We start from the raw sequence: 144179 nt of genomic DNA, 5'->3' as shown, positions 1-144179 counted from the left end.
TTCAATTTTGTTTTGATTTTTATTTAATTTTAATTTAATTTAAATTTGATTTTAATTTAATTTTAATTTAATTTTAATTTAATTTTAATTTAATTTTAATTTAATTTTAATTTAATTTTAATTTAATTTTAATTTAATTTTAATTTAATTTTAATTTAATTTTAATTTAATTTTAATTTAATTTTAATTTAATTTTAATTTAATTTTAATTTAATTTTAATTTAATTTTAATTTAATTTTAATTTAATTTTAATTTAATTTTAATTTAATTTTAATTTAATTTTAATTTAATTTTAATTTAATTTTAATTTAATTTTAATTTAATTTTAATTTAATTTTAATTTAATTTTAATTTAATTTTAATTTAATTTTAATTTAATTTTAATTTAATTTTAATTTAATTTTAATTTAATTTTAATTTAATTTTAATTTAATTTTAATTTAATTTTAATTTAATTTTAATTTAATTTTAATTTAATTTTAATTTAATTTTAATTTAATTTTAATTTAATTTTAATTTAATTTTAATTTAATTTTAATTTAATTTTAATTTAATTTTAATTTAATTTTAATTTAATTTTAATTTAATTTTAATTTAATTTTAATTTAATTTTAATTTAATTTTAATTTAATTTTAATTTAATTTTAATTTAATTTTAATTTAATTTTAATTTAATTTTAATTTAATTTCAATTTAATTTTAATTTAATTTTAATTTAATTTTAATTTAATTTTAATTTAATTTTAATTTAATTTTAATTTAATTTTAATTTAATTTTAATTTAATTTTAATTTAATTTTAATTTAATTTTAATTTAATTTTAATTTAATTTTAATTTAATTTTATTTTAATTTTAATTTAATTTTAATTTAATTTTAATTTAATTTTAATTTAATTTTAATTTAATTTTAATTTAATTTTAATTTAATTTTAATTTAATTTTAATTTAATTTTAATTTAATTTTAATTTAATTTTAATTTAATTTTAATTTAATTTTAATTTAATTTTAATTTAATTTTAATTTGATTTTAATTTGATTTTAATTTAATTTTAATTTTCCTGGCCAATTTAATTTTAATTTAATTTTAATTTAATTTTAATTTAATTTTAATTTAATTTTAATTTAATTTTAATTTAATTTTAATTTAATTTTAATTTAATTTTAATTCAATTTTAATTTAATTTTAATTTAATTTTAATTTAATTTTAATTTAATTTTAATTTAATTTTAATTTAATTTTAATTTAATTTTAATTTAATTTTAATTTAATTTTAATTTAATTTTAATTTAATTTTAATTTAATTTTAATTTAATTTTAATTTAATTTTAATTTAATTTTAATTTAATTTTAATTTAATTTTAATTTAATTTTAATTTAATTTTAATTTAATTTTAATTTAATTTTAATTTAATTTTAATTTAATTTTAATTTAATTTTAATTTAATTTTAATTTAATTTTAATTTAATTTTAATTTAATTTTAATTTAATTTTAATTTAATTTTAATTTAATTTTAATTTAATTTTAATTTAATTTTAATTTAATTTTAATTTAATTTTAATTTAATTTTAATTTAATTTTAATTTAATTTTAATTTAATTTTAATTTAATTTTAATTTAATTTTAATTTAATTTTAATTTAATTTTAATTTAATTTTAATTTAATTTTAATTTAATTTTAATTTAATTTTAATTTAATTTTAATTTAATTTTAATTTAATTTTAATTTAATTTTAATTTAATTTTAATTTAATTTTAATTTAATTTTAATTTAATTTTAATTTAATTTTAATTTAATTTTAATTTAATTTTAATTTAATTTTAATTTAATTTTAATTTAATTTTAATTTAATTTTAATTTAATTTTAATTTAATTTTAATTTAATTTTAATTTAATTTTAATTTAATTTTAATTTAATTTTAATTTAATTTTAATTTAATTTTAATTTAATTTTAATTTAATTTTAATTTAATTTTAATTTAATTTTAATTTAATTTTAATTTAATTTTAATTTAATTTTAATTTAATTTTAATTTAATTTTAATTTAATTTTAATTTAATTTTAATTTAATTTTAATTTAATTTTAATTTAATTTTAATTTAATTTTAATTTAATTTTAATTTAATTTTAATTTAATTTTAATTTAATTTTAATTTAATTTTAATTTAATTTTAATTTAATTTTAATTTAATTTTAATTTAATTTTAATTTAATTTTAATTTAATTTTAATTTAATTTTAATTTAATTTTAATTTAATTTTAATTTAATTTTAATTTAATTTTAATTTAATTTTAATTTAATTTTAATTTAATTTTAATTTAATTTTAATTTAATTTTAATTTAATTTTAATTTAATTTTAATTTAATTTTAATTTAATTTTAATTTAATTTTAATTTAATTTTAATTTAATTTTAATTTAATTTTAATTTAATTTTAATTTAATTTTAATTTAATTTTAATTTAATTTTAATTTAATTTTAATTTAATTTTAATTTTCCTGGCCAATTTAATTTTAATTTAATTTTAATTTAATTTTAATTTAATTTTAATTTAATTTTAATTTAATTTTAATTTAATTTTAATTTAATTTTAATTTAATTTTAATTTAATTTTAATTTAATTTTAATTTAATTTTAATTTAATTTTAATTTAATTTTAATTTAATTTTAATTTAATTTTAATTTAATTTTAATTTAATTTTAATTTAATTTTAATTTAATTTTAATTTAATTTTAATTTAATTTTAATTTAATTTTAATTTAATTTTAATTTAATTTTAATTTAATTTTAATTTAATTTTAATTTAATTTTAATTTAATTTTAATTTAATTTTAATTTAATTTTAATTTAATTTTAATTTAATTTTAATTTAATTTTAATTTAATTTTAATTTAATTTTAATTTAATTTTAATTTAATTTTAATTTAATTTTAATTTAATTTTAATTTAATTTTAATTTAATTTTAATTTAATTTTAATTTAATTTTAATTTAATTTTAATTTAATTTTAATTTAATTTTAATTTAATTTTAATTTAATTTTAATTTAATTTTAATTTAATTTTAATTTAATTTTAATTTAATTTTAATTCAATTTTAATTTAATTTTAATTTAATTTTAATTTAATTTTAATTTAATTTTAATTTAATTTTAATTTAATTTTAATTTAATTTTAATTTAATTTTAATTTAATTTTAATTCAATTTTAATTTAATTTTAATTTAATTTTAATTTAATTTTAATTTAATTTTAATTTAATTTTAATTTAATTTTAATTTAATTTTAATTTAATTTTAATTTAATTTTAATTTAATTTTAATTTAATTTTAATTTAATTTTAATTTAATTTTAATTTAATTTTAATTTAATTTTAATTTAATTTTAATTTTCCTGGCCAATTTAATTTTAATTTAATTTTAATTTAATTTTAATTTAATTTTAATTTAATTTTAATTTAATTTTAATTTAATTTTAATTTAATTTTAATTTAATTTTAATTTAATTTTAATTTAATTTTAATTTAATTTTAATTTAATTTTAATTTAATTTTAATTTAATTTTAATTTAATTTTAATTTAATTTTAATTTAATTTTAATTTAATTTTAATTTAATTTTAATTTAATTTTAATTTTAATTTAATTTTAATTTAATTTTAATTTAATTTTAATTTAATTTTAATTTAATTTTAATTTAATTTTAATTCAATTTTAATTTAATTTTAATTTAATTTTAATTTAATTTTAATTTAATTTTAATTTAATTTTAATTTAATTTTAATTTAATTTTAATTTAATTTTAATTCAATTTTAATTTAATTTTAATTTAATTTTAATTTAATTTTAATTTAATTTTAATTTAATTTTAATTTAATTTTAATTTAATTTTAATTTAATTTTAATTTAATTTTAATTTAATTTTAATTTTCCTGGCCAATTTAATTTTAATTTAATTTTAATTTAATTTTAATTTAATTTTAATTTAATTTTAATTTAATTTTAATTTAATTTTAATTTTCCTGGCCAATTTAATTTTAATTTAATTTTAATTTAATTTTAATTTAATTTTAATTTAATTTTAATTTAATTTTAATTTAATTTTAATTTTCCTGGCCAATTTAATTTTAATTTAATTTTAATTTAATTTTAATTTAATTTTAATTTAATTTTAATTTAATTTTAATTTAATTTTAATTTAATTTTAATTTAATTTTAATTTAATTTTAATTTAATTTTAATTTAATTTTAATTTAATTTTAATTTAATTTTAATTTAATTTTAATTTAATTTTAATTTAATTTTAATTTAATTTTAATTTAATTTTAATTTAATTTTAATTTAATTTTAATTTAATTTTAATTTAATTTTAATTTAATTTTAATTTAATTTTAATTTAATTTTAATTTAATTTTAATTTAATTTTAATTTAATTTTAATTTAATTTCAATTTAATTTTAATTTAATTTTAATTTAATTTTAATTTAATTTTAATTTAATTTTAATTTAATTTTAATTTAATTTTAATTTAATTTTAATTTAATTTTAATTTAATTTTAATTTAATTTTAATTTAATTTTAATTTAATTTTAATTTAATTTTAATTTAATTTTAATTTAATTTTAATTTAATTTTAATTTAATTTTAATTTAATTTTAATTTAATTTTAATTTAATTTTAATTTAATTTTAATTTAATTTTAATTTAATTTTAATTTAATTTTAATTCAATTTTAATTTAATTTTAATTTAATTTTAATTTAATTTTAATTTAATTTTAATTTAATTTTAATTTAATTTTAATTTAATTTTAATTTAATTTTAATTTAATTTTAATTTAATTTTAATTTAATTTTAATTCAATTTTAATTTAATTTTAATTTAATTTTAATTTAATTTTAATTTAATTTTAATTTAATTTTAATTTAATTTTAATTTAATTTTAATTTAATTTTAATTTAATTTTAATTTAATTTTAATTTAATTTTAATTTTCCTGGCCAATTTAATTTTAATTTAATTTTAATTTAATTTTAATTTAATTTTAATTTAATTTTAATTTAATTTTAATTTAATTTTAATTTTCCTGGCCAATTTAATTTTAATTTAATTTTAATTTAATTTTAATTTAATTTTAATTTAATTTTAATTTAATTTTAATTTAATTTTAATTTAATTTTAATTTAATTTTAATTTAATTTTAATTTAATTTTAATTTAATTTTAATTTAATTTTAATTTAATTTTAATTTAATTTTAATTTAATTTTAATTTAATTTTAATTTAATTTTAATTTAATTTTAATTTAATTTTAATTTAATTTTAATTTAATTTTAATTTAATTTTAATTTAATTTTAATTTAATTTTAATTTAATTTTAATTTAATTTTAATTTAATTTTAATTTAATTTTAATTTAATTTTAATTTAATTTTAATTTAATTTTAATTTAATTTTAATTTAATTTTAATTTAATTTTAATTTAATTTTAATTTAATTTTAATTTAATTTTAATTTAATTTTAATTTAATTTTAATTTAATTTTAATTTAATTTTAATTTAATTTTAATTTAATTTTAATTTAATTTTAATTTAATTTTAATTTAATTTTAATTTAATTTTAATTTAATTTTAATTTAATTTTAATTTAATTTTAATTTAATTTTAATTTAATTTTAATTTAATTTTAATTTAATTTTAATTTAATTTTAATTTAATTTTAATTTAATTTTAATTTAATTTTAATTTAATTTTAATTTAATTTTAATTTAATTTTAATTTAATTTTAATTTAATTTTAATTTAATTTTAATTTAATTTTAATTTAATTTTAATTTAATTTTAATTTAATTTTAATTTAATTTTAATTTAATTTTAATTTAATTTTAATTTAATTTTAATTTAATTTTAATTTAATTTTAATTTAATTTTAATTTAATTTTAATTTAATTTTAATTTAATTTTAATTTAATTTTAATTTAATTTTAATTTAATTTTAATTTAATTTTAATTTAATTTTAATTTAATTTTAATTTAATTTTAATTTAATTTTAATTTAATTTTAATTTAATTTTAATTTAATTTTAATTTAATTTTAATTTAATTTTAATTTAATTTTAATTTAATTTTAATTTAATTTTAATTTAATTTTAATTTAATTTTAATTTAATTTTAATTTAATTTTAATTTAATTTTAATTTAATTTTAATTTAATTTTAATTTAATTTTAATTTAATTTTAATTTAATTTTAATTTAATTTTAATTTAATTTTAATTTAATTTTAATTTAATTTTAATTTAATTTTAATTTAATTTTAATTTAATTTTAATTTAATTTTAATTTAATTTTAATTTAATTTTAATTTAATTTTAATTTAATTTTAATTTAATTTTAATTTAATTTTAATTTAATTTTAATTTAATTTTAATTTAATTTTAATTCAATTTTAATTTAATTTTAATTTAATTTTAATTTAATTTTAATTTAATTTTAATTTAATTTTAATTTAATTTTAATTTAATTTTAATTTAATTTTAATTTAATTTTAATTCAATTTTAATTTAATTTTAATTTAATTTTAATTTAATTTTAATTTAATTTTAATTTAATTTTAATTTAATTTTAATTTAATTTTAATTTAATTTTAATTTAATTTTAATTTAATTTTAATTTAATTTTAATTTAATTTTAATTTAATTTTAATTTTCCTGGCCAATTTAATTTTAATTTAATTTTAATTTAATTTTAATTTAATTTTAATTTAATTTTAATTTAATTTTAATTTAATTTTAATTTAATTTTAATTTAATTTTAATTTAATTTTAATTTAATTTTAATTTAATTTTAATTTAATTTTAATTTAATTTTAATTTAATTTTAATTTAATTTTAATTCAATTTTAATTTAATTTTAATTTAATTTTAATTTAATTTTAATTTAATTTTAATTTAATTTTAATTTAATTTTAATTTAATTTTAATTTAATTTTAATTTAATTTTAATTTAATTTTAATTCAATTTTAATTTAATTTTAATTTAATTTTAATTTAATTTTAATTTAATTTTAATTTAATTTTAATTTAATTTTAATTTAATTTTAATTTAATTTTAATTTAATTTTAATTTAATTTTAATTTAATTTTAATTTTCCTGGCCAATTTAATTTTAATTTAATTTTAATTTAATTTTAATTTAATTTTAATTTAATTTTAATTTAATTTTAATTTAATTTTAATTTAATTTTAATTTTCCTGGCCAATTTAATTTTAATTTAATTTTAATTTAATTTTAATTTAATTTTAATTTAATTTTAATTTTCCTGACCAATTTAATTTTAATTTAATTTTAATTTAATTTTAATTTAATTTTAATTTAATTTTAATTTAATTTTAATTTAATTTTAATTTAATTTTAATTTAATTTTAATTTAATTTTAATTTAATTTTAATTTAATTTTAATTTAATTTTAATTTAATTTTAATTTAATTTTAATTTAATTTTAATTTAATTTTAATTTAATTTTAATTTAATTTTAATTTAATTTTAATTTAATTTTAATTTAATTTTAATTTAATTTTAATTTAATTTTAATTTAATTTTAATTTAATTTTAATTTAATTTTAATTTAATTTTAATTTAATTTTAATTTAATTTTAATTTAATTTTAATTTAATTTTAATTTAATTTTAATTTAATTTTAATTTAATTTTAATTTAATTTTAATTTAATTTTAATTTAATTTTAATTTAATTTTAATTTAATTTTAATTTAATTTTAATTTAATTTTAATTTAATTTTAATTTAATTTTAATTTAATTTTAATTTAATTTTAATTTAATTTTAATTTAATTTTAATTTAATTTTAATTTAATTTTAATTTAATTTTAATTTAATTTTAATTTAATTTTAATTTAATTTTAATTTAATTTTAATTTAATTTTAATTTAATTTTAATTTAATTTTAATTCAATTTTAATTTAATTTTAATTTAATTTTAATTTAATTTTAATTTAATTTTAATTTAATTTTAATTTAATTTTAATTTAATTTTAATTTAATTTTAATTTAATTTTAATTTAATTTTAATTCAATTTTAATTTAATTTTAATTTAATTTTAATTTAATTTTAATTTAATTTTAATTTAATTTTAATTTAATTTTAATTTAATTTTAATTTAATTTTAATTTAATTTTAATTTAATTTTAATTTTCCTGGCCAATTTAATTTTAATTTAATTTTAATTTAATTTTAATTTAATTTTAATTTAATTTTAATTTAATTTTAATTTAATTTTATTTTAATTTTAATTTTCCTGGCCAATTTAATTTTAATTTAATTTTAATTTAATTTTAATTTAATTTTAATTTAATTTTAATTTAATTTTAATTTAATTTTAATTTAATTTTAATTTAATTTTAATTTAATTTTAATTTAATTTTAATTTAATTTTAATTTAATTTTAATTTAATTTTAATTTAATTTTAATTTAATTTTAATTTAATTTTAATTTAATTTTAATTTAATTTTAATTTAATTTTAATTTAATTTTAATTTAATTTTAATTTAATTTTAATTTAATTTTAATTTAATTTTAATTTAATTTTAATTTAATTTTAATTTAATTTTAATTTAATTTTAATTTAATTTTAATTTAATTTTAATTTAATTTTAATTTAATTTTAATTTAATTTTAATTTAATTTTAATTTAATTTTAATTTAATTTTAATTTAATTTTAATTTAATTTTAATTTAATTTTAATTTAATTTTAATTTAATTTTAATTTAATTTTAATTTAATTTTAATTTAATTTTAATTTAATTTTAATTTAATTTTAATTTAATTTTAATTTAATTTTAATTTAATTTTAATTTAATTTTAATTTAATTTTAATTTAATTTTAATTTTAATTTTAATTTAATTTTAATTTAATTTTAATTTAATTTTAATTTAATTTTAATTTAATTTTAATTTAATTTTAATTTAATTTTAATTTAATTTTAATTTAATTTTAATTTAATTTTAATTTAATTTTAATTTAATTTTAGTTTAATTTTAATTTAATTTTAATTTAATTTTAATTTAATTTTAATTTAATTTTAATTTAATTTTAATTTAATTTTAATTTAATTTTAATTTAATTTTAATTTAATTTTAATTTAATTTTAATTTAATTTTAATTTAATTTTAATTTAATTTTAATTTAATTTTAATTTAATTTTAATTTAATTTTAATTTAATTTTAATTTAATTTTAATTTAATTTTAATTTAATTTTAATTTAATTTTAATTTAATTTTAATTTAATTTTAATTTAATTTTAATTTAATTTTAATTTAATTTTAATTTAATTTTAATTTAATTTTAATTTAATTTTAATTTAATTTTAATTTAATTTTAATTTAATTTTAATTTAATTTTAATTTAATTTTAATTTAATTTTAATTTAATTTTAATTTAATTTTAATTTAATTTTAATTTAATTTAATTTTAATTTAATTTTAATTTAATTTTAATTTAATTTTAATTTAATTTTAATTTAATTTTAATTTAATTTTAATTTAATTTTAATTTAATTTTAATTAAATTTTAATTTAATTTTAATTTAATTTTAATTTAATTTTAATTTAATTTTAATTTAATTTTAATTTAATTTTAATTTAATTTTAATTTAATTTTAATTTAATTTTAATTTAATTTTAATTTAATTTTAATTTAATTTTAATTTATTTTGCTTTAATTTTAATTTAATTTTGCTTTAATTTTAATTTAATTTTAATTCAATTTAATTTTAGTTTAATTTTAATTTAATTTTAATTTTAAATTAAAATTTATTTAATTTGATTTTTATTTAACTCAAACACAAATTCAAGTTTAAATTTAAGTTAAAATTAAAATTAAAGTTAAAATTGAACAGGCTCCGAGTTTTTTTTTTTATTGAATTTGTTTCGTCCAGCTTTCATTGGAGGCAAGAGTACAGTTGTAGTAGTGAACGTCGACAAAAGTTCACTACTACAATCACTTCTTGCCCGGATGACAGCTGGAATGAAAACAAGCAGCATAAAATTTATGCCTAACATTTGTCTAACAGCCCATAGTAAAACATGTCTAACGTTAGTCTAATGTTAGACTAACAAACATGTTTCGAATTTGCAACATGTCTAACAAAAGTGTGTCATATCTGTCTAATTTTAGACTAACATTAGCCAAAAGTGAGACAAAAAGTTAGCCTAACATGCTGGCCAGTTAGTCTCACATTAGGCTAATGTTAGGCTAACCCTCCGTACTGGGTTGTGCAAAGGTGGCAGCAAGGAGACTCAATTTGACGGGATTACACGCTAACGCCGCTCAGCACAAAAGTGCATAATTTCCAGACTACACCAAAAATGTGTAACCCTTGCACATTCACAAAATCAGCTCCTGTGTCCGCAAAATCGTTAAAATCGCAAAAAATTTTGTACAGCAATCTAGCTAGGCTTACTAGTGACCTTGGAAAACAAAAAAAATATCGACATTTCGCATCTAGACGAGTGTACGAGCTGTTTTTGAAAATGTGTAACTGCAACACATTTTTGTGTGGTCTGGAAATTATGCACTTATGAGTAGGGCTTACACATTTTAGTGCTGAGCGGTTTTACTGTGTAGCTAATTGTCTTGGGGGCTGTCCATAAACCACGTGGTCATTTTTTTGGGAGTTCTCAAAGCCCCCCCCCCCCCCAAGTGCTCATTAGTCCATACAAATTTTTTTATTCGTCCATACAAAACGGTCATTGGCCGAACCCCCCCCCCCCCCCCCCCATGACCACGTGGTTTATGGACAGCCCCTTGCACATCCCAGATCTGTCAGAGTTCCCAAAAGTGTCAAATTCTCGAATATGTCAAAGTCATGTGGAATACGGTGCATCTATTCGAGTTTGACGTGTACACGCTTATCTGAAACTACCCATCGACTGGGTCGATTCTACCCGGATTATCATGTTATTCGTAGTTGTCAAAATCCGGGTAACCGTTGTCACATCAGAAGAGTAAGCTTCACCCTGATTTTGGGTAAACGGGTCTTGATGAAAATCTTAATACCCATTTTTGTCTGTTGTGTGCTGCTGTCACAATCTGGGTAACCATCCGGGTAAATGGGACTTGAAAAAAATCTCAACATCTGCGGCGTCCGGTAAAGAGGAGTAAAGCGGAGTGCAAAAAATCAGTCTTCGGAAGATCTCTGGGGAATTTTAGCTATTTGGAATGCGACCAGGGTTTTGTTGAATAGTCCCTCTGTTATTGGCTGTTTCCGGTCAAAATGGATTTTTAGGCGGAATTACTTTATATCTTCCAACGTTTCGGCCTATTCTCTGGGGAATTTTAGACGACGGAAGCTACAAACTATGGACTGGTAAGAGTTCTGGCGGTATCTTTTTCATAATGAAATGCTTCATAGCTATCCTATTTTCAGGCAGCAACAGGGAAGTCGACATCTTTCCCGTCGGTCATCCGGAAACTCCTCCATTCATGATAATAATAACATTTCAAGTGGTTACGTGTAAAATATGTGAAATAAATGCTTAAATTTACATGGCAAAATCATATCTTGAGTGTTTTATTTTAATTTATTATTTTTATTATGAGGTTAATTATTCGAGTCCACTGCATGCATTCGCTTACTCATTTATATAAAAATGGGTATGATGAGAAACGCCAAAATCTGAGTAACATTTACCCAGATTTTGCAGCTAACATCGATAACCCAGATTTGAGTAAAGGTGCCTTTACTCAGATTAGAGTAACTGCAGTTTTGCTCAGTCTGGGTCGCTTTGACACCAATCTGGGTAACTGAGGGTTAGCGTGTATTGAGGGCCCACGCCGCCGTGATTCTGCAAAGTGACGTAAGCGCCATTCAAAATTTCAATATTTTTTGGTATATTATACATAACATCTAGTGTAAAAATAACTCTGTGGAATGCCTGCTGTATAATAATGCAAGATCTAGTCGTAATCTATCATCTATGGAAAGAAACTTAGAGGATAACCAAGAGTTTTGTGCCCAATGACCAAAAAATGGTCCAAAACTAGCAATGTCGCTTACGTCACTTTGCAGAATTACGGCAGCACGGGTTTCTGCTTTCGTATTCGTACACATTGCAGTTCACGAACACTGCTTTAATTGATGGAAAATAGTAAAAAATAGCTGCTTCCGGCAAAATCAAGTGGGTATATTTTCAATCAGTACCTTACCTTTGTTTGGCATTTATAAAAATGGAATAGACGAACCTGTCAAAAGGACTATTGTGCATGCAACGAAAAGTACAATTTCGGCACCCGTTTTCTAAGGTGTTTATGGTGAAAATTCATTCGCAGTAGAAATACCACGTGTAATCATAGCCGGCATCACAACACCACGCCATGTGATGATTAATGTTTCTATGACATCAAAAAGCTAAATTATTTTTTTTTAACGGGTCCCTTTTCTTATATGCATGTTTCTTTATTCTACTCTTCACTATTTATTCAACCCTTGATTCAACCACAGTAGGTGCTCGTTCGGTAAAAGCCCTTTGACTGCAATGCTTTTTCTTTTAATTGGAAGTCCACTAAGTGAAACAGTGTTGTAGTTATCGCACTGCTCTCCGTCAAACTGAAACGTCTTCAGAAAACTTTTGTTGTAGCGCGATGTTTTTCGAATGGCATTTGTCTGCATTTTGCAGTGACTGACAGTTCTTTGGCGTCTGTCAGGTGTAGCAGTTATCGTATTTCATTTGATAAGTGAAACATAAACATGCTGCAGTGAACCGAATATCTACTGTATCTACTCATAGTCAGTTTGCATATCTGTCATCACAAGGCCGACAGTGCTGGTAACAGAGTTGTACATATTCAGGATGACTAATATCAAATGACACATCGTCACTTCAAAAGACAAACGCAGTCCATCAAAGCAGAATCGACTCATGCCAAAGCAAATCAAGCTAACCCTCGTTCGAGACAGATTCGGGTACATCCAACAACAGCGATCGTCCCTTCGGCTTGAACTAAACGATGAAACACGATGGCGTGCTTTGTTTGTGTTTGTTGGGCAATGCAATACTACATAATCAATCGACCTTCATCCAGGCCCTATCAGATGACAGTCATCCAGCAGTGAGTGACATAGGCCTGCGTCTGAACGACTGGTGACGCGCCTCGGGCAGCTCAGGAGATTTACAAACGATGAGCGAGAGCTCCTATCGTATTGATAGGTTTGTCGCGAATGTGTTTGTTAGCGACAAAGAGATGGTCGGCTATTGCTTTGATGGAGGAAGAAGGCAAATGTAGAGTTTGCGGCTTTTTTGAGTCAAGATAGTGATCGTGTACAAGACAGACTAGCAGCATAATTGGTATATCTGACCGTGCACGATTTCGTCTACTTTTTTGGTTGGTTTTCTGTACACGAAACAAGAAATCAACCCAGAGTTTTTTTTTCTCTACTCATATCGACCATTGTGTGAGAGCTTCAAGTTTGGTCAAAATGCGTGGAAGCTCTGAGTGAGTAGTTTTCAACTGATCCCGGCAGATAATAGCAACTATGTCATAGTTGTTTCTACCCAGCGTTGACTTTCAAAGTACCCTAGGCCTAGTGGATTGAAATAAACTCGCTATTAGTTACCCAAGTAACACTGAAAACATCTTTGAAAATTAAATTTGAAAAAGATATTATAGTAGAGTACAATACTCGTATCTGTATACATCTTATATTGAAATCATGTTTTAACTATGTATGGCAGTAATAAACTACTGAAAAATCTTATCAACATCACCACAAGTTAAAGTAACGTAAATTTAACGTGGATTACACTAGTTTTAAGTATAATCGCCTTCTTTCAATCAAAGATGATATCTAAAACATCAGCTGCACATAGTTATAACATATGGTCGCAAATCTGCTACAAATACAATATTTTTACGTATTCAATGCGTTGATAAATATATTTTTTAGATCGATGTCTCCCATCACTCAATTTAAATCAATTCATGAAACATGTCTTGCACTTAGAATTACAAATTATACTTATGGTACGTCACTCATATTTTATGCTTTGCTTTATGCTGATGGTTGGGGCTTAACATTTAATCGTCGTTCGGACCGAATTTGCTTACCAGGTAGCCACATAGCAATGTGAGTATTCTCTAAAAGAATGACTCGGAAGAAGGTAGCCACCTTTGAACTTCCCTTCATTCAGGCCTCCTTTTATCTAATAATCACTTTGAGTACTTACGTGGTAGTCAAATCTCGCTTAGAAACACTCCGGGAACTGCACTCTTTCTTTGTTATTGTTATATTTATGTTCAAAACAGGTATCCAAAAACCAAAAATCACATCGTTGTATGCTATTTAGAAATGAATGTTGCAAATATGTTGCTATGATGTTTTTTCAATGTTTTTCAAACAATACAAGTAGTTTTCGACAAACATGTTATTGAGATGTACAACAAATGTAATTTAAACGTACTTCCAATTTTTTAAAGTTCGTTTCTATCAGGGTAGAGAAATACAGTGCCGGCTAAAAAGTTTCAAACAGACACTTATTTTCATCTGCAAATTTTTCTCTCAATAATTATTTATCTGGCCAGTTTAAACATAATTGCCTTATTGATAAAAAAATTAAAATTCTGTAGCACATCAATAATACAATATAATTGAAAATATCATTCCAAAACTTCCTGACGTTACTGTATCAAGAACCCACCATGTTGCATGTCCGAAAACGTGTTGGAATATCTCACAAAAATAAGGGAGATGACAAAAACCTTCTTTCTTGCTTTCAATCCAATTGAAAGCGAATGAATTTATGAAGAGTGAATGTGTTTATTTCACCATAAATTTTGAATGGCACATGAAATTAAGTCATAATGCCCATCCAGAAGGCATCTTATAAATGAAATGTAAGACTTGATAATTATCTGGAGCCATTACTAAGTATGACATTCATAATAGATGACATATTTTTTTGCAGTGCGCGACTGATAATTAGTATTTTTCGTGCTAGCAATAAGTAAATTCTTACGATGTTTCTGAGAACATATTCATTCGCTTAAATTTATGTTATGAGAATGTAAAGAAAAACATCTTTAGTAACATCAAAGATGTTTTATAAGCCGCCATTTTTTGCGCTTTTTCGGTGATAAAAGTGTACGAAAAAACGTTTCCTTCATTTGAAACAAAACATGTACGTTTGTATGAAACATGTATTATATACAGTAATGTAACAAGTTATGTTACTAGGGTAAAAGGCAATGCCAAATTTGGCTTATCGCACAGACATTATCGGCGAGGTCACTACCGCTAGTTTTGTTTGTTTTCGTGTGTCCTTCTCAATGTTCTCCGTCCGTTTGAAATATCTGACGCGACCTTTTTGTCCGCCATCCATATGCGCGATTTGTTTTATCCGCTTTTGTCCCATGGGCGACTTTTTTTTTTATTTGCCCGTCACTTCAATGCGCGACTCTTCAGTCCGCTTTTCCATGCGCGGCTTTTCCGTTCGATTTTTTTATGCGCGATTCTTCGGCCCGCTTTTTTTTTTAATGCGCGATTTATTTATCCGCTCTTTCAATGAGCGACATTTTGTCCGCCACTTTATTGCGCGACACTTCGGTCCGCTTTTCCATGCGCGGCCATTTTGACCCGCATTGGAATGAACGATGCCAGCGATGGTAAAAAAACTGCAATCCACAATTGCTTCACTTTGTTGCTGCTTTCTGCTGTTGCTGGGTGCGACGCTGGGTGATTCCTTTCCACACTCAGAAATGAAAGAAAACTTTGTTCGATTTAAATTTATACCTTTTTTGTTTTCTCGTAATTTACACTTCACGTAGTTTAACAATACTTAATTCGCCTAAAAAGTTATACTGTGTTAAAATAACGCGAGATTATATAATCCAGTGTATTTATCCACGGCGAAGGAAACATGTTTTTTTTGTTACGGGTCAACAACAGTTTTCCACCAGCAAAAAGTTGAAAATCTAAATTTTCTGCAGCGATTTCACGACGAATTTTCAAAAATAAATGGTAAGTGTTGATCGCGAAGTACTTCAAATGACAATTTGAGTAAAAATTAAAAGGTTTTTAGTTTCAGGCTGCATCAAGAATAACCTAAGGAGTTGGCAGTGCCGTGCAAAGATTTGCTGTGCTGGATGTCCGTAAAAATGTAAATTCTTCTTTTAAACATTACTTCCCGGTGTCCGTTTGTTAATAATTGAATATTTTTTTAGGTACTACCATAGGCAGATCGGGCAACGCCATACTGATTCCCAGAACAGCCCAAGTCACAGAGTGTCGCCGGAAACATTCAGCCATATACGCAACTCACTATCGTGAAATCAAAGTGGATTCCGTTTCGCAAAGAATGTTCAGAGCCAGAGAGTGGAGAGGTCTTAACTAATTGTATGTATTTCACTGAATAAAACTTAACTGATTGTTTCATTTCATCGCAATGATTGTTGAATTGTTAGAAAAACCAAAGCAAAACAAATCTTAATCATTTTTAACTAAATCACGGTTAAACTAGGCACGGTATACCTTGGTTATACTAGAATACGTATATATTCAAGTTATACTAGGCCAGTTTTTTCCGCACTTAAACTAGGCTGGGGTCAACCAGGCGAATAGTGATTTAGCGTGGGATGTATACTATTTAGTATAGATTTTTTTCTGAGTGCAATCCAGTTTTCGTTCTTTAATAAGGTTCCACGTTTATGTTGCGAAAATATTGTATCACTGGCACTGCAGTAGTAGTGCACCTGGCAGGAAAAGCCATTGTGTGGCACTTAATATTCACTGGAAAGGAACCACCCAGTGGCACGTCTTACCTGACCGGCTGTCGACGAACAAGAGGGCGAGAGTGGCGTCGCCTGCTTAGATGGTTGCGTGTGCTATCGCCGTCCGCTCGTGACAGGCGTGAATATAGAATGTTCAGCAAAGTATACACTTTGATATAAGGGCTGTTTCACACCCACACAGTAAGGTCCACTGTGCTATTGCTCCGGTTGGCGCAGTAAGGGCAAAATACTGTGGAGGGCGCCCTGGTACTCCACAGGCATCGTTAGCGGTTAGGTTTCTATTAGACACCCCTAACCATTCATTCCTAGGCACGGTGAGCATATAGCCGCATCACACCATGAAATAGGGGCCACCTGTTTAGTGGACTCTCCACCGAAACAGGCGGTCCGTAGTGCTATTTTCAACCAATTGAGACAACCACTACCGACACTACACAGTTAACAGCTATCTAGGCTGATCGAGAAAAGAAGTTAATATTGATGGTCAACTTTATACGGGCTCGAACAGCCGGCTGTTCCTGGGTACTCCTTCATTGCTGCCATTCAACAAATCATCGAACTGCTCCTTCCATCTGGCCACCACCATTATTTTGTCTGTCAACAAATTTCTTTACTGGAAGTCTTGTGCCGCACCCCATTGACAGTTGCACAAAACCTCCGCATATCGTTCCTGTTCAAACTTCACTCTCTTCTCGCGCTGTCATTTTTTAACTGAGATGAATTCGTTTCTCGTCTGCTCTTGCCATCCTGTACCGCTCCCTGTTGAACCACTTCAATTCAACTTCTGGCGGCATTCTTTTCGTTCGTTACTCGTTGACCCATCCACTTATTGTGTGCTTTCGCTGCTTCATGGCTAAACCCCCAAAAACTGTTTACATCTTTAAATCCGTTGAGACTCATATCCCAGAGAAACTCACAATAACATTTGAAAAAATCTTTCCGTGCATCAAACCGCATATGCAAGCGACACTATGCATGCATCCGGTTGAGTAACTTCTGCTTCGTGAGTCGGCCAAGGCTGCTGGGAAAGTGTCTGTGTGCCGTCCTTCCGGTTTCCACTCTTGCCTCGCTCTCTTTTCTTCAAGTCCAATCATGGTGCACATATGGAACACAGTCCAGGAGGGGAGAGGGAACAAATGAGATTTTTATTATCGAAGCCATTACCGACAGCCGACGTCAACTGCTAGCAGGTCCCATCGCATCGCCGCAAGTAGCCAACAGCACCAGCCAGTGCAATAAAGGATGGTTTTACTATTACTTTAGAGCTTTTAGTAGAACTTGTTACTTCAGACTCTAGTTTAATTTAAAAAACACTTCACTAATACTTTACTTTTGCAAAAGAAAATAAAAAATGAATAACTCTTTAAAAAAAAAAAAACTAGAAAGGACGAGCAAATTCCTTTTAATTCTACTACTGTGCTTATCTTCGGACAGATAGGCCTATTTCGTCTGTGACTTACAGACTTCTTCAGTGTCAAGTGCTCGACTGAAGAAAACCTCGCATTCGTTGTGGTATTTATACTAGGAGTGTATGTGTAGGTACGTGTGTGGGTAAAAGTGTAGGTATAAAAATGTAGGTACAAAATTGTAGGTACATATTTCTAAAAAAGGGGGTGTATCTGCCTGTTAGAAAACAGGGTGTCAATAAGATACCTAAAGCTAGGAAAATTCCTACCGATTTGGTAGGTAGTCAAATGGTGTTTGTTGTGTTATTTTTTTTTTTTTTTTTTTTTTTTCCTGCCGATTTGGTAGGTAGTCAATTTGTGTTTTGTGTATTGTGTAATGTTTTGTGTGTGTTAGGTAAAAATTTAAACAGCCACGTGTACCCATTTCCCTGATCCTTGTTAAGTAGTTTTTTATTGTTTTGTTTGTAAATTTCTAAACTTTCTGCAACATCAAGTTTCCATGGGTTTGTAATGTGTCGTAAGAGTTTAATATTTGAAGTATTCATAAAATGTCCTTCATTGAAAATATGTTCAGCAACTTTAGATTTAAAATGATGAATGAGTCCCTTGTCTGTGTCTTTGTGTGCTTTTGATACTTCCGTTATGTGTTCTTTGAATCGTGTGTTGAGTGTGCGTTTTGTTTGTCCTATGTATATTTTGTCACAGTGATTACATGTTACTTTGTAAACACCAGATTTTGTTAAGTTGTCCAACGGGTCTTTCGTAGATCCTAAGAGAGTTTGAAGTTGGTTAGCTTTGCTTGTGAAAACTAATTCAAAACCAAACTTTCTGAGAATTGGTCGGAGTTTTTTGGTGTCATTGTTGTAGTTCACAGTTATCCGTTTAAGTGTAGGTTCTGTCCGTGTCAGTGTAGTCAAAGAACGTCTGTATTGTTGTTGTGTCTTTTTGTTGATGATCTGTTGTATTGTTTGTTTTGTGTAACCGTTCAACTGTGCTGTTTCGAAAATGTAATTAAGTTCTTTCGTTTTTCCTGTTTCACTAAGTGGAAGTGTCTGCATTCGGTGTATCATGTGATTGAAGGATGCAATTTTGTGTTGATGTGAGTGATTTGATGAATTTGGAATAGTGCGTTGAGTGTGTGTCGGTTTTCTGTAAATTTCGAAGGAAAGTGTTGATTCTTGTTTTACGATGAGTATGTCCAAAAATGGTAGTTGGTTGTTCTGTTCAATTTCACAAGTGAATTCGATGTTTTTGTGTGCATTATTGATATTGTTCAAGATTTCAGGTAAAAGATGTTTCTTAACAATGCTAAACACGTCGTCAACGTATCTCCACCAGACTTCAGGAAGCTGTTTGTTGTTTTCTAAGCGTTTTTCCAAATTTGCCATAAAAATTTCACTTAAAAATGGAGAAAGTGGATTGCCCATGGGGGCACCATTAAGTTGTTTGTAGGTTTCATTTCTGAACGAAAAATAATTTTCTTCCATACAAAGTTTGGTTAATTTGATGTATGTACGAACTTTCTTAATCCAATCTGAATCTGAATCTTCATATTGGTTCAGAAGCCAATCTTCTAGTAGGTTAATGGCCTCTTTAACTGGAATGCTTGGAAATAGTGATTTAACGTCGAACGAAACTAATATTTCATCGTCGTTAACGGATAAATTCTGTACTAGTTCTGTGAATTGTTCGGAATTCTTGACAGATCTACTGTGAAATTTTTTAGGCATGTTTTGGAATTCTTGTACTAAATATTTGGCAATTTTGTGTGTAGGTGAACCAATGGCTGAAACAATCTCACGCATTTCATTTCCAGGTTTATGAACTTTGGGAAGTCCTTTTATTCTTGGCAATGAAGGGTTAGATTCTTTCAGGCTTTTAATGACGCTTCCTAAAACTGGTGTAGACTCTTTGAGTGTTTTGTCAACACGTCTTACTAATCCTGGAAGAGGATCAGTACGTTGTTTTCGGTAAGGTCCATTTTGAATCTTGTTATTCATTATTTCATCATAGTCCTCTTTGTTCATGATTACTGTTTTGTTTCCTTTGTCAGCTTTCAGATAGAAAACTGGTTTCTGGTTAAGTTCTTTGATTATTCGTTGTTCTTTCAGGTGTTCTTTGTTCAATTTGTTTTGTTGTGTGTTTTGAATAGTGTTAGCTGTTTGTGTTCTGATTTCTTGAATCTGTGGTGTCTGTAAATTGTTCGTGTTGATAGCTGTTTCAATGTCGATTATGGTTTGTGTTGAATCTGGTTTAGAGTGTACTGCGTAGTTAAGACCTTTGTTGAGAAGGGTCAACTGTTCTTCCGTAAACTGTTCGGAAGAGCGATTGACCACTAACCCAGTTAGTTCTTGTGTTGTGTTTTGTGGTTGTGTAGAAGAACATGTAAACTTCGGATTTTGCATCTTTAATGCTTTAAGTTTTTTATCTAGTAATTTCCTTTTTCTTTCTGATTCACAAAATTCTGCAACTTTTACTTTTGTTAGAAAATTAGGGAAAGATTCAGGATAATCTTTCGCTAACTTTAAATGGAGAGAATAACATTCCAAAGTTTTCATGTTGATCTTGCTGTGTAGTTTTTTGATGCTTTCTTTGATGAGTGTTTGTTCAAGTGTTTTTACTATGTTGGGGTTTGTGGCTGTTTTAACTTTTACCTTGTGACTTACGGGAGTAAGCCTGTACTCTATACACTTCTTGAGAAACGCGATATCCTTGTGTAATCCTGCGATGGTCTTCTTCAACTCGATGAACTTATTCGGCTCTGACTTTGGCTTGGTTGCCATCTTCACTTTACTATTACTTTAGAGCTTTTAGTAGAACTTGTTACTTCAGACTCTAGTTTAATTTAAAAAACACTTCACTAATACTTTACTTTTGCAAAAGAAAATAAAAAATGAATAACTCTTTAAAAAAAACTAGAAAGGACGAGCAAATTCCTTTTAATTCTACTACTGTGCTTATCTTCGGACAGATAGGCCTATTTCGTCTGTGACTTACAGACTTCTTCAGTGTCAAGTGCTCGACTGAAGAAAACCTCGCATTCGTTGTGGTATTTATACTAGGAGTGTATGTGTAGGTACGTGTGTGGGTAAAAGTGTAGGTATAAAAATGTAGGTACAAAATTGTAGGTACATATTTCTAAAAAAGGGGGTGTATCTGCCTGTTAGAAAACAGGGTGTCAATAAGATACCTAAAGCTAGGAAAATTCCTACCGATTTGGTAGGTAGTCAAATGGTGTTTGTTGTGTTATTTTTTTTTTTTTTTTTTTCCTGCCGATTTGGTAGGTAGTCAATTTGTGTTTTGTGTATTGTGTAATGTTTTGTGTGTGTTAGGTAAAAATTTTTTTAAACAGCCACGTGTACCCATTTCCCTGATCCTTGTTAAGTAGTTTTTTATTGTTTTGTTTGTAAATTTCTAAACTTTCTGCAACATCAAGTTTCCATGGGTTTGTAATGTGTCGTAAGAGTTTAATATTTGAAGTATTCATAAAATGTCCTTCATTGAAAATATGTTCAGCAACTTTAGATTTAAAATGATGAATGAGTCCCTTGTCTGTGTCTTTGTGTGCTTTTGATACTTCCGTTATGTGTTCTTTGAATCGTGTGTTGAGTGTGCGTTTTGTTTGTCCTATGTATATTTTGTCACAGTGATTACATGTTACTTTGTAAACACCAGATTTTGTTAAGTTGTCCAACGGGTCTTTCGTAGATCCTAAGAGAGTTTGAAGTTGGTTAGCTTTGCTTGTGAAAACTAATTCAAAACCAAACTTTCTGAGAATTGGTCGGAGTTTTTTGGTGTCATTGTTGTAGTTCACAGTTATCCGTTTAAGTGTAGGTTCTGTCCGTGTCAGTGTAGTCAAAGAACGTCTGTATTGTTGTTGTGTCTTTTTGTTGATGATCTGTTGTATTGTTTGTTTTGTGTAACCGTTCAACTGTGCTGTTTCGAAAATGTAATTAAGTTCTTTCGTTTTTCCTGTTTCACTAAGTGGAAGTGTCTGCATTCGGTGTATCATGTGATTGAAGGATGCAATTTTGTGTTGATGTGAGTGATTTGATGAATTTGGAATAGTGCGTTGAGTGTGTGTCGGTTTTCTGTAAATTTCGAAGGAAAGTGTTGATTCTTGTTTTACGATGAGTATGTCCAAAAATGGTAGTTGGTTGTTCTGTTCAATTTCACAAGTGAATTCGATGTTTTTGTGTGCATTATTGATATTGTTCAAGATTTCAGGTAAAAGATGTTTCTTAACAATGCTAAACACGTCGTCAACGTATCTCCACCAGACTTCAGGAAGCTGTTTGTTGTTTTCTAAGCGTTTTTCCAAATTTGCCATAAAAATTTCACTTAAAAATGGAGAAAGTGGATTGCCCATGGGGGCACCATTAAGTTGTTTGTAGGTTTCATTTCTGAACGAAAAATAATTTTCTTCCATACAAAGTTTGGTTAATTTGATGTATGTACGAACTTTCTTAATCCAATCTGAATCTGAATCTTCATATTGGTTCAGAAGCCAATCTTCTAGTAGGTTAATGGCCTCTTTAACTGGAATGCTTGGAAATAGTGATTTAACGTCGAACGAAACTAATATTTCATCGTCGTTAACGGATAAATTCTGTACTAGTTCTGTGAATTGTTCGGAATTCTTGACAGATCTACTGTGAAATTTTTTAGGCATGTTTTGGAATTCTTGTACTAAATATTTGGCAATTTTGTGTGTAGGTGAACCAATGGCTGAAACAATCTCACGCATTTCATTTCCAGGTTTATGAACTTTGGGAAGTCCTTTTATTCTTGGCAATGAAGGGTTAGATTCTTTCAGGCTTTTAATGACGCTTCCTAAAACTGGTGTAGACTCTTTGAGTGTTTTGTCAACACGTCTTACTAATCCTGGAAGAGGATCAGTACGTTGTTTTCGGTAAGGTCCATTTTGAATCTTGTTATTCATTATTTCATCATAGTCCTCTTTGTTCATGATTACTGTTTTGTTTCCTTTGTCAGCTTTCAGATAGAAAACTGGTTTCTGGTTAAGTTCTTTGATTATTCGTTGTTCTTTCAGGTGTTCTTTGTTCAATTTGTTTTGTTGTGTGTTTTGAATAGTGTTAGCTGTTTGTGTTCTGATTTCTTGAATCTGTGGTGTCTGTAAATTGTTCGTGTTGATAGCTGTTTCAATGTCGATTATGGTTTGTGTTGAATCTGGTTTAGAGTGTACTGCGTAGTTAAGACCTTTGTTGAGAAGGGTCAACTGTTCTTCCGTAAACTGTTCGGAAGAGCGATTGACCACTAACCCAGTTAGTTCTTGTGTTGTGTTTTGTGGTTGTGTAGAAACAAAACAGTAATCATGAACAAAGAGGACTATGATGAAATAATGAATAACAAGATTCAAAATGGACCTTACCGAAAACAACGTACTGATCCTCTTCCAGGATTAGTAAGACGTGTTGACAAAACACTCAAAGAGTCTACACCAGTTTTAGGAAGCGTCATTAAAAGCCTGAAAGAATCTAACCCTTCATTGCCAAGAATAAAAGGACTTCCCAAAGTTCATAAACCTGGAAATGAAATGCGTGAGATTGTTTCAGCCATTGGTTCACCTACACACAAAATTGCCAAATATTTAGTACAAGAATTCCAAAACATGCCTAAAAAATTTCACAGTAGATCTGTCAAGAATTCCGAACAATTCACAGAACTAGTACAGAATTTATCCGTTAACGACGATGAAATATTAGTTTCGTTCGACGTTAAATCACTATTTCCAAGCATTCCAGTTAAAGAGGCCATTAACCTACTAGAAGATTGGCTTCTGAACCAATATGAAGATTCAGATTCAGATTGGATTAAGAAAGTTCGTACATACATCAAATTAACCAAACTTTGTATGGAAGAAAATTATTTTTCGTTCAGAAATGAAACCTACAAACAACTTAATGGTGCCCCCATGGGCAATCCACTTTCTCCATTTTTAAGTGAAATTTTTATGGCAAATTTGGAAAAACGCTTAGAAAACAACAAACAGCTTCCTGAAGTCTGGTGGAGATACGTTGACGACGTGTTTAGCATTGTTAAGAAACATCTTTTACCTGAAATCTTGAACAATATCAATAATGCACACAAAAACATCGAATTCACTTGTGAAATTGAACAGAACAACCAACTACCATTTTTGGACATACTCATCGTAAAACAAGAATCAACACTTTCCTTCGAAATTTACAGAAAACCGACACACACTCAACGCACTATTCCAAATTCATCAAATCACTCACATCAACACAAAATTGCATCCTTCAATCACATGATACACCGAATGCAGACACTTCCACTTAGTGAAACAGGAAAAACGAAAGAACTTAATTACATTTTCGAAACAGCACAGTTGAACGGTTACACAAAACAAACAATACAACAGATCATCAACAAAAAGACACAACAACAATACAGACGTTCTTTGACTACACTGACACGGACAGAACCTACACTTAAACGGATAACTGTGAACTACAACAATGACACCAAAAAACTCCGACCAATTCTCAGAAAGTTTGGTTTTGAATTAGTTTTCACAAGCAAAGCTAACCAACTTCAAACTCTCTTAGGATCTACGAAAGACCCGTTGGACAACTTAACAAAATCTGGTGTTTACAAAGTAACATGTAATCACTGTGACAAAATATACATAGGACAAACAAAACGCACACTCAACACACGATTCAAAGAACACATAACGGAAGTATCAAAAGCACACAAAGACACAGACAAGGGACTCATTCATCATTTTAAATCTAAAGTTGCTGAACATATTTTCAATGAAGGACATTTTATGAATACTTCAAATATTAAACTCTTACGACACATTACAAACCCATGGAAACTTGATGTTGCAGAAAGTTTAGAAATTTACAAACAAAACAATAAAAAACTACTTAACAAGGATCAGGGAAATGGGTACACGTGGCTGTTTAAAATTTTACCTAACACACACAAAACATTACACAATACACAAAACACAAATTGACTACCTACCAAATCGGCAGGAAAAAAAAAAAAAAAAAAAAAAAAAAAAAAAAAAAAAAATAACACAACAAACACCATTTGACTACCTACCAAATCGGTAGGAATTTTCCTAGCTTTAGGTATCTTATTGACACCCTGTTTTCTAACAGGCAGATACACCCCCTTTTTTAGAAATATGTACCTACAATTTTGTACCTACATTTTTATACCTACACTTTTACCCACACACGTACCTACACATACACTCCTAGTATAAATACCACAACGAATGCGAGGTTTTCTTCAGTCGAGCACTTGACACTGAAGAAGTCTGTAAGTCACAGACGAAATAGGCCTATCTGTCCGAAGATAAGCACAGTAGTAGAATTAAAAGGAATTTGCTCGTCCTTTCTAGTTTTTTTTTAAAGAGTTATTCATTTTTTATTTTCTTTTGCAAAAGTAAAGTATTAGTGAAGTGTTTTTTAAATTAAACTAGAGTCTGAAATAAAGGATGGATTTATTAAATTATGAACGTTGCTTCCGGAGGCCAGTCCCTCCACATCACCGCACCGTCGTCGTCGGCCACTTAATTATTCATCGTTAAAACTTTTGTCACATTGCATGGTGGAGTGCTGCAGCGCAGGCAGTGCCGTTGTCACTCAAAGCTCAGCCGGGAAACTTCGCCGAACAATTTGTCGGCTCTTGAAACTTTTCGGCCGCACGAAAAAAAAAAATGGGGGCCTTGAGGTTTTTGGCTAGTGCTTGGTGGGAGAATGCATGTACGCTATAAATAAATCAAAAAAGTTCCATTATTTTCTCGTCCTGCTTCGTTTGCAGTAGTTATTAAATTTGGTCGTATTTCTCAAGCGAAACGAAAAGAAAAAAAAATGTCACAATCAAGTTCAAGACTGAAGAGTGAACAACGAATCGGTTTGAAGTTTCCCATGAATTCGTGATGAAATCGGGCTACCGTGCACTCCAAAGTATATATACCGACACAAGAACCATGGCAGCGTCCAGTCAAGCCGTTTCAATTTCATAAAAAATCATCAACGGAAGATGAGCGTGCTTCACTTCGGTATGCACAGTAAGAAAAATCTTGCTAAAATTTGGGAGAAATCCCAAAATCTCTGGAAAAATCCAGAAAGAAATCCAGAAAAAAAACCAGGTGGAATTCCTAGGAGAAAATCTCAATGGAGCCCTTACAAAAGCTTCTGCAAATACAGGATTCCAGGGAGAATCCTGACAGGATTCCAGGGAGAATCCTGACAGGATTCCAGGGAGAATCCTGACAGGATTCCAGGGAGAATCCTGACAGGATTCCAGGGAGAATCCTGACAGGATTCCAGGGAGAATCCTGACAGGATTCCAGGGAGAATCCTGACAGGATTCCAGGGAGAATCCTGACAGGATTCCAGGGAGAATCCTGACAGGATTCCAGGGAGAATCCTGACAGGATTCCAGAGAGAATCCTGACAGGATTCCAGGGAGAATCCTGACAGGATTCCCGGGAGAATCCTGACAGGATTCCAGGGAGAAACCTGACAGGATTCCAGAGAGAATCCTGACAGGATTCCAGAGAGAATCCTGACAGGATTCCAGAGAGAATCCTGACAGGATTCCAGAGAGAATCCTGACAGGATTCCAGAGAGAATCCTGACAGGATTCCAGAGAGAATCCTGACAGGATTCCAGAGAGAATCCTGACAGGATTCCAGAGAGAATCCTGACAGGATTCCAGAGAGAATCCTGACAGGATTCCAGAGAGAATCCTGACAGGATTCCAGAGAGAATCCTGACAGGATTCCAGAGAGAATCCTGACAGGATTCCAGAGAGAATCCTGACAGGATTCCAGAGAGAATCCTGACAGGATTCCAGAGAGAATCCTGACAGGATTCCAGAGAGAATCCTGACAGGATTCCAGGGAGAATCCTGACAGGATTCCAGGGAGAATCCTGACAGGATTCCAGGGAGAATCCTGACAGGATTCCAGGGAGAATCCTGACAGGATTCCAGGGAGAATCCTGACAGGATTCCAGGGAGAATCCTGACAGGATTCCAGAGAGAATCCTGACAGGATTCCAGGGAGAATCCTGACAGGATTCCCGGGAGAATCCTGACAGGATTCCAGGGAGAAACCTGACAGGATTCCAGAGAGAATCCTGACAGGATTCCAGAGAGAATCCTGACAGGATTCCAGAGAGAATCCTGACAGGATTCCAGAGAGAATCCTGACAGGATTCCAGGGAGAATCCTGACAGGATTCCAGGGAGAATCCTGACAGGATTCCAGAGAGAATCCTGACAGGATTCCAGGGAGAATCCTGACAGGATTCCCGGGAGAATCCTGACAGGATTCCAGGGAGAAACCTGACAGGATTCCAGAGAGAATCCTGACAGGATTCCAGAGAGAATCCTGACAGGATTCCAGAGAGAATCCTGACAGGATTCCAGAGAGAATCCTGACAGGATTCCAGAGAGAATCCTGACAGGATTCCAGAGAGAATCCTGACAGGATTCCAGAGAGAATCCTGACAGGATTCCAGAGAGAATCCTGACAGGATTCCAGAGAGAATCCTGACAGGATTCCAGAGAGAATCCTGACAGGATTCCAGAGAGAATCCTGACAGGATTCCAGAGAGAATCCTGACAGGATTCCAGAGAGAATCCTGACAGGATTCCAGAGAGAATCCTGACAGGATTCCAGAGAGAATCCTGACAGGATTCCAGAGAGAATCCTGACAGGATTCCAGGGAGAATCCTGACAGGATTCCAGGGAGAATCCTGACAGGATTCCAGGGAGAATCCTGACAGGATTCCAGGGAGAATCCTGACAGGATTCCAGGGAGAATCCTGACAGGATTCCAGGGAGAATCCTGACAGGATTCCAGGGAGAATCCTGACAGGATTCCAGGGAGAATCCTGACAGGATTCCAGGGAGAATCCTGACAGGATTCCAGGGAGAATCCTGACAGGATTCCAGGGAGAATCCTGACAGGATTCCAGGAAGAATTCTGACAGGATTCCAGGAAGAATTTTGACAGGATTCTAGGCAGAATCCTGACAGGATTTCAGGGACAACCCTGACAGGATATCAGGAAGAATCCTGACAGGATTCCAGGGAGAATCCTGACAGGATTCCAGGGAGAATCCTGACAGGATTCCAGGAAGAATTCTGACAGAATTCCAGGAAGAATTCTGACAGGATTCTAGGCAGAATCCTGACAGGATTTTAGGGACAACCCTGACAGGATATCAGGAAGAATCCTGCCAGGATTCCAAGGAGAATCCTGCCAGGATTCCAAGGAGGATCTCATAGGAGGTCCTTCAGAGATTAGTCCTGAGAGTTCCTTCATGGATTCCTTCAGAAGTTCATTCAGGAGTTCCTACAGGAGTTTCTTCGGTAACTAGGCCAGGAGTTTCCTCAGAGATTCCTCCAGGAGATCCTTCAGAAATTCCTGGAATTTGTTCAAGAGTCCCTCCTGAAATTTCTTCGGAGATTCCTCTTGGTAGTACTTCGGGATGCCTAGAGATTTTTTTTTTTCAGAGATTCTTTCAGGAGTTCTTTTAAGGATTGCTCTACAAGTTCCTTCGGTGATCTCTCAGGGATCTCCCTAATAGCTCCAGAAGGATTCAGGGATGCCTCCAGGTGTTTATTAGGAATTACTTCAGAAGTTCCCTAAGCTATTTCAACGGGAGTTCGTTCATGTATCCTTCCAGAAGTCCCTTTAAAGATTATTTCAGGAGGATTCATAAATGCCACCTGGAGATTCATCAAGATTCCCGTGAGAAGTTTCTTAATTAGTTCCTGCAGGAGGTCTTTAGAAATTAGTGTAGGAGTTCCTGCAGGCATTCCTTCTGAAAACTCCAAGAAGACTCACGGATGCCTCAAGGAGTTACATCAGAGATTTCTCCAGAAGCTAAATCAGGAATTCCTACAGGAGTTGCCTTAGGGAATCTTGCAGGAGTTTCTTCATTAATTCCCATAGGATTATAACTAGGCATATCTCCAGGATATTCTTGAGGGATCTTTCATGGAGTTTCTACGAGAATTCCTCAAGGATTTCCTTCTGAAAATCTTTAGAGATTACCTCCTGTAAATCCTTCCCCCTACACGGAAAGATCCGCTGGAAATCCGTCGAGGATTCCACCTGGAAATCCTTTGGATATTCCTACCGGCATACTTTCGAGCATTCTCCTGGAATCCTTGCAAGGATATCTCCTGCAATTGTTTCGGGGATTCCTCCTAGACTTCCTTCAGTGGTTCCCCTGGACTTCCTTCGAAGATTCCACCTGGCCTTTTTCCTGGAATTCTTTCGGGGTTTCCTCTTGGAATTCCTCCGGAGATTCTTCCTAGATTTTCTTTCAGGAAAGTATCAATCTAGTGTATTTTTTATCGTGCCTGGTCCTTAGCGTTCGTTTCCACCGTCCAACTGATGCGAACGCAATTTATACATTGTAGGTAACTGTCGGATCACCCTCAGACGCGATAGATTTCAACGTTCTCGCTGTTGAAATGAATCAGCACAATGCGATGCTGAAAACTGAACAGAAACTGGCTAGGGATAACAAAAATAGTAAACCGGACCGCAGAGAAGGCCCCGGGGTTGATAAAATATTCATAAAAATAAAAAGCTGTCGAGATGCCGAGATTGTTTTTTTTTTATTCTGTGAAATGGAGTGCTACGGGTAGGATGCAGCAGATTAGCATGGTTATAAGTTGGATTTTCCCGGAAAGAAGTGTGTGTATTGCGAAGGAAATATATTGCTTATGCGAACGAATAAAGAAATGAAATAGAATCATGCTATTGAACAGGTGAATGGAAATGGTATTTAATTTAAAAAAAAACATTTATCATAGAAAATTTTATAAAAATTATTAGAAACACGGTTTAATAAAAAAAAATAACATATTTGTACAACAGTCTTAATTTACACATTTTAAAGAATTTAAATATTTAACTGAACCTACAGCGGATTAACTAACTCTAAAAGTAGATATATCAACAAACCTATGATAGGACTCCGACAATGGGCCCTACCATGTTTGCACATAAATGATTAACACACGCCCCCTTGCTCACCGTCCAGGAGGCTACAAACTATATAGTTCGCCGGCAGAACTATCCGGATGGTCACAACGTGGTGCGGCCCCCATTATTGCAAGCATTAGGTACACCCAAAACTGGAATTTAGGAGCGTTTTAGTGCTTGTCGTTTTGTGCACGAAACGTGCACGGCATAGGCGCGAAACGTGCACGTTGGATGGTGCGCAAACGCTCATGCTCGGTTATCGCATACATGCGTAACAAAAATAGTATCTGGATACAAAGATCCACCACTGAACTGCTCGACTATGGAACTCGAACAAACTGCGAATGATTGTGCACGCACACAAGTACTGTATGGAATGTACAAACAGATGCCGTACAGTATAACCAACACTCAAGTGTGTGTGAGCAAAATCATCTTGTTCAGTTTGTTTTCAACCATCGTCGTCGGTTCACGGTTTGCGGAATCAATCGCGAATAGTTTACCAATTAAAGTACTTTTCAATTAAATGTTTGTTTTAAATTTAAGTGAAATAAGTGAATTCGCTTTAGAACGGTCAGGAAACACCGTCGGATCGGTCGTCATCAGCGGTGGCGCGGCGCGGCGCGGCGGTGGCGGTAGCGCGGCGCGGCGGGTGCGAAAATTTCTAGTGTTTTTTTTTTGTGATTTCGGTTTGGGGAAGTGGCTCATCCGCCACTGCGTGAAGGGCTTTTTTTTTAAATAAAATCTGTAGAAAATACGGCATGCAGCCGAAAGTGAAATTGGCGATATTGGCCGTGAGTCGCTCAGTGTCATAATGAAAAAAAAAATGTAGTGAAATTTAAATGGGCAGTGATAATGCCACCTAATGTCATCAGCGGTGGCGCGGCGCGGCGGGTGCGAAAATTTCTAGTGTTTTTTTTGTGATTTCGGTTTGGGGAAGTGACTCATCCGCCACTGCGTGAAGTGCTGCAGCCGGAAGTGACATTGGCGAGATTGGCCGTGATCGGTCTGAGTCGCTCAGTGTCATAATGAAAAAAAAAAAATGTAGTGAAATTTAAATGGGCAGTGATAATGCCACCTAGGGGCACCGATGATTACGTGTGAGATTGAGATTGCGCGTGCGAGTAGCCGGAAAGAGAGTATCAGCAATAGCAAATCCTTTGGACGTGCACCCCCACTCTCACTTTCACGCGGCTCTATTGCAGCGCAGTAGGAAGAAAATTAGTGGAATAAATAGGTGCATGCGTGGGGAGGGAGGTGGTATAGTGTTTCATACCAAATTTAAAGTGAGTGAAGAATTTGAAAGTAATGATACCCACCCAAAAATCCGGGAAAGTTCGCGCAAACGAAGGCAGTGTGAAGTTGAGGAGGATTTAACCCTTTGAGGACGGATGGGTCATATGTGCCCAGCCGAGGAAATCGACCATCACAAACGTATTCTAGAGCAGCGAGGTTGCATCCAGAAAGGTGAAAATTCTGTCTCCAAAGGGTTAAACCTAAGGGCGCGCAAGTCCAGAAGGATTGGAAACGGTCGGCCCGTGACCGGATCCAGTGCAAAAGGATGTTAGAAGTAAGTTCGTATTTTTCCCCTTTTACGGATGAATTGAAAAAGATCACAATTCTTATGGAACTCTTTGCAGCAATTCCGATTATATTATAAAAATGTTTTGGAATTTCAATTGTATTAGGAATTGCTGTCGCAAGTTTTTTTTTTTTTAATTTTTATAGAAATTAAGGCCAATTTTTTGAAATGAGCTAAATGGCTTTAGTTGAGACTTTTTGTTCTTATGGGACTCTGATCTTTATTTATTGAATTTGTTTGTAACGTTTGACTTGCGTTAAGAATTATTCTCGTAATGTCACAGTTTCTATAAAACTTCGTGGAGCAATTTTGATTAATTTATTGTTTTTTTTTTGTTGTCAAAATATTAAGTGCTTGTGGTACTCTTTGGAGCAATTCTTATTTATAAATTTATTTATTTTTTATTTGACTTGTATTAAGAATTGTTGTCGTAAGACCACATATCCCACATGGAGCAATTCTCATTAATTTGTTGAAATTATTTTTAAAAGTTGACTTGTGTTAAGTATTGTTGTCGTTAGGTAACAGTTCCTACAAAATGTCTTGGAGCAATTTTGAATAATTCATTGTTTTTTTATTGACTAGTGTTGTGAAATGTTGTATGATCACAGTTCTTTTTGAATTCCTTGAAGCAGTTCTGTTTTGATTATTGATTTTTTTCAATTTTACTTGTGTTAAAAATAGGGTACTTAAGTAAAAAAAAATATTGCTATTTTCTATAGCCTAAACGGAACAGCACATCATATCATGATTTATTGCGTTTCAATACCTTTGTTTTGATGGATGAATAAACAAAATAGTTTTAATGCCCGTTGATAGAATGACAGTTCATTAGATAAAATGACAGTTCACCACGAACAAAAATTTTACTCATACAAACCTTGAATGCATTTTAAAAAAAGTTCCCAGGCTTAGAAAATTATATAATTTTGAATTTCGACTTATTTAAGGGTGGAGATTCCGATTATGAAATAATCTGGATACCCCTAAAGAAAACAATTGTTTTCGTAAAATCGCAATTCTTGTGAAACTTCTTGAAGTAATTCTGATAAATTTACTCAAAACATTTTTCAAATTTGATTTGTTAACAATGATTGTCGAGAGGTCACTGTTCTTATTAATCTTCTTGGAGCAATTCTGATTGATTTAATATAATTATTTTATAATTTGACTTGTGTTAAAAACTGTTGTCGTAAGATCACAATTCTTATGCTATTGTTAGGAGCAATTCTGAATAAGTTTCTAAAATTTTCTTGCAAATTTGACATGCGTTAAGAAATATTGCTGTAAGACCACATATGTCGTGGTGCTCCTTGGAGTAATTATGAATAATTTATTGACATTATTTTTCAATTTTGATTTGTGTTAAGAATTGTTGTCGTAAGGTAACAGTTCTTTTACAGCAATTTTTATTAATTCATTGCAATTATTTTTTAAATGTGTATTGTGTTACAAAATATTGTCGTAAGATTAAGATTAAGACTCAATTGAGATTGGCAAAGGTTTCAGAACTAAAAAGCATTTTTTTTCCAAAATTATCCACAAATCGAAGAAAATAAGAATGCCTGATTGTTTATTTAGTAAATCATGACAATTGGACACGCTGGTTTTGTTTGGTTTTTCGTCATTCTGGAGAAAAGTGCTGTTTCAATTTTGGAGAATATGCAATTCACATTTGAGGCTTAAGAATTGTTTCTTTAGGTCACAGTTCTTATAAAACATTTTGGAACAATTTGTTCAGGTTTTTTTTTTACAATTATCTTTAAAATTTGAATTGCGTAAGGAATTGTTGTCGCTAGATAACATTTCCTTAAGTCCTGGGAGCAATTGTGATTAATTTATTGAAAATAGTTTTAAAAAGTTAGACTTGCATCAAGAATTGTTGTCGAAAGATCCCAGTTCTTATAAAACTTCCTTGAGCAATCAAGATTGATTTTTTTTATTGGCTTGTGTTGAGAATTGTTTTCGTATGATCACAGTTCTTTAAGAATTCCTTTCAGCAGTTCTGTTTATTGATTTTTTTTTCTCAATTTGATTTGTGTTAAGAATTTTTGCCTTAAAATCTCAATTCTTGTGAACTTCTTAAGGCAGTTCTGTTTTTTTTTTTACTTTGGCTTGGTTTAAGAATTATTTTCGTTACTGTTCCTATAAATCCACTTGGAGCAATTTTGATTAATTTATTTAAGTAAGTATTTAATTTAATTTAATTTAATTTTTAATTTATTTAAGTAAGTATTTAAGGAAGTAAGTGACAAAAACTCACTTTCGAGTAAATTAGAGTTTTTCATACATTTTTCATCAAAATTAACCCAATTTTCTCCGATTTCTTGTAATTTTTCTAATCACCGTAAAAACAATCTTAACCTTTCAAAACGCGCGCCATCAAGTAACCGAAACTGCACCGCGCTAGCGCTGTATACGACGAGCGAGGTTTTTTGGTAGTGTTGTACTTTTTACAACAGCGCGCGTCCTGAAGGGTTATAAAAGTTCGTCAAAGCTTGAAGTCTGAAGAATTTGTTGATATGCTCAACCAAGCCCGTACACAAGGGGGGGGGGGGGAGTGTTAACCCCCAGACAAAATGGTCACTAAGGTTTCTACATTTTTCTTTCGTATTCGACTTGTGTAAGGAGATGTTGTCGTTAAATAACATTAAATGTTTTTAAAGAATTATTCTCAAAACTCTTTGGAGCAATTTTGATTAATTCATTGAACATATTTTTTGAACATTTGACTTGTGTTAAAAATTGTTTTCGTAACGTCACAACGCTTATGAAACTTCTTGGATCAATTTTGATTAATTTATTGAAATTATTTTTAACATTCACTTGTGTTGGAAATTGTTGTCGTATGATCACAGTATTCCTTAACAAAATTATTTACTTTTTTTTCTTTTACTCATGTTTGTTATGAATTGTGTGTGGTCTTAACATCACAGACACAGGTATTATGGTCACAGGTCCTTGGAGTAAATCTGATTAGGTTTTTACAATTATCTTCCAAATTTGCCTTGTGTCATGGAATTGTTGTCGTGAGATCACAGTTCTTATATAACTCCTTGGAGTAGTTTTGATTTATGAAATAAAATAATCAAACCGGAAGTTACCTCCAAGAGTTCCTCTAGAAGATCGCTCCGTAAATTCCTGCATCATTCCCTTTGAAAATTCCTGGAGGAATCTACAGCGATAGTTTTTGATAAGCCGGCATATAACTTTTTTGAGATGTCTTTTTACTCGATATTTTCCGAACTTTTATTAAACATTGGAGTTGACAAGATGTTTCCCGATTTTTATTCAACTTCTGGTAGCAGTCAGGCATTCTAATTTCTCATAATCTAATTTCTTGTCGCAATTCGGACGTGCAAAATATTTTCATAGATATCAGATTTATATTTTGCGTGTATTAAAATTTACAACTTTAAAATGTTTTTTAATTGCTATTTTTTTTGGAATGCTGTTGAGTTTTTGTTTTGGACATACGATAAATTTTTGAGTTGTCCATTGTTTGCTTCCCGCTTCATGCCATTACCTGATGCTTCTCACGTGAACTGAACAATGGTGAATTAGTTTGCTTGTTCTAATTTGCTTATTTTGCCACGTCGGTTGTAGTAAATAATGAGTACTACTATATAATATAATACTACTACCAAATACGAGTCAACGATTGTTTGCTTCCCGCGTGACGCGAATAATGACGAGTTAGTGTGCTTGTTATGCCACGTCGGTTTTGGTAAATGTTGAGAGATTACCTAACGCCGGTGGTCGATTGTTTGCTTTTCGCGTAAGGCGAACAATGGCGCGGCGGCCATATCAAAAGGTCATATTACTTTATCAATGTGAATGCTGACCCAACGATACATACTAACAAACACTCCTTCCTGCAGCCTTCGGTGGAATCGCAGCGGTAAACGCGGTCGTTCACATAACAAAGCATGGTACTAATTCTCTTTCTTTCTCCCAACCTGACTGAATGGACGTGGCCAGCGTCGTTATTGTACTTAAAAAGAGAGGCTCTGAAGCAAGCACAGTGAGAATGTTGACAACTCCGAGCCAATTATTCAGCTTATTCATTGTGCAACTGTCATTAGTTCGGGTCAACCGCGAAGTAGCAACCATAGATATGTGCAGTTAGTCTAAGTTAAGCTAGATATGCGATAAATTTTATAAACTAAATATGGAAGATGTAATGAGTAAAGATTCTTTTGAAGGTGCGTTTCACAAGTGTTCGTGGTCGGCAGCATGAGGTGAGGTATGTAACGTCCACTGGTGCGGTTCAAATGAGCTTGCATTGGAAAATAGCAAAACAGAATCAAGTACGTAATAAAATGCTTCATTTTTATTTCAATATTAAAATCAATTGTTTTTTTTTCCTTGAAAAAAAAATCAGATTTATTTGAAAAAAAAAACAATAATCTTTGCTTGTCATGTTAACTTAATATTTATATAAACTGTTTTCTTTTATAAACCATTTGAAAATATAAAATAAATGTAAGTACTCTGGGATGATTTCCAAAATTAGTTTTCCTTTTTTAAAAATCCTATACCCCTTTGAGAACGGAACGCAAAAATGTGCAATCTCCATACAAATGGCTTTACTTTGGCTCTCCAGAACTCTTAGATTCCCCAACAAATCAACAATTATTTTTCCTCATTTGAAAGAACTAGTCTTTGTACACTTATATATGTTGATCTTACTGGCATTTACCAGATATGCTGGTATGTCATAAACATACAGAAAAACTTGTAGTTACTCTTTGTCTTTAGATTTATAGCTTTGATTACCCAGATAAAAAGTAAATAAAAAATGAGCGACAGATAAAATTGTTTCATGTTTTACGGTTTTTGTTAACTTTTTGTTAAACTTGTTGTGGTAAATCTTAGAGACAACGTAAACAAAAGTTTGTTTACCATATACAAGTATAAGTTATGGCTGAAATATTGAAACAGTTGACATCACATAAAACAAAGACTAAACAAATGAAAAAATACGCAAAACTGTTATCGCTCAACAGCACAATTGTGCTGGTTCGTCACGAAAAGGATATACCCAACAATAACTCTGACGGCAATTTGTCATTACTTTTCTATAAGATCTGCATACAGCTCTTCTCTAATTTGCGTTATATTAGTCTGAAGCTAACCAGAGATTTCCTGGCCAAGTTCGCAGGGGTTGACGGTATTAAAGTGAAGGAGTTTCATTTTGATTATTGTAATGTAGTGTTCTTTAGTGAAACATATCACCTTTTTAACACTTTAATGCGCCTCCAACGGTTCATCACGAACCGGCTGCTGCAGATGGAGTATGGCTGATCATATGCATCAGACATGCTCGATAAACATGGAGGATCCGCCAGGGCTTATTAGAGTCTATTCCCAAGCAATAGTTCCAAGTCGGTTGAATTTAAGAAGGTTTTGATGATCGTTACAAATCCTAATAAAAGTATTGTAGGATTTGTGACAGGTTTTGGAACCTTTTACAACCAGCTGACTTCAAAATGTTGTTTGGGCTCTATTTCCCACGTTTCTCGGTTGATTTTGATTAGTAATTTATTATTGTCATAGTCGCGTTTTCGAATTTTTAGAATGTTAGTTGGTCATATTTTTTTTTAAATAAATCAATTAAAATAGACCGAAGAATTAATAGTGGGAAGGAGATTTGCAGCACTTAATTGTGTTGATAGATTCGAAGCTAACGTGCGAACACTTAAACGCATTGTTGACGTCAATGCGTTCGACGTGACATTTTGGACAAAAACTGACTACTTTTTATTAACTGAACAACGTTACTTGTGTATGACTAGGTTGACATTTCTAGGCTACGCTTGAGAAAATGACATGGTTTATCTAGGTAGGACCGATAGGACAATTGAACGAATTTGAACATTTTTCATAGTATTTGTAGGGGGACGAATACATAATAGTTGACAAGCAATCTTTATTATTTTAAAATTTTATTGCAATCAACTGACCAACTTGACGTATTTTTGTTTATCTCTTAGATGGTATTTTGAACCAACAGAAAAATATCAGAAGTTCAGTTGCATGTTTCTGTGGGTTTTGGACCGATGACAATTTAAGGACACAAGAGATGAACACAGAGAAGTAGAAAACGATTAGCGAAATCAAGAAAACAATTTGACACAGGATCGACTATATTTTAACATACAGGGTTTGATTGATTCGATGAAAAAAAAACAAACATACGACCACTGACTCAACGAGAAGAAAAACATATAGAGCCATACCACAAAATCAAACAAGAAGACAAACACAAACCGTGTGACCATAACACTACATAGGCAAATCCTGACTGACTGACCAATTGAAAACTTTCCAACCTTCTACCGTAACTTTCTGAGTCAGTAGGCAACAGTGTCTTAATGGATATCATTTTCCGCGTACGGCTGGCAAACTGCTTCTGAAAGATTACGTACTCTTTTCTATCTTCGGGTCTAGTGTAGAGGTTTCAACTCTATTCAGAGTGCAGCTAGAAACCTGGCTTTCTACGCAATGGACATCTGACCGAACACACGTGTTTTCGTTAATCTCCTAGGCATTATTAAGACATGACGTATGTGCATGACGGAACAACTAGCAGGACAAAGTTCCAGCCGTCTCTTTTTAATAACGATATTCAGCATATTTCCAATAAAACTACACTTCAATAAAGCAAAGACTAAAGCTGCTATGATAGAACAGATCAGAATGACTTAATTGACTTATTGACTACATATTGGAGATCTACTTCGAATAACTGACAAATTGACAAGAACCTAACTAAATACATGGACCATACTACAAAAAAAAAATTAACGAAAAGAAAAAAGGGGAAACTTTTATTAAAACTATTTTTGTTCAACGCAGGCCAAAACAGTGTCGACTTGGGCCACGATATGCCTACGTACTTCTGTGTGTTGAAACAAAAATAGAGGCTCATAGAAGCAAACGTAGGGAAAGGGTGCGGTGTCAGAACATAAGCACAGTGTGCTACCGCCGTAATCACTATGAAAAAAAAAAAAAAAAAAAGAAGCTAACCAGAGATTTCCTAATAGGTTAAGGAGTTTTGGTCACAACCATGTCAATCAGAAATTATTTGAAATGTTTGTAAGGCTGACTGGAGACTTGCTGAGACATGTAATGCGATATCTGATCACAACACAGTGTTCTTTAATTTATTTTTTAAAGAAGTCTGATGCAACCCAGACATTTCCAGAAAGAACTAAGGAGTTGCCCATAAACTACGAAGACTCATTTTTTGCAATCTCATACCAAACCCCCCCCCCCCCCCCCTCGTAGACTTTTGTCGAAACCACAAAAAAATTTGAGGTCCCATAAAAAAGTGTGACATAGGGGGGAGAGGGGGGGGATTAAAAAAGGTCGATGTGTGCGTGACATAATTTGTGTATCACCCCTAATGAAAAATACTAAAATAAAACATATATCAAAGCAATTAGTTGGAAAAAACAAAATATGCATCGATTTTTTATAGAAAGTTCCTGAAAATCACGCAAAATGTATATAGGACGTTCTTGCAGTCGGGCAAGTTCGGGCAAGTTTTTTCATAGGCGATCACCTAAAAAATACATAAGCTTTCATGTATTTTTTTTTCATCGACATGATATTTCCGGAGTAATTCGCGAATAGGGCGTAACTGACAAAGCAAAAACATTGCGAAAACAACAACCGAATTTTGCTGATACAATTTCAATTCCTATTTAGGAGTAATTCAGAGTAATTTAACATGAACAAGCTTAAATGACACAATTCTGACACATTTTCTTGATTTTCTAATAAAACAGTACAAATTTGTTCATAGGGCCCATATAGCCGAGGCGGTAAACGCACGGGTATTCAGCATGACCATGCTGAGGGTGACGGGTTCGATTCCCGGTCGGTCCAGGACAAGGGCGTAGCCAGGGGGGGGCAGGGGGGGCCGTGGCCCCCCCCTGACTGACCAACTATATTCTAACTTAACCGAAAAACTTAGATGATCAGGGCTGTTTTTGTTTTTGGCAAAATAATATTCTCCTGCATCCTCGTATTTTTTTTAATGTATGCAGGAATTCCTTCTGAAATTCTTGGAGGAATATCTTCGAAAATTCCTGAGGGTATTCCTTCGGAATACCTGGAGGAATTCCTTTGGAAATTCCTGAAGGAATTCCATCCAAAATTCCTGGAGGAATCCCTTCGCAAATTCCTGAAAGAATTCCATCGAAAATTCCTGAAGGATTCCTTCGGAAATTCCTGGAGTAATTCCTTCGGAAATTCCTGAAGGAATTCCTTCGGAAATTTCTTGGGCAGTTCCTTGGGAAAATCTTGGAGGAATTCTTTCAGAAATCCATAGAGAAATTCGTGAGGAAATCCTTGAGTGAATTCCTTACGAAATTCCTGGACAAAATAATTCCAAACCTCCTAGAACCTTTGGAAAACCTGGAGGAATTCCTTCGCAAATTGCTGGACGAATGTCATTGAAAATTTCTGGAGGAATTCCTTCGGAAAGTCCTAGAGGAATTCCTTCGGGAAGTCGTGGAGGATTTTTTTCGGAAATACTTTTTGGATTTTTTTGGGAAATTCTTGCAGGAATTGCTTCGGAAATTCCTAGCGGAATTCCTGGAGGAATTCCTTCGGAAATTCCAGGAGGAATTCCTTCGGAAATTCCTGCAATAATTTCTTCGGCAATTACTGGAGGAATTCCTTCGGAAATTGCTGGACGAATGTCATTGAAAATTCCTGGAGGAATTCCTTCGGAAATTCCTGGAGGAATTCCTTCAAAAATTCCTGGAGGATTTCGGAAATTCTTTTTAGATTTTTTTTTTGTAAATTCCTGGAGGAATACCGTCGGAAATTCCTAGCAGAATTCCTTCGGAAAATCCTGAAGGAAACCTTTCGGAAATTCCGGGAGGAATTCCTTCGGAAATTCTATTAGGAATTCCTTCAAAAAAATCCTGGAGGAATTCTTTCAGAAATTTTGGGAGGAATTCCTACGGAAATTGCTGGACGAATTCCTTTGGAGATTCCCGGAGGAATTCATTCGGAAATTCCAGAAGAAATTCCTTTAGGAATTCCTGGAGGAATTCTTTCGGAAATTCCTGAAGGAATTCCATCGGAAATTGCTGGACGAATTCCATTGGAAATCCCTGGAGGAATTCTTTCCAAAATTCTTGGAGGAAAACCTTCGCAAAATCCTGGAAAAATTCCTTCGGAAATTTCTGGAGAAATTCAATCGGAAATACCTGAAGGACTTCGGTCGGAAATTACTGGAGGAATTCCATCGAAAATTTCTTGGCGAGGTCCTTCGAAAAATCTTGTATGAATACTTTCGGAAATTTCTGGAGGAATTCTTTCGGAAATTCCGGGAGGAATTCCTTCGGAAACTGCTGGATGAATTCGTTTGAAGATTCATGGAGGAATTCTTTCGGAAATTCTTAGGGGAATATCTTCGAAAATTCCAGGAGAAATCCCTCCGGAATCTCTTGGATGCATTCCTTCTGAAAGTCGTGGAGCAATTATTTCGGAAATTCCTGGAGGAATTCCTTTGGAAATTCTTGAAGGAATTTCTTTAAAAATTCCCGGAGGAATTCCATTGGAATTTCCTGGCGGAATTCCTTTGGAAATTCCTTCGGAAATTCCTGGAGAAACTCTTTTTGAAATTCCTGAAGGATTTTTTTTTGAAATTCCAGGAAGAATTCCTTCAGAAATTCCAGGAGAAATGCTGTCGAAAATTCCTGATAAATTCCTTTGGAAATTTCCAAAGGAATTTCTCCATGAATTTCCGATGTAATTCCACCAGGAATTTTGCGAAGGAATTCCTCCATGTATTTCCGAGAGAATCCCTCCATGTATTTCCGAGAGAATTCCTCCAGGAATTTCCGTGGCAATTCCTCCAGGAATTTCCGAGGGAAATTCTCCAGGAACTTCCGGAGAAATTCCTCCAGGAACTTCCAGAGAAATTCCTCCAGGAAATTTCGGAAAAAATCCTCCACAATTTTCTGGAGGAATTACTCTAGGCATTTCCGGAGGAATTTCTCCAGGAATTTCCGAAGGAATTCTTCCAGGAATTTTAAAGGGAATCCCTCTTGGAATTTTCGAAGGATTTCCTCCTGGAATTTCCGAAGGAATTCCTTCATGAATGTCCGAAGAAATCCCTCCATGAATTTTCGAAGGAATTCCTCCATGAATTGCCAAACAAATTCCTCCAGGAATTTTGCCAAGGAATTTCTAAAGGATTTTCCGAAAGAATGCCTCCATGAATTTCCGAAGGAATTCCTCCAGAAATTTTCCGACGGAATTCCTCTACGAATTTCCGAAGAATTTCTTCAAAAATTCCCGGAGGAATTCCATTGGAAATTCCTGGAGGAATTCCTTTGGAAATTCCTTCGGAAATTCCTGGAGAAACTCTTTTGAAAATTCCTGAAGGATTTTTTTTTTGAAATTCCAGGAAGAATTCCTTCAGAAATTCCAGGGGAAATTCTGTCGGATATTCCTGGAGAAATTTCTTTGGAAATTTCCAAAGGAATTTCTCCATGAATTTCCAATGTAATTCCACCAGGAATTTTGCGAAGGAATTCCTTCAGGATTTTCCGAATAAATTCCTCCATGTATTTCCGAGGGAATTCCTCCAGGAATTTCCGTGGCAATTCCTCCAGGAATTTCCGAGGGAAATCCTCCAGGAACTTCCAGAGAAATTCCTCCAGGAAATTTCGGAAAAAATCCTTCACAAATTTCTGGAGGAATTACTCTAGGCATTTCCGGAGGAATTCCTCCAGAATTCCTTCGGTTCTTCCAGGAATTTTCAAGGGAATTCCTCTTGGAATTTTCAAAGGATTTCCTTCTGGAATTTCCGAAGGAATTCCTTCATGAATGTCCGAAGAAATCCCTCCATGAAGTTTCGAAGAAATTCCTCCATGAATTGCCGAACAAATTCCTCCAGGAATTTTGCCAAGGAATTTCTAAAGGGTTTTCCGAAGGAATGCCTCCATGAATTTCCGAAGGAATTCCTTTAGAAATTTTCCGACGGAATTCCTCTACGAATTTCCGAAGAAATTCCTCGAGGAACTTCCGGAGGAATTCCTCCAAGAATTTCCGAAGAAAATCTTCTAGGAATTTTCAAAGGAATTCCTCTTGAAATTTTTAAAGTATGTCCTCCTGGAATTTCCGAAGGAATTCCTCCATGAATGTCCGAAGGAATTCCTCCATGAATGTCCGAAGGAATTCCTCCATGAATTTCCGAATGAATTCCTCCAGGAATTTTGCGAAGGAATTTCTTAAGAATTTTCCGAAGGAATTCTTACATGAATTTCCAAAGGAATTCCTCCAGAAATTTTCCGACGGAATCCCTCCACGAATTTCCGAAGAAACTCCTCAAGGAATTTCCGGAGGAATTCTTCCAGGAAATACCGAAGGAATTCCTCCATGAATGTCCGAAGGAATTCCTCCAGGAATTTTGCGAAGGAAATCCTAAAGCATTTTCCGAAGGAGTTCCTCCATGAATTTCCGAAGGAATTGCTAAGGAAATTTTCCGAAAGAATTCATTCACGAATTTCTGAAGAAATTGCTCCACGACATTTCAAAGGAATTCCTCCAGGAATTTCCGGGTGAACTTCTTCAGAAATTTCCGGAGGAAATCCTCCAGGAATTTACGAAGGAGATCCTTCAAAGAAATTCCTTCTGCAATTTCCGAAGGAATTCCTCCTGGAATTTCCGAAGGAATTCCTTCAGGAATTTCCGAAGAAAATCTTCCAGCAGTTTCCGAAGGAATTCTTTCTGGAATTTCCGAGAAAATTCCTGCAGTAATTTCCGGTGGAGTTCCTCCAGGGATTTTCAAAGGAATTTCACCTGGAATTTTCAAAGGATTTCCTGCTGGAATTTCCGAAAGAATTCTTTTATGAGTGTCCGAAGGAATTTCACCAGGAATTTTCGAAGGAATTTCTCCAGGAATTCCTTCACGAATTTCCGAAGGAGTTCCTCCATAAATTTCATAAGGAATTCCGCCAGCACTTTTGCGAAGGAATTACTCAAGGATTTTCTGAAGGAATTTCTCCAGAAATTTCAGGAAGGAAATCCTCCACGAATTCTCGAAGGATTTCCTCCAACAATTTTCGAGGGAATTCCTCCAGGATTTTCCCGAAGAATTCCTCCATGAGTTTCCGCAGGAGTTTGTCCATGAATTTCCGTAGGAATTACTCCAGGAATTTTCAAAGGAATTTCTCCTGAAATTTTCAAAGGATTTTCTCCTGAATTTCCGAAGGAATTCCTCTAAAGAAATCCGTCCCGGAATTTCCAAAGAAATTTCTTATGGATTTGCCTAGAAATACCTTCAAAAATATCCGAATGAATTCGTCCAAAAATTTTTGACGGTTGTCCTCAAAAAATTTTCTTAGGATTTTCTCGCATAATCCCCAAACGTGTTTCTGAAGGAATGTTTGAAGAAGTTTCTCAAGTTTTCGTAGGAGTTCCGCAATACATTTTTGAAGGAATTTCTTGAGGAATTTCCGAAGGAACTTCTCAAGGATCTTTCGCTGGAATTCCTTGAGGAATTTCGTAAAGATTTATAAAAAAACGAAAAAATTCCTCAACGAACTTATCAAACAATTTCTCACGAAATTTCCGAAGATATTCCATAAGACTTTTCAGACATATGTCAAAAAAATTTCCAAACGAACTCCTTTGACAATTTCCGAATTTTCCTTATCTAGGCATTTTTAGAGGAATTCTTCAAAGAATTTCCGAATGAGTTCCTCTAGGAAATAAAAAATCACAAAAAGCATTTCTTCAGGAATTTCCAAAATATTTTTTCAAGGAAGTTTTGAAAATTTTTTAAAAAAATTCCTTATGGAATTTCATTTTCAATATTTTCGAAAGAATTGCTTCAGGAATTTGAGAAGGAATTCTCACAGAAATTTCCGGATGAATTCCTCCAAGAATTTTTGAAGATATTCCTCAAGGAATTTTCGGAGGAATTCCTCACGAAAACTCCGAAGGAGTTTCTCAAGGATTCTAAACCTATTTCAAAGAAATTCCTCAAGGAATTCCCGAAGAATCTTCTAAAGGAAATCGTAGAAGAACTCTCAAAGGAATGTCTTATGGAATTTCTCAAGGAGCTTTAGAAATGAAGGAATTCCTCAAGAAATTGCTGAAGAATTTGTCAAGGAATTTCCGGTGGAATTCCTCAAGGATTTTCGAAATAAATTCCTGAAATTATTGTTTAATTGATTCCTTTAAAAATTTCCGAATGCATTCCTCTAGCAACTTCCAAAGATATTCCTCCAGGAATTTCCGAAGGAATTCCTTTAGAAATTTTCAAAGATTTTTTTCCGGTAATTCCGAAGGAATTCATTAAAGATTTTTTCGAAGAAATTTCTCCAAAAATTTCTTAGGGTATTTCTCAAGGAAAGAAATCTTAGATTGATTGGAATTTTTGAAAGAATTCCCGGAAAAATTCTAAAAGTATTTTTTGGAGCTTCTCAAACGGATTTCTGGTGGAATTAAGAATGATATTTGTAAAGAATTACTGGGGAAATTCTAAAAAGAATGCATGGTGAAATTCGTAATAAAACTTCTGGAGGAATTATTGAAGAAATTTCTGAAGGTATTCCCAACGGAATTACTGCAAGTTTTCCGAAGGTAATTGCTGCTGGATTATCTACATTAAAATAACCTGGAAAAATATTAAAGAAATTTCTGGAGAAACTGCTGGATAAATTCAAATTCATGATGGCATTTGTTAAGAAATTCCTGAAGCAATATCTTGAGGAATTCCTCAGGATTATAATCATATATGATTCTTCCATTGAACCATTCCTGTTAATCACCCATATTTCATACTTCACTTTTATTTGTTTTAATGATGAAGCATTTGAACTCCTTGTTACTGCAAAGTGGTTTTCAGTGTAAGGGTGCTCGCCCCCCCCTGGCCGAAAAGCTGGCTACGCCCTTGGTCCAGGATCTTTTCGTAAAGGAAATTTCCTGGACTTCCTTGGGCATAGAGTATCTTCGTGCCTGCCACACGATATACACATGCAAAATGGTCATTGGCAGAGGAAGCTCTCAGTTAATAACTGTGGAAGTGCTCATTGAACTCATTGAAGCTGAGAAGCAGGCTTTGTCCCAGTGAGGACGTTACGCCAAGAAGAAGAAGAAGAAATTTGTTAATATTTGCACTAGAAATTGCATTTATTTTATTACGCCCGAATTGATGCCCGATAATGCTAAATACGCACAATACTATGCGCCTTGAAACGATATCAATTTCAGAATCGCCTTCTACTATTCGCCTTGTTTTTGATTTTGACAGGATTTCGCCGTTTATTTTCGCCGTGTTTATGTTTTGATTTCAGATTCGCCTTTCACTATCGCCGTGTTTACGTTGTGATTTCAGTTTCGCCTTTTACTTTCGTAAACAAAAACACCAGGAGTGGAAGGCGTAATTGTTGTTTTGTTTCGTGCGACACAGAATGGGATTACGCCTTCTACTCAACCCGTGATTTTCAATAGTTAGAAAAGTGATATCAAGGAAAGTTTGTGAGTATTTAGCAGGAAAATCTAGCATCTTTTCACTATTTTAATCACTTAAATTGTGTACATTTTGACAGTTACGGCCTTTTCGCGAATTTCTCCGGATTTTTTTTTAAGTAGCGTTCAAACTTTACTGTTTTGTGTGAATTAGTACAACATTTTTGCACATATATTACCCTGTTGTATGATGCCAAGTGTCGGTCTCCAGTTAGCCTAGTGGTTAAAGCTATGGATCACCAATCCGGAGACGGCGGGTTCGATTCCCGTTCCGGTCGGGAAAATTTTCTCGACTCCCTGGGCATAGTGTATCATTGTACTTGCCTCACAATACACAAATTCATGCAATGGCAGGCAAAGAAAGCCCTTCAATAAATAACTGTGGAAGTGCTCAAAGAACACTAAGTTGAAGCGAGGCAGGCCATATCCCTGTAGTGGGGGCATCGAGCCATAAAGAAGAAGAAGAAGAAGATGCCAAGTGAACCATGAGAAGTATAACTGCAATATAGGCACAGGTTTAGTTATTTTTAAGCTTCAAACAAATTGTAAAACACAAAAATGTCCTAAACACGCCATTTAGCCTTGGTTTTATCATTATCTTATTTAATAGATACATTGTTTGTGTGTTCAATGATCTAAAAACTAAGTTTTATTGGCGTTTCCGAAATGTTTGTGTTTTACCATTTGTTTGAAGCTTAAAAATTACTAAACCTGTGACTAGATTGCATTTATACTTCTCATGGTTCACTTGGCATCATACAACATGGTAATATATGTGCAAAAATGTTGTACTAATTCACACAAAACAATAAACTTTGAACGCTATTTTAAAAAAATCATCAAATATCATGTCGGTGAAACAAATTTACTTGAAAGCTTATGTATATTTTAGGTGATCGCCGATGAAAAAACTTGCCTGAACTTGCCCGACTGCAAGAACGTCCTATATACATTTTGCGTGATTTTCAGGAACTTTCTATAAAAAATCAATGTTTAATTTGTTTTTTTCCAACTAATTTCTTTGATATATGTTTTTTTTTAGTATTTTTTATTATTACAAACGTTTACAAACGTAATTTAATGAAAAAACTCGAGTTTAGGTAGGTTTTTTATAAAACGACTAATATCTCAAGAACAGTAGGCTTTGGAAATTTGACGTCTTCGGCAAACTTTTTTAACATAAATAGCCGAACAACTTTGCCGAAGACACCATACCGCTAAAACGAAAGATGGCCAAAATGACTTATAGGACTTTTATGCGAATAACGTAAGAAAAATATGCTACCGTTCAGAATATCGACCTTGTTCATAGAATTATTTTCTCTGAAGACACCAAGTGTGGATCTCGACATCTCGACGAGCTAGAGGTTTTTTCCGTGCATTTTCAATCCTGCCCCAGTGTGCCCCGATGAACGGGGTAATGAACACAAAGTAATGTGTTAAGCACCGACGACACTTGACGAAACAACGTTAACTACCACTTATGGACTTATCCACCGATGAACCAAATTCATCGCGGTCCGAGAATTTTGACACTAGAGCGGGGTCTGTTCCAATCAGAATCGTCCAATTCTGATTGGAACGGCCCCGCTCTAGTGTCAAAATTCTCGGACCGCGATGAATTCGGTTCATCGGTGGATAAGTCCATACTGTGTTTTCATTTTTAGCTGTCAGCCCATCCGATACTCCGCAATTCTCTATTGACCAATCCAAATTCCTGTGTGGTAGTGGTTTGTGTTCAGATGTCCCGTGTTAATCCATCTGTGAGAACTTTGTAAACATCTTTTGTTCTCACGTACATGGATAGGCTTGCATTAGGTTTCGTGAGACATTTTTTGGACAACTCAATGTGTATGATTACTACTATTTACATTTCTTTAACGACAAAAGGTAGTTGCGATTATGCTTCTTACGATAATATCGTAACATATTATGTTCAATAAAAAAACAAAAAGTGTTAATGTTCCGTTGAAGAATATTTTATTTTATAATGCACTTCGGCAATATTGATGGTGCTTTTTACATTCTCTATGGGTTGAAATTATGATTTTGAAACAATTATAATATAATTGTTTCCAAAGCATAATTTCAACCCATATTATGTATTTCGGCGCACTATCATAACGTCCGAGGCCATAATGTCCCAGGACTTTATGGAGCATTTTTTCGTGGCATAACGTCCGAACATGCAGATACGCCACAAAGTCCAAGGAAAGAAGGCACATAGGCTATTATGACGCATCCACACTTTTGAACGTAATTTCGCAAAAAAAAAAAACGCAACTTAATGACCGTGACAGTATGGCCTTGGACGTTGTGATGTGGCTTCATGTATTTCATCATTATCGATAGCTGCAAAATTTTACGTTTGTTCAGACCAAAAATAATGTTCAAGCGATACATTTTCAATTCAATAGAAAATGCTAATGTGTCAATATTGCACATTTCCATTGAGTATGTGTTCATACTTTATGGATAACTTTCTGATCTTATTTGTATATTCTGGGTGCAATAAATGGGCTGCTGTTCTTTAACACACTCATACTCTGATAGTTGTTCTGGTACATATCATCGCATCTGGTACATGAAATCAGTATAGTATGATGATAATCCACCCTATTGTTTCCAGTAGATGTCAAACAACAAAGTGTGGATTGAATTGGCTTTTTAGTTTTTTGGCTGGCGCACTGTTTATCACAGTGCACGGAATTATCAAACCATTTTCTGGGTAGGTAATCTTCTATATATATAAAAATGTAGTGGCATACGTGAGACCGCGCAAAACTTGCGAACGGAAGGTCCGATTTTGATCGTCATAGTTTTGTTCTGTAAGTTTTCACCCAAGGAAGGTTTATGAGGCAAAAAACATGGAAATTTGCCACACATTTTGTGACCGGGAACTTGGTCTTGGATAGAAATTTGAAACGTCAAAAAACGCAGTAGGCAAGACAAAGTTTGCCGGCTACAGCTAGTATAATAATAGAAATACACTAGAACTCCAATGGCGCTGTAGTCACTTTTCTCGTTTAATTATTTTAATAACGTTAATTGCAATAATTTACTATTCTTTAGTGACCATCTTATTGAGGACCTTTTGTTTTGGTAAACAAATTTAACTTGACACTTCTAGTACCGCTGCTGACGCTGTAAGGGCGTGGCAAACTAGATGTTAGTCACACGAACGGTCGCGTCATTGGACTTCTGTGGCTAGTTATTCTACTAGTATAATATAAAAGGAGTGTATATGGGATTTGACATAAGTCGGTACCCACGACCACCTCCTCAGGGGACAGATTTTAATAAAACGTCATTTTGGGCGTTAACTGTTAACGCCCTGGCCTTACCAGATGGAGTGTATATGGGATATGACATAAGTCGGTACCCACGACCACCCCCTCGGGAGACAAATTTTAATAAAACGTCATTTTGGGTGTTAACTGTTAACGCCCTGGCCTTACCAGATGGAGTGTATATGGGATTTGACATAAGTCGGTACCCACGACCACCTCCTCAGGGGACAAATTTTAATAAAACGTCATTTTGGGTGCTAACTGTTAACGCCCTGGCCTTACCAGATGGAGTGTATATGGGATTTGACATAAGTCGGTACCCACGACCACCCCCTCGGGAGACAGATTTTAATAAAACGTCATTTTGGGTGCTAACTGTTAACGCCCTGGCCTTACCAGATGGAGTGTATATGGGATTTGACATAAGTCGGTACCCACGACCACCTCCTCAGGGGACAGATTTGAATAAAACGTCATTTTGGGTGTTAACTGTTAACGCCCTGGCCTTACCAGATGGAGTGTATATGGGATATGACATAAGTCGGTACCCACGACCACCCCCTCGGGAGACAAATTTTAATAAAACGTCATTTTGGGTGTTAACTGTTAACGCCCTGGCCTTACCAGATGGAGTGTATATGGGATTTGACATAAGTCGGTACCCACGACCACCTCCTCAGGGGACAAATTTTAATAAAACGTCATTTTGGGTGCTAACTGTTAACGCCCTGGCCTTACCAGATGGAGTGTATATGGGATTTGACATAAGTCGGTACCCACGACCACCCCCTCGGGAGACAGATTTTAATAAAACGTCATTTTGGGTGCTAACTGTTAACGCCCTGGCCTTACCAGATGGAGTGTATATGGGATTTGACATAAGTCGGTACCCACGACCACCTCCTCAGGGGACAGATTTGAATAAAACGTCATTTTGGGTGTTAACTGTTAACGCCCTGGCCTTACCAGATGGAGTGTATATGGGATATGACATAAGTCGGTACCCACGACCACCTCCTCAGGGGACAAATTTTAATAAAACGTCATTTTGGGTGTTAACTGTTAACGCCCTGGCCTTACCAGATGGAGTGTATATGGGATTTGACATAAGTCGGTACCCACGACCACCCCCTCGGGAGACAGATTTTAATAAAACGTCATTTTGGGTGCTAACTGTTAACGCCCTGGCCTTACCAGATGGAGTGTATATGGGATTTGACATAAGTCGGTACCCACGACCACCCCCTCGGGAGACAGATTTTAATAAAACGTCATTTTGGGTGCTAACTGTTAACGCCCTGGCCTTACCAGATGGAGTGTATATGGGATTTGACATAAGTCGGTACCCACGACCACCCCCTCGGGAGACAGATTTTAATAAAACGTCATTTTGGGTGTTAACTGTTAACGCCCTGGCCTTACCAGATGGAGTGTATATGGGATTTGACATAAGTCGGTACCCACGACCACCTCCTCAGGGGACAGATTTTAATAAAACGTCATTTTGGGTGCTAACTGTTAACGCCCTGGCCTTACCAGATGGAGTGTATATGGGATTTGACATAAGTCGGTACCCACGACCACCTCCTCAGGGGACAGATTTTAATAAAACGTCATTTTGGGTGCTAACTGTTAACGCCCTGGCCTTACCAGATGGAGTGTATATGGGATTTGACATAAGTCGGTACCCACGACCACCTCCTCAGGGGACAAATTTTAATAAAACGTCATTTTGGGTGCTAACTGTTAACGCCCTGGCCTTACCAGATGGAGTGTATATGGGATTTGACATAAGTCGGTACCCACGACCACCCCCTCGGGAGACAGATTTTAATAAAACGTCATTTTGGGTGTTAACTGTTAACGCCCTGGCCTTACCAGATGGAGTGTATATGGGATTTGACATAAGTCGGTACCCACGACCACCTCCTCAGGGGACAGATTTGAATAAAACGTCATTTTGGGTGTTAACTGTTAACGCCCTGGCCTTACCAGATGGAGTGTATATGGGATTTGACATAAGTCGGTACCCACGACCACCCCCTCGGGAGACAGATTTTAATAAAACGTCATTTTGGGTGTTAACTGTTAACGCCCTGGCCTTACCAGATGGAGTGTATATGGGATTTGACATAAGTCGGTACCCACGACCACCTCCTCAGGGGACAGATTTTAATAAAACGTCATTTTGGGTGCTAACTGTTAACGCCCTGGCCTTACCAGATGGAGTGTATATGGGATTTGACATAAGTCGGTACCCACGACCACCTCCTCAGGGGACAGATTTTAATAAAACGTCATTTTGGGTGCTAACTGTTAACGCCCTGGCCTTACCAGATGGAGTGTATATGGGATTTGACATAAGTCGGTACCCACGACCACCTCCTCAGGGGACAAATTTTAATAAAACGTCATTTTGGGTGCTAACTGTTAACGCCCTGGCCTTACCAGATGGAGTGTATATGGGATTTGACATAAGTCGGTACCCACGACCACCCCCTCGGGAGACAGATTTTAATAAAACGTCATTTTGGGTGCTAACTGTTAACGCCCTGGCCTTACCAGATGGAGTGTATATGGGATTTGACATAAGTCGGTACCCACGACCACCCCCTCGGGAGACAGATTTTAATAAAACGTCATTTTGGGTGCTAACTGTTAACGCCCTGGCCTTACCAGATGGAGTGTATATGGGATTTGACATAAGTCGGTACCCACGACCACCCCCTCGGGAGACAGATTTTAATAAAACGTCATTTTGGGTGTTAACTGTTAACGCCCTGGCCTTACCAGATCTGCCCATGATCGCATATCAGTCCCATATTTGCTGGGTTTCCTATTCATATGGGACAATTATGCGATCATAGGCAGAGATGGAGTGTATATGGGATTTGACATAAGTCGGTACCCACGACCACCTCCTCAGGGGACAGATTTGAATAAAACGTCATTTTGGGTGTTAACTGTTAACGCCCTGGCCTTACCAGATGGAGTGTATATGGGATATGACATAAGTCGGTACCCACGACCACCCCCTCGGGAGACAAATTTTAATAAAACGTCATTTTGGGTGTTAACTGTTAACGCCCTGGCCTTACCAGATGGAGTGTATATGGGATTTGACATAAGTCGGTACCCACGACCACCCCCTCGGGAGACAAATTTTAATAAAACGTCATTTTGGGTGCTAACTGTTAACGCCCTGGCCTTACCAGATGGAGTGTATATGGGATTTGACATAAGTCGGTACCCACGACCACCTCCTCAGGGGACAGATTTGAATAAAACGTCATTTTGGGTGTTAACTGTTAACGCCCTGGCCTTACCAGATGGAGTGTATATGGGATATGACATAAGTCGGTACCCACGACCACCCCCTCGGGAGACAAATTTTAATAAAACGTCATTTTGGGTGTTAACTGTTAACGCCCTGGCCTTACCAGATGGAGTGTATATGGGATTTGACATAAGTCGGTACCCACGACCACCTCCTCAGGGGACAAATTTTAATAAAACGTCATTTTGGGTGCTAACTGTTAACGCCCTGGCCTTACCAGATGGAGTGTATATGGGATTTGACATAAGTCGGTACCCACGACCACCCCCTCGGGAGACAGATTTTAATAAAACGTCATTTTGGGTGCTAACTGTTAACGCCCTGGCCTTACCAGATGGAGTGTATATGGGATTTGACATAAGTCGGTACCCACGACCACCCCCTCGGGAGACAGATTTTAATAAAACGTCATTTTGGGTGCTAACTGTTAACGCCCTGGCCTTACCAGATGGAGTGTATATGGGATTTGACATGAACCGATAATTAGTGTCCGGCGATCGTCCACCTATTCGGAAGAGCTCCATCACCGTGGAACACATCACCACACACTGTCACCCTTTTGACTCCTTTGCCAAAATTTTCTTTGGGTTATCACACAGGGTTTTCACTTGGGTTTTGGTCAGTTGTTTGCACTCGTTTAATTGTTCCACTGGTCCAAATCTTTCACTGTCGTCTTGTCCATCCTTATTTTTTTCCTCCGCTCTGGTTTGCTGCCGACGGGGGATCGATGGTAGAGGTTTGCTGCTGCTGCCGATTTTCCATGCTGCGGCCTTTCCCAACCAAACTTTTCTCGCGCGGACGGCAACCGGGCAAACGACAATTTTACCTCGACGCGCACGACGGACCGTGTTCCGTCGCAAGTAATGAAGACCTGAAAACGGCCTTGCCGGACGACGGCGGCCGTCTCGTCTTCAATCACAACAAACAACTGTCATCCCGCTCGATCTCGGACCGGGAGACACTCACACACTCTCAACTGCATGCTAACCAATACAGATGCACATTGTGTATGTATTAGTGACCCAAAAGCTAATGCACACTAATACATTCACAACAGCATAGCAACCGATGGCACCCACACATTGCGCTTTGTCAATGTGTGGTCAAAAATACTACTCGAATTTTTGTGCGCGCAGGCGCACCATCAAATAAGCGCGGAAAAGTGCTTCTACCGCCGACAAGCTACTTTTGCGCTTGCAGCGTGCGCGTTTTCTCCTAAAATATGCGCGCTTTGTTTTGGGTGTACCTATGCTTTGCTGTAGGCATGCCGGGCAAATGAGCCGACTAGGTAGGACAGGCTATTGTTTGCGTCAGGATTGTCACGCGCTTATGAAAGCTGGCTCCCATCGGCGACAACGATGTTGAGTGATGCACCTACTTCGTATAAACAATGAACAAACCTGTGCATGGATTACACTGAGCCACAAAAATTCCACTTGAATTAGAATCCTTCAAACCAAAGTGCTATAAAAGGTGAACCCCAGAAGAATACGTTGGATAACTTTCATTAAAATCCTGATACTATTCCAAATTCCTAGAAAAATCCTGTCAGGCTTTTCAAGGAGAATCCTGAACAAGACTACATCGGCCTTACAAGAAGAATCCTGACAGGGTACCATGACGAATCAAAACAGAATTCCAAGGAAAATTATATCAGGATTCCAAGAAGAATCCTTACAAGATGCCAATGAAATCCCGTCAGGATTCCGGAAAAAATAACATCAGAATTCCATGGAGAATCCCGTCAGGATTCCAGAGTAAATCCTGCCAGGGTTCCAGAGAGTATCCTATCCAAGAAGAATCCTTACAAGATGCCAATGAAATCCCGTCAGGATTCCGGAAAAAATAACATCAGAATTCCATGGAGAATCCCGTCAGGATTCCAGAGTAAATCCTGCCAGGGTTCCAGAGAGTATCCTATCCGGATTCCAGAGAAAGTCCTGACAGGATTCCAAATTAAATTTTGTCAGGATTCCTAGAAGAATCCTGACAACATGCAAGGAACCCTGTCAGGATTCCTGGGAGAATCCTGTCAGGATTCCTGGGAGAATCCTGTCAGGTTTCTGGGGAAAATCAGAGATAACCCTGACAGGATCTCAGAGAGAATCCTGACAGGATCTCAGAGAGAATCCTGACAGGATCTCAGAGAGAATCCTGACAGGATCTCAGAGAGAATCCTGAACGGATCTCAGAGAGAATCCTGACAGGATCTCAGAGAGAATCCTGACAGGATTCCAGAGAGAATCCTGACAGGATTCCAGGGAGAATCCTGACAGGATTCCAGAGAGAATCCTGACAGAATTCCAGAGAGAATCCTGACAGGATTCCAGAGAGAATCCTGACAGGATTCCAGAGAGAATCCTGACAGGATTCCAGAGAGAATCCTGACAGGATTCCAGGGAGAATCCTGACAGGATTCCAGAGAGAATCATGACAAGAATAAAGAGAGAATTTTAACAGGATTCCAGAGAGAATCCTGACTGGATTCCAGAGAGAATCCTGACAGGATTCCAGAGAGAATCCTGACAGGATTCCAGAGAGAATCCTGACAGGATTCCAGAGAGAATCCTGACAGGATTCCAGGGAGAATCCTGACAGGATTCCAGAAAGAATCCTGACAAGATTCCAGAGAGAATCCTGACAGGATTCCAGAGAGAATCCTGACAGGATTCCAGAGAGAATCCTGACAGGATTCCAGAGAGAATCCTGACAGGATACCAGGGAGAATCCTGACAGGATTCCAGAGAGAATCCTGCCAAGATTAAAGAGAGAATTTTAACAGGATTCCAGAGAAAATCCTGACAGGATTCCAGAGAGAATCCTGACAGGATTCCAGAGAGAATCCTGACAGGATTCCAGAGAGAATCCTGACAGGATTCCAGAGAGAATCCTGACAGGATTCCAGAGAGAATCCTGACAGGATTCCAGAGAGAATCCTGACAGGATTCCAGAGAGAATCCTGACAGGATTCCAGAGAGAATCCTGACAGGATTCCAGAGAGAATCCTGACAGGATTCCAGAGAGAATCCTGACAGGATTCCAGAGAGAATCCTGACAGGATTCCAGAGAGAATCCTGACAGGATTCCAGAGAGAATCCTGACAGGATTCCAGAGAGAATCCTGACAGGATTCCAGAGAGAATCCTGACAGGATTCCAGAGAGAATCCTGACAGGATTCCAGAGAGAATCCTGACAGGATTCCAGAGAGAATCCTGACAGGGTTCCAGAGAGAATCCTGACAGGATTCCAGAGAGAATCCTGACAGGATTCCCGAGAGAATCCTGACAGGATTCCAGAGAGAATCCTGACAGGATTCCAGAGAGAATCCTGACAGGATTCCAGAGAGAATCCTGACAGGATTCCAGAAAGAATCCTGACAGGATTCCAGAGAGAATCCTGACAGGATTCCAGAGAGAATCCTGACAGGATTCCAGAGAGAATCCTGACAGGATTCCAGAGAGAATCCTGACAGGATTCCAGAGAGAATCCTGACAGGATTCCAGAGAGAATCCTGACAGGATTCCAGAGAGAATCCTGACAGGATTCCAGAGAGAATCCTGACAGGATTCCAGAGAGAATCCTGACAGGATTCCAGAGAGAATCCTGACAGGACTCCAGAGAGAATCCTGACAGGATTCCAGAGAGAATCCTGACAGGATTCCAGAGAGAATCCTGACAGGATTCCAGAGAGAATCCTGACAGGATTCCAGAGAGAATCCTGACAGGATTCCAGAGAGAATCCTGACAGGATTCCAGAGAGAATCCTGACAGGATTCCAGAGAGAATCCTGACAGGATTCCAGAGAGAATCCTGACAGGATTCCAGAGAGAATCCTGACAGGATTCCAGAGAGAATCCTGACAGGATTCCAGAGAGAATCCTGACAGGATTCCAGAGAGAATCCTGACAGGATTCCAGAGAGAATCCTGACAGGATTCCAGGGAGAATCCTGACAGGATTCCAGGGAGAATCCTGACAGGATTCCAGGGAGAATCCTGACAGGATTCCAGGGAGAATCCTGACAGAATTCCAGGGAGAATCCTGACAGGATTCCAGGGAGAATCCTGACAGGATTCCAGGGAGAATCCTGACAGGATTCCAGGAAGAATCCTGACAGGATTCCAGGGAGAATCCTGACAGGATTCCAGGGAGAATCCTGACAGGATTCCAGGGAGAATCCTGACAGGATTCCAGGGAGAATCCTGACAGGATTCCAGGGAGATTCCTGTCAGGTTTCCAGCGAGAATCCTGTCAGGTTTCCAGCGAGAATCCTGTCAGTTTTCCAGCGGGAATCCTGCCAGGGTTCTAGGAAGAATCCTGTCAGGAATTCAGGAAAAATCCTGTCAGGATGCGAGTAAGAATTCTGTCAGGATTCCAGGGAGAATCCTGACAGGATTCCAGGAAGAATTCTGTCAGGTTTCCAGCGAGAATCCTATCAGGTTTGTGTAGGAAGAATAATTGAATTGAGAATAATAAATAGGTAAATTGTTATGAATTTCATGTGAACATTGATATCAGTGTAAAGGTAGGGAAGATGAGATAATTGGATTCTGCAGTATACCAACATCCGAGCTGTTGGCGTCGTCGTCGTCGCGGCGCGTGAGCAATCGGATGGCGCTAGCATGAAATCGATGAGAAAAAAGATCAGCCACAGCAGAATGAAAAGGACAGCAAAAGGAGGCTTGTGAATGGGATGAGTGGGCATTGATATTCAGTTTGGAAACGGAGTTTGTAGTTGAATGTAGTGACGGTCTTGTGATGGTGGACATTTGGGAAATAAAAGAAAAAGTGAGAATTAAAAGTTGTTTAATTGTTTAATTTCTTCGCCGAACCCTACAGTTTGCAGCGAGAATCTTGTCAGGTTTCCAGCGAGAATCCTGTCAGGATTTCAGAGAAAATTCCGTACAGGGAAAATTCTAACGAGATAATCCTGTCAGGATTCTAAAGAGAGAATCCGGTCAGGATTCTTAAGAAAGAATCTTGTCAGGATTCTAAAGAGAGAATCCTGTCAAGATTCTAAAGAGAGAATCCTGACAGGATTTTAAAGAGAGAATCCTGTCTAAAGAGAGAACCCTGTCAGGATTGTAAAGAGAGAATCCTGTCAGGATTCTAAAGAGAGAATACTATCAGGATTCTAAAGAAAGAATCTTGTCAGGATTCCAAAAAGAGAATCCTGTCAGGATTCTGAAGAAAAATTCTGTCAGGATTTCAAAGAGAGAATCCTGTCTAAAGAGAGAATCCTGTCAGGATTCCAAAGAGAGATTCCTGTCAGGATTTTTAAGAAAGAATTTTATCAGGATTCTGAAGAGAGAATCCTGTCAGGATTCTGAAGAGAGAATCCAGTCAGGATTCTGAAGAGAGAATCCTGTCAGGATTCTCAAGAGAGAAACCTGTCAGGATTCTAAAGAGAGAATCCTGTTAGGATTTTAAAAGAGAGAAGCCTGTCATTATTCTGATGAGAGAATCCTGCCAGGATTCTAAAGGCAGAATCCTGTCAGTATTCTAAAGAGAGATTCCTGTTAGGATTCTAAAGAGAGAATCCTGTCAGGATTCTAAAGAGAGAATCCTGTCAGGATTCTAAAGAGAGAATCCTGTCAGGATTCAAAAGAGAGAATCCTGTTAGGATTCTAAAGCGAGAATCCAGTCAGGATTCCAGCGAGAATTCTGACAGGAATCCAGGGAGAATCGTGTCAGGATTCCAGGGAGAATCCTGCTAGTATTCCAGGGAGAATGCTGTCAGGATCCCAAGAGAATCCCGTCAGGATTCCAGGGAAAATCGTGTCAGGATTCCTGGGAGAATCCTGTCAGGATTCCAGGGAGAGTCCTGTCAGGATTCTAGGGAGAATCCTGTCAGTATTCCAGGGAGAGTCCTGTCCAAAGAGAATCCTGTAAGGATTCCATGAAGAATCCTAACAGGTTTCCAGGGAGAATTCTGACTGGATTCCAGGGAGAATCCTGTCAGGATTCTAAAGAAAGGATCTTGTCAGGATTCCAAGGAGAATCTTGTTTGGATTTCAAGGAGAATCCTGTCAGGAATCTAAAGAGAGAATCCTGTCAGGATTCTTAAGAAAGAATCCTATCAGGATTCAAAAGACAGAGTCCTGTCAGGATACTAATGAGAAAATCCTGTCAGGATTCTAATGAGAGAATCCTGTCAGGATACTAAAGAGAGAATCCTGTCAGGATTCCAAAGAGAGAATCCTGTCAGGATTCCAGCGAAAATTCTGTCAGGAATCGAGGGAGAATCGTGTCAGGATTCCAGGGAGAATCCTGTCAGAATTCCAGGGAGAATCCTGTCAGGATTTCAGGGAAAATCCTGTCAGGATTCCTGGGAGAACCCTGTCTGGATTATAGGAAGGATCTTGTCAGGATTCTAGAGAGAATCCTATCAGGATTTTCTGGATTCCAGGGAGAGAACACAAACATAAATTTCGTTTCCCAGTGTTGTCGCAGCGAAACAGCGACGGTCAATGCAGCAAATGGGGCGCGCTGTGTGCGGTTCAACTAGACCACGGGAAACTCATGGGCGTCCAGTTTGCATATCATTAAAAATTCACGCCTAATGTGGCACTTTGTGCCATCTAATTGGTATGCATTGGAACAACACAACGAAGAAAACGTTGGCTCTTGTGGTGCTTTCCGGATCCAACACGAATCAACAGTTGGATGGGTCGAGTGACAAATTATCTTGCCAGCGCTTGGTTCACCGCAGACAATTTGAAAGCGCTCACCCGATTTACCACGGCTCCGCTTCTGTTTGTAGTCAATCCTGCCGGAATGTTAATGCATGAAAAAAGCAGTTCAATTGCCGGTTTACACACGAGTCGAAAGAACCAGATATTATGACTCCCAAGAGAAAGTGGTACACAACGAACTGCCATTCGGTTTAGGTACCATGGTAGCTACGACCGTGTTGTATCCGTACCTTAATGTAGCATGTGGGATGTGGCCTCTGCAAACAAGCCATAGTCATCGTGCCGGACGTCTTATTGCAATTGAACGTTATTACTGCTCGGATAAAGGTGTTTGACACGTGGAAATCCGGACATTCAGTAATCTTCGTAGAAGACATCCAAAACCCAGACATACTTTACAAAAAAATTCTTAGAAAGAGTTTGGGAAAACGAATCATCTACAGACATTTTGGAAGAATTTTTAGAACAGTTTCGAAATACCTGAACACGACGGTTTGGAACATTCGTGCCGCTAACAGTCCCAAAAATCGTCGTTTTTTGCCTTCACACCTGGTTTCACAGTCAAATGTGTCAAAAGTGACAGGGTGCACGTGCTTTCTTGCTGACTTGCTCACATTTCATCTTCGCTCTCTTTCTTCTTTTTTGCAACGATGTGAACAGAAGGTCACGTAAAAAAGCAAGGTAGTTTGTGCAAATGTGACAGCAAGGAGAATCAATGGACGAGGTTCGTCGAAAAAGGGGCGTTTGAAAAGGGTGTCGAATCGACCTCCGAATCAAGTGGTCAAAGAAACTCACAGTAGCTTTTGAAAGCATAATTTATGCGATTCGATTTTTTCGTGTACAAGTTTTAGAAAATGCCATCCAAGTACCGGTGTTCAAATAAGCACTCTCGGGACTTTAAACCTCTGGCCCATCCCACCAATATCATGTTTAACCCGATGGCCAACTAGTGGATGGCAACATCCGAGCCGAACCGGGTGGAACTGCATCGGATAGAAGACAACGATGTTACGGCCGTCATTGCCATAAATATACCTTTTATTGACACATGGTGGCCGCCCAGATTGCTGCCTGCAAGCGCACACCGACAGGAACACTATACCATTATTGGCCACCAGCAGTGGTGCGAGCGGTCCTCCTCTATTGTGATTGCGCTGGAAAATAATTGACCTAGATTGGTCAACTTGTTATAACGACTCTCTTTCCGCTTGTTTTCCCTTGCCACAAAGTGACAGACAGGACAGTTGAAAGGATGCAGTTACAATTTAGAAAGTGGTTCGGAACATGGGTGCAATTTTTCCATGTTTGAAACGGTTTCATTTTATTTACGATATGAATACAATAATAATAACTAATGAGCCTAAAAAAATAAAGTGGCGAAACGTTAGAATTGGAACAGCCGATTTGCTGTCATCCGCATATTGAGTCTCCTTGCTGTCACTTTTGCACAAACTACCTCGTTTAATGCGATCAAGAATGCAACTTCTTGCTATTACGCGTTGCGCGAAAGTTTTTGAGCGAAAGTGCTCGTATACCTCCGCCAGTACTGTAAATCGTGTTGATGTTTTCGGCGCAGTATTCTTTGTCCCATTCGCGCACTTATTGTAAAAGACACCAGAACGATTAAACGTTCGAGCGGAGATCTATTAGCGATTTTGCACCATTTTCGCTCTCTATTTTGTTGCAACGGATAATATCATAGTTGCAAAAAAGAAAGAGAGCAAAGATGAAATGTGCGCGAGCCAGCAGAAAAAAGCACGTGCTATCCTCTAACTTTTGACACATTTGACTGTGAAGCCAAGTGAAGGCAAAAAGCAACGATTTTTGGAGCTGCTCGCGACACAAACGTTCCAAACTGCCGTGCTCAATAACGAAATATACGAACAATACACGAACACGAAATCGTGTTTGCTTTACCCGATGAAGTGGTTTTGTCATCATATCGGCGATCATGCATTGGGGTGTCCAAAACAGTGAAAACTGATGCTTCAAAAATCATCAAATTTTCAGCCAGAAATGACCTTGTGGGTATTTTAAACAGAAGGTGATGGCTTTTACAAACATACTAACTTCATCATTATGTGTAAATACCATCTCAATCTGTTTGATTTTGTCTTAAATCCAAACTAATGTCCTCTAGGGGTCCAAAATTCAACCGTTACCCTACCATCATTTCATATAATGTCAAAAATTTCATTTGTTTCAACAAAAACCTAAACATGGTCGGAAAGCACTCACACATCTATAAAATGCTTACCCCAACATCGCCACAATGAAGAAGGTGAAGCAAATCCATCACGCCAACTTCCAAGTGCAGCTTTGGCCGTGATGGATAACGCGCAGGTACTTACGACAGCATCCACAAAAAGTTGATCGGTTTCGCCTTTTTTGTCTTTTTTTAGTTGTTCTCCTCCCCATCCGTTTACCGACGGTCTAAAAATAGGTTTCCGAGCTGCCGCAGTTGCTGTCGTCACCAACACAATCACATTCCGGGTTTGTTAGTGGCAAAAGTGCAGTCGTTTGAATCAATCCATTATTTCATGTTGAAAATACCATATCTCTGTTTGTTTTAACAAACTGTCAAAAATTTCGACAAATGGAAATATTTGTATTATCAAACAACACAACAGTTCAGTTTAAACTAGAAATCAGTTTGTCGCTATAGTAAACTGAAAAATCGGTTGATTTGAACTAGAATTTAATTGTGTTTACAATTTATTTTTCTACGTGTTTCTTCATTGCTTTCTTTGGAAATGGCAAACGGGCAAGTTTTCCAGCAAGGCAAGTTTCACCAAGGGGAATGACATATCCTTTTCTAATCGGAATATCCGCATTTATCCGTTTCTAACCGTCGCTAACCGTTGTTAAGCGAGCTGCTAAGTGAGCAGCAGTTAGACGCGGTTAACGACGGTTAGAGACGGATAAAGGCGGTTCTTACGGTTAGAAAAAGATATGTCATTCCCCTTGAGTTTCACACGTGATCTTGGTGCCACAGTTACGTATCTTGATTCCAGTCACCAGCTGTCGGTGTTCCAAATCTTGTATTGCTTGAACGTCACGATGTCCGAGCTTCTTATGCCAGTCATGAATACACTCCATTTCACAGCATTCAACTTTCATTGCATTTGACCGCTCCACCATTCGCAAGTGATATAGTCCATTTCTTCGCACAGCTACAGCAGCGACTCAATCCTCCCGTGCAATGGTACATCCGCTCTGATCAAAAATGACTTTAACTCCTTTGGCAACCAGCTGTCCCACAGAGACTAGGTTCATATCCAAGTCGGGAACATACAGCACCTGAGTAAGCGTAATCTTCTTGGCGACTCCATCTTGTCCGTAGCAATCCAACTGGCAACTTCCGACATCTTTGACCATAGCTTTTTCACCATCCGCAACGGTCACGAATCCTGGCGTTCCTGTGTTCGGCTCTTGAACCTTCTCGAAGTATTCCAAATTAGCGCACATGTGGCAACTTGCTCCTGAATCAAAAATCCAGTGATCGGTTGGACCTTCCCTCGCACTGAATACGAAGGCTTCTTCCTCAGACGCCACAACTCTCGCTTTCGGTGGATTCTTGAAGGTTCGCCTGCTTTCATGACCTTCAAACTTTTGGCTTTAAGCATCTAGATCTTTGCCCTTTCCCGTAACGTGGGTAGATCACCTTAGAACGGTGCGTTACGGTGTAAGATCTACCACATTGCATCAAATTTTAATCTTGCTATTTTACTACCTAAAGTGTTAGCATACCAGATTAAAATTTGATGTAATCTTGTAATGGTTATGTTTTAATTTATATTTTGTTTTAACTGCTAATAAACCTTTTTGTTTCAGGAGGATTCAGGTAATTTTATTGTATAATAATACCATGTTTTAAAAATAGTAACTGTAACGAGCGTATCACTTATGCCTTATTCAGTATATATTACTTAATCCTTTATTCTCTTTTCAGTGAAGAATTCCTGACCGCACTAATTAATATTTTTAGCAAATCACCGTATACATCACCATATTATTACATGCGAACATGTTTAAATATCTATATCGTTATCTGGAAGCGTTTGGTACGGGAGGTCCACGCTTCCATCTTTTCCCTCGATTTCAAGGTGTAGAATGTTTTCAAATATTGACTATGTTGAAATCTTTCTATCCCTTGAAATCTTCTCTGCGGTACATGCTGCGCAGTTGGCCTGGCCATTAGACAAGAAAAATGATAGACTTGAAAAGTCTTCATTTTCCAGGATGCATTCAAGTAATGGCTGCGTTAGTGTGAGATTAGATTAGATTAAATTAGATTAGATTAGATTAGATAAGCATCTAGATCTTTGCCCTGCTTCGCCAGGAGCTTGCAATCACGCTTCTTGTGACCAGCGTTTTGACAATGATGGCACACGATTGTCTTCAGCTTCCCATTTACTTTGAGAACCGATGAATCGGCCGGAACAATTTCTTTCCGCTTCTTTACCTCATTGATGATCTTGTCCTTCACAAACGCCAGCGTCAGTTCTTCATCGGAGCGATTCTCCAGGGTTGTGGTTAACGCATCAAACGAACTCGAAAGGCTTCGGAAAACCAGGAAGATCGTTATCCAGTTTCGTTCCAGCATTCGATAGCTTCTCGAAAAGGTTGATTGATTGATTTGTCTTTATTAAAGAGCTCGAAAAGGTCTTCAAACTCGATCAAATGTTCTACGATGTCGTCCCCTTCGTTGAATTTCAGGTCGCAAATCCGCTTCAGTAGGTGTACTTTGGATGTCAGAGACTTCTTCTCATGCTGCCGTTTCAAGTTTGACCAAACTTCCTTCGCTGTCTTGGTGTTCCGGATTAGGCCGTGCTGACGCCGACTGAGCAATAGTCCAATGGTCGCACACGCCTTTTGATCTCCTTCTTCCCAAGCCACCAGCGCCGCAGCATTCGAACCATCAGCAGCCGCTGCCGGCTTCACTCCCGATTCGACGAACTTCCATAAGCCTTCTCTCACCAGCAGGAATTCGACTTCGAGCTTCCACGCATCGTAGTTTTCGTTGTTGAGCTTGATGATTCCTGATCGTTCCATTTTCGAGATTTAAATCCGCAGGCCCATAACCTCTTAGACTATAGGGCACTGCACTGTTTTGATTTTGTATGGGATTTTGACGTTTCTTGGCCTTGTTGTTTACAAAATTTTTGTAAGAGTGAAAGAGAAGAAGATAATTTCATGCAGTGCCCTATAGAGAATCCGTAGATCAGCTGAGTAATAAAACAACAGGTCTTAACTGGTTGACGAACTATTTATTGAATTATCAAATACTGTCAGTTTTTCAGTGCTTGCTAAGGATGTTCTCCGTCGCCTTCTTGATTTGCACCGCCATTAGATTCCTCCAGGATGGCTGTGGATTCCTCCAGGAGATCCCTTCGAGAATTTCTACAGTAGTTCCTTCTGAAGATTTCAATGAAAGTTTCTGCTGGGATTCCTGGAGGAGTATATTTTCAGGAGTTATCACTGGAGATTCCTCCAGGAGTTCCTTCTTGGGATTCCTCTAGGAGTTTTTCTGTAGGGCTTTCGCCAGCAGTTCTTTCTGAGAATTCCTCTAGAAAATCCCTACCGAAGATTTCTAAGAAGTTTGTTCAGAGGGTTTCTCCAGATGTTCTATCTTTAATGGATCTTCCAGGAGATCTTCAGAAATTCTTCCAGATTGCTTCAGAAGTTCCTTTTGAGGATTCCCCAGAATTGTGGAGATTTTACAGGAGTGCCATTTGGGGATTCTTAAAGGTGTTTTTTTTTTTCTTGAGATTTCTTCAACAGTTCTTTATTAAGATTTCTTCAGGAGTTCCCTCTTGGGATTTCTCCTAGATTTCCCTGGTTTTTCCCCTTGTTTTTTTTTCACTTTGTTAATGACGCCCCTTTGTGTCGACAGTACCTCATCTATAGTGACCTTGCCGCCCGGTAAAACCCGTCAGACGCCTGACGGATCGAATGACAGCGAAGACTGTCATGATAATGAGAGGGCAAAATTGAGAACACAACGCAAATGAATAAGTGGAGTGCGATCAACGAGGATCACTTTATATGAATTTAATAAGCTTATTTCTACTATTAAACATTTCTCGATTTCGGTTATTATTTGATGTAGTGAAATTGAAGGTAGTATTACATAATGAACCTGATTTTTCCTAAAACTAAACAAGTATTATGAACTAGAACTTGTATGTACAACCTTAATCTATTAGTACGGAGGAGGCGAGCGTTTCTTATCTACATTTGATTAATTATAAGAGGTGATAAATTATTGTATATAGCCTTAAACTATATTATTCATGCCAGTTAATACTACTCAGGACTCTAGGACAAAACAGTGCGCAGGAAGCTAGTGCCAGACAGAGGACAAGACGACAAACAAATGCACTAAAACGTAAGAAACATACACTTTGAACTTAACCTAAAACATGTCCCTAATCCTAAAATCTGTGTATGCAGGAATTTAACACGGTCCTAAACTTCGGACGAATAAAGGCCGCTATACGAATTCGGAAACCATACATGTATGGTTTTTTATTGTTACCGCGATACGCTAGTAACACACTTGTTTTCTGATATAACTTTAACTAGGGATCTTTTGGAATTTTCAATTGTTCTACAAAGTTGTTATTTGTGATAAAATACACCTCCTCCTCCTTCTGTTTTTTTTTTCTTCTTACTGAAATAACGCTCCAAGTGGAATAGAGCCGGAATCTCAATTTCCAAAAAGATTTCCCGGAAAAGTCCTTGAAGAAATTCCTGAAGGAATTTGAGAGGAATTCCTGGAGTGTTATGATACTCCTCAAGAAATTATTGCTGCATTTCTTCATGCAATTACAGCTGAGATTCGTACATACAAAAATTTCTGTTGTGATTCTTTTAGATATTTCTTCCATATTTCTTGTTGTTGTTTCTTCAGGGATTTCTACGATAACTATATGTACCAGAATCTCTTCTTAGTATTTATTCAGTAGGTAATTCCTGTCGGAAAGAATTCCTTTAGAAATTATTGCTGGGACTACTCAAGGAATGTTTCTGGGATTCATTCAGGAATTTCTGCCAGAATCCACCAGGAAGTGTTGTTGGAATGTCTCTCTTTCTTTCCTGCTGGTAATCCTCTAGGAATTCTTGGTGGACTCCTGGATAAGAGCAATTACTGAAAAAATCTCAGCAGATATTGTTTGAGGGATTCCAGTAAGAATTCCCGAAGAAATCTTAGCAGGAGTATCTGACGTTCCAAAGACAATTCCTAAGAAATTCCAATGAAAATCTCTGGAGAAATAACGAAGGGAATTCCTATAGGAATCCTTGGAGGAATTACAGGCAGGGTTTGTATAGAAATCCTTACAGAAGAGAGAAGGAACTTATGGGGGAATTCCAAGAGGATTTCTCCAAAGACTTTCCCTTGACTCATCTGGTGGATTTCTCCAAGAGATCCTTCAGGAAATACAATCGGAATGCCCGCCCACTGGGATTTCTGCAGAACTTCCTTTTGCGATTTTTAATGGGATTTTCCAAATGATTCCTTCACAAAACACTTCAAGTTTCCCCAAAAAATCCTGCCTCATATCATTCCTCCAGTAATACCTCTTGGAATGTATCCAAGAATTCTTCTGGAATATCGGCTAGATATTCTTGTCACTGCTGTAACTTCACTATGTGTTCCTTCAAAAATTTCTTTTTCAGCAGGAATTCCTTCAGAATTTCTCTAGGGCTCTTCCAGTTATACTTCCTCATATTTATACTGGAGATCCTCTTCAGATTGTTTTGAGAAATGATGTTGAATTTTTGTCCACTAGGAAGTCTTGCTGGGATTCCTCCAGCAATTCCTGGAGCATTCCTAAGATCAATAACTGCAAAAATACCATCTGGAAATGCTTGTGAAATACCAGCAAGAATGCTTGGAGAAACCCTGGTAGGGATTCCAGAAGGAACCTCAGCAAGAATTCTTGTAGGTATTTTGAGAGGAATTCTTAGAGGAATCATCGGGTCAAATTCTGGACGAATGCTTGGATAAATCAATGGAAGATTTTCAGTAGATGTTTCCGGCAAATTCTAATCAGGCATTCCTGTAGGTATTTCAAGAGGATTGCTCACAAAAAATCTCCAGAAATTCTTCTAGGGACGACTGCTAGGGTTCCTACGAAAATTCCTCATAGGATTCCTCCAGGGCTTCTTCCTGGGATTCTTCAAGGGCTACTTCCTGGGATTGTTGAAGTTCTTCCAAGAATTTCTGCTATGATTTCTTCAGACATTTCTTCTAGAATTTCTTCGGGAATACTTGCAGAAAGTTCCTGAAGAATTTCTCCAGGAGTTCCCCGGAAATTCCTCCAGGAGTCCCTCGAAAATTTTTCTAGGAATTCCTCCAGGACTCGGTTTAGGGTGGTGCTTGGAATCCAGTTTGACTTTCTATTCTGCAGAGTTGTAACTTGTTCTGTAGCTTAGTTGGTTAAAGCGCCGGACTAGCGATAACGGAGTCGTGGGTTCGAATCCCACCAAAACAAGTGGTAATTTTTTCACAAATTTATCTCTCAATTTGCCAATTAAACGTACTTTGCCTAAAAATACTTCAAGTTTTTACGTCTCCTCCAGGAGTTTCTCGGGAGTTCCTCTAGAAGATCCACGGGAATTCCTCCAGGAGATTCTTGGGTATTCCTCTAAAAATTCCTCGGAAATAACTTCAGGAATTTCTTCAGGAATTGTTCGGGAATTCCTCGAGGAGTTTCGCGGAAATTCCTCCAGGAGTTCTTTTAGGAATTCCTCGGAAGTTCCTAAAGGAGTTCCTCAGAAATTCTTCCAGGAATTCCTGGAATTCCTGCAGGAGATCCTAGGGAATTTTCCTTGGAGTTCCTCGGGAATTCCTTCAGGAATTCCACGGATGTTCCTTCAGAAATTCTTCGGGAATAACTCCAGAAGTTCGTTGGGAATTTCGCCAGGAGTTCCTCGGGAATTCTACAATAAATTTCTGAGGAAATTCCTCAAGAATTTTCCCGAGAATTCTTCAGGGAGTTCCTCAGGAATTCCTCCAGAACTGCATCAGGAATTCCTAGAGTTCCAGGATTTCAGGAGTTCTTCGGGAATTCCTCCAGGTATTCCTCGGAAATTCCCCCAGGAGTTTCTCGGAAACTCTTCCAGAAGATCCTCTTGATTTTTTTAGGAGTTCCCCAGGAATTCCTTCGGGAGTTCCACATGAATTCCTCCAGAACTTCTTCGGGAACTTCTCCAGGAATTCCTTGGGAATTCCTCTAGGGGTATCTCGAATTCCTCCACAAATTCTTCGGAAATTACTTCGGAAGTTCCTTGGGAATTTCGCCAGCAGTTCCTCGGGAATTTCGCCAGGAGTTCCTCGGGAATTCCACCAGTAATTTCTGAGGAAATTCCTCAAGAAGTTTCCCGAGAATTCCTCAAGGAGTTCATCAGGAATTCCTCCAGGACTACAACAGGAATTCTTAGAGTTCCAGGATTTCAGGAGTTCCTCGAGAATGGATCAATGAAGCAAACTTTTCTTTCATTCACCGCATGTAAACAAAGGCGCCACCGTATATGGGCATTAGCATTGTGACAGCAGTGGAGTTACGCTAGACACACTAGCTACGGTGGCGCTAACTGTTCATTCCATAGCGGCTCCATTTTAGTTATTTTAGTGATCCATTCCTCCAGGAGTTTCTGGGAAATTCCTCCAGAAGATCCACTTGATTTTTTTAGGAGTTCCCCACGAATTCCTTCAGAAGTTCCATGTGAGTTTCTCCAGAACTTCTTCGGGAACTTCTCCAGGAATTCCTCGGGAATTCCTCTAGGGGTCTCTCGGGAATTTCTTCTGAAGTTCTTCAGAAACTTCTACAGGAGTTTCTTGGGAATTCCGCTAGGATTTCCCCAGGAATGCATTCAGATATTACTCCTAAATATCTTAGGGACATCCTCGGCATTTCACCCAAGTGTTGCTCGGGAAACCCTTCAGAAGTTCGCCGAGGATTTCCTGGGGGCATTCATAGCGAACAACCAGATATTATACACCCGAGAAACTCCAGGAGAAATTTTTCAGGAAGTCCAGGTCGAATTTCCAAGGAATTCGTGGAGGTATATCCAAGAATCTCCAAGAGAAATCCCCGAGGAACTCCTGAAGGAATTCCCGAGGAACTCCTAGAGTAATTCTCGAGTACATGATGAAGTAATTTCCGAGGAACTCCTGGAGATATGCTCGAGAATTTCCTGGAGGAATTCCCGAAGAACTCCTGGAGAAAATGTCGAGGAACTTCTGAAGGATATTCTGAGAAACTCCCGGAGGAATTTCCAAGGAATCGCTGGAGGAGTGCCCCATGAACTCTTGGAGAAATTCCCGAGAAACTCCTGGAGGAATTCCCGAGTAACTCTTGGAGGCATACCTGAGAGCCTCCTGATGGAATTCCTGAGGAACTCGTAGAGGAATTCCCGCGAAACTCCTGGAGGAACTTCCAAGGGATTTGTGGGAATATATCCAAGAATCCCCAAGAGAAAACTCCGAGGAACTCCAGAAGGAATTCCCGAGGAACTCCTAGAGTAATTATCGAGTGAATGATGAAGGAATTTCCGAGGAACTCCTGGAGATATACTCGAGAATCTCCTGGAGGAATTCCCGAAGAACTCCTGGAGAAAATGCCGAGGAACTTCTTAAGGATATTCTGAGAAACTCCCGGAGGAATTTCCAAGGAATCGCTGGAGGAGTGCCCCATGAACTCTCGGAGGTATTCCCGTGAAACTCCTGGAGGAATTCCCGAGTAACTCGTGGAGGCATACCTGAGAGCCTCCTGAAGGAATTCCTGAGGAACTCGTAGAGGAACTCTTGGAGGAATTCCCGAGAAACTCCTGGATGAATTCCCGAGCAACTCTTGGGGGCATACCTGAGAGCTCCTGAAGGAATTCCTGAGGAACTCGTAGAGGAATTCCCGCAAAACTGCTAGAGCAGTTTCCAAGGAACTTCTGAAGAAATTTCCGAGTAACTTTTGAAGGTATACCCGAAAATCTCCTGGAGGGATTGCTGAGGAGCTCGTGGAGGAATTTCCGAGAAAATCGTGGAGAAATTCCTGAGGGATTCCTGGTGGATTCTCCGAGACACTCCTGGAGGGACTCCCGGGGAACTCCCGAAGAAATTCTTGGGAAACTCCTGGAAGAATTCTCGAGTAATTCCCGATGAAGTCCTGGAAGAATTACTAAGGAACTCCCGAGGTACTTCTTGAGGATTTTCCTAGGAGCTCCTGAAGGAATTCCCGAGGAACTCCTGGAGGAATTTGCAAGGAATACCTGGAGAAAATTCAGAAAAACTTTTGAAGGAATTGCAGGAAATTTTCCCGAGGAACTCCCGCAGAAATTCCCAAAGAGAAAAATTAACAGGCATTCTTGTACAAATCTTCGGACAAATTTGCGCTAAATTCTCTATGAAACTTCTGTCTAAAATTTAAACGAAGTGCTGGTGTGGAATTCCGGAGTAAACATCGATAAATCTTTTTAAAATAATTTCTGTTTTTTTGAAGATTTTCAAACAACTAATAAGAGAATACTAAGATGAATGTATTCCTAAAAGAAACTCAAATAAATTCATATTTTTTTTTTTTTTTTTTGAAGCTTCGATGACATAGAAAAGTCCTTGGTGAACAGTTAGATTGAACAAACCAAGCATGTTTATAATTTCTGGAACAGTCAATACATAACGATATTAAAAACGTTTGCTAGATCAAATATACACCCATGTCACATCCACAGACAAGCAGACGTATCATTCTAACCTAGACTCTAACCTAGATTCTAGCCATTCGCTGGTTTAACGATAAGTTTAAAAATTTGATGGTTGGTCAACAGTCCACCCGTGGCGCTCGCATCTGTTTTGTTCGAGTTTCGCGTTTGCTCACTACCGCCACCTAGTTCATGGTTGGCAAAACTCAGCCTTTCTGTGTCACAGCCATCGAATTATCTGATTTCTAAAACCTTTTCTTCAGTATCAAATAGTACGAGTAGGACGCCTGAATGACCATCCCGAGCCGTTCGATGTTGACATAGTAAAACTTGGCGGCCGTGACGCCGGTTGGCCGTTGAGCTCGCTGAATGATTAGCTGCATATGTTTCTGCATTTGCACCGACTCAGTGTACCACGGGTAATGGTAAATAGCGTGGCTGACACCGGCCGCCTAGTTGTGGGATTAAAATCGATTAATCGTTCACTGAACTAGAACAGGTGTGCGTTGGTAACCTACCTGTTCGCTGAGAGCAGTTCCGTTCAAGCAGTAAACCACCATTTCGCCCATCAGGACCAGAAACAGGAGCATCACGTTCGCTGCATTGGGTCCGAAGTTCTGAAATTGGATAGTTTAGGTTCGTGAAATTCCCTGGTTAATCATGCATCGAGCACCATACCGTCGAGACGTAGAACATCATCAGGCACCAAATTAGGATACAGTTCATGATCTGATTTATCATGACAAAGCTTATCGTGGACTCCAAATGGTGCACATACTCCATAGCCAAACCATGCAGTTTAACGATCTCCCGAAGTTCACGATCTCGGTCTGTTTGCTTTGGGATTTTAGCCATGGCTTCGATACGCTTACTGATCAGTTCAAACAGCTTGGACCCATACTGAGTCACAACCACGATGATCGACCCTTTCAGCACGCTTTGGTAGGCCGAGCAGCTCACCGCCACCAAACAGAACATCATGTAGATTGCATAATGAAAGGCGTTCCGTCGAATGTCGAACCAAAAGAATCTTAAATCAGACAGAGTTGAGCCTACCCATCAGGTTGCTGAAAAATTCAATCTCTACACTCACTGTAGCTCAACGACCAGCATAAAGTCACTTCTCTCCGACTCGTCAAAGCGGACCAGTTTGACCAAGGTTGATCCAACCGGAACACAGCAGAACAGCACCACTAGAAATCCAATGTAAAGCGCATAAGCCCGAGCGAAGAACTCCATCCGTCGATGGAAGCGATCAATTTCATCCTGGAGGTCCTGAGGCCACTTACGGCGGAGAATCTCCTCCAGAATCGCCATCAAGCGCTCGAACGAGGTCCGTCGGCTGGCGAAAATGCCAATCGAAATGCAAACCTCAACCAGAAAGATCAGCTCGGCAATGTTGCGAACGGTCGAGTCGATGCCCTCCTTGCCGGAACCGAGTAGAGCTTTCGGCCCGATCAGGAACATCAGCTCACTGAGGAGCACCAGCAGATAGCGTACGATGCGGCGCCGGTCACCCCACAGACCTACGAAGCGTAGCATTTGCAACCCGAACGAGAGCAGTTCCGGTTCCGGGGCGAGGAATTTTCTCAACCGGGGCCACATGGCTCGAATGGGTACCAACCAACTGTAATGCCCCGGGTGAGTGTTGTACATGGGAATTTATAGCATCATCGAGTCGAACGGTGCTTCGGAATGGTGATGAATTGGAACAGAATGTTTAAGTTAAATCATAGGTACAGGACGATTTTCATAAAACTATACTAAGATTTTTTTTCCAACTTTTTTTCGTACATGTGCATAGCGTGTTCAACTTTTCCACTCAAGACAAAGGAATTTATCCCATTTGCCCCGTCTAATGCCTCGTTTACAAGTTTACAGTACAAGTGACTTGATTCAAGTCATGGAAAATGCCCAATTGAATACGAATTTGTCATTTGATCAGTCTTAGCACATCATTCTTTTTCAAATGTTTGAGAAATTTGCAAGTGAGTTGTTTGTTTCACTGTGTTTGTGCGGATATTTCGTTATCGAACACGACGGTTTGGAACATTCGTGCCACGAACAGTCCGAAAAATCGTCGCTTTTTGCCTTCACATCTGGCTTCACAGTCAAATGTGTCAAAAGTGACAGTGTGACACGTGATTTTTTATTGCTGGCTCGCTCACATTTCATCTTCGCTCTCTTTCCTTTTTGCAACGATGACAGCAAAAGGTCGCATAAAAACAAGGTAGTTTGTGCAAAAGTGACAGCAAGGAGAATCAATGGACTAGGTTCGTCGAAAAAAAAAAGCGTTTAAGGACAAACGTCTTGGAAAACCTCTTAAATAGTGCATCAAAACTTCAGACGCACAAATCTCAAGAAGCAAGCTTCGAACAACAGTACATTTTATTATTCTGTACTTGCTCAATTGTATTGTGCGGGTATTCCCTGATCGAACACGACGGAACGGAACGTTCCTGCCTCGAACAGTTCCAAAAATCGTCCGCTTTCTCCTTCGCACCTGGTTTCACAGTCGAATGTGTCAAAAGTGACAGAGTGACATGTGCTCTTTTTTGCTGCCTCACTCACATTGCATCTTCGCTCTCCTTCTTTTTTCAACGATGACAGCAGAAGGTTGCGTCAAAAAACGAGATAGTTTGTGCAAAAGTAGCAGCAAGGAGACATCAAATTGACGAAAATCGTAGAAAAGGGCGTTTGAAATAGGATGTCGTGCCGAATCGACCTTCGAATCCAGTTGGCAAGGAAACTCACAATAATAAGCTTAAAATAAGAAGATCAGGTGCGCTGGTATTATTTTCGAAGAGATTTGTGCGCTCGAAATCGCGAGTAGGTGCCAAAGTCGGCCATTGTGGCGGCCATTTTGGGATTCTAACAACCCGGATAAAAACTTACCATAGGGTGTGTGGGGAATACCATTCCTGCACCCTACAGTGTATACAGCTACAGGTATACCAGCTACAATAAAGTATATTGTAATGGAATGGTTCACTAAAAGCTTTGCACATTGTAGCTACTATGCATTTACATTCGATCTTTATGTAACAATATATTATACTGTTTTTCTTACGTTTGAACTATTCACTTTTCCGAAATTTTATTTTTCCGTGCATTTTTTATTATTTATTCAGTTTTGATTTTTTTTCCGTGCCTTGTTTTGTTAAAATTCGTGGCTTTTTTTTTGATACAAAAGAAAGGAAAGAGAAAAAAGTGAATAAGTTGAAACATCAATTTAAATTCAATAAAATGTTTAAATAAGTGATAAACCAGGTGTCCAAACACTCAGCGAAAAAAAACTAACGAAATAAATAAATAATGAGAGGAATACGAATATAGGTCAACCCGGAAAGACGCAGGTCAGATTACCGCAAATCAGTGGATGAGTTCAACACTATTCTTTCTGTATTTACAATTAGGCGAGTTTTCTCCCCTTTTCTCATGTGAACTTGCCTTCGGCCACAACCGAATCAAATGCGACTGAAGAAATTTCAGTTTGACGTAAAGCCATCTTTAACATATGGACTGGACTGGACACTGAAACGACTTCTAATATAGGATCTGTGGTGGGTTCCGTGCTTGCTTCTTGACAGTTGGAGTGGTCCTGAATTGAACTCCTGTCATCAGCCTACTTGATGAGTACCAAGCTACCACAGGATCGTCTGCGGGTTTGCTTTTTAACCTAACTTATTTGAATTGAACTTGACAGTTTTCTCATTATGGGAGGTATGCACTTCAAACGGAATCGCTCAAGGAATTTCCGTTCAGTGCATTATTTTTCCGTGACCGAAATGGTCAAGAAATTTAACACAGCAAGCCCCATTTGATTTGACGTTTCGTTTCAGCTCCGAACTAGGATCCGGAATAAAGCGACGCTTTATTATTTCTTGAGCGATTCCTTGCCTGAATTTTCCACGCATCGAGATAGGCCAAGAAATATCTTGCGGTCAGCGTACTACCCATTAGTTGTTATGTATTTCAAACTTTAGTCAAACTGGAGCCTCAATATTGCAATAACGGTTAAGCACGCTGTAATGATACTTATGTACCTCGTCGTCACCCACTTCATGCAACTACAGGGGATGGCCAAAATGTTTGGGATAGGCAACTTTTTTTTCTCTCACAAAAAAGTTCAACAAGCTATAACTTTTCATAGAGCGCATCAAAAAATCTCAAATTTTGACTGTTTGTCAACCTATTATGTGTGCATCATTGGTACAAATTTGGGCTCGATTGATTAATATTTCGCAAAGTTAGAACCGTTCGCGTAAAACACTATTTTTCAGACAACTCATTTTTGAGGTGTCATATCTCGGAAACCAGTGAACCGAATTGAATCATGTTACAGCATGTTGAACTTTTTTGTGAGATAAAAAAAAGTTGCCTATCCAAAACATTTTGGCCACCCATTGTATATGTAAAAACCCTGATTAATCCACCTAGTGGTGATAGCGCCTTTCTCGTCGAATATGTACTCATGATGTCGACGTAAGCCGAAGTGTTCCTGAATCCTGAGAATACTTTATTGAGAAAAGCAAGAATTTTATCAAAGCCATTATCGAATAGAAAAACTTATTGATGACGCATATTCCGACGTTATGTTCAACGTATAGGCAGAGCTTAAAAATATCAGAGCTCTCAGTTGACTGCTTGACCACCTTCACTGTCATTGGAGGCCAATCAATATGAAGACGATGATTACAAGCTAAGATATAACCTTTTTCACAACCACAGATCACTTTGGGGTCGTCGACAAAGTTTTTTCTGTACACTTCAGGCTATATTTTATTATCGCTGATTACAAGATCCATGTAAAATTGGACAAAAAAAATGCAAGCAAGTGAAATTTCCCAAACTAAATCCCAATAAAATTTCAACCACATTACAGAGCGCGAGGGCGCAACCAGTCACATCAGAATTTTGTGTAGTAACTTTAGACCTCGCTTTAGACCCAAAAGGGGATTGAAAAAAAAATGTTCAGGGTTGTTGCGATGAAATTTTAATTTTCCCATACAACGTTGACTGTAAGGATGAGTAGGAATCTCAAATGGTGTGATTTGATGAGTTCTGAGGTCACTTTAGTTTTATCATGATGAAGAGAACAATTACACATATCTATCGCTTGCTATGATTTTGCTCACTTTCGTAGTTCCGGCAAAGCACCCAAAGTTGGTTCTGTAATACTGCTGGTAATCTCTAATGTGGTTTGAGCCTATTTTCTTGCTAACCGATAATCAGGTTATCAAAAAAGCCGCGATTTGATGTGTGGCATGCATTAGTTTGGTTAACTTTTGTATATGGCCACTTCCGGCGGGACACCCGGAACCACAAACACTACCGGTAGTAACTTATGTCGTCTGTGCCTATTTTCTTACTAACCGTTCATCAGGTAATCGAAAAGGCCGTGATTTGATGCACCGAATGCATGAGTTTGGTTCAATTTTACATTTTACCACTTACGGCGAGACATCTGGAACCAGGACAGTACCAATTGTCCCAAATATGGTATGAAACTAGTTTCCTCTAACTGTTCACCCGATTTCCTAGAAAGCCACGAATTGATGTGTCACATGCATGGGTTTGGATCATTTTTACATTTTACCAATTCCAGCAGGACACCCGGAATCGGTTCTGGAACACTACCGGTAGTCTCTAATGTGATCTGAGACTATTTTCTTGCTGATCGTTCTTCAGGTTATCGAAAAAGCCGGTATTTAATGAGCCGCACGCATGTGTTTGGTTTCCTTCCACATTCGTCCACTTCCGGCGGGACACCCGGAATCAGTTCTGGAACATTACGGGTTTTCCCTAATGTGGTCTGAGATTTTTTTTTGTTAACGTTCATCAGATTACCTAAAAAGCTGCGATTTGATGTGTCACATGCATGGGTTTGGTTCTCTTTTACATTTGACCACTTCCGGCGGGACAACTGTAACCGATTCCGGAACACTACCGGTAGTTTCTAATGTAGACTGGTTCTATTTTCTTGCTAATCGTTCATCGGGTTTTCGAAAAAGCCGCAATTTGATGTGTTGCATGCATTACTTTGGTTCACTTATGTATTTGGCCACTTCCGGCGGGACACTCGGAATCGGTTCCGGAACACCACCGGTTCAGATATGGTCTAAGACTCTTTTCCTGCTTACCGTTCATCATGTTATCAGAAAAGCCGCAATTTGGTGTGTCGCATGCATGGGTTTGGTTCACTTTTGTATTTGGCCAATTCCGGCGCGACACTCGAAACCGGTTCCGGAACACTACCTGTAGTTTCTAATGTGGTGTGAGCCTATTTTCTTGCTAACCGTTTATCAGGTTATCGAGAAAGCCGCGATTTGATGTGTCGCGTGCATAGGTTTGCTCCACTTTAATATTTGGCCACTTCCGGCGGGACACCCGGAACCGGTTCTGGAACACTACCGGTTCAGATATGGTCTGAGAGTATTTTCCTGCATACAATTCATCAGGTTATGGAAAATACCGCGGTTTTATGTGTCACATGCATTTTCATATCTGGCCCCTTCCTGGGGTACCGGTCCGGAACACCTAAATGGCCATAACTCCGGAACGGCTAGACCGATCCGAACCATTTTTAATAGGAAACAATGGGACCAGATTCCGCGTCGAATGAACTGTCGGTCATTAAAATCGGTTGAGGTTTACTGCCAAAAAGTGATGTCCCAACTAACAATCACTCATTTAGCAGGCACCATTATGACGAATTAATTCAGCATAATGTTGAATAACATTTGAATTATTTTCACGTACAACCTATGTTCGGGTTTTGTTCACACAAATTTGGAGAAGTTATAAAGCATCATGTGGTGCACCAACTTAATTTTTTGTTGTTCAAAGCGTTTTACAAATGCACTGGAAAGTCTTTATTAAGCTTTGGCAAAAATGACTGAAAATAAATAAAATGCAAAAATGTTGAACTCTCACGAGAGTAAATATTTGCTCTCAAGTTGAGAACACTATTATGAAATAATAATTACATATAAAATTACCTAAATCTGGATTAGAACTCGAGACCTGTCGATTGCCAGCCGCATGCCATCCTATCTGCGCCATCCTAGAGATGGTGAGATGCAGCACTCAAAGCAAAACATAATCTTCCCATGACTCAATAATGATCACTCCTGAACTTGTGTTCAGCAGTGGTGAATTAGCACAGCACGAGGTAATCAACTGAACAACGCCTTATACTTCAACAGCTGTTCAGCCCAAAACACGTGTTTTCCATTCTGATTTCGCTGTCAGTATTTTTATCGCACGGTGAGAAAACTTGTATCGAATGCGGCCAAAAAGTGTTGGTCCTTATTGAAGATATTGTTTCCAGACGTGCTAATTGCGATATGAATATGTTTTTATTTTTATCATTAAATATTGCGATTTTTTTATTCACTTAGACTATAAGGACTGTTCAATTTATAAAACGGACAACTTTACAAGGTTATAAAAAGAAGACGCGTTGTTCAAATTTAACCACCCTTGCTTCGTTGTTCTGTGCATCATCTTTCATTACAGTAATCATTTTTGAATCGAATAAAAAAAGTTTTGTTTTATAGAAAATCGGCCAAGTGTTAAATGAGGTGAAATTTTCAATTGCTGAAAATTGAAAATATATATAAAATTACTGTTGACATATAGTATATCGTTTTTAATGCTAGAAAAGTATGTGCCATGCTGCAGCAGCATGAGTAATAAACATTCTGGCAAAATTTAAACTCAATTGGAAAATTTATGTGTTGAGATATTGAAGTCTTAAGTGAGATTCGATTTTCTGAATAAAATTCAATTGTTAAGCAAAAAGGACATGAAAATATTGAATAATCAATTTTTTTATGCATCCAGTCGAAAGTGGGAAGAATGTGGTTTTAAATGCAGAAAACTGTTTCTTAATAGCATTGCTGGTTTGGTTACTGTGCGCCATTACAGGCACAGTAATCAAAAAAGATTCGTTCTTTGAAGGTTCTTCCAAACAACACTGCAACCTAATGCAAATTTTGAATAACAATGGTGTTGGAAATAAAAATTTTGCATTCGATTATTATTAAATAAGGTGTAGAATAACATAAGACCAACTTTGTTGAAAACAAATAATAACATGATTCACTAGAGTCGAAAATCTGCATCAATGGATCAAAAAGTATGAAATTTTTTAATATGGCCATCTATTGTGCGGGCATTCCCTTATCGAACACGACGGTTCGGAACGTTCGTGCCACAAACCGTCGCAAAAATCTTCCGTTTTTGCCTTCACACCTGGTTTCACAGTCGAATGTGTCAAAAGTGACAGAGTGGCACGTGCTTTTTTTGCTGCCTCACTCACATTTCATCTTCGCTCTCTTTCTTTTTTCAATGATGACAGCAGTAGGTCGCATCAAAAAACAAGATAGTTTGTGCAAAATTGGCAGCAAGGAGACATCAAATTGACAAGGTTCGTAGAAAAGGATGTTTGAAACAGGGTGTCGAATCGACCTTCGAATCCAGTGGCCAAGGAAAATCACAATATGTCGAATTTTGAGAAATGGGTTTTTATTGATGTTTAACGAAAACCGCTTCAGTTACACAATAAAGAGCATTTTGCTTAATGTTATATTTTTCCTACATTTGAGAATAGCTACAGAAAGATATGCAAAAAACTGATAATGATTTTATTGAAAAATAAAAAAGATATCACACAAGCAAGTTGTCCGTTTTATAAATTGAACAGTCCTTAGTGCAATAAATTTCGTCGTTCTCCGATTTCGCTTTCGGTTTCGCTGTCGCTCTCTGTTGTTGCTCTTTAGCAATTCGCCCGATCTAATGACAGATTTCGCCGGCCGTCTCAATGTTTACCATTTTCTCTCATTGTTCTCGGTCTACCAGCTGATCATGTTTACACAACAAAATCAGCTGGGCATCCGATGTTTACGTTCATCCTTATTGTTCGGCAACCACCAGCTGATCTTGTTTTTACAACAAACCACGCTGATTTCGCCTGAATCTTGGGTAGGAAGCGAAAAGCTGTCGGAGATGACAGATAAGTACGATTTTTGGGCGATTTCAATTTCGTCGTGAAAGTCTGATTATTCGTAAAAAATACAATATAGCCTTTCCAGTACACTTAGTGTACGGGATAGGCAAAAATAAAAAAATAAAAAAATGCAGACTCATGGGGTAAAAGAATCATATAGGAGCAGTCAAACTGACTTTGAATCTATTTCAAATATTAAGTCGTTGAATCTACATTACAAATAAAGCTGTATTTATTAAAGAAAACAATTGGATTTATCTGCCGTTGCTCACCTTTGCTGACATGCAATATCAACTGAAGTAATGTTATTTCCATGCCACCTGCTGCATTGTTGCATAGGCTAAAGGTATATGTTCACAATCACTCGAACACGTAACAATTAAACTCCAAACGGTTAATCGATTGGGCGTTTGACATTACGGTTTTGCTGTCTCCAGTTCCGTTTAATCAGTAATTAAACTCCAGCTAGGGAATATCATATATGGAACCAGAGGAAATACGTAGAGAAGCCGAAGAATGCACAGCCGTCTGAATGGAAACACTTTCTGCTTTGATTTCATCACTCAAATGTTGACAACTAACGCGAAGCTAGGGACAAGACCAAGGGCGAGACACTGTGAAATCCGAAGCTCTTGCGCTGGGTCTTGCGGACTGACTCAATTTGCTCTCTCAGCGGGAGCCTAAATCGGGAGCTAAACTTTGCAGATTGAGGTTATGTTCAACCTGTGTGATAGATTAGGAAGTATTGTAATATTGTGCGGGCATAGAGGCTTTCAGCAAAAACCTAACCTCATCGAATTCTCATGCGATTTGTAGACATTGCCCTCAAATTTTTTTGAGGGCAAGGACGGCTTTATGGACCGACGCCGAAGGAAAGAAAGAGAAGGAGACACTGATGACGTCAGTGTGCAAGCGCTCATTCCCTTATCGAACACGACGGTTCGGAACGTTCGTGCCTCGAACAGTTCCAAAGATCGTCCGTTTTCTCCTTCACACCTGGTTTCACAGTCGAATGTGTCAAAAGCGTGTTTCCATGCATTCTTTTAAAATTATAGATATTGTGATTTTCCTTGGCCACTGGATTCGAAGGTCGATTCGACACCCTGTTTCAAACATCCTTTTCTACGAACCTTGTCAATTTGATGTCTCCTTGCTGCCAATTTTGCACAAACTATCTTGTTTTTTGATGCGACCTACTGCTGTCATCATTGAAAAAAGAAAGAGAGCGAAGATGAAATGTGAGTGAGGCAGCAAAAAAAGCACGTGCCACTCTGTCACTTTTGACACATTCGACTGTGAAACCAGGTGTGAAGGCAAAAACGGAAGATTTTTGCGACGGTTCGTGGCACGAACGTTCCGAACCGTCGTGTTCGATAAGGGAATGCCCGCACAATATTGTAAGGACAATAAAAAACATTAAGATGTATTGTTTTCTTTTGAAAATTGCCCTAAAAATGTCTCATAAAAACACAATACATTCTATTGTTTTTCGCGAAAAAGTGTATGAAAATTTTCTCAAAATTTTATGGTTAAGATACATAACAACCACCATTTTTTATTGTAAAAGTGCCATTTACCATTCGCCGAATGGTATACAACAATAGGGGTGATGGTGAGTGTGCCGTGTAAATTACAATACGTTTGATGGTGAATATTTTTCGAAAAAATGGTGTTGTAACAATAAAATTTATCGTATTTTTATGATATTTTTTATCAGGGGAAGCTTCGGGTTTCAACCACGACGACAATATGTTAAAGCGACGTGTCAGTTTACCTGCTGTTTCGCCCTTCAATCGAACGACGATTCGAACGGCGATTCCAAACATTGTGGATTTAGCACCAAATTGATGTCGGAAGTAACTTCATTGACTTCCGCTGGCTTTCCTGTGCGTTAAACATAACGTCGGAAGCTTGGTCGGAAGTAGATCGCTGGTATAGTAAATCTGATGTTCTATTCAGCACACTACTTCCGACGTTAAGTTCAACGCATAGAAAAGGCAGCACGGTGCTAAATCTATTGGAATATTTGGGCCAGCCTAATATATGTTGCGATGTTAATCATCTTCCCCTGCGCCGACCCTGCCTAATGTATGTATATTGTTATTGTTTTGTACATGATTGTTGTTAGTTAAATAACCCGACCGCCGCGACGAGCAGACCTACTTTGTGTTTGGCTCCGGTGTTCTCCGCCGTACGCGTCCGAAACATTCCCCCGGTAGTTTGTTGTCGGTCCCCTGGGTAGCTTTGTGGACAGTGTTGGCCCTTAGTGATATTACTCCAACAGGTAATGGGCCCAGTGTGATGAAGAACCGGAAAAGTGCTCGGACAGTCGCGAAGTGAAAAATCATCCCGCGGATGATTACTTCTCTGTGGTGCCGGTCGGTGGGGGAGTGAAATTAATTACTCGACTCGGCTTGTGTTCCATCAGCTGCTGTGTGGAAGAACAGCTGACAGTAACCGGGACAGACTCAGTGGAAAAAGTGGTTGGCGAAATTGTTATTTCCCGTTTGGTTGGAGCGGCGCCTAGAACGGTTAAGAAAGTGCCGGTGGCTCCTAGTGCACCATTTTGTCCCGCAGCCGAAGTGAAGAAAGAAGATTATTGTGCCATTTTGACCCGCGAAAAGTGACTGTAGCCGTGGTGGTGTTCGATTGAAATCGAAGCGAAGAGACTCTGCCAGTGTACTGCCTTCGTGTGTGTAGGTACGGCGGGTACGTTCGAGTGTTGTTGGTTGTAGCTTCGTGAGTACAGTGTGCGCCAACGGAAAAACGAACTTTCGTAGAAATGGCAGATAAAGTGTTAATTGCGCGTTTGAACAATAAAAACTTTCAAACGTGGAAGATCAAAATGGAGATGTTATTGATCAGCTACGATCTGTGGCATACGGTTTCAGAAGCGAAACCGGTGCCGGTGACTGCGGCGTGGTCTAAAGAAGACCAAAAGGCAAAAGCCTTGATAGTGCTCAATATCGAGGACAATCAGTTAGCCTTGGTGAAAGACGGAAAATCAGCTGTCGAAGTGTGGGAAAAGCTGAAGAAGTACCACGAAAAGGCTACGGTGATGTCGCGAGTGTCGCTTCTGAAGAAGCTGTGTAGTCTTAACTACGAAGAAGGTGCGAACATGGAGGAGCACCTGTTCGCGATCGAAGAGCTATTCGATCGGTTATCGTGTGCGGGACAGAAACTCGAGAGTTCGCTGCAGGTAGCTATGGTGTACCGGAGTCTACCGGAATCCTACAATGGACTGGTGACGGCCTTGGAGAGCCGCCCGGATGCCGACCAGTCACTGGAATTCGTGAAGCAGCGGCTGATGGACGAGTACCACCGACGGGTGGAGAAGCGGCAAGGAACGTCCGAGGAGCGCCACGACCGGGCGCTGAAAGTGAACGGAAGCAGAAAACCTAGACAGCGAGTCTGCTACAACTGCCGGAAACCAGGCCACTTCCGGAGAGAGTGCCCAATGCTAAGTGAAAGTGGAAGAAAAGATCTGGAAGTGAAGAAAGCTGCAGTGAAGAAGAACCCGGGAATTTGTTTCGGCGTGGGAGGTCAGCGGAAGCGGAGGTCCTGGTACGTGGACAGTGGCTGCTCGAGCCACATGACCAGTGACCGGAAGTTCTTCGTGAAAATCGACGAAAAGGTGAAGCAGAACGTGAACTTGGCGGACGGCTCGGTGTTGAGTTCCGCCGGTGTTGGAGAAGGCTTCCTGGAGTGCGTCGATGGAGACGGAAGAAATAACAGAGTGCTCGTGAAGAATGTGCTGTACATCCCGGAGCTGGAATGTGGACTGCTGTCGGTCCGGAAGCTGGCACAGCAGGGACTAAAAGTTAACTTTGTGGAGTCGAAGTGCCAGATAGTGAGTTCCAGCGGAAGAGTGGAAGCCGTCGCGGAGCTTAGTGGTGAGCTGTATGCCCTGAAGATAGCTGGAGGAGCGGAGATCGGCAACCGCCGGAGAAATGCAGCTGGGCATCGCGCTGAGGAGGAGTTCCAAGAAGAAGAATATTTTGATTGTTATGACGAGGGACTCCGATGCTAAGTGTTAAGAACTTTGTGATTCTTTGTGGTAATACTTGACGAGGCAGAAGTGTTCGGTGCAGAAGAAGGAACTTTGTGTGTAGGCTGTTGTGTCCAATGTGAACTTTGAAGACTTTGTGTGATTGTTAACTTTGTGGAACTTTGTGATAGTGATGACCAACATCGAGGAGGAGTATTGGAATATTTGGGCCAGCCTAATATATGTTGCGATGTTAATCATCTTCCCCTGCGCCGACCCTGCCTAATGTATGTATATTGTTATTGTTTTGTACATGATTGTTGTTAGTTAAATAACCCGACCGCCGCGACGAGCAGACCTACTTTGTGTTTGGCTCCGGTGTTCTCCGCCGTACGCGTCCGAAACATTCCCCCGGTAGTTTGTTGTCGGTCCCCTGGGTAGCTTTGTGGACAGTGTTGGCCCTCAGTGACACTTCCAACAAAATCTACAATACAACGGTTTTGATTCGTCGTTTTCAGTTAGTTAACTTTTAGTTAAAATTTGACATTTCGATAGTTATTTTGCGTCCGGTTAAAATTAACCCTACTCCCGACCGGGGTTAGTTTTGACAGTTCGATAGTTATTTTTTGTTCGCAATGATTTGGCTGCGTACTGCATTTTGTTCCGAATAACTACTCGTCTTTCACATTTTAAATGGGCCGCCCTCGTAGCTATTTTTTAACCATCCGATGAAAAATAACCGCCAAAGTGTCAAATTTTAACTAAAAGTTAACCCGGGAGCGGTCGCGTCGTGTACTGAGTACACGCATACCATGAAAAATGCACGCATGTGGTACACAGCGTGAGCGCGGCGTCGCTGCAGGTAGTCAAAGACACGACTGCTCGAGGGTTAAACGAATAAGCGAAATGGTACACACCCTTTTAGCAAATCCACGTAAATATTGTCGTCGCGGTTGAAATCGAATTTTCTCAAAATGCATACGTGAAATCCTTGGTGAAATCCAGGGTGAAATCTAACGTCGGACGTAGTGCGCTGGACAGCGGACCTGGCCCTCTATCCAGCGCACTGTGCCCGACGTACGTCCGACAAACGGTTAAGGAAAAAAAAATCGATTTTCGCGTGTCAAAAATTCCGATTTTCAACTACACGAATTCATAAAAAATGTCAGAAGGACCATTTGAAATGTTTGGCCTTATTTTAAAGCTCGACTTTTTTAAATTTTAACGATTTTTGGTTTTCAGTGTACATTCAACGTAACATAACATTTCAACGCCCCCTTTGCGAATGAGCGAAAAACAGGCGAAAATAAAAACATTTCGCCGCGAATGAAAATTTCAGTTCAGCCTCTTCCTCCAGCTCCAGCCCTCACTTCCGATGTGCTTGAGTTCGTGTGCGCTGCTCGCGTCGTTTTTAGTGCGGTTGAAAAAGTGGTGTGGTTTTTTAATTGCTGTTTTCCCCCGGAGGAATTTGTTACCCCGTTCGAGTGCGTCGCTGGCCGGCCAAGGTAAGGATTTCAGGAAAATGTTCTGTTTGTGCTAATATTTCTTGTGGTGTGGGTTGTGGATGATGGGACGCGGAGTTCCGGCGGGCAAAGAATTTGAGGTTATGCGTGCGACGTGGTCGCTTTGCGCAGTAGCGGTAAGCTCCAACTGCTCACTGCATCATGTGTTGCTGCCGGGCAGAAAGGGAAAAAATCTGAGGAATAATAGAACCGTTCGCGCTGAAAAGTAACTGTTAATCGATTGATTAGGTTACCCGCCGTTACTGACCAATCGATCAACTTTTCAGTGCGCCATTAAATTTTGATTCTTCAGAATTCAGATTTGTGCAAAACCCCTAAAGTTTTGAAAACCTTCGGGACTTCCACCAGGGTTTGCTTCGGGAATGTTTACAGGGATTCGTTTGAGAATCCTGCCCGGGAATTTTTCCAGCGCTTGTTTGGAGATTCCTTAAAGAAATAGTTCGAGAATTGCTTCAGGAATCTGTAGTAAGCGTCTACGCTTACTACAGTATCCAGTTAGCCTATTGGTTAAGACTGGATCGCCAATCCGGAGACGGCGGGTTCGATTCCCGTTCCGGTCGGGAAAATTTTCTCGACTCCCTGGGCATAGTGTATCATAGTGGTAATCACGTTCAAATGTATGCGTGCCTTTTTTGTAGATGTAGTTGTGAAACTGCGAGAAAAATATTTGCACTCTTACCCCGGACGTTAGTTTTATCATTATTTACCCGTTTTTTTTTATCTGTATTAACGAGATTTTTAGCCCTAGGCTAGTTCATCTCGGGACCCACGCTTTACTTCTCTTCCGAAGGAATAACTCACATTTTGCGAGTTTTGTCGGGAGTGGGATTCGATCCCAGGTCCTCGGCGTGATAGTCAAGTGTTCTAACCATCACACCAGGTCCGCCCCACTTTACCCGTTTTACCCAATTCGATTGGGTAATATTTGCATATGCAATCTGAATAGCCTTTCAATCGGCGTGCACTTTTGTGTGAGGAAAAATTTGCGCTAGTGTTCGTGTGTTGAAATGTCACTTATCTCTATTGTGCTTGCCTCACAATGTACAAATTCATGCAATAAGGCATTTTATGAGACGTTTCAAATCAGCTGTTTTTTCAATGTTTACCAGTTTTGAAGTCCAACCGGTGGGCCCATTTATTTACATTTTCGCTAGCATAATATGTAATACAGGCCCATCCAATAAACGGGGTTCATTTATCTGGGGATGTTTTTTCATCTGCTAGTGACTAGAAATCCTCTACATAGAGATGAGCGGAAGTTACATAAGTCGATTCGGCAACGCTGTTTATTTTGTTTATAACAGCTGCCAACACTTGCTACAAAGCTAGATGTTCAAACTTTGTGCCTGACTTCGTTGTGCTTCAAGTTGTTTTGTTTACATTTTCTAATTATGGTAGAATTTTTTTTTCAAAATTTTGTTGAAATAGTGGAGAAATCGAAGAAATCTGAAATTTATTGCAAAAGTGTTACGCTAATCATATCGGCAGAAATGAAACAAGAAGTAGCAATGGAAGTTTTTTCGGCAAGTGCAGCAACAAAAGTGTCGTCATAAGCATGAGCTTTTGAAAGCAGAATTAATAAATTTTTATCTTTTTACTAAACTTACATATGCCGCCAATATTAAAAATAAATAATTTTAATTTATTTATTTCCGATTGCAATACCGTTCAAACGACGCCTTTCTTCGAACGATAAGCATGTTCATTTGGCTTACACTTTGACAGTTCTCTCTGCACGATTGGCTCACAATGGCCGCCTCCGCAGATCTCTATAATGTAGGATTACTACTAGTGACATCATGCAGCTTGGGGGATTGATACATGCCACATTAGAAACCGAAACATCTCTGCCAGCAAAAATCTGATTGGCGCTCACCACATGTTATGCTACTTTTCGCGAAAACAAAAACATCAAATGTAAACAATAACAATGAGCGGCCCACCGGTAGAACCGAGGGGCGATTCACTCATGTATTTTCGATGCAGCCCTGTGTATTGAAAATCGAATTGATGTATTTTTGGTGCATTGGCATGTATTTTTTGCATTATTGCATTGTTTTGCATTTTTGTGAATAAAATAGAATTGACGTGTATTGATGCAATAATTGAGTATTTTGCGAATAAATGTGTATTTTTAAATTGATGTTCACATTTTGCATTTGATAATTGTGTTTGTAAATAAACTGAAATTCATCCAAGTTTTCGAATACTGCAAACACGAATTACAGTATTTTCATTGTTTTGTCATATCGACCACCGTTCTCAGGCCAGACCAAAACTCCCACTACTTCGTGAGATCCAATAATATCCACAGACGATGGAAATCAAATTCTACTACAAGTAATTAGAACAGAAGCATGCAATAACGACAACAACCCTCCTCGATATTGGCACCGATTAGCACAATATTCGACGTTGGCACCCGTAGGTTTTGGACATGGTTTTGAAGGAGCAACTTCGGAATCAAGAAAGGTTTTTTCATGGCTGAGACCTAAGTTGGTAAATTTAATTTTGCGAGGTTTTTGCAAGGCTAAAAAGCTGGAAAAGTCGCTTTTGTGATTCCACCGGAACCTCCTTCTTGGATTGCTTGACGCCTAGCCCCTCTTGGAATGTCTCCAGGAGATATTTCGCGGATTGCTCCAAAAGTTAATTTTGTGATTCGTATACGGGGTTTTCTTTCTGGGATTCTTTCAAGAGTTATTTCTCCGGTATCGCCAGTCTCGTCTCCAGTAGCTCTTTCTGGGATTCCTCCAAAATTTTATTTTGATATTACTCCAAGATTCTTTCTGGAACATCGCCTAGAATGCATTCTGGGAATTCTTATGATTCTTTCGGAGTTTTTTTCCTGGATGAACCCTTGAAGGTATCGCTGACTGTAACTCTTGGAGGAATTCCCAAAAGGAACTCCTACAGGAATCTAAAATGGAATTCATTGTGGAATTGAAGGGGAAACTGCTGAAAGAGCCTCGGGGACCTCGGTGTTTCCTCCATCAGTTCCTCCAGGAATGTCTCCAGGAGTTCCTTCACAGATTCCTTTAAAAGTTGATTTTATGATTCCTTCTTTCTGGAATTCTTCTAAGAGTTTCTTCTTCGATAGCTCCTCTAACTTTTTATCTCTTTAGAATCCTTCTGGGACACCCATTGTAATTCATTGTGATGGTGCATCCACAAATTTCACTTGATTTTTCCAGGAGAATCAGAAGAATCTCCTAGATGGAATCTCAGGAGGCATCTTTGAAGCAACTCTTGGCGGAATTTCCGGAAGAAACTTCTAGTGGAATCTGAACAGGAGTTATTAGAAGAATTTCCAAAAAGGAACTTCTGGAAAAATCACAAAAGAGGGTACTCCCGAGAGATTTCCTGGAGGAATAGAAGAGGCGATTAGTGAAAGAATTTCGGTGGGCACACATGAGAGAATTCTGATTGATTGCCTGGAGAATTATTGTTGCGAATTTTGAAGCAAGTTCTCTTGGAGGAATCTCCAAAGGAATTCCGCTTAGAGAAATCTTCGGAGGAATTACTCTGGATGGAATTTAATTGAAAACAATTTCCGATGGAATGTCACATGGAATTATCCCCGTTGGAATAGCTTTGGGGTAATTCCTCTTGGGCGAATTTTTGCACACGTTCCTCTTGCAGGCTTTTCCCTCGGCTTTTCCGGAGCGATTCCTCTCTATGTGATCCGGTAAACTATTCCTCCATCTGCAGCGTCATTCAAATTGCTTTGGGATAATATCCCAACAAACAAACATTCCTCTTGGAAGATCTTCTTATGCTGTTCGTGTTCTTTGTTTTCTCCCTGGTTTTCTCACAAAATCGTCGCATTATTCCCGAATTCTTGTATTTGCAGCATTTTTCTCGAATTTGAACTACAATTGTATTTCTCGTGCACTGGTGCATTTTTGCATTTTTATTTTAAAGTGGCGTATTTTTTAATTCAATTTTGAATTTACCGTGTATTGATGCATTTTTGTGTATTTTTTCGAATGTGGCGTATTTTTAAATTAATATCGAATCTACCGTGTATTGATGCATTTTTGTGTATTTTTTAGAATTTAGCGTATTTTTAATTCCGTTTTGAATTTATCGTGCATTGATGTATTTTTGTGTATAATTTTCAGTCATGTATTTTCAATGCAGTAACGCAGAACAGTGAATCGCCCCTCGGGTAGAACGTCTCGTAAAATAGCTTATGGCAGGCAAAGGAAACCCTTCAATTAATAACTGTGGATGTGCTCTAAGAACACTAAGTTTGAAGCGAGGCAGGCCAAGTCCCAGTGGGAACGTAGAGCCATAAAGAAGAAGATTCTTTTGAAAATTCATTTGAAAGGTTCTCAAAGAGTTCCTCCAAGGATTAGCTACTTCGGGGAATTACTTCCGGCAAACTTTCGGGTCTTCCCCTGAGGTAATGAGTGGAAATTCTACTTAAGATTTCTTCGGGAATTTCACGAGAGATTTCTTAGCTTATTTCACATGAGAATTCTTACACGAATTTTATCGGGGATTCCTCAACAAGACAATCTCCGGGAAATTTCTTCGGGAGATGTTTCAAGAAATTATCTGGAACTTCATCAAGGGATTTATTTTGGAAATTCTTCCGAGAAGTGTTCCAGATACACTTTTGGGATCCTCACATGTGCGTTGCGACCAACAACTGTCACCACGGTCGTCTTCCAGCCGGATGGCGGGAAAAGACCGCACGTGTTGCACGCTAAGAATGTTTCCACATAATTTGTGCAGAGTAAATGACTTTTATTTAATGTCTAACATCTTTTGCACAAATTAGCGCAGGACTCTTGTAAAATATTTTTTGCAATTTCTCATCGTAATAGGCTGTTTTACCTCATGCAAATCTGACAGGAAAAGGCCTACTTTCCCACACCAAATTAGCAGTGCTGTAATGATTCATTACAGCACTGATATGCGTTGCGTAATGAACCATTACAACACTGTTTTCAGTTTTGATCAACTTCTTGATGCTTTCTGGACGAAGTTTCGAAAAATGTGGCAACTGCACAATATAACCAGCTATGATCAGATTTTCTTGAACATGGCTATGAACATCAGTGAGTAGTTTGATGACCCTCAAGCGGTAATTTATGAAATTGCAAAAAACGTTGTACGCAACTCGGTGCAGTACTCGATTTTTACAGCACTCGTCGTAATTATCCAACTCGGCAAGCCTCGTTGGATAAATGTACGACTCGTGCTGTAAAAATCTCCATTCTGCACCTTGATGCGTAAACTACTATTACACATTATTACTTTTATTTTACATAGATTTGCTTGAATAAAACTGCATTTGGATGAACTTCACTCGCATTGGGAAATCTTTGTGAATGTGACGCAAATGTAGGAATGATTTTGACAGTGTTTGTTTTGATCTTATTTTTCGGTGGGTGGTGAATTGGGTGGTAAGTAAGCGGCTGGAAGCACGTGGTTTCTCAAACTGTCAACTGCACGCGACTGCACTGTGGCAATCGGTTGCCTAGGTGTCGCTAGTGAAAATTTACATAGAAAATTTGAATAAATTTGTTCGAGCTAGAACGTCTGTCTGCGGTTATACGATGTGCGGAAGTTTAAACTTTGCTTTCTGCATCTTTTGTTGACTTTCCCTTAGGGTGGTCAAATTACCCCGATTTACCCTATACCTTATACTATTTGAAAAATGTGTAACTCTCAAAAATACAACTAGCAAAGAAATCAATGATTTCAAAACATTTTTTTCGGATATGTCGTATTAGGAATTTTTAAGAAATAAGTCTCGAAATCCGTTTACTACAAAAAAAAATAGAGAAACAATCATGACCTGGTATAATTATCACACTAATATGGGTCATATTTTAGAAAAAAAAAATACAATAGTGCTCATAGATAAGATTATGCTGGACTTTCAATACCAAGGAAGTTTGCTGTTCTAAGCAAATTCCCGGTTTTCCCGGTTGTTTGCGATTCCCGGTAAAGTCCCGGTTTTCCCGGTTGAGTGGTTACCCTGAATAATAGTAAAATGTATAGAATGTGTTACATTATTTTGGTTATTGAAATACCACACTGGGTAAGAAAACAAGAAGACTGTTATGTCTCCTGATCAAAACAAACACTGTCAAAATCATTCCTACATTTGCGTCACATTCACAAAGATTTCCCAATGCGAGTGAAGTTCATCCAAATGCAGTTTTATTCAAGCAAATCTATGTAAAATAAAAGTAATAATGTGTAATAGTAGTTTACGCATCAAGGTGCAGAATGGAGATTTTTACAGCACGAGTCGTACATTTATCCAACGAGGCTTACCGCTTGAGGGTCATCAAACTACTCACTGATGTTCATAGCCATGTTCAAGAAAATCTGATCATAGCTGGTTATATTGTGCAGTTGCCACATTTTTCGAAACTTCGTCCAGAAAGCATCAAGAAGTTGATCAAAACTGAAAACAGTGTTGTAATGGTTCATTACGCAACGCATATCAGTGCTGTAATGAATCATTACAGCACTGCTAATTTGGTGTGGGAAAGTAGGCCTTTTCCTGTCAGATTTGCATGAGGTAAAACAGCCTATTACGATAAGAAATTGCAAAAAATATTTTACAAGAGTCCTGCGCTAATTTGTGCAAAAGATGTTAGACATTAAATAAAAGTCATTTACTCTGCACAAATTATGTGGAAACATTCTTAGCGTGCAACACGTGCGGTCTTTTCCCGCCATCCGGCTGGAAGACGACCGTGGTGACAGTTGTTGGTCGCAACGCACATGTGAGGCAGCGATTGAATATGAACGTCACTAACGCCATCTGTTCGCTGATTGCCACTTGGCAATTTGAGGCGGCCATGTTTTTTACACAAGCTGCTGAGTCAAACTTGAACGTCTGTCTGTGGTATAACCATAATGATTTTGATAATACTAAACTATATTGATGTAAAAATTTTAGTTAAATAGTGTTTACATGTCAAAGAAAGATTTTTGGAAAAAGCTGTGTTTTTGGGTCGATTTTGAATCGACGGGGTAATATGAGCACCCGATTTTTTATGAAGAATTCATCCAACATAATGAAACACAAACTTGATGTGCGTCATTGTGCATCAAATCCTATAGTATCAACTTGAAACATATGAAAAATAAATAAATTTAAAAGCTATCTAAGGTATTTAAACAAGATGAGTCTTATGTGGTGTTTTTGGTCTGCGCTCGTCGGGGTAATTTGGCCAAGGTTTTTGAAAATTATTTTTCTAATTTAATGTGAACTTCTAGTACATCGTTCTAACGTCTCAATCGCTTCAATATCAAGCCGGTGTTAGATCTGCAAGGTGAATTTGCAGAAATTACTAGATTTTACGTGTTTTTCATGAGGTGCTCATATTGCCCCATTGGCCAAATTACCCCGACTACCCCTAAATGAAAAGCTTAAGATAATGAAATGCACTCTCTAATATTTTGTGTTGCATACTGCCAATTTTTTTAAGACTTATTGATGTTTTCACTCTTTAAACGATAATAATTTTCAATCTTTGCGCTAGGATTAGTTAGGACAGGTAGTACATGTACTACGCACTACATTTCTTGGTAGGAAAGTCAATGTATTATCCTACCTAACCTATGAAAATTTGTCATGATGCTGAAAATCCTTCAGGTGCTTTGATCGTCTACAAGAATTTCATAACGAATTTGTCCATGCACTAAACTTGGACATGTTCTCCAGATAGTATACCATCGATTATTCAAGTTAGCCTAGCATTTCTTTTGACGTTTATCCAAGACGTTTCCCATAGATTTTCCCAGATTTTTGTTCCAAAAATACCTCGACGAATTTTACAAGACATTTCTTCAGGGTTTGCTCGAAACATTCTTCAATAAGACATTTTCAAACAATTCAAAACCAACAGTTTTCAAAAATGTTCTTTAGAGTTTTTTTACGAAATTTTTCAATGATTTCCAATAATATGTTCACCCTTCTAAGAATGGCTTTCTTTAGGAGTCATCTCAGTTATTTTATTAGTATTCTGTCAAAGAAACCAACAGTGAACAGTAGCAAGTATTCCTCCAATAATTATTCTAGAGATTCCACGAACAACTTTTAAATCTCAGATTACCTTCACAAAAGATTTTTCCAAAAATCCTCCAGAGATTCCCCATGGGTTGCTCCAGATTCTCAAGAAATTTATTCAATGATTCCTAAACAGTTTTATCCCACATATTTATCATTTGGCATTTCCATAAGAAATCCCTACCATAATTTTCGTATGATATTATACAAAGAATCTAACAATATTTCTGTCGGACCTTTCTATACACGAAAACTCGGTTATAATCTGACTACAAGTAGAACTTTTTATTTTCAGGAACTCAACTACCTAGAGTTATACTTAGAATTCCCGCAGAATACTCTCTTTCAATAAGTGTTTTGTACCTTTAATTTCCACCTCTAATGCGTATCCTTTGACAGATATGCGTTTTACGACTACCACTAAGTCTTGTAGTCTTTCTTAGTTTAAAAGTTATCCACTTTTTCAGAAATTAAATTCAGAAAAGTAAGAAAATTGAAAATAGTACTGTCAGAGTTCCTATTTTACCGTATAAATAAGTTTTTATAAAACCTGGAAGAAATGTTGAGGAACCTGGAAAAACCGGGAAATAACCGGGAATTTGTTTTAGCAAGTTGAGTGGCCACCCTGACTTTCTAAACTTTCTTCCTGAACCCTTTTGAGAATTCTGCCAGGCATTACTCCGGAAGCTGCTAAGATTTCTATGGTAATTGTTAGAGATATTTCTTCGGGATTTCCTCCGGAGATAACTTTGAGAATTTCTCCGGATATTCTTAGGGAACGTCCATAAATTACGTCACGCAAAAATTGTTCATTTTCAACCCCCCCTCCCCCCCTATGTCACACTTTTTGTATGGGACCTCCGAATTTTTGTATGGGTCGTCACACTTTGCTGAACACCCCCCCCCCCCTCCCCCCTTAAAGCGTGACGTAATTCATGGACGTTCCCTTACGAAAATTTCTTCTGCAATAGCTTCAGGTACTATTTTAGAAATTCCTCTTGAAAAAATGCCTGGATACCTGGACAATTTGTTCATGGATTGCAACGGGAATTCATTTAGTAAATACATATCACAAGATTTCCAAAGATTCGTTCAGAAAACCTTCGAGAGATTGCTTCAAGAATACCTTCACAGGATATCTCTAGGAACTTGCTCCTGGGATAACATGGGGCATTCCTCCAGGAATTTTAAGGTAAGTTCCTCCAACAATTCCTTGAAGATTTTTTCAATTAATTGCTTTGGGATTTCTTCGAGAATGTTACCGTGAGTTGCTGAGATAGTTACACCAGAAATTGTTTTAAATAGTGCCTGTGGGAATATTTTGCAATATTTTTTTTATTGTGCGAAATATTTTGCATGAGTCGATAGTTTAGATGTTAATTGACTAATTTATCCTTTGATTGGTTAAAAAAAAAAATTCCATGCTTAATGGCTCGCAGTCAAAGAAGCCCAAAATCGCATATTTTGCCCTATAAATTGAGGAATACATAGCTCTAAATTGTGACGTGCTGGAGCAAATCTGAGCCCAGATTCGGATTCAGCGGCCTAAAATCTGTCAGAGACACATAAGTTTGCTCTTGAGACAAAAAAATGTTGCGCTGTGTAATCCATCGATTCCAGAATTCATCCAGGTTTTTCCCAAAGGATGTCCTCGGGAGTTCTTCAAGGGATTGTTATTTTGAATTTCTCCAGATATTCCTTCGGATAGGTAGACCTCAGAATTCTTTCGGAAGTTTCTCCAGTTATTCCTCCGACGTTTCCTTCAAGGGCCCATATAGCCGAGGCGGTAAACGCACGGGTATTCAGCATGACCATGCTGAGGGTGACGGGTTCGATTCTCGGTCGGTCCAGGATCTTTTCGTAAAGGAAATTTCCTTGACTTCTTTGGGCTTAGAGTATCTTCGTGCCTGCCACACGATATACGCATGCAAAATGGTCATTGGCAGAGGAAGCTCTCAGTTAATAACTGTGGTAGTGCTCATAGAACACTAAGCTGAGAAGCAGGCATTGTCCCAATGAGGACGTTACGCCAAGAAGAGAGAGAGAGAGTTTCCTTCAAAAATTCCTGAAGTGTTATCATATCAGAGAATCACTTAATTATTTACTGTGGAAAATAATGTGTAATTTCATATGCAAATTACTCCTCAGATTCCTCCGGGGACATTCCTTCCAAAATTCCTGCAATGCCTTAGGACAATAATTGATATTTTCATATTTGCAGTCATTTGTCAAACGTCCTTTCAATTTGGCGTTGGTTCGACTCATACCCCTCCAAAAATAACCCTATCTACGCTAATGAGTTGACCCATCAGTAAATAGCTGTTATTTGCTAAATCCCCTTCTGGCAATATCGCCAAGTCATAATATCAACCTGGTCAAATTTCACATAAACCATAGCGGGGAACACTTGCAGATCCAGCACTATTTCTCCATCTCCATCGATAAACGTTGCGGGTGGAAAATGCGTGTGTGGTCCACTAATCTTTATTGCTAGGCTAGGTCTGCCAGCTTTTGATTAGCGCGGCACGACGGGGCCAGAACATAAACAGAGCTAACGATGCAAATGAGAGGTGGCTGTTGCGTTAGAAAGTCTCAATCAGTGGCTCCGGCAGGAAGTATCCAGTAAAGTAGTTACGGTGTCCCAAGCTTGTAAAGTGTTGTGAAAATCCTGACTTCATGTAAGTTCTGCTCGAATAATGTTATTCATTGCGCTTGAACAGAATTGTTTAAAAAAAAGTGTATAAAGCGAAACCTTATTGATTTGCGAAATGTGCGGCAGTGTGTGGCTTGTTATCGGTTGTGATGTATTGAATCATATAAAAAAGAAAACTTCAAGTTGTACCTACTTCAAATTGTCGATGCTTGGGTTTGTGTCAAAGATTTGAAAATGAATTAAATAGTTCAACCTCATCTCAATTCTTTATTTATTTTTAAATAATTGATCCAATTAAATTTGATAGAAAAAGTATGTAATTAAATATTTTTTCATTATCTAGTACCATCCACATCTGAAATCTCTACCACGTAAATAACGTCCAGAGACAAGGCAGCAAAATGAGGATCTTCTGGCACTCCCCACGATCTGCCGTGGCCTCGGCATAGTTTTAGACAAGCAGCTTAAAGTCTAGGCCGCCCCATCAAGGGCAACACCGGCTGATGTGCCTAATTGCTCGATTGCTTTTATGGTCCTAGTGATTCCGGTGGATGGTTCCGTACATGCTTAGGATGCTGGTCCTTCGGGGCACAGTTCTGCGTTGGCATTGGGCCATCAGATCTTCCAGCATCTTTTGGATAGAAAAACTTCTAAAATAGACAAATAGTTAGTTTCAATTAAAACTCATCACTTTCCTACTCACCAAGCGATGCATTTTGCTTGTTTGTTATTCAGTAAATAACAAGCAATTTTCTCTTAGCAACCACATCGGAGTTCTTGATTCAGTTCAGAGCAAAATCCAAGGTTGTTCGAAATTAAGGTATATAGATTTACTGCTCTGGTACTTCTTGGGCCATAAAATTTCAATGGATTGTATGAGAGAGGGACGTCATTATTTTGTCTTTGATAGGACGCAATCAGTGAAGTACTAGATTGAAAGTAGTGAGCTGGACTTTTGTATGGTGAGATGATCAGTTCTCCATTTCTGCGATGAAATGGTGCAAACAGCGTGGGTTATATGGTTTCTTGCCTAACTTGATGCTGTTTGAGCAAAGCTGTGGGTAACTGTGTTGTTGAAGATGCAAGAAATAAATAATACAACAACACAGTTACCCAAACATTTGCCCAAATAGCATCAAATTAGTCAAAAAATCAAATAACCCATGCTGTTTGTACCATTTCATTACAGAAATGGAGAACTGATCATCTCACCATACAAAAATCCAGCTTACTACTTTCAATCTAGTACTTCGCTGATTGCTTCCTATTAAATGGTGCAAAAAGCGTGAGTATTATGATTCCTTGCCTAATTTGATGCTGTTTGAGCAAAACTTTGGATAACTATGTTGTTTATGTTGCAAGAAATGAAGAAAACAACACTGTTGCCCAAAGTTTTGCTCAAACAGCATCAAATAGGAGGCAATCAGTGAAGTATTAGATTGAAAGTAGTGAGCTGGATTTTTGTATGGTGAGATGATCGATTCTCCATTTCTGCAATGAAATGGTGCAAACAGCGTGGGTTATATGATTTCTTGCCTAATTTGATGCTGATTGAGCAAAAGCTGGGATAACTGTGTTGTTGTATTATTTATTTCTTGCAACTTCAACAACACAGTTACTCAAGCTTTTGCTCAAACAACACCAAATTAGGCAAGAAATCATATAACCCACGCTGTTTGCACCATTTCATTGCAGAAATGGAGAATCGATCATCTCACCATACAAAAATCCAGCTCACTACTTTCAATCTAGTACTTCACTGATTGCCTCCTATTAGGCAAGGAATCATAATATCCACGCTTTTTGCACCATTTCATTGCAGAAACGGAGAATAGGAGGCAATCACTGAAGTACTAGATTGAAAGTAGTGAGCTGGATTTTTGTATGGTGAGATGATCAATGGGGCACGTTCGGTGTAGTACTAGATTTGTAGTAATGAGCTGAATTTTAGTATGGTGAGAAGGGCAATTCTCCGTTTCTGCAATGAAATGGAGCAAAAAGCGTGGGTATTATGATTCCTTGCCTAATTTGATGCTGTTTGAGCAAAACTTTGGATAACTATGTTGTTTATGTTGCAAGAAATGGAGAAAACAACAACACTATTGCCCAAAGTTTTGCTCAATCAGCATCAAATTAGGCAAAGAATCATAATACCCACGCTTTTTGCAACATTTCATTGCAGAAACGGAGAATTTACCTTCTCACCATACAAAAATTCAGTTCATTACTACAAATCTAGTACCTCATCGATCTGTCCTATTCTCCATTTCTGCAATGAAATGGTGCAAACAGCGTAGGTTATATGATTTATTAGCTAATTTGATGCTATTTGAGCAAAAGTTTGAATAACTGTGTTGTTGTATTATTTTTTCCTGCAACTTCAGCAACACAGTTATCCAAACTTTTGCTCAAACAGCATCAAATTAGTCAATAAATCATATAACCTACGCTGTTTGCACCATTTCATTGCAGAAATAGAGAATGGGGCACGTTCGGTGTAGTACTAGATTTGTAGTAATGAGCTAAATTTTAGTATGGTGAGAAGGTCAATTCTCCGTTTCTGCAATGAAATGGTGCAAAAAGCGTGGGTATTATGATTCCTTACCTAATTTGATGCTGTTTGAGCCAAATTTTGGATAACTATGTTGTTTATGTTTCAAGAAATGGAGAAAATAACAACACTGTTGCCCAAAGTTGTGCTCAAACAGCATTAAATTAGGCCAGGAATCATAATACCCACGCTTTTTGCACTACAGTAAAACCTCCATGAGTCGATATTGAAGGGACCATCGACTCATGGAAATATCGAGTAGTGGAACAAAAATCCTTTGGGAGGCATTTTGGAGGGACCATCATAGTAACCCAAAAATATTTTTTCAGTATGGAAAAATTTACCTCCATGAGTCGATATCGAGTCAAGGGACATCGACTCATGGAGGTTCGACTGTATTTTATTGCAGAAATGGAGAATTGACCTTCTCACCATACTAAAATTCAGCTCATTACTACAAATCTAGTACTTCATCGATCTGTCCTATTGATCATCTCACCATACAAAAATCCAGCTCACTACTTTCAATCTAGTACTTCACTGATTGCTTCCTATGGGACACGTTCGGTGTAGTACTAGATTTGTAGTAATGAGCTGAATTTTAGTATGGTGAGAAGGTCAATTCTCCGTTTCTGCAATAAAATGGTGCAAAAAGCGTGGGTATTATGATTCCTTGCCTGAATTGATGCTGTTTGAGCAAAACTTTGGATAACTATGTTGTTTATGTTGCAAGAAATAGAAAAAACAACAACACTGTTACCCAAAGTTTTGCTCAAACAGCATCAAATTAGGCAAGGAATCATAATACCCACACTTTTTGCACCATTTCATTGCAGACACTGAGAATTGACCTTCTCACCATACTAAAATTCAGCTCATTACTACAAATCTAGTACTTCACCAATCTGTCCTATTGACCTTCTCACCATACGAAAATTTAGCTCATTATGTACTACAAATCTAGTACTTCACCGAACGTGCCCCATAGGAAGCAATTAGTGAAGTACTAGATTGAAAGCCGTGAGCTGGATTTTTACGGTGAGATCAGTTCTTAATTTCTGCAATGAAAGCGCAAACAGCGTGAGTGTTATGATTTCTTGACTATTTAAGGGCGGACGGGACGGTCGGGGAAATATCCGCCATTGCTCTGTTGCTACTAAGATGGTAATCTCAGATTCTACTTCATATTTTGCAACAAAAACCTTTCACTGTGTATGCTCACTTGCAGTGCATATGCTGATTGTTTTTCAGCATCTTCAGTGCGATAGAACTCGAGATTACCATCTTCAAAATCGCGAGGCAAATTGTTAGAAAGAGAGGCAAGATAGGAAAAATAACACGGCGTCCCGTTTCACCTTAATGCTGTTTGAGCAAAAGTTTGGGTAGGGTAAAAGCTCCCTTAGTGGAGGTAGTACCAATAGTGGTGGTAGTGTCAATTTAGCACTATTTCGACCAAAAAGCTTGCAAATGACATTTTAAATAGATGCATCATAACTAAACAATAACATTAATTCAGTTTTGAGTTCAGGATTTGCCGTAAAACCTATTTTAAACAATGGGGCACGTTCGGTGTAGTACTAGATTTGTAGTAATGAGCTGAATTTTAGTATGGTGAGAAGGTCAATTCTCCGTTTCTACAATGAAATGGTGCAAAAAGCATGGGTATTATGATTCCTTGCCTAATTTGATGCTGTTTGAGCTAAACTTTGGATAACTATGTTGTTTATGTTGCAAGAAATGGAGAAAACAACAACACTGTTGTCCAAAGTTTTGCTCAAACAGCATAAAATTAGACAAGGAATCATAATACCCACGATTTTTGCACCATTTCATTGCAGAAACGGAGAATTGACCTTCTCACCATACTAAAATTCAGCTCATTACTACAAATCTAGTACTTCACCGATCTGTCCTATTATTTTCCTTAATTTTTTTGCTCCTTTGCACCTATAGTGGTGGTAGTGTTCCTATAGTGGTGGGTCCCATATGAATTCAATGAAATGCGCCACTATAGGAACCAATATTAAATTTTACCTCCATAATGGGAATCGTGTACCTATAGTTGGTGCAAGTGTTTTATTAGCCAAAACTTGAATAAACAACGATTTTTACATTTTTCCTAGCCAATTTAAGTGAAAAACTATCGATTAACGTTTTCAGACTTTTTATTTTGTGGTATTATCAATTTTATTCAATTATTTTACTACAAGGAGCTACTAATAGCACCACTATTGGTACATTTACCCTAACTGTGTTGTAACACCGTTAGCCATCATGGATTCCCATAGCGGAAATCATCATGGTTACAGGTCGCAAGCCTCGGTAAAGTGTGGAACGTTTTGATAGCTGTGATCCCTGACCATCATGTAATCAAAATCCCAGGGATACTCAAGTGACCATACTGTTGGGCTGTGGGGGTTGCGTGTGCAGAGGGTGCATATATTGACAAGCATTGCTATGGGTCGATAGGGCTGAGTAAGAGCGGGGAATGGATCTACGATAGCTTAATTGCAATTATACCTACTGGTATACTGCCCAAATTCTGCAAAGTGACGTAAGCGACATTGATAGTTTTGGCCCATTTTTTGGTTATTATGCATAAAACTCTTGCTCATCCTCTAAGTTTCTTTCCAAAGATGATAGATTACGACTAGATCTTGCATTCTAATACAACAGGCATACCACAGTGTTATCTTTACACCAGATATTACATATAATATACCAACAAATATCGACATTTTGAATGGCGCTTACGTCACTTTGCAGAATTACGGCAGTATAGTCGTGGTTCAACATCAACAGTGGTGGCGCCTTTTTCGCTTGTGTTCGGCCTAGGTGGTTTGTTTAGGCGGATTGTGCTACTTTTCCCCGAATGCCGGTTCCCCGAATGGCCCGTTTCCCCGAAAGTCAGTTCCCCGAATGGCCCGTTTCCCCCGAAAAGACTATATATTACTTTCTTGTTCGAAATGATCACTTGCCACAAAATGTTCGTGTCCTAGGGACTAGGTTATTCAAAAAAAGATAACCTACCATAGTTGGACAGGTCGTTGGAATCAATATGGTTCTAGAAAGAGCGAGCAGTTATGGAAAGGAGTCATATTACCATTCTCCATTCAGCAGGGTTTCAGCAGGTCTGATGAGCAATAAAACTTGAAAGAACGCCCTATAAAATAAAGAAGGGTGTGATTCGGGGAAATGGGTCATTCGGGGAAAAGTACCATTCGGGAAAACGGCATTGGGGGAATCGGCGTTCGGGGAAACGACATTCGGGGAACCGACATTCGGTGAAAAGTAGCACAACCGTTTAGGCGGTGCGGGTAGGTCTGTATGTACTTCGTACGTGCAGTGCTAACGGCTTCAGCATTGTGGTTACTTGAGTAGTGTAGGATAATTGGGTTTGGGACTGAGGGGGTCGTCATTGATTCTGCCGACACCATTGAGTGCTCATTGTTGGCGGTTGTGTTGGTGACGATTTCTTCAGCTTTATAATCTCATTTATGCCACGCACAAACTTTGGGACTGCTTTGTAATGCAAGAGAGGGATTTAAACTCTGCGTTACGGGTTGGGTGAGGTCATGCCGATAGAAGCAACCCAGGTGACCGTGCGGCTCTGGTCGTGATGGATGCATGAGTGCAGTGTATGTGGGTTGCGCTACCCTGTGGGCGCATTTGGGTCCGGGTTGGAGTGGAAAGAGACCCTTCTCTACCCTAGATCGGATTCGGTTGTACGGGCGGGGTAGTGTTTGTCTTATTTGCGACGTGTTGTACGTAATTTGCGGCCCGAGCTGCGTGGTTACTTGGGAAGTATTGTGCTCTGCAATCTAGATTTTGGTTTTAAGGTGAAGCTATAGCTGGGCTGTGCCTCGGATTTGTTGGGCGCAGGTCGGGAGAGCTGGTGGCGGCTTGTGTTGGAGGGTTTGCTCGATTGATTATTCACTGGTGGTGGCCAGTCGATCGACTGTTAGCGCAGCCTATCATTTGGTTCTTGGGGTTTGTGCTCTCGAGGTTCGCGGCGTTGCTTCATTGTATCTTCGCTTTAATACTAATATTCCTTGGTTGATTAACTGACTGTTATGTACAGGCGCTTAATTCATTCTATTTCATAGATTGCCAGATTTTAGGGTAATGGTTCAATAGGGTGTTAGCAATCAGAGTGGATTAGAACGAGTTGGCGCCTACAATACACCAACACTAATACACATGTACACCAATACTTACACGCACACATGCACCTACAACTAGCTGTAAAAGACCAGTGGGCGGGACAATGGTGCCTACCCAACAGTTGTAGGAGGGGTGTTTGGCTTAGCTACATGACTTAGTCCGGCAAGCCCATAAACATCAATTGGTAGGCGTTTTGCCTAGTGAAAAGACAACGCAGATGGGCGAAAGCCAGGGGATGCGTTGATAATAGCAGAATAGCAGAATTTAATGCTGTTTGAGCAAAAGTTTGGGTAACTGTGCTGTACATAGTATTATTTATTTCTTGCAACTACAACACAGTTATCCAAACTTTTGCTCAAACAGCATCAAATTAGTCTGGAAATAATAATACCCACGCAGTTTGCGCCTTCATTGCCTTACTACTTTCAATCTAGAACTTCACCGATTGCTTCCTATAGGGCACGATCGGTGAAGTATGTAACGGTTTATCCGGTGGGATATTATAATAATGACTAAAATCACAAAATGTGCTAAGAAATCGTAATCCGTTTCAAAAATTTGGCTTTAGCGCCAATCCCGAATCAGGATTGCCAAATCTCAAGTAGGTTATGCCCGGCCACTCTTCGGAGAAGTCGTGAGCCCGATTGTCTTTGGAAAAACGATCATAGCACCATAAAACACACACAAATCAGAACTAATCTATATATTCACTGAATCAAACATTTTCATAGATCACAATTAAGCTTGCTTCGATTGACCAATCACTATAACGTTTTAGTATTTTTCGCGCACATATTCTTTTCGTGTTCTAGCACTTCTGCTTGTTCGGGATAGCCGACAGCATCCAGACTCCGACAAAAACCGACCGTGTGCGCTGTGAAGTAATACCAAATATAATAAATTAATAATATGACCCACTCTAGCACTGAACTGGCGAACGCATTTTACCGATCGCAGCGACACGGATGAGTCGCGGTCGAACTAATTTACTGCCGCAAAGCCGCAGGTGGCTTTGATGAAAAATAAACACAATAAAAACAATGAAAATTTCGGACGAACCACAGACGTCATTTTTCGGTGCTCCAAGGTTCCACGTCCCAAATTGTGGTACTTTGTAGATGGGAGTCAGCAGAAACATGGTAGGTAGTCCAGCAATGATGTGGTTTTGGAGTAGACCTAGGTGTAGACACCATCTTAGCAGCACAGGCAACCCAAACCCAACCCCATTTCCACCGGTATCAGTCAAAATTTCCTGAAGGGAATTTCTTAGTGAATAGGAGTTTCCAACAACACCGTGGGGCCCCTCTGGGAAGCTCACGATTGTAACGAAGCTATCCCACTCAACCGATACTCATCCTGGTCGGCCTTGTCTGATTCACGGCCGGCCCAAGGCAAATCTCAGCGTTATAACCCAGATAACGAATAGAACCCAACGTACACGGCAGTTCTGGTCCCTTCATTTTGATGGCCATAACAGTCCAGAATTTGTCCGGAGCTCATCCCGTACATTGACCGGTGCACGCTATGTCCAAAGGGAAGTATTATGAAAATTGAATGTACCTCAAATGTTATTCCATAGGATCGTAGGTTTGGACCTCTAGTTTCAGAATCTGTGCGGTTTGAAATATTTCATTTTGGGTTTTTCGATTTTTTTTAATTTTTTTCCTATTTTCCCATACAAATGGCGAAAAAAGTAATTTTAAGGTTAATTTCATCCCATATAAAAATGTATGGGAAAAAACCCAAGATGATTATTTTAAATCGCACATATTCTGAATCAAGAGGTCCAAAAATACGGTTCTAGCGAATAAACTTTGAGGTACATTCACTTTTCATAATACTTCCCTTTGGACATAGCGTGCGGTGTGACAAAAAACTGGAATGGTTTCCAAACAAAGCGGGAAACGAGTTACTCTCTTTCAATGAATGACTACGGGTTTCGAAATTTATGGGCTACAACAATTAACGACCCGGCACTCTCTCAAGTGACGTTTGAAAAAGTTCCGACAAAGTGAAAAACCAAAGCTACCTAGATTATACTTCTTTGAATAGTTCGATTTCCTGCCGCAAGTAGGTGCGCTTGTCAGACGAATCTGTTCGCCGATCGATGGTATGGGAAATGGAAGGAGTGGGTTATCTTGTACTTAAAAATCTTTGGTAATACGAATACAGCGATACAAGCGATGTCCATTATTGTTCACTAAAATCACTTACGTCGGTTTCGGTTGTAGAAGGCGTCGCTTGCTATGGTCCACATGCTGATAGAAGCGATGCCGCCCCACACCACTTGCGATCATTAATTTCTATAACTCTTTTGTGGTTTAGATGCGGTGATAACCACAGATCCGAACCAGTTTCGTGGATGTCCGTTGGTGGTGTAAAGGGGGGGGGGGGGGCGTCCCATCGTTACGTCGTCGGCTTGTAGTCTACGTAGCTGCCACAAGTAGGTCGCCGTCTCATCGCCTACTCTGTATGGGCTGCGATGGCCTACTGATCCTCCAGTGGTGTTTAACGGCTGATATGGCTGCAGCTGGATGGTCGATCTTCACTAATCGATATACAGAAACTTTCTGCGCTTTCTTTCTACAGAGGCTCTATTTATATGCGCGCTTGTAGTAATGTTAAACTACTACCCCTACTATGATGAAAACGCCTGATTCAGTTTTTATGCATGTAGTAAAAAAAAATGCGACGCACTGTGTCGGAACTGAAAGCAATGCAAACAAATCCGTTACAAGTAGGGTGGGGCGGGGCAAGATGGGTCACCTAAGGATGGATCACCATAACTTTGTAAATACAAATCGTATGGGTTTGTATTCGTCCGCTACTCTTAGATGCACTAGTTAGCTATGCTAAAAGCCGATAAAAAGTTCATTAAATACAAAATATGATGTTAAACAAGCAGTTTTAAAAAGTGATCGATTTTGCGCCGTGAAAAAAGTGCGGGGCAAGATGGGTCACCTTTTAAGTAATCCACATTTTCTCAACGAAAATCGTCAAAATATAAGATTTGTTCCGCATTCATATATGCTCCATATCCATACTGAGTAAACAAGAGCTACTAGTAAACATTTTATGAATTTATTTGGAATATAAAAAACTTTACGATTTGAGTGGTTCTAAGGCGACTTGAAAATCGATGTTTCCACTGAAAAATTATCATAATTTTATGTTATAATTTTGAGCGTTCATTCCGCTTGATTGAAGTCATTTATGAGATAGTCTTGTAATAAAAAATAAATTACTTTTGAAAGCTCCAAAAATATGTTCAAAATTGAAGGTGACCCATCTTGCCCCGCGGCCGTTTATATGGAGATTATATGGAATGTATCGCATAAGAAAAATGGGTGAAAACCATTTTATTTTTTATTTCCAATGAGAGTGAATAATTTTTCCATCAATGCCCCAAACTTTTGTATATTCATGCTGGTCATCTAACAAAATTATTAACATAAACAAAACATGAGTAATGCGCCCGAAAATGGCACTGACCCATCTTGCCCCGCGACCCATCTTGCCCCGCCCCAACCTATTAGAATTGAAGTAATGAGCTGAATTTTTGTATGGTGAGAAGGTAAATAATTTATCCGTTTCCGCAATGAAATGGCTCAAAAAGCGTGGGTATTAAATATGATCCCTTGCCTAATTTGATGCTTTTTGAGCAAAACTGTTGTTTCTTCCAGATTTTTTTTAGATATTCCTACAGGAAGTCTTCCAGGGATTTTTTTAGAAGTTACCTACATCGCATTTTTTGTTTTATCTACTTTTTTTAGGGCAAAGAAAATTGTTACAAAGAGTTACATTTTTTTTTATTACAAGTAGTTATTCTTTTATTTTGAGAAACAAAAATGCTATTAAATTTTTTGCTCTTCGCTCTCGAATTGACCTTCTAACCATACTAAAATTCAGCTCATCACTACAAATTTAGTACTACACCGAACGTGTGTGTGTGTGTATACAATTCAACTCCCACTGTCCGGCAGTGGTATTATGGAAGAAAGATGTCTGCTCTGCAGTTATCTATATTAGTTTTTACTAAATTTCAATATGAAAACTGAAATCATCTTTAGCCCGGGAGTTGAAAGGTGATAGCTCTGTTGGGATCCAGTGACCCGTTTCAGAATGCCTGGTTACTCACGTCCATTCCCAGGTCACTTTCACTTACAACAAGCCCCGCATGTCTGCATTACCGTTATCAAATGGATAACGATATCACAAGCACACTTCCTGCTTCAAAGATAATCTTTGCAGCTGGCTCGTATTTAGTAATTATTGTAGTTATATGTAATCAGAACAATCTTACAATCTAGTACTACACCGAACGTGCCCAATTATTGAATGGATTGACATTCTCATCAGAAATTGCTATTACAATATTTTTAGGAGTGTAAAACATATTACATTTATTTTGGAAATGAAATTTTTAATGAAACCAGCTTAGTATTGAGTAGTTCCACAGTTATGAATGGACATTTCCAACCAACCATCGCCCCAACCCTTTGCATCAATTCTTTGCACAGTTCGTAATGTGTAACCGTATTCATTTCTTTTCAAATTTACAGGGACGATCTCTGCTTGGATTGATACCTAGGAGCAACTTGACGGTACCCTACTGTGAGTCAAATCCGCTACGCGTTACGTCTCAATTGAATCGGTAAGTAGGTACCTTATCTAGCAGTATTGCGCAAATAAGCCCACAATCGTATTTCACGACTAACGTTCTTGTCTGCCGTTAAGGCCGCGAGTAGTACCTAGCCCATTCGCATGAAAATGTATCATATTGTCGTCGCGGTTGAAACCCGAAGTTTCCCCACACCCGACAATCGAATTTTATCAAAATCCATAAGTGAAACCTAACGTCGGACGTTGTGAACCGGACAGCGGGCCTGGCCCTCTATCCAGCGCACTGTGCCCGTCGTACGTCCGACACACGGTTTAGGAGAAAAATCGATTTTCGCGTGTCAAAAATTCCGATTTTCAACTGCACGTACAATACTGCGTGCTTTAGAACCGGTACACCATTAACCGGCTGCAGATCAAGAACGGGTTTACCTAGAAATACACATACAGACACACATACACAGACATTTGCTCAGTTCGTCAAGCTGAGTTGATTGGTATATGAGACTCGGCCCTGCGGGCCTCGGATCGAAAGTCGGTTTTTCGAGTGGTATTTATACCCTTCTTATGGGTGTAAGAAGGGTAAAAATAAATTTACGCCGTTTTAGATTGCAACAGGCTCAATACCGCACTATGGCAAAAACTGAAACTTCTACCCTAGTCCATGTTACAAGCCGATTTTAAGAATGAAATTTTGACAGGAGCATACTGACGGGCTTGGTGGTCTAGTGGCTACCGCTTCTGATTCGTATGCAGAAGGTCATGGGTTCAATCCCTGGCCCGTCCCTTTCATCCTACTTTGTATCTTTCTAGCCACTTTCTCTCTTTCTCTTCTCTACATTACAACTCATGTATATTCATATGTTCATAGCCATCGCTAGAACCAGAAACGAATTGAAAAAAAGTTGTTTCCCTCCCTTCCAACTTCCACTCAGCACAGTGTATATATAACGCCTACAAGTTATACAACCAAAGCGTGCTGTGCCGCTTGACCTAATTCACCTTCTTCACCAAACAATCTATCACCTTACGAACACTATAAATGACCCCTATCCATGGATCGCATCACCGACCCTACGGTGACTCCCAAATCTCCCATGCTTTCCGTCTAACAAATACCCCAGTCCGTGCTGGTTGTGGGGATGCAGAGATGATCTCGGTCTTTGGTAGCAACAACCAGCACACTCCAACATTACTTTCCCTTCCCAACTGACTATAAGGACGTGGCCGGCGCCGTTATTGATCCAAAATGCATGAGCTGCTTAAATTGCGCTTTGAGAATAAGTGGAGTGTCCCAGCCCCTATTCATTTGGATCTCAGTGCAATTGGTACCAGCTCAGATCAATCACGGAGGAGCAACCATTGACATGTATAGTCAGATTTGCAGGGTGGCCACCAAACCGGAAAACCGGGAAAAAGACGGGAATTCGGAACGACCGGGAAAATAGCGGGAAAAGCCGGGAATTCCAGATGATTACCGGGAAAATTGTTGTTAAGAGTAACAACTTGTTGTGTTGTTGAATCCCAAGGAATTCACCTGTGCAATCACTTGAAATTTCCTTAGAACAGAACCTAGTCCTGGATATTTTTCGGGGATTCTTTCAAAAATTCCATCAGGAATCTGAATTCATCAGGAAAATCATTCTGGGTTTTAACCAAGACAACCTCTTGAAATTAATTCAAAAGTTCCTTTTAAAATTCATCTATATTTTCCTTCCGCAATTCTTACAGGAGTTGCTCCAATCTTCAAAATTTCCTACTGGAATTCTTCCAAGATTTTTTTTAATCCGTCCAGAAAATCTTTTCTTTTCTGGAATTCCTCCGAAAGTTTTATTTTAGAAATCAATTGGGAGTTCTTTCTGGGATTCTCAACAGAATTTCTTCGGTGATTTCTCTAGGAAACCCTCCTGAGACTTATCCATCTCCACGAGTCCTTTCTAGGATTCCTGCAAAAGATCTTTTTTGGTACTTGTGCGCAGCAGCAGTTCCTTCTGAAACTTTGATTTTGAAAACTTTAAAAAGATTCGGCTGAATTTTATCTTTATTTTATATTTGCTTTTGAAATTTCTCCAGTGTTTCTTATTGCGTTTCCTCCAGAAGTTGCTTATGAGTGTCCTCCAGGAGATGCTTTTGGAAATCCTACAGAAATTCCCTCTGCAAAGCATCCAGAAGTTACTTCTGGGAGCCCTCCTAGAATGCATTACAATAACTTTACGGTAGCTATTTCTGGAAATACTCTAAAATTCTGAAAGTCAAACCACTGCCGGAATTTTTATTCGAGAAAACTTCCAAGGGTTCCTTGGAAAACCTTTTAGACATATGGGTTTACTTTGGGAGCTTCTTTTGGGAATCCTTCAGTAGTTCCTGGAGATATCCCTAGATCGAATTCGTGATCCCAAACCAAACTTCTATTCCCTAATTGCCAACAGACAAAAATCCTTTACTCCCTGAAGGAACCTCTGAAGTGTTTCCTGGAGAAACTCACAGAATAAATCCATTAACCCTCTCGCTTTTTTGTGTTCAGCATTAGCGTGATGCTGGCGGTATTGGCCAACCGTGCGAGTTACGGAAGGTTAAGGAATCTGGGGGAATCCACAAAAAATATACAAGGTAAAATCCCTAACAGGAGTACTGAAGGAATCCAAGATAGTATTTTTGGAGTAATCGGAAGATGAAATCTCGGATAAAACTCTGTAAGAATCTCCAGATGAGAGTTCTTGGAGGAATACTAAGTTGGACATCCTGGAGGAATCCACAACAGGAAACAACACCAATAAAGTTGTGTTAGGGCACCTACGCTAATGAAGGTTCGATTATCCTCCATGTCCCGGATAACCGAATCTTAACTTTGTTGATTATATATGCACACATCTCACCTATTATAGATCTGATCTATCATAGTTAGCTACCTTTTTTTTACACTTGTTTAATTTATTATAAAGTACAAGAAGAGAAGTAAAATGATGCGTGAGGAAAAGCACAAATATACAAATATGCACTATTTGGAGCTGAACGAAAATGTGTTGTAAGTAATTGTGTCGAATACGTCTTTTATGTCATCATTGTTGGTTACTTCAATTTTTTCCACAGATACATTGCGTCAAGAATAATGTTGAAATATAAATATGTAGTACATAGCAGTGCCTAAAAAATTCAGCCCAATGATGTTCAATCAGTGCGAAAACGCACACAAATAAACGAATGCAGTCTCCCACCAACATGACACAGAGAATGAACATGACAAAAAGAAAGCAAGACAATGAGAGCGACGCCTCGTAGTGTAATCAACTGTAGCTGAAGTTCTGTTTTGATCTTCAGTCCGAGCTCGGTGAATATGAATATGATTTTTTTTAATTTGGAAATGACTTTTTGTGATTTTAGGCTATTTAAGGCACGCAAATGTCGATATGTTGCCCTCAGTGCTGAAAAATTCATTTCGTCATATCTAAATTCAATCACCTACAGCTCATTTTGGAGGCTGAACCTGAGAATATGGTATATGAAAGACTTGTGCAGCTAGACCAGTTCTGCTAGAAAGTCACGAAAAAACCGCTATTTTTCGAATATTTAACGTAAATGTCACGGGCTTCCTTTGAAAAATGCCAAATGATATTCACGGTGAATATCATTTAGCATTTTTCAAAGGTGGTCCGTGACATTTACCTTAAATATTCGAAAAATATCGTTTTTTCCGTGACTTTCTAGCAGAACTGGTCTAGCCGCACAAGTTTTTCATATATCATATTCTCAGGTTCAGCTTCTAAAATTAGCTGTAGGCGATTGAATTTAGATATGACGAAATGAAATTTTCAATACTGGTTGCCCTAATTCTAGTAATTGGCTTCTTTAACGGTGTTGAGATAATTCGATATTCTGAATCTGCATGTCAAACTGAGCCGAAATCCAAATTTTCATGAATTTCGGAGCCCGGGAACCTATTTAAAAATCAATTTGAAGTTTGTATGGGAGCGATTTGTCGAATCACCCCTTGTCGCAGTTTGTACTGGGCGGAGCTGTCAAACAGTTACCCAGCTGTCAAAAGGTGATTTCAAAAAATTTCTTTGAAATTGATTTTAGGTACCAAAATAAGGTTCTAAAAATCTGAAAAAAATCATATTGGCTCAGAAAAAGGTGCTCTTTCGTACAAAATCGAAAAATCAATATATTTTTCTTAATTTAAAAACCCAATTATGCTTGCTTTAAGTGAATGGTATGCACCAGCAGCACTTTTTGCTTTTAAATCGTGCTTAAATCAAAAATATCAATTGAAGATGAATATGCTGACTTTGAATATCAGTCCGTGGAAAAAATTCAGCAGACAGCGAGGTAATGAATTTTTCATCGCTTGAACTTCAGACAGTGGTGCAGGGGTTGTCAAAGCGATAATCAAAACAAAAACAAATCTACGACACAAGAGCCTCTGGGCGTCGGTTGGGATGACTGTAATTTGACAAATTAAGACACTGGTACATAGTATTCACAGGATTGCAAATGCATTTTTACATGGTACTAAATATCCATATAAAAAGAAAATTGGCGTTACCTACTAAAAAATGTGCACTTTGAAATCCGTGAAAAGTTCAGTAATCGTACCGGGAAAACCGGGAAAAAGACGGGAATTTCAAAACTGAAATTTAGTGGCCACCCTGGATTTGATCTTTTTTTTATCCAAATTTTTACAGGAGCATGCGTCCTAACTCGTGAAAATCAATATCATCATCAACATTGTTGTCGGTTCGTAAAATGGCTCATAGAGGCACAAAACAAGCAACATAAAAGGCGGAACGATTACACTTTATTCCAACTGGGGCCTGTAGCACAATGAAAATTTTACTAATAGGTAATATTAGTCTTGTAGCTTGTAACTTGTAATTTCCTGTTGCATAAAAATCCTACAAGTAGGGTATCGCGCCACTTGGGCGGTGGCTTCTATATTCGTCTGTTAACCATTATAACTCAGTCAATTTTGAACCAATTGACTTGAAATGTTGTACACGGGTAGATACTATACCTATTTCACCGCATTCCAAAAAATGTGTCAATGAATCAACTACATCGGCTGTTTTCCTACTCTCCGCATCGACCAATGCACAGTGGGCAAAATCGAGCCAAAAAACGGAACTTATTTTTGCCGCTGGTTTGAAACAATAAAAAGTATGTATCCCAAAGGAAAAAACCATGCAAAATCGATTGGTGATGGTCTCGTGACCGGCAGGTGACGGGAAATGGCCTCTTTGGCCACTTTTAGGTCCCGAACCTGGTTTTCCGGGTTCCGCACCAGGCTATTTTCAATCAAATCAGCTAAATATAGAGTGTGGCACATCATTTCATGTCTATTTTTGGTGAGGATGTTAGTGGTGACTATTTAAGACCTCACCAAGGTCATATGGCCACTTCCGGATATGGGTCCAGTTCCTCCGGTTCCGGATTCCGGCCATTTCAAGTGAAGTCACCTAAATATACAGTGCGACATATCAATTCATATCTATTTTCAACAGGCATGTGAGTAGTAACTGTTTGAGACCTCACCAAGGTCATATAACCACTTCCGGATCCTGGTCCAGTTCCTCCGGATCCAGATTCCGGCCATTTCAAGTGAAGTCAGCTAAATATACGGTGCGACATATCAATCCATTTCTATTTTCAATAAGCATGTGAGTGGTGACTATTTTAGACCTCATCGAGGTCATATGGCCACTTCCGGATCCTGGTCCAGTTCCTCCGGATCCGGATTCCGGCCATTTCAAGTGAAGTCAGCTATATATATACGGTGTGACATATCAATTCATATCTATTTTCAACAGGCATGTGAATGGTAACTGTTTGAGACCTCACCGAGGTCATACGGCCACATCCGGATCCTGGTCCAGTTCCTCCGGATCCAGATTCCGGCCATGTCAAATGAAGTCAGCTATTTATACGGTGTGACATATAAATTCATATCTATTTTCAATAAGCTTTTGAGTGGTGACTATTTGAGACCTTACCGGGGTCATATGACCACTTCCGGATCCTGGTCCAGTTCCTCCGGATCCGGAGTCCGTCCATTTCAAGCGAAGTAAGCTGAATAAACAGTGCGAAGAACGAAACACATTTTCAGAGTAAATGTTACACCATTTATTTGCTTTCCAATGTTTTTGTTGTCAAATGACCAGTTTTAATTTCCATGGATAAAATAACAGTTCAAGTTGAACTGTCATGAAATCTAAATATTTCTAAAGGGACCGATTCTTGTGGAAATCGCTACAAAAAATCCTTCGAGAATTATTGTTGAAGGAAATATTTTTTTTGTAAATACTTCCTTGAGTTTTTATAGAAATCCCTTGGCTAGATGATTAAAAAAGTCCCTAACCACTTTGCTAGACTTTGCTCTGTAACTCTTTTTGGAAATCCTTCGGCAATTTGTTTGAAAGAAACTTCAGTAATTTCTTTAAGAACTTCTTCAGCAATTTCTTTCGGAAATCCATTGTTAATTTGAAAATTCCCAAAAAAATGACCACATGGTATATGGACAGCCCCTATTTTTAAAACGCATTTAAAGTTTGTATGGGGAAAATTTTTTGTTCGGGTCGAACTGTCACTTTATCGATTGAATTGTCATTCTATCCACGAAAATTAAACCTGTTCTATTAATTTAACCATAAAAAAAGCTATTGGAATCCAATGAAATCACGTAATACTCAGAAAAATGAGCTCTTTTGATTAGGCTATAAAAATAGCAATATTTTATTCACTAAACAACCCATTTTTTTTAATTTGTCTATAATATATTTTTTTAGGAATTAAGTTCAAAATAGCCATAAAATTCAACAATAACTTCCTACGAAACTTGTTCTATTAGTTTCTGAAGAATATTTGCTTGGTAATCGTGAATTTTATCTGAATAATGACTGAAGGAATCTCCAGAAAATACAACTGTACTGTTTCCATTCATTAATTCCGTCAGGAGTTCTTCGCAGAAATTCGTCTCCAGAGGAATAATAACAAAATTATATCTGAAATATTACCTACGATTTTTTGTCGAATTTCTTTGAAGAAAAAATCCAAGCAGAATAACAGGCGAATTTCTTTGACATTTCACGAGAACTAATTAAGGAATTTCATCAACAATTTATTTTATTATTCTTTCGAATACTCCTTTAGGAATATTTCTTTCTGAAGTTTCATCGGCAAACGGTGTTTTAGAAAACAAAATATTTTTATTTTTCGTACTCTAAACAAAGTTAGACATTTTTGGAGTATAACATCATATATATATATTTGATTTTCAATATTTTCGTTTAGGTAGTCAAATTAACAAAACAGATGTAATTCACTTTGATAATTTATTGATAATCGATAAAGTGATAGCTCGCCCTGAAGAAAAAAAAATCAAATTAATTTTTTATCTGCGTTTTAGTGCGTTTAGTAGTTCCGAAATGAAACTTCGGATTTTGATCCCTTTTCCCATGGAGGTTATTTATATGAAATAGTCTGGATACTATTAAAAAGCCTGATAAGTTCGGAAGTTACCTTACAATATTTCCATTAAAATAAACCCGTGGAAATTCTTTCAGGAGCTTATATGAAACATCATGTGCTGGTTGATGTTCTTTCTAAAATATATTTTGTTAATTCTTTCACGCATATTTTTTTCGGAAATTCACTGAACAAACCCTTCCAGCTTTTCCCCTGCAATTTCTTATGAAAACCATTTTGCTATTTTTTTGGGAATACCTTCTATAACTCTGTCGGAAATTTCTCCTTCTTTGGGAAATCCATAGTCAATTTTATTGTGGATTCCCTCTTCAATGCCTTTGAATATTTTTAGGCAATGATTTCCGGAATTTCATCAGAAATTATTTCGGCTGTAATTCTTCCAAGATTTTTTCACTAAAGTAATTCGACAAGATATTGTAGGTAATATTATAGATATAATTTGATTATTAATCCTCTGGGGACGATTTTCTTAGAAGAACTCGTGATGGAATTATTGAATGAAAACCCTACAGAAATATTTTATGGACATCCTTCAGATAAAATACACGGAGCAATTTCCACAGAAGTTGGGTTTTTTACCCTACTAACAAAATTAGCCGCATAAGAGCTTATCATGCAAATGCAATCGGAAGAAAGCTCAGCAAAAATGTTAGTCCGGTAGTAAAATCGATACGTTCATTTGATTAACTGTAATTTTATCCACGGAAATAAAACAAACTTTTGCCTACAAAAACACAAGAAATCAAATAGAAGATGTTATATTTACACTGAATAAATATTTCGGATCCGGAAGTGGGCATATGACCTCGATGAGGTATAAAATAGTCACCACTCACATGCTTATTGAAAATAGATATGAATTGATATGTCGCACCGTATATATAGCTGACTTCACTTGAAATGGCCGGAATCTGGATCCGGAGGAACTGGACCAGGATCCGGAAGTGGCCATATGACCTCGGTGAGGTCTCGAACAGTTACCATTCACATGCCTGTTGAAAATAGATATGAATTGATATGTCACACCGTATATATAGCTGACTACATTTGACATGGCCGGAATCCGGATCCAGAAGAACTGGACCAGGATCTGGAAGTGGCCATATGACCCCGGTAAGGTCTCAAATAGTCACATCTCACATGCCTGTTGAAAATAAATATGAATTGATATGGCTCACTTTATATATAGCTGACTTCACTTGAAATGGCCGGAATCCGGATCCGGAGGAACTGGACCAGGATCCGGAAGTGGCCATATGACCTTGGTGAGGTATAAAATAGTTACCACTCACATGCTTATTGAAAATAGATATGAATTGATATGTCACACCGTATATATATAGCTGACTTCACTTGAAATGGCCAGAATCCGGATCTGGAGGAACTGGACCAGGATCCGGAAGTGGCCATATGACCTCGATGAGGTATAAAATAGTCACCACTCACATGCTTATTGAAAATAGATATGAATTGATATGTCGCACCGTATATTTAGCTGACTTCACTTGAAATGGCCGGAATCTGGATCCGGAGGAACGGGACCAGGATCTGGAAGTGGCCATATGACCTTGGTGAGGTCTCAAAGAGTTACTACTCACATGCCTGTTGAAAATAGATATGAATTGATATGTCGCACTGTATATTTAGGTGACTTCACTTGAAATGGCCGGAATCCGGAACCGGAGGAACTGGACCAGGATCCGGAAGTGGCCATATGACCTTGGTGAGGTCTTAAATAGTCACCACTAACATCCTTACCAATAATAGACATGAAATGATGTGCCGCACTCTATATTTAGCTGATTTGATTGAAAATAGCCTGGTGCGGAACCCGGAAAACCAGGTTCGGGACCTAAAAGTGGCCAAAGAGGCCACTTCCCGTCACCTGCCGGTCACGAGACCATCACCAATCGATTTAGCATGGTTTTTTCCTTTGGGATACATACTTTTTATTGCTTCAAACCAGCGGCAAAAATAAGTTCCGTTTTTTGGCTCGATTTTGCCCACTGTGCAATGTGGCGCTAGCTTCTATGTGCAAAAAATCGCTAAAAATAAATCGCAAAAATATTGTATGGCGAATACCGCAAACCGGGTTCAAATTGATCAGCGGGGTGAAATTGATCATTCGGCTACTACATTGTAATTCCATACTAGGAACTCTTAAGCGTCGTAATGATCTTAAACTTTTTACGTCATCTGGTCCGTAGATGTCTAGAGTTAAGTGTAGAATTTTATTTTTCAGAAAAAAGTTAGTTTTGTCTTAATTTTTCAGGAATTTGCAATGCATTACTCATTTAGCTGAAATCATGGCTACCCGTAAATTGTCTGTTTTAACATTTTTGTGGAGCCTTGGTTGAAAAGTTATGTAGCTAATAAGAACATGAAATAGTTGGAAAAAAAGTTCATTTCATGTTGAAATAGTCATTTATTGTGACAGAAATCACTTATTTTAAATGAAATTGCTTACCTTTAGGCGTTTAAGCGGAAATTTCAAAATTTAATTTGCGTTTAAACTAATAAATCCACTAGTTGTAAGATTTTAGACGCGTTATTCGTTTTTTTTGGAGATCCACTGGGTACTGATTTTACAAAAAATCTTTTGGCAATATTTGGAATTCCACTAATGTTATCCGCAAAATTTGTTTTAAAGTGATCAATTTGACCCCGGATTACGGTACCATCTAAAGACCAATTCTTCAAAGTGGAACACATTATTCGAAAAAATATTTGGTAGTGTTTGTGCACAATGGTGACCACTATTAAGCCTCCCAAATATTTTTTCGGGAAAAGCTTTGTATTTCAAGTAATTCAAATTTAGATACATTTCGCCATACAAAATTAAATTGATTTACTCCTGCCGATCAACTGTGGCTTTGCGCAAAGCGGGTAGTCCATTGGTTCAAATTTGACTGAGTTATAGCGGAAAACAGACGAAAATAGCAGCCACCGCCCAAGTGGCGCGATTCCCTACAAGTTACAAGTTTAGTATTACAATTCGGTTGGACTAATATTATTAGTAGAAATTACAAGTGTCTGTTGCATAAACCCCTGGGCAAAGGCACAACCTTGTTGTAACCGCGGCGGAGTTTGAGAGACCGACGGAGCTTGGATTGTTCTTTCACTTCACTAACCGACACGACACGTTTTAACTTGGACGGACTACTGCGAAGTTTTATTGCGACGGACGAAATGATAGATACAGAGACGTGTTCTGCGCAACGATATATTCTTGACTAATTCGATTTTTGGCTTGCATATAGTGTTAGGTATATGAAATTTCAATGAAAAAAGAGTATTTAAAGGCCTATCTGAGTACAGATCGGAGTCCGCTATCTCTCACTAGCCGAAAGCTAGAAACAAAGTAGACTGATTTCTAATGACATTAACATTGGAACAAATGAGATAGATATTGTTACTTATTTTAGTTCTAAGAGAAAATTATGCACTTATCTGTCTTTAGGGTGGCTCCAACATATGCCGGTCCCTGTTGAAAGGTCGGACCTTTCAACCGACTTTCCTGATGCGGATGCTGAGAGAGGGCTGCTCGTTGACCTCAATCGTCTTCGGGGTTTCTCGTTCGCAACTCGGGGGACTTGCCGTTCTGTTTTGGTTCCGCTGCTTCTACACACCGCAGGTCAGCGACCTCGATGTTGGCAAACACCTCGCGCGTCGTCTGGGTCAACGACCATCGGTGGATACCACCACCACCGGACGATATCTTGTTGGTTGGTGTGGTGCTTAGTGGTTCATCTCGCAGTCATCGGGTTGGGCGTACTCAATGGTTACCCATCGCAGCAGCCGTCGAAGCCGCAGCACATGCCGGAGTACAAACATTCCATTATTTTTTGAAAATTCATTACAAAACAGGCCCTAAGGCCTCCGATCGTTGCGCAGTACTGGTGTACTGCGATCGGCGATTTTTCTGGGTTGGTCCCAGCTGTGCCAGCTGGTTCGGTTGTGGGTTGATGAATGGGAAGCACGCAGATCTTTCCGATTCCACGCCGATATTCTCCATCAGCTGTCCGTACGTCTAAGACCCGGATGTTGCCATCGGCCCCACTTCAGGGGCGGAAGGTCGTCTTCTTTCAGGAGAACCATCGTTCCTTCAGCGACGTTGTCCCGCACGCGAGTCCACCTGGTGCGCGGATGGAGGCCAGAGAGGTAGTCGGTTGACCACCGCTTCCAGATTCGCCGGAGGAGTTCTTGGTTCTCTTGGTAGCGATCAAGTCGAGTTCGGGGTACCTCAGAGAGATCGGGTTCGGGGAAGCAAGTAAGCGGACGGTGAACGAAGTGGCCTGGTGTTAACACCTCCAAGTCGTTCGGATCGATCGAGAGCGGCGCCTAAGGCCGCGAGTATAGGCAGGCTTCGATGCGGGTCGGCAGAGTGACGAATTCGTCCTGAGAGAGGACAGAGTTCCCGACGGTTCGACGAAAATGTTGTTTGAAGGACTTCACAGCCGCCTCCCACAACCCGCCAAAGTTTGAGCTGCGTGGCGGAATGAACTTGAAAATGATGCCTTCATCTGCGCAGCGGTCGACTACTTCACCTTGGTGTTGCTGAGAGCGAAACTGCTTGGCCAGTTCCTTCAACTCCCGCGCTGCTCCTCTGAAGTTTGTGGCATTGTCGCACTCTATGAGGCTCGGCTTTCCTCTTCGAGCAATAAACCGATGCAACGCTGCTATGAACGCCGCAGTGGAGAGGTCGTAGACTAGCTCTACATGAACTGCCTTGGTTACAAGGCACACGAAGATGGCTACGAAACACTTTATGGGAGGTGCCTTCCTGGTTTTACGGTACTGGAACGGTCCACAGAAGTCTATCCCGGTGATGATGAAGGGCAATGTCGGAGTAACTCTCTCTGGCGGCAAATCTCCCATGAGCCGCTCGAGATTGCGAGGGCGGCAGCGAAAGCAACTTACGCAACAAATTCTAACCAATGTTGTTGCTCGGATTTGTTGGAAGCTAGTCCACCATGGCCACGCAGGCCATAGCCATAGAACGCAAGACACCTTCCATCAAACTAGACGGCTGCCGACTGATACCTCAATCAGCAAACGTAACTCTCTTTATTCTATTCAGGTATATACAATTTAACAATCTTCTTCCGTGGCGAGCACCACGACTGGCCCGATCAATCCGAGAGGGTCGTAGAGTCGCGCCGTGTCCGATAGAACGATTCGTCGAGATATTGATCCGTCCCGAGACCACTTGGGTACGGAATAACGGAATTCGTCATCCATTGGCTGCCATTGCAGCCCTAGCGTCTTGATCGGAGCAGATGGAGAATCCAGCGAAAGTGTGGTTCGTTCATCGCGAAGTTCTGCCGGTACTTTGGAGAGAATCGCTGGCGAATTCGAGGTCCAAACTCATACCGGCGGAATTAAGCAACTGTAGAAGCTGCTGACAGGCTTCATTACCTTCGTCGTCGTCGTCGTCAACACCGGTCAGCATGTCATCCATGTAGAAATCCTTGGCTAGGATCAACGAGGCGAGAGGAAATTCGTCGGAACCATCCTTGGACAATTGCTGGAGGCACTTCGTTGCCAAATAGGGGGCGGATGCGGTGCCATAGGTCACTGTAGTGAGTTCGAAGGTGCGTAGACGTTGCGAGGGAGAATCACGCCACAGAATTCGCTGCAAAGGGTAGTCCGCCAGGTTACGGATCTGGCGGAGCATTTTCTCGATGTCCGCTATTATGAACAACAACTGAAACTCGACTCTGAGGTTTGCAAGAGTCTTAATACATCTAAATGCTTATGAATTCGATGATGTGTGCGAAAATTTCAGCAGAAAAGTCGGAAAATCGACACACGCACGGCAAGCGATGTTTGTTTTATTGCTATCATCGCCTGACGTGCGTTTGTTGCGGAGCGCCTTTGTTACCAACATACACCGCTTAGGACAAAGCGTTTGTTTTTCGGCGCGATCCGTTTTTCGTACCCTGTTTATTTTGGATTTCTGTGACCGGGACGATTCCAGTTTGGCGGGTTCGAACGAGCGAGACTTCGACGGTGGCAGCGATTGCAGCACCGTAAGATGAGTACGAAGAAACTGGATTAGATATTCGTAATTGGGAACCTCTGTTGATCAGTGATGAGTTTCCCACTGCTTAAGTGTGAACGGATCCAGTCGGCTATAGACCTTGTGTGCCAACAACACACTCCATCCCTTCGTTGGAATGTCCATCTTGTCTATCATGCACAGGTTTCGCTCGAAATCATCAACCAGGTGCATAAGAGACTCGTAACACCAAGGAATTGGCATCCCTATCCCATCAATGCAATGTTTTCGTAGCCAACATAACTGCGGCTCAAGCTGACAACCTAACACAGCAGCATAGTTTCAATACTGGGTCAGAAAACAAGAAGACCCCTGCGTAACGCTCTCTCTTCATAGGCTCGATCGCGAATAGGGAATCAATGTACACTACCCGTCATTAGTACGGACTCACAAAAAGTATTGCAACAATATTGCATCACCCTGACTCACCTCGATATCTCCAAAACCCGAGGACTTATAAATACGCTGTCTTCAGGAAAGTTATTCAGAAGACCAAAAGCAACAACTTTTCTGAAGGCGGCATTTTTGTAGGTGTTCTGGTTTTAGAGATATCGAGGTGATTCAGGGTGATGCAATATTGTTGCAATACTTTTTGTGAGTCCGTACTTATGACGGGTAGTGTAGGTTTTAACGACTAATTTCTTGTTGTCGAATCGCCAAGGTCCAAACGACAGAATAATTGGCAGCAGTGTGCCCGACGGATTCGATAACCCTTTTGGCGTCTTTGGAAAGGGAAGCGACAAGATACGATAACTTATCGATAGGCGATAGCTGGAGGTTCGAGTCTATGAGAGATTTGAAAGTATCTCGGAACGTAATGCATTCCGAAATGCATCCTGAGAATGTTGGGAGTTTAACTTCTGGGAGCTTGAGAAGGCGTTATAGGGAACATTTACACTGCAGGGTGGCCACTCAACCGGGAAAACCGGGAATTACCCGGGAATCGCAAACAACCGGGAAAAAACCGGGAATTTGCTTAGAACATAAACCACTCTTAAAATTGAAGGTCCAGGATAATAATTTCTATTGCATCTACATGCAAATCATTATTTTTTCTTAAACATGATCTATATTTTTGTAATCTAAAGATACTTTATCGCAGATACTAGATTTAGGGTTTAAAACTTAAACATAAGATTTATTTTAGATTTTTCTTAAATTTTGATTTTAAATCTTGGACTTTTTTAATAGAACTGTTGTTGAGAATTACAATTGTTTTTGAAAAAGCTAAGGTATAAATGGAAAACTTTAAATAATGTGTCTTGGGTAGGACAGTCAGTGTATTGTATCATTACGGAAAAAAATATGGCCATATTTTTAAAAAAAACCTTATTTTACCGCAGTGTTCCTTTATAATTACAAATGTATATGATTTTAGAAATTCTGTTAAATCGTTCGTTTTCAAGAATTTCATAACATTTTTTCCAGTATTCCATGTTCTTTAGTATTCCATGTTCTTTAGATAGTATACAATCGATTCTTCCAGGTTGCCAAACATTTCTCTTGATGATAAACCAAGGTTTTCTTCGCAGATTCTCCTAGAGATTTCTCCAAACATTCATTAAGAGATTTAACAAGATGTTTTCCCAGGAATTTCTTGAAACGTCTTACAAGTAACTTTTCCAAAACAATTCAACCATATCAAGCAGTTTTACCAATAATTTTCTTTTTTTCAAGAAAATTATTGATAAAATTATAAATAATTTCTAAAGACGTTCTTAGAGATTGTACATGCTTTTTGTCAAATACTTTTGGAGTAATTTATTTGGGAATTCCAACTATATTTTACCTATTTGAATCCTCCCATGGATTTCTTCAGAAGTCCCTCTTTCATTAGTATACTGTCTTTAATATCTATGGAATTACCCTAAGAAAGACCAATCTGGCTAATAAACTAAGGTAAATCTTTACACTATGGGTTTGAGTAGTAATAGAGGTTTGTGAAGCGTAGATCTAATAAAAACAGCATCCAATACGTTTGAGCATTCAGAATCGACTCACTGCTAATTTATTTCGTTTCATAGCCCTTCGGCTAACTTCGGGTAACGAACATGATCTAAAGTTTCCGAATGCGCTAGGGATGCGCATATGAACATAACAACTCTTCCCCTTTTACAAAAGTGTTATCACTACATATCAGAACTTGTTTTTTATATGTAAAATACATAAGCATTTGCAAACAACTAAAAGGTTTCAGAATCAATCTTCTAATTGTACTACAGTAAGCATAATCAATATGTTTTACTTTTCTCAACCTTTTCGATCTACTATACACTGAATTATTATCGAATATTCCATGTGGAATCCACTTCATGTGCCCTTTTTGCTCCAGGTTATTGTCCCTAACGTTAGACACTGCGTAGAAAATCTTCCTTACATTTTCGTTGATCGCTTTAGACTGCTTCATAGTGTCGACATCTATTTCCCACGACCGCAAAGGTCTACGGAGCTCTATCAACGTGCTTATGATACCTCGGCGTCTCCCTCTGTTGCCTTCCTTCGAAGTCTGCTTAAGTCTCATTCCGCCATTGAGCGATTCACCACCAGGAGTTACAAACATGAACGTTGCTGCATATTGATGCTTCTCTTTCGCGATTGTTCCAATTGGTATTTGCCTTTGTATTGTATCCTTACAGCCACTGATCTGACGTAGAAGTGCCATTGCACTGGTATGTCCTTCAGACATCTGAAAGACATGAAGAGAATACGTTTTATGAGCATAGTTTATAGTGCATTTTTCGTAATCAATATGATTGCAAGAGGACATTTCATCCCACTTTCCTTGATAATATACTAAATCATATTGTTCTAATGTATTTATGCTGCTAGTATTAATAATGAACACACTGTATGATTTTTCAAGTACAAAAAATACTCTTTCATAGTATGCATGGCTATTTGAATAATAAGCAATATTTGATGTAAGAGGCAATCCTTTTTCTGAGCTGAATGCTGATGAGAAATACTCATATTGGTTCAAGGTTCTGTTTTTAAATAATGTAAGAGTCATGCGACCTTCTAACTCCAAGCTTATATTGGACGGCTCCATTAAACACAAACGGGTAAATTCTGTAAACCCTTCTCCTGATTTTTTACCATATATCATAGAAACACGGAGAAATTTGACTACCACAAGATGTCGTCCGTCCAAAAAAATTAAACATTCATTATTTTTAGATGTATTTTTTGGTAACAGACCCTTGTCCAAAATTAAAACTGAAGGCAACACAATTCGTGTCCAATGACCAAACAAGGCATCCGATGACTTGTATATTTCCTGAGAACGATCTAGTCTGTCATGTTTTTTATTTGGGTGCTTTTTTATTGCTGTTGAAAGCAATATATAACCACTTCTGATTTCTTTTCTGACTCTAATACTTTTAGTGGTCTCGATGTTCAAAATTCTTAGCATCCTTACATCAATGTTTAATTTATTTGCAAATTCATAAGGCGTGTAGTTGGCTCGTAGAAAATGAGAGGAAATATTTTTAAAATTTGAATGGCATTTGCCCATCCACGTCTGGTTTAGTAGGTGATTACAATCTTTGTCATTATCTGAAACAATCAGTATCACTAGTACCACTGTCACTATCTGCTTAGGCAATTTTAATTTTGCATTCCTAATCAGCAGTTTACTTTTACCACTCAATAGATTTCTAAAAGTTAATCGATAACCCATATCATTAAACGTCACTAGTAGCGCATCGAAACTTGCTTCCATTTGGAAAATATTGTTGTTCGCCAAGCAGGAGTCACGGTCTCTATTACATTGCAATTCATGTAGCAAATTTTCTCTATCTACATCTTCGGCTCTGCAAAAATATACAAATATTATTTTGTCACATTTTAAATTTATCAGCAAAACCCATTCATTTGTTATATGTCCTTTGTTATCACAGCAATCACGCATTACTTTTGAATGAAGTAGCCGTTGCCTTCTGCACTGTTTGTTTAATTTTCGGAAATTGACCGATTCAGTATCATAATTTGAATATGCTTCACTTTTTACTACAAAATTCCTAAAATTATCTTCTGGATTTATCACATGATGTGCATGATTCTGACCATTTGGTCTAATTTCAACAACTCCTTCACAACCTGAATGATATTTTTTTGAAAATTCAGCAGTCCTCCAAATTTCTATTGCATACATTAAAGACATTTTATCTACACTTACTAGCCCTAGCCAGAAATTCTCAACCTCTACACAATTATTTAACAACATAATTTTTCTTAACCTCACATTCATCCTGCTACATAGGATTATGACAAAAATACTGTAAATTAGCCGTTTTTTTTGCTATCCAGCTATCAAGGTCAACTTTACTCAATATAGCTGCCTGAAAATTACCTGTTTTGTTCAGACTTTTACCATCTGAACCACTGTGAACCTTTCAGTATTATCTATGCAGGTACTACTAAAAAGTTAAAAGCTGAACAGCAATAGTCACTTCACTACACTAAACGGTTTATTTTAAAACGGAACGATGCAGGAATTCAATCGATTAACTGGAAAGGAATCAACTCACCAAAGAGGAACCAACGTTTTACCCGATGAACTTTGGCCTCCAGCACTTTAATCGTGATAATTACCAATTACCACAGAAGACACGAAAAGAGTGTACAGTCCTGCGCTGGCGCTGCTGGATTTTTCACCGTGAATTTCGATAAGACGCACTTCCTCCAATGGACCGAAAACTGGATGAGGGCTGGTATATCTGTTGTACTTTTGAAATAAAAAAAAGAAAACTTTAAGTGGTTATCTAACAAAAGAATCCATTGCCGAAAAAATACAATAATTTCGTTCCAACTGATTGTGTGTAGCAGACAATTGATTTGGAACCACACTGTTCTGTATCCAATACACAAACAATTACCTATGCGCCTTCATAGCTTTTAACTGCCAAATAATGAATCCTCCAAATGATATGGCTTAAATGCAGTGTGCTAGTACTTACGGCTTTACGTTGTAATAATGGATAAACAATTATTGGCTTATTAGGAAACGGAGTATACCAATTTTTTGGGACCTAATTATTTTCCACAACGATGTCGTCACTTACCACCGCGGCGGTGCACCGTCTCTGCTGCCACCGTTGGTTCATACGGGTGACAACGGTGATATGTTGACCCAACACATAACCGAGCACCGAAAAAGATACACTCTCTGCACACATTAACCGATTTATCACGTCGTCGCCACTTTAATATCTATGGAATTACCCTAAGAAAGACCAATCTGGCTAATAAACTAAGGTAAATCTTTACACTATGGGTTTGAGTAGTAATAGAGGTTTGTGAAGCGTAGATCTAATAAAAACAGCATCCAATACGTTTGAGCATTCAGAATCGACTCACTGCTAATTTATTTCGTTTCATAGCCCTTCGGCTAACTTCGGGTAACGAACATGATCTAAAGTTTCCGAATGCGCTAGGGATGCGCATATGAACATAACACTGTCAAGCATCTCAACAGTGAACATTATCAAGGAATCCTTTAATAATTATTCCAGAGATTCCACAAACAGTTTTTACATTCCAGATTACCTTTACAAGTTTCTTTTTCGAATAATCTCCCAGGGATTGCTCCAGTAGATTCTCGAGAAAAAGATTTGAGTTTTTTTTTTTTCAAAAAATTCGTTTGGCATTTCTATTAGAAATCTCTACCCTAACTTTGAATAGAGCATACCTAATATGTATAAAATTCCGAAAATATTTTCTTGAGAAATATTTTAAGTTTTTAAGACTAGAGAAAATATGGGCTTCTTACTAAATGTGGCCTATATTAAATTTTGTTTTTCCACCAAAGATGCTCTAATAGCAGGGCTCATTCGCTTCTAATTGTTAAGCATGATTTAGTTTTCGCTTTTTCGAGATTTTACTAACGTTTTCTGAGTTTTGAATGTTAACTTGTACATAACAAAAGAACTTCTGGTACAAAAAATCGCATTCAAGTATTGTTATGGCATTTTGAGCGTTAAACAGTTCAAGCTTAAAGCATAAAATTGAACAGTTATGGTGTTATGTTGTTGGGGAATTCAAAAAATATAGAAATGTAAAATTTATTAAAGCCGCCATAAATTGTCGACCTCCTAGAACGCGATCAATTGAGCCAAAAGTCTACTTCACTTGGACTGTTTATGATGAATGATATTTTTTGACATTGTTAGACCTTTGACAATAGTGCGCTTCAGTGCTTGCAAAATGAAGCGTTTTCCCCCGGACGAATCAAAATTTGCTCCTCTTTGACCGACGCTGCTCAAGCCAGAGCGGTAGCTGTATACCTTCATTGGCTAACATGCTTCAGAAGCAAGTGGGAGCATGAGCAATCAAATTTATTACTGAGAGTGAGAAATGGTGGTTCATATGCGTGGTGGCTCTCTGAATCTTTCTCTTCGCCGGCGTATACGGCAATGAATATACTTAGTTTTTATCCCGTTATTACAGTGCAAATAACATAAACTCAAATTAAACCGATTACAATAGTCACGTACAATATTCCCATACCAGCAGAATGATTGTTTTTACAAGTTTTTAGCAACAAATAAAACCACTGAATCATTTTCCCATCTTCACACTCACCGCAGCAACTGAGTATGAACGATCGCCAGTTAGTTTGCTTCACAAGTAAACCGACCGATGAGGAACAGCAGTCGGATTTGGTTCAGTTTTTCTTCGCTCCCTTTGCGTATTCGTTCGTAGTGGTTGCTGGCGCTGATAACTGGTCGTTTGATTCATATTCACTCAAATTCAAGCGCTGGTGCGCTTCCAGTAAGGTTAACTGTTTACAAAATCATAAAAGTGAGAAAATAGCAATATCAGTGTTCCGATTTAACCATATAAATCAATTTCTAGAAAACCAGGAAAAAATTTTTAGGTACCGGGAAAAACCGGGAAATAACCGGGAATTTATTTTACCGAGTTGAGTGGCCACCCTGACACTGCCTCTACAGGTAGAGGGGACACTTGCTTGCGTTCCTGCGGAAAATTTGCGGAGTTCTCTAGTGAGAAAACTGTGGTCCTTTTTTGTTGTTTTTGATATATTTGATTTCAATTTTCAGGAAGGAAGTTGATACACAATTTGTCCTTCTATTTGAAATTATTATTAGCCAAGCTTCCAATATTGAAGACTCCAGAACAAGAATCACAAGAAGAGCTGCCACTGAAAATCAAGCACCATATCGTCAAACTTGTTGGTTCACGGTCAATCGCATCTAGCAGGATCTCGTCGATTACGATGAGGAACAGTAGCGGTGATAGTATACATCCTTGCCTCACTCCAGCAACGACCCGGATGGGATCGGACAAAACACCGTTATGCAGTACTCTGCATGAAAACGCTCCGTACTGTGCTTCAATGAGGCCGATGATGTTCTCAGGGACACCCTTGCGCCTGAGGGCTTCCCACATGTTTCCGTGATTGGGACGGTCGAAAGCTTTTTCGTAATCAATGAACACCAGGTAGAGAGACTCTTGGAATTCAGTGATTTGCTCCAGAATGATACGGAGCGTGACAATATGGTCCACACAGGATCGTCCTGCACGGAATCCTGCTTGCTGCCGTCGGAGAGTTGCGTCAATCTTCTCCTGTATCCGGTTAAGGATCACTTTGCAGAGGACTTTGAAAACGATACACAGTAACATGATGCCCCGCCAATTATCGCATACACTCAGTTCGCTCTTTTTTGGGTACCTTTACTTAAGGGTCTGTGTCAATTGGCGAATTAAAATTAATTTTTACTTAAATTTGACAGTTCGACACTTAAACTTGACAGTTTTCCTAAGGAAATAATTATCGAACTGTCAAGTTTAAGTGAAAATAATTTTAATTCGCCAATTGACACAGACCCTAAGACGCCTTGCATCCAGTCGGCCAGAAATGTCGCGGTTTCCCATATGTTGCAGAATAATTGGTGCAGTACCTAGTTGTGCGGATACTAAGGGGTCAGCTTTGACTCTTTGAGCATCTCAGCTGATCTGCGATCGACCCCTGGGGCCCTGTTCGATTTCATGCTACGGATGGCTGTTTCTATCTCCTGCACTGATGGAGCTTCGATGTTGACACGGGTAATGCGTCGAACCCTTGGCGGATCATGCTGAGGTGTTGATGGCGAGACCGACACTTGAAAAAGGTTTACAAAGTGCTTGAACCAGCGTTTTAACTGGTCAGCCGGGTCGGTCAGTAACTGCCAAGACGTGTCTTTCACGGGCATCGTAACATTCATCATGGTCCCACTAGGGCGACGTGTGACATCGTAGAGGAGACGGATGCCGCCTGTGTTTGCGGCTTTCTCGCCTTCGTCGTCTATGGAGTCCGCCCACACTCGTTTGTGTCGTCTACATGAGCGTTTCACTTCCTTCTCGAGAACCTTTGGGATCCTGACAGGATTCTCCCTGGAATCCTAACAGGATTCCCCCTGGAATCCTGACACGATTCTCCCTGGATTCCTGACAGAATTCTCGCTGGAATCCTGACTGGATTCTCTCTTAAGAATCCTAACAGGATTCTCTCTTTAGAATCCTGACAGGATTTTTTCTTAAGAATCCTAACAGGATTCTCTCTTTAGAATCCTGACAGGATTATCTCTTTAGTGTCCTGACAGGATTCTCTCATAAGAATCCTCACAGGATTCTCTCATTAGAATCCTGACAGGATTCTCTCTTCAGAATCCTAACAGGATTCTCTCTTTAGAATTCTGACAGGATTCTCTCTTCAGAATCCAGACAGCGATTCTCTCTTCAGAATCCTAACAGGATTCTCTCTTCAGTATCCTGACAGGTTTCTCTCTTGAGAATCCTGACAGGATTCTCTCTTCAGAATCCTGACAGGATTCTCTCTTCAGAATCCCGACAGGATTCTCTCTTCAGAATCCCGACAGGATTCTCTCTTCAAAATCCTGACAGGATTCTCTCTTCAGAACCCTGACAGGATTCTCTCTTCAGAATCCTGACACGATTCTCTCTTCAGAATCCTGACAGGATTCTTCTTGGAATCCTGACAGGATTTTCTCTTTAGAATCTTGACAGGATTCTCTCATTAGAATCGATAAAATTCTCTCTTAAAAATCCTGACAGGATTCTCTCTTTAGAATCCTGACACGATTTTCCTTGGAATCTTGACAGGATTCTCCCTGGATTCCTGACAGAATTCTCGCTGGAATCCTGACAGGATTCTCTCCTTAGAATCCTGACAGGATTCTCTCTTTAGAATCCTAACAGGATTCTCTCTTTAAAATCCTGACAGAATTTTTCTTCAGAATCCTGACAGGATTCTCTTTTTGGAATCCTAACAGGATTCTCTCTTTAGAATCCTGACAGGATTTTTTCTTAAGAATCCTAACAGGATTCTCTCTTTCGAATCCTGACAGGATTATCTCTTTAGTGTCCTGACAGGATTCTCTCATAAGAATCCTCACAGGATTCTCTCATTAGAATCCTGACAGGATTCTCTCTTCAGAATCCTAACAGGATTCTCTCTTTAGAATCCTGACAGGGATCTCTCTTCAGACAGGATTCTCTCTTTGAAATCCTGTCAGGATTCTCTCTTTAGAATCCTGACAGGATTCTCTCTTTAGAATCCTGACAAAATTCATTCTTTAGAATCCTGACAAGATTCTTTCTTAAGAATCTTGACAGGATTCTCATGACAGGATTCTCTCTTCAGACAGGATTCTCTCTTTAAAATCCTGTCAGGATTCTCTCTTTAGAATCCTGACAGGATTCTTTCTTTTGTATCCTGACAAAATTCTCTCTTTAGAAACCTGACAAGATTCTCTCTTAAGAATCCTGACCGGATTCTCTTTTTAGAATCCTGACAGGATTCTCTCGTTAGAATTCTCCCTGTACGGGATTTTCTCTGAAATCCTCACAGGATTCTCGCTGGAAACCTGACAGGATTCTCGCTGGAAACCTGACAGGATTCTCGCTGGAAACCTGACAGGATTCTCGCTGGAAACCTGACAGGATTCTCGATGGAAACCTGACAGGATTCTCGCTGGAAACCTGACAGGATTCTCGCTGGAAACCTGACAGGATTCTCTCTGGAATCCTGTCAGGATTCTCCCTGGAATCCTGTCAGGATTCTCCCTGGAATCCTGTCAGGATTCTCCCTGGAATCCTGTCAGGATTCTCCCTGGAATCCTGATCGATTTCTGCCTTGAATCCTGACAGGATTCTTCCTGGAATTCAGACATCATTCTCCTTGGAATCCAGACAGGATTCTCCCTGGAATGCTGACAGAATTCTCCCTGGAATCCTGACAAGATACTCTCTGGAATTCTAATAGATTTCTGCCTTGAATCCTGACAGGATACTCTGGAATCCTGCCAGGATTCTCCCTAGATTCTTGATAGGATTCTCCCCGGAATCCTAGCGGGATTCTCCTTGAAATCTTGACGGGATTTTTCCCGGAATCCTGACATCATTCTCCCTGGAATCCTAACAGGTTTCTCTCAGGAATCCTGTCAGGATACTCTCTGGAATCCTGACAGATTTCTCCCAGGAATCCTGACAGGATACTCTGGAATTCTGACAGGATTTCCCCTGGAAACCTGACAGGATTCTCTTTGGAATCCTAACTGGATTCTGCTTGGAATTTTGACAGGATTTTCCCTGCAATCCTCCTAGAATCCTGACAGGATTCTCCCTGGAATCACGTCAGGATTCTCTCTGATATTCTGTCAGGATTCTCTCTGGAATCCTTTCAGGATTCTGTCTGAAATCCTGTCGGGATTCTCTCTGGAATCCTCCCAGGATTCTCTCTGGAATCCTGCCAAGATTCTCTCTGGAATCCTGTCAGGATTCTCTCTGGACTGTCAGGATTCTCTCTGGAATCCTGTCAGGATTCTCTCTAAGATCCTGTCAGGATTTTCTCTGATTCTCCCTAGCAACCTGACAGGATTCTCCCAGGAATCCTGACAGGGTTCCTTGCATCTTGTCAGGATTCTTCTAGAAATCCTTACAAAATTTAATTTGGAACCCTGTCAGGACTCTCTCTGAAATCCGGATAGGATACTCTCTGGAATCCTGACAGGATTTACTCTGGAATCCTGACAGGATTTACTCTGGAATCCTGACGGGATTCTCCATGGAATTCTGATGTTATTTTTTCCGGAATCCTGACGGGATTTCATTGGCATCTTGTAAGGATTCTTCTTGGAATCCTGATATAATTCTCCTTGAAATTCTGTTTTGATTCGTTATGGTATCCTGTCAGGATTCTTCTTGTAAGGCCGATGTAGTCTTGTTCAGGATTCTCCTCGAAAACCCTGACAGAATTTTTCTTGGAATCTTGGAATAGTATCAGGATTTTAATAAATGTTATCCAACGTATTCTTCTGGGGTTTGCCTTTCATAGCACTTTGATTTGAAGGATTCTAATTCAAGGAGAATTTTTGTGGCTCAGTGTAATCCACGCACAGGTTTCTTCATTGCTCGTACGTAGTAGGTACATCACTCAACATCGTTGTCGTCGATGGGAGCCAGCTTTCATAAGCGCGTGACAATCCTGACGCAAACAATAGCCTGTCCTACCTAGTCCGCTTATTTGCCCGGCATGTCTACAGCAAAACATAGGTACCTAGGAACCATTCGTAATCATACAAATGTAAGAAATGTGCAATTGTTGTCATGGTAACATTCATTTCACATGTTTTCATCAGAAATAAAAAAATAAATGCTTCCAAAGTTGAAAAACTTTCGTTGCCTTGCCTCACATTTGATTGTCAATTGTTTTACATTTACAGGTTTCCCAATCTCCGCAAACATGTTCAAACGACAAGCACTAAACGGCCAAGAACTGGAGCCGCATAAATCGAAGAAGAACGAACCAGAGCACGAAGAGCAGGAGACTGAACTGCAAAGGCATCAGGACAAGGAGCAACAAGTAGAAGAAAAGGAGGAGGCTAACGGCAAAGAAGAACAAACGTTGGTAACGGAGGATGCCGACGACGAAGAATTTAAGCGACAGGAACAACGACTGCTGCAAGAACTGCAACGACTCAAGCTGAAACAAAAGCAGCAAAAGCCGCCACGCCAGCAGTACAACATTCTCCTCTTTGGTGAAACGGGGTCGGGAAAGTCAACCTTGATCAATTATCTGACGAACTTCTTTCTCGGGGGATCGCTCAAAAAGCTCAAAGTTGCTATTCCTACTAAACACCACAAAGCGACTGAAAATTGGACCTACTCCGAGCAGGACCTACACGATACCAGCAAAAGCAAAACTCGCGACTGTATTGACTACGACTTCACTAAGGGCGACCTATGCTTCAACTTCATCGATACACCCGGACTGAGCGACACCGAGGGGACAGCCAAGGACGATGAGCACATTGTCAAGATCATGACTGCTGCCGAAAACAGGGGAAACCTATCCGCCATAATCATCGTGATTAACGGTACCGTGGCAAGAGCAACTGTGAACTTGCGCAACACCCTAACTCTGTTGAAGGGCTCTGTACCGGATGTTCTTTTGAAGAACCTACTGGTTGTGCTCACCAATTGCTCGAAGGCCACCGCTAATTTTGATTTGAAGCAACTGGAACCTTGGAAGGTACCGAAGGATAACGTGTTCCATATGAACAACTCGGCGCTTAGCATGCCAATCCAGGAATGGAAGGACGATGAAGACATTATGGAAGATCTTGTTGCTCACTGGAAGAGATCGATGAAGGCTATGGAATTGATTATGAAGAAAGTTAAACAGCTCGGAAATAAAGCAACCCATGCATTCCGTGACATGCGAGTAAAGAGGAATAAAATCAAGGCGGAGTTGCATGGCATTTTACTGGAGATGAAGAAGCTGCAAACTTTGCAAGATGATCTCAATAGTGCACAGGTTGACGAAAAGGATGTGGCAACTGACATCCGAAAGTACGCGAATTATAAGGAAACCAAGATAGTAGACTATGTGGAAATGGAGGACGCCCCTTATCACAGTACGATTTGTATGATGCACAGCAAAATCTGCCATGAAAGATGTGGCCTGCGGTATACGACCGAGCAGGGCAACGAAATCTTCAAGGGTTGTTCGTGCATGGGTGGTGGACCACTATGTCGAGAATGTGAATGTGAACATTCGACGCACTATCACGACAAAAAGAAGCCGGTGAAGAAGACAAAAACCGTTGAAAACATCCTGCACGACGTGAAGGCCCTATACGACCAGAATACCAGCAAGAAGCTCAATCTTCAGAAAAAGATCACCGACCTCAGTGCCGACATTGGATCGCTGAAGCGCGCCTTGGACGTCAAAGAGGCGGACATCGAAAAGTGCTGCGAGGACCTGAAGACGCTTTGCTCGCAGTTCAACTTCGTCGATGAGCTGCAAAGCATCATCGACACGATGGAGCGAGATGCGCGAACACTCACTAACGTTGAGGCGCGGAAGGACGCCAACCGTCGCATCGATAACTTCATCCACCTCGCCAACAAGCTGTCAGCGAGCAAGTGAGGGGCCGCCGAGCACCAAGGTGAGTTCAGTGCTCATCCGAAACTCGTTTTTATGCTTGTTCATTTTGTAATGTTTTTTTTTGCTACATTCTTTTACTTTTTATGCGCTTTTGGCATATTCCAGTTATTAATGCCTAATTGAAGTATTTTACTACGTTTGATAATATTGGTTTTTACATATTTACTCGGTTCACAAATATGTACACACACAAACAGTACTCTGCTATTACTACATTTGTCTTGCTTGTAACGATAAGAAACAAAACGATTGAAATAAATGCTTTTTTATCTCTACTGGATTAACTCAAATACCTCATTTATTTGAGAAACTTCGTACACACAGTAGGGTGGCTGCTAGAGGCAAGACACTATGCGAGCAAGACGTACCTCTGTGAGGCGGAAAGTAGCTAGGGTTGGTAAGGGGCTGTCCATTAATTACGTAAGGGAAATTTTACGATTTTTCGACACCCCCATCCCCCCTTGTAAGTTTTTTTGTATGAGAACCCAAATATGTTTGTATGGCACGTAAGATTTCTCAAACCCCCCCTCCCCCCATAAACCCTTACGTAATTAATGGACAGCCCCTAATCATGAATTGAACTAAATTGCGGCTTTCTGAAGCAGCGGACAATTTGACCGATATTTTCTCCCACATGAAAATAATTTACTAGGGTAAAATCTCATGCACATGAAAGCCACGGGTGTTAACTTATTGTAAAATGGTAAGAAGTTTGTATTTGCACTAAATTTCATTGAAAAGTTCAAATATTTCTGAGCAATGATTTTAATCTTAATTGGAACCATCGATCATAATCCCTCCCCCTGGATATTCAATCTTGACGCGATGGGAGGGCTTAACCCATTAGCACTTTAGTGCCAGTTTATTCACCACCGCTTGGACTTTGAGCTAGATATATCTGGTTTACGAGTTGAGCGCAAGTGAAGGAATCGGCCGTAAGTGCTAATGGGAACCAAAGGAATATCCGTTGTGCATTTATCACAAGTTCAAGACAAGCACTAATTCAGCTTGCATAGACCTAATCTTTGTATTCATTGAATTTTCTCAAATTATTGTTATTGTTAAATTTAACGTAACGCAAGAGTGGGTAGGGGAGGCCTCTGCGTTACACTCATCATTCATTACTTGAAATCGAAAGTACACAGGACAGGGGACGCTAGGATAAGTTGACTTACAGCCTTACAGATTAGATTCATTACAATTAGAAAATTATGGACTGATTAGGTAAAGAAAAAACTGTTGATTATAGGAGTTTATATTTGTATTTCTTATTTTTATGGGTTTTGTAAATTTCACTGATCAAAAGAAGCAGGAATTTAGTTAGGACTTAGGACGGTTGACAATGTAAAGGGTTACGAATGGATATAATATTACTTTGGACTGAGATGATCACATATATGCAGAAGACGACTAGCGAAATTAGGAACACAATTTGATACATTATTGACTATATTTTGACAAATAGGGTTTGACAAATTTCTTTACAATATCGAATGGAAGCTCAAAAAGTGTTATCTAACACTAATATGAGAGTTATTTCGGGATGATGCTGGTGCTGTCAATGACTAACATCGGTTATTGACACTATTGGTAATCAGCTTGAAATAATTTTCAGAATGTATTATAAAATAATTGAGAATATTATCTGAATATTGTTTGGGGAAGCTGTCAAAAAAACTAGTTGCCCATATCGGCTAAAAACGCTAGCTCTGGTAGCTGTCTTCGAATAATTTTCAGAAATATCAAATGTTTAAAAATAAGCTACGACACATTTTTTTTTTTCTTTTTGCTCTTTGTATATTTCTTAAGAATAGTACTCTGAAGGCGTTAACATAGACATAGACACCCTTTTTTTATCTCTGAATGTTGTCCAGTGACCTCGGAGATTTTCGATTATTGAAATATTGTTCAATTATCAAATCATCTTTGGAGCTTCCATTCGATCAAAACACTAATGCGATGGGAAGTTAAAAACAGTATTTTTAAAAACTACTACGACCCAATGCTAATTACTACACACTTTGCTCAAGTTGACGACATCGTCTAGTCCATCGTGAGTATTGGTCCTAGTAGGGGGAAAGTTGGGAAAGGGTCCAGGCTTTGCTATCAGCTGTCCTGCAGCTCCACCTGGTCACTCTTCAAAAAAAAAAAAAAAAAAAATTGGAACCATCGATCATAATCATGGGCTTGGATTATATCTTCCAGGAAGCTTTGATTTCAGGCATGTGGTCGATGGCCTTTGCAGTAATGATTAGAATAGCTGAATGTATAATCAATGGCAAACAATTCTGTAAGAATCAGATCTTCAAGTCATCTGATATAGTTATACTGATCATGACGCTACATAGTATATCGAACATTTGTCGAAGTCATTTATGTGCCGGGAAAATATAATTCCAAGTCGGAGAGAATATTACAAACTGAGGGAGGGTAATAGGCCCAGTCAGACCCCTGAATGGGCAATGTGGGTTAGTTTATGGGAATGCCATTGAAAGTTTGTAATATTCTCCGAGGCTTTCGAAATCCAACAGGGCGCGTCCCCGGGTTGCGGATAGGGGGAAAAGGGAGATTTTTCACATTTGTACTGTAATCAGCCAATGTGATATTATCTCCTATGGTGTTGTAGTGCGAATGAATGATCTCATTCTATGGGAATTCGAACCTTGTAATGTATTGTTTATCAACTTCAATTTTCTAAGCTTGATAAGGTTTTGAAGACAAACATGAGATGAGAGAATTGCCTAATAGGAAAGTCACATCAGCAAAGCTTTTACATATGCAAATGCTATCCATGGGGTCATGTCTAGCATTTAATATGTATGGCAATGACTGATTCTTACCTAGCAGGGGTACTACAAGACCACGCGGACAATTCGATTAAAGGCTTAATTGGGGATAATATATTTTCCAGAACTGAAGGGACATTTTTTCCGGGGTGACTGGCGAGTCGAAGAGGGTAGAAGTTTCCGTTTGTTATAATTGACAAATTAAACAATCGGGCACTTTTTCTTTCTATGACTTGCTTGGTATTTTGTGAATTATTGTTTTTTGGTTTTGGAAGGTATGCAATTCACTATTGAGCCTTAAAATTATTTTGCATCTGAATAGCATTGATATCGTCAAGTCTACACCAACACCCTAATCCCACACCAAAATACCCATTTCCTATCCCATGGCGTTTATGTGGTCAGCAAAGACTATTCAGCCATTACCCCTCCTTATCATCGGCTTTGGACTGACTTGCGCTCTCATTGCCCCACCAAATGCTGCAAAATGAAATGAAATTGGAACCATCGATCATAATCATGGTTTAAACCAATTTTAATCTAGGTTTGAACTACTACCATCGCTACTGTTCCTCATCGTAATTGACGAGATTCTGGTTGATGCGATTGATCGTGAACCAAATCGTGGATTGCTGTGGCAACCCAACGGTGCTCTGATATGCAGAGCAAGCTCGATGATCTTGCCAATCACTCCTCAGCGGCAGGTCTTACCATCAACGTCAACAAGACCAAATCGTTGGATGTATCGTTGGAGAATGTTGAAGGCTTCCAATATCTTGGTAGTCAAATGACGGCACCAAGATCGACATAGGTGCACGGATCAAGAAGGTGAAAGCTGCTTTTGCGAGTTTAAGAAATGTTTGAAAAAAAAACAACCAGATTAGTCGACGCACCAAAATCCGAATTTTCAACTCGAACGTGAAATCTGTGCTGCTATACGCCAGTGAAACCTGGTGTGTATCAGTGGGGAACTCGCAACGGCTGCCGGTCTTCATCAATAGATGCCTGCTGTATATAATTCGTGCATAGTGGCCTCACAATTGGATCTCCAACGTGGAGCTCCATCGTCGATGTCATCAAAAGCCGATAGCGACAGAAATTCGGGAGCGAAAGTGGAGTCGGCCACACTCTCCGCAGGGGCGGAAACGAAATCTGCAAGCAACCGTTAGCCTGGAACCCAGCAGGACATCGCAGCAGAGGCAGACCCAGAGGCTCATGGCGGCGCAGCCTCAACGACGAAATCAAGCAAGTCGACAGGAAATTTGACCTGGCCACAGATCAAGGCGATGGCTGGCAATCGCTCAGGATGGAAATCCTTCAATTCGGCTCTCTGCACCACCGTGGGTGCCCAGGACTGAAAGTAAGTTTGAACTACTGACGGCAGCAGCTCAAGCAATTCATACAACTGCCAATTTTATGCTAAACAATCAAAAATCACTTGAATCTGCTAGGTAATTCTTATTACTATTTTTCATTAGGCAATGGAATCTCAACTCAGAATGTTCAGAATTCTTCAGGAATTTGGAAACTAAATTTGGAATTTTCCATCCCCCAAGAGTGAACAAAGCAACCGCCAGCGCAGTCTGACGCCCAACACAGGGAAATCGCCCCCGTTTAATAGATCAAACCTATAGATTACGAATGGTTCAATTCAAGATAACATTCTCCAAGCACGAATCACGTAAATTTATTATGAAAAGCCGTATACTACCGTTTTTGGGAAAACAATTGCCTAAAAAGTAGGTTCATAAAAAATCCAACATTTTTCGTAACATTTGGATATGTTTCCTTGTTATTTATTGAAGTAGAGTAGTTTATTGCTTGAGTTGCCTTCAAATGATTCATACTTTTGAAATGTTTACATTGGAGGTACCGAGAATAAGAGGTGATATTTTTGTTTGTTTGTTTATAGAAAGGCTACACAACTACTATCGTGCTTGATGATTGTTTGGAATAAGAATCAAATAAGAAGAGCTAATTTTGAGCTGACACGCTAAGGGGCCTTAAAGTATCTAACACTGCTTTTACAATTGTGTATGTAAGCTTGTATCTTAATTATGTTCATTACACAGCGTAACAAAAAATAACTTTTTGTCTGTCTCAAGAGCAAACTTATGTGTCTCCGAAGGATGTTGGGCCGCTGAATCCGAATCCGGGCTCAGATTTGCTCTAACACGTCACAATTTTGAGCTATACCTCAATTTATAGGGCAAAATATGCGATTTTGGGCTTTTTTGACTGCAAGCCATTAAGCTTGGACATATTTTTTTAAGCAATCAAAAGGGTAATTGGTCAATTAACATCTAAACTAACGACTCATGCAAAATATTTCGTTTTACCAAATTGAATTTGATAGTTTTAAGGGCTTTATGTTAGGTACGATGTTTCCCATACAAGTCACCCTCCAAAAGTTGCATGCAAGTTTTCATACTAACATAAAATACTTAAATCTATCAAATTTGATTAGGTAAAACGAAATATTTTGCATGAGTCGTTAATTTAGATGTCAATTGACCAATTAACCTTCTGATTGCCTAAAAAAAATATTTCCAAGCTTAATGGCTTGCAGTCAAAAAAGCCCAAAATCGCATATTTTGCCCTGTAAATTGAGGTATAGCTCAAAATTGTGACGTGTTAGAACAAATCTGAGCCCGGATTCGGATTCAGCGGCCCAAAAACCTTCGGAGACACATAAGTTTGCTCTTGAAACAAAAAAATGTTGCGCTGTGTTATTAGGGACAATGGAAATTCGCGGCAAAATTTCATAATCTTCGCGGACTACTATTGTGAATTCCGCGGTCTCATATTTTTGACCGTTTTGTTGTAAAAAACTACAAATTTGCATGTCATATGAATAATTTACTTTGTTTTGTGAGGCGTAATCATGAATTTCCCCAAAAGAGCAACAAATTTGATAAAAAAGTATAACCAAGCATACTGTCTAATATGTCATAAACTCGTAACTAACTTCACAGTTAAGTCTACAGTTATCAGTCAATTTATGCTACAATATTTATAATTGATCGAAATTTGCAGGGTATTTTTAAAATTTTACCAAATTTCGCGGCAATTCGCGCAATTTCTCAAATTTCGTGGCCATAGTCCAATTTCGCGGTTTCCTTGATATCGTGAATTTCCATTGTCCCTATTCATTATTAATAGTACAGTCAGGTTTTTTTTACGCGGTTTTCATTTACGAGGTTTTTTTTACGCGGATTTTTGAATTAACGCGGTTTTTTTTTACGCGGATTTTTGAATTAACGCGGTTTATTTTTACGCGGATTTTTGAATTAACGCGGTTTTCATTTACGTGGATTTTCAATTTTAAGCCGGAATTTTTCCAAGCATTATTATAGAGTTTTTCTACATATTTCTGTAGTTTTGGTGCAAAAAAGGTAGAATATGATGCAGAGTAATTTTCTGGATATCCAAGGACATCCAAACTGTTCTTGAGTTTAGATCCTAAAGTCTACGTCTGTAACGGTAACTTCTTGCATTATACAAAGCAACGATTTGTAATCTATTATGCCCAGTAAGTCTTTTCAAAGTTCAATAGACAGTTTCAGATCAGTCAGGATATTCTAGGTCATTCAAACTGTTCTGGCGTTTAGATCCCATATTCTACGGGTGCAGTGGTAACTTCTTGCATTATACAAAGCAACGATTTGTAATCTATTATGTAAGTCTTTTGAAAGTTCAATAGACAGTTTCAGATCAGTCGGGATATCCTAGGTCATCCAAACTATTCTGGAGTTTAGATCCAAAAGTCTATGGGTATAGCGGTAGCTTCTTGCATTATACAAATCAAAGATTTGTAATTTATTATGTAATCTTTATTGCCCATTATGTTCAATAAACAGTTTTAGATCAGTCAGGATAACCTAGGTCATCCAAACTGTTCTGGAGTTTAGATCCTAAAGTCTACGGGTGTACCGGTAACTTCATTCATAATACAAAGCTACTACTTCTAATCTTTCATGACTTACTGAACATCTCAGTTTAATAGACAGCATCAGATCTGTTGAGATGTCTAAGGATATCCAAACCGTTCTTGAGATTACATGAACTTTTCTCATTGTACAAATCTACGATTTGTAATCTATTATGTCCAGAGATTATTACAATATCAATTATTGTATCTATCTATCAGATAATTATGTCTATTATGTCCATTTGTAGCTGTTCAATTGGCTGATTTGAAATATTTTAAAACTATTTTGGAATAATTATTGTTTTAAACCCTGTCTTATTATGTATAGTTACTATTTTTAGCTTGAGAACCTACTGTCATAGCCATAGACTTTAAAAACTGAGTTCCAGAACACTTAGGATTACCTGGAATATCCCAAAACTTTCTAAGAATGCTTTGTGACCTTTAACCGTAGTGTGGCCAGCAAAAAAAACACCCGTAGAAGGCCGGCAGGGTACCCGGGTACCCACGAAATGGAAATGATCATATCTCAGCGATTTTTCCACCGATTTTAAAAGTTTTTGCCTCATTCAGCTCAGAAACTCATTATCCATCGATATCGTATTAGGTTGGACCGGTCCGATCACCATAGGTACCGGAAAATCCGGATTTACGGATCCATGTTATTATACAATACAATATATGGGAGTTTCGGTAGGTTAGTAGCAATTTCGATACCAAGCATCGTAGAATTGCTTTGGCATATTGTATCTGACCGGCCTGGAATCATAAAACGTGTTGACTTTGAAACTGTGATTTCGGAACACGCTTCCCGTGGGGCCATGGTTGACCATAAACACTTTAAGGTATCCTAGTCTTAGCAATGTGGGTTTCAATATGGTATAAGGACATGCTCCCAAAAATATGGATTTTCCGAAAACCACGGTGATTAGATCGGTCTAACCAAATATTTTCCCGATAGATGATGAGTTTCTGAGTTGAATGAGCTAAAAATTTCCAAAATCGATGAAAAATTGACGGAGATATGATCATTTCAATTTCGTGGGTACCCGGGTACCCTGCCGGCCTTCCACGTAATAAAAAAAATGCAGGAGCCCTTCCCCCTGCCCCTCCTCACTTTAAAATTCGGTCAACCCCATTAATAGATGTATATTCACGAGTTCTAAGATCTAACAGAGTTCCAACATCCTAGTCTCAATAACCATTAAAATATCGAGATTTGAAATTGAAAAAGGTACCTGGGTACCCTGCCGGCCACATAAGTGTTAACTATCAACCCTCGAGCAATCGCGCGATTGCTTGTATTGTTGTATTTTGTACAACACGATGAAATAATCTCGCTTTTCGTGTTCAGCATAAGCGTGGTGCAGATGGTGGTGGGCAACCGCACGAGTTACGGAAGGTTAAGTGAACATGATTTACTGCCTGTACTTCGACAACTGTGAGATGGAGTCTTAACAACGAACCGGTTTAAACCAGTGTTGCAAAACGTCATCCCATTCATTTGAACACTAACCAACAAATCTTTTTAGTCATTTTTCCTTCTATTCATGTTCAAAACGATTTCATTCAATTAGAGCACCTATCAAATGAGAAGCGAATCCTCGTTAATTGAATACATTGTCACTCGAATGAGTAGCTGGGCACGAAACACGAGAAAACCCTGCAAAATTCCGCCAGACAAAAAAAATATCGAATGTCGGGTCAAAGTCGGGTCAACTTTTATCGGATGTTGGGCCACTGTTGGACCAACATCGAACAAGTATTGGGTCCATGTTGGGTTTGGTGGCCAAAATAAAAATAGGTGAATGATAGGTTGATGTCGGGTTTGACGTCATCAATGATGGTAAAAGCTTTAAACCTTGGCTTGGCAGTTTGTGTAACTTGTAGAAATTTTGAGTGACAGGCAAAAATCTTAAAATGATGTCTTAAAATAATTCGTTGAGTTCATTTTTTTAATATAAAATCAAAAAGGAAATTATTGAGTTAAAAGTTATAAAACATGGTTTTCATTTACGCGGATTTTTGAATTAACGCGGTTTATTTTTACGCGGATTTTTGAATTAACGCGGTTTATTTTTACGCGGTTTTTTTTACGCGGTATGTATCCCTCGCGTAAAAAAAAACCTGACTGTAGTCTGATAATCGAAGTCTAGTGATTTTTTTTCCCAAGGAATAGAAAGAGTTGGTGTCATAATCAATACAATACTTGAAACTGGAAACCCCTTATTTCCCCCTATGGGTTATAGGGAGGGGCGGGACATTCGAGCATACTCATCAGTGGAAAGGACTTGATATGCTAATCGTTTTAGCATAGGGCAGATACAAGTCTACTGGTAGACGTATCGCCCAGCGAAACAACGCAGATTGGCCACGGCCAGGGGGTGCGTTGATTATAACCGAAGACGGCTAATAACAAGACAGACATCTACCCTCTTGTTCCATATACCTTGGGAGCTACAATCACACTAGCGCCACAAACAACTTCAGGGAACAACATCATGAATGAGTGTGCATGCGATGCTACCATTTCCGTGTACGTATTTGCATGTACACG

The 144179-nt window shown here is 37.4% G+C and overlaps 3 protein-coding genes and 1 long non-coding RNA gene across 5 annotated transcripts; 2 read left to right on the top strand and 2 right to left on the bottom strand.

The window, feature by feature from the left end:
• The first annotated feature begins 15890 nt into the window (after positions 1 to 15890).
• Positions 15891 to 16393, top strand: LOC134289802 (uncharacterized). The gene is made up of 3 exons (XR_009998682.1): positions 15891 to 16029; positions 16091 to 16168; positions 16233 to 16393. It is a non-coding gene; the product is annotated as an uncharacterized LOC134289802 (long non-coding RNA).
• A 54763-nt stretch (positions 16394 to 71156) lies between these two features.
• Positions 71157 to 73058, bottom strand: LOC109426099 (odorant receptor 63a-like). Its single transcript, XM_019701517.3, has 4 exons — positions 72435 to 73058; positions 72020 to 72371; positions 71860 to 71958; positions 71157 to 71793 (listed from the first exon to the last, which is right to left on the bottom strand). Exons 1-4 carry the CDS (start codon positions 72995 to 72997, stop codon positions 71587 to 71589), a joined length of 1221 nt encoding a protein of 406 aa, XP_019557062.3. The 5' UTR covers positions 72998 to 73058; the 3' UTR covers positions 71157 to 71586.
• A 12663-nt stretch (positions 73059 to 85721) lies between these two features.
• LOC109419292 (uncharacterized) lies at positions 85722 to 135183 on the top strand. Of its 2 annotated transcripts, none has more exons than XM_029853888.2 (3): positions 85722 to 85847; positions 107837 to 107928; positions 133179 to 135183. In XM_029853888.2, exon 3 carries the CDS (start codon positions 133199 to 133201, stop codon positions 134885 to 134887), a length of 1689 nt encoding a protein of 562 aa, XP_029709748.1. In that variant the 5' UTR covers positions 85722 to 85847; positions 107837 to 107928; positions 133179 to 133198; the 3' UTR covers positions 134888 to 135183. The 2 variants fall into 2 exon arrangements, with proteins under 2 accessions (XP_029709748.1, XP_029709749.1); XM_029853889.2 differs by lacking the exon at positions 85722 to 85847 and adding an exon at positions 96344 to 96584.
• On the bottom strand, positions 119715 to 120251 carry LOC134290172 (uncharacterized). Its single transcript, XM_062857233.1, has one exon. The coding sequence runs from the start codon at positions 120249 to 120251 to the stop codon at positions 119715 to 119717; it is 537 nt and encodes a 178-aa protein (XP_062713217.1).
• Positions 135184 to 144179: the final 8996 nt, after the last annotated feature.

Source organism: Aedes albopictus, chromosome 3 (assembly GCF_035046485.1).
Source record: "Aedes albopictus strain Foshan chromosome 3, AalbF5, whole genome shotgun sequence".
NCBI classification, from domain to species: domain Eukaryota; kingdom Metazoa; phylum Arthropoda; class Insecta; order Diptera; family Culicidae; genus Aedes; species Aedes albopictus.
The sequence above is the reverse complement of the archived record's forward strand: the minus strand, read 5'-3'. Positions and strand labels throughout refer to the sequence as shown.

Coding starts and splice junctions, on each gene's coding strand:
- LOC109426099 (XM_019701517.3), bottom strand. CDS start 72,997: ATGTACAACACTCACCCGGGGCATTACAGTTGGTTGGTACCCATTCGA. Junction 72,372..72,434: donor ATGCTGGTCGTTGAGCTACA/GTGAGTGTAGAG, acceptor GTCTGATTTAAG/ATTCTTTTGGTTCGACATTC. Junction 71,794..71,859: donor GAACTGCTCTCAGCGAACAG/GTAGGTTACCAA, acceptor TCCCACAACTAG/GCGGCCGGTGTCAGCCACGC.
- LOC134290172 (XM_062857233.1), bottom strand. CDS start 120,251: ATGGGAGATTTGCCGCCAGAGAGAGTTACTCCGACATTGCCCTTCATC.
- LOC109419292 (XM_029853888.2), top strand. CDS start 133,199: ATGTTCAAACGACAAGCACTAAACGGCCAAGAACTGGAGCCGCATAAA.